General features: G+C 37.1%; 7 protein-coding genes across 8 annotated transcripts; 2 read left to right on the forward strand and 5 right to left on the reverse strand.

The window, feature by feature from the left end:
- Positions 1-1,263: 1,263 nt before the first annotated feature.
- Positions 1,264-37,006, forward strand: ift140 (intraflagellar transport 140 homolog (Chlamydomonas)). 2 transcript variants are annotated; one of them, XM_067377313.1, is made up of 29 exons: positions 1,264-1,404; positions 1,992-2,149; positions 3,263-3,487; positions 3,578-3,699; positions 3,915-4,057; positions 4,126-4,301; positions 4,439-4,530; positions 4,644-4,750; positions 5,523-5,662; positions 5,797-6,000; positions 6,245-6,317; positions 6,421-6,512; positions 6,658-6,785; positions 6,877-6,994; positions 7,192-7,313; positions 7,421-7,559; positions 7,850-7,981; positions 8,335-8,555; positions 27,579-27,756; positions 28,169-28,359; positions 31,819-31,914; positions 32,013-32,145; positions 32,238-32,510; positions 32,617-32,799; positions 32,939-33,145; positions 34,855-35,067; positions 35,167-35,333; positions 35,419-35,560; positions 36,501-37,006. In XM_067377313.1, the coding sequence occupies exons 2-29, from the start codon at positions 2,003-2,005 to the stop codon at positions 36,684-36,686; spliced, it is 4,350 nt and encodes a 1,449-aa protein (XP_067233414.1). In that variant the 5' UTR covers positions 1,264-1,404; positions 1,992-2,002; the 3' UTR covers positions 36,687-37,006. The 2 variants fall into 2 exon arrangements, with proteins under 2 accessions (XP_067233414.1, XP_067233415.1); XM_067377314.1 differs by lacking the exon at positions 1,264-1,404 and adding an exon at positions 1,679-1,857.
- tmem204 (transmembrane protein 204) lies at positions 12,126-24,800 on the reverse strand. Its single transcript, XM_067377315.1, has 3 exons — positions 24,010-24,800; positions 21,190-21,345; positions 12,126-14,685 (listed from the first exon to the last, which is right to left on the reverse strand). Exons 1-3 carry the CDS (start codon positions 24,254-24,256, stop codon positions 14,441-14,443), a joined length of 648 nt encoding a protein of 215 aa, XP_067233416.1. The 5' UTR covers positions 24,257-24,800; the 3' UTR covers positions 12,126-14,440.
- A 1,180-nt stretch (positions 37,007-38,186) lies between the features above and the next one.
- On the forward strand, positions 38,187-49,655 carry ccdc78 (coiled-coil domain containing 78). The gene is made up of 14 exons (XM_067378402.1): positions 38,187-38,258; positions 39,374-39,505; positions 39,594-39,680; positions 40,650-40,982; positions 42,565-42,606; positions 43,345-43,418; positions 45,491-45,569; positions 45,653-45,778; positions 46,659-46,843; positions 47,538-47,712; positions 47,780-47,808; positions 47,892-47,961; positions 48,093-48,193; positions 48,279-49,655. Exons 1-14 carry the CDS (start codon positions 38,187-38,189, stop codon positions 48,403-48,405), a joined length of 1,632 nt encoding a protein of 543 aa, XP_067234503.1. The 3' UTR covers positions 48,406-49,655.
- Positions 49,656-59,264: 9,609 nt separating this feature from the next.
- metrn (meteorin, glial cell differentiation regulator) lies at positions 59,265-66,554 on the reverse strand. The gene is made up of 4 exons (XM_067377945.1): positions 66,245-66,554; positions 65,176-65,612; positions 62,352-62,411; positions 59,265-61,288 (listed from the first exon to the last, which is right to left on the reverse strand). Exons 1-4 carry the CDS (start codon positions 66,346-66,348, stop codon positions 60,975-60,977), a joined length of 915 nt encoding a protein of 304 aa, XP_067234046.1. The 5' UTR covers positions 66,349-66,554; the 3' UTR covers positions 59,265-60,974.
- A 23,547-nt stretch (positions 66,555-90,101) lies between these two features.
- Positions 90,102-92,829, reverse strand: prr35 (proline rich 35). The gene is made up of 2 exons (XM_067377176.1): positions 91,481-92,829; positions 90,102-90,804 (listed from the first exon to the last, which is right to left on the reverse strand). Exons 1-2 carry the CDS (start codon positions 92,827-92,829, stop codon positions 90,102-90,104), a joined length of 2,052 nt encoding a protein of 683 aa, XP_067233277.1.
- Positions 92,830-132,461: 39,632 nt separating this feature from the next.
- On the reverse strand, positions 132,462-135,036 carry crp1 (C-reactive protein 1). The gene is made up of 3 exons (XM_067377507.1): positions 134,896-135,036; positions 133,854-133,926; positions 132,462-133,776 (listed from the first exon to the last, which is right to left on the reverse strand). The coding sequence occupies exons 2-3, from the start codon at positions 133,912-133,914 to the stop codon at positions 133,160-133,162; spliced, it is 678 nt and encodes a 225-aa protein (XP_067233608.1). The 5' UTR covers positions 133,915-133,926; positions 134,896-135,036; the 3' UTR covers positions 132,462-133,159.
- Positions 134,914-137,647, reverse strand: LOC137013617 (C-reactive protein-like). Its single transcript, XM_067377506.1, has 3 exons — positions 137,537-137,647; positions 137,328-137,391; positions 134,914-137,239 (listed from the first exon to the last, which is right to left on the reverse strand). Exons 2-3 carry the CDS (start codon positions 137,377-137,379, stop codon positions 136,608-136,610), a joined length of 684 nt encoding a protein of 227 aa, XP_067233607.1. The 5' UTR covers positions 137,380-137,391; positions 137,537-137,647; the 3' UTR covers positions 134,914-136,607.
- Between the last annotated feature and the right edge of the window lie 6,532 nt (positions 137,648-144,179).

Below are 144,179 nucleotides of genomic sequence, written 5' to 3' on the forward strand. Positions count from 1 at the left end.
TAATCTTCTCTACTTTATATACTAGAAAGCATTTTAGTCTGATATGAACAGCTGCAGTTATACAGCAGGGTCACAAAATCCTACAAGACAGTGTAACAGGTTACCAAAATCTGTAACTCTACCAAAATCTGTTACCCACTATTTCTTCCAGAATGGTTTTAATTTTACCCAAATTTACTCTGTAGATGTCTAACCTTCTCCATTTGCTATCTTAAAGAGCATTTCGCTCTGATATGAAAAGCTGCAGTTATACAGCAGGGTCACAAAATCCAACAAGACAGTGTAACAGGTTACCAAAATCTGTAACTCTACCAAAATCTGTTACCCACTATTTCTTCCAGAATGGTTTTAATTTTACCCAAATTTACTCTGTAGATGTCTAACCTTCTCCATTTGCTATCTTAAAGAGCATTTCGCTCTGATATGAAAAGCAACAGACATACAGCAGGTTCACCAATCCAACAAGACAGCGTAACAGGTTACCAAAATCTGTTATTCTTCACTATTTCACACAGGATGGCTTTATTGTTACCTAAATTCACTCTGGTGATATCTAACCTTCTCCATTTACTATCTTAAAGAGCATTTTGCTCAGATGTGAAAAGCAACAGACATACAGCAGGGTCACCAATCCAACAAGACAGCGTAACAGGTTACCAAAATCTGTTACTCTACCAAAATCTGTTACCCACTACTATTTCTTCCAGAATGGTTTTAATTCTACCCAAATTCGCTCTGGTGATATCTAACCTTCTCCATTTACTATCTTAAAGAGCATTTTGCTCAGATGTGAAAAGCAACAGACATACAGCAGGGTCACCAATCCAATAAGACAGCGTAACAGGTTACCAAAATCTGTTACTCTCCACTATTTCACACAGGATGGCTTTATTGTTACCCAAATTCACTCTGGCTGTGTCTAATCTCCTACACTTTATATTCATTTTAGTTTGATGTGAACAGCTGCAAATACAGCAGGGTCACCAAATCCGACATGGCAGTATTTAAGGTTACCAAAATCCGTTACCCCCTCTATTCCTCCAGACCAAACTCTTTTCAAATATCAAATGGGTTGGTGTGTTGATTGTTGACGGCAAACACATATTATCAAGTTAGATAGATTAGATGTGTTCTGACTCCGAATCACATGTGCTGGAACCAAAATACTAGCCATTCTACGCGCTTCACCTCATTGGTTGAGACGCTACGCCCGCGTTCAGTCCCGCCCCTTCTCGCTTCTTCCCCTTGGCGTTGTCTGGGCAACCGAAAAAGACGCTTCACGGCTAACTGTTCACGCGTCGTAAAACTCGAAGGGCTAATTTCATTTTTTATTGTCAAAATCATACATATGCTGCGCGAAAAACACACGGTCATAACGGCAGTGCTGAGTGGAAGAGGTCTCAGGTAAATTATTGAAACAGTCGTTATTTGAAACGTTTTTAAAGCGGCAGGCCTCGGTGTGGATTAGCTAACACGGCTAGCGCTAGATTTACTAACATTAAACAGATGTAAACAACATTCACCTTTACGTTTCGACAGTGACATTACAACAGCACAAGATATTGCCACAGTAGTTCCCCCAGCTTTAGAAACGCATATTATCTGCAACTTTATCAGAGCAGCAAACCGTTAACTTTGAGGAGTCACACCTATGTAGAAATAACGTTACCATGTTTTTGCTCATAGTAACATGTTTTGGATACTACCTTAAAGAAAAAATTATAAGTACACTACATTTCCATTTAAATGCCACTGTGTATGGATATGGTAAACATACAGTATGTATCAAAATACTATGGTATAATCTGATTCCTTCAGTTTACCATAGTACCACCACAGTACTTTTATATTTGGGCAGTAAGTCTCACTAAATCATTTTTATATATATTTTAGCTGTCATATTTAGGTTTTCAATCAGTATTATCAATATCATATGACTGCTGTTAGATGTGCTTTATGATATTAATATTGTTTCATAATTATTTTCACAGATCTGTGAGTCATGGCTGTGTATTTTGATCATCGTGTGGAGGCCCCTGACAGCAGTGGAGCAGCGGTCCTCGTCTCATGGCACTCCAGTGTGTGTGTGCTGGCCGTGGGGTCTGTGAATGCCTCCACCGGTGGCTGTGTGGATCTTTACCTGCAACAGGTGTGAGATGATCTCTGTACACCATCACTGCTTGTTAATGCATTCTGTACAATACTTAGACAAGTTTATTATAATATACATTTTCTGCAATATATACACAAAGTTTGGGTCGGTAAGATTTTTTAATGTTTTTGAAATATTTCTCTTACTAATAATACTTCATTTATTTTATCAAGAACACAGTAAAAATAGTAATATTGTGAAATTTAAAATAACTGTTTTCTATGTGAATATATTGTAAAATATAATTTATTCCTGTGATCAAAGCTGAATTTTCAGCATCATTACAACAGTCTTCAGTGTCACATGATCATTCAGATTCATTCAAAATCATTCTAATATGCTGATTTGGCATATTGAAATCAATTGTGCTGCTTCAAATTTTTGTTGAAACTGTGATATACTATTATTCAAAAATATGTGTATTAAAAAAAAGTACTTTTTTAAAGAAACAAGTACAGGAAGGATGCATTAAACTGATAAAAATTGACAGTAAAGACATTTATAATGTTACAAAAGATTTAAGTTTGAAATAAATGCTGTTTTTTTTAACTTTCTATTCATCAAAGAATCCTGAAAGTATCACAGTTTTCACAAAAATATCAAGCAGCAAAACTGTTTTCAACACTGATAATAATAATAATGTTTATTGAGCTGCAAATCATCATATTAGAATGATTTCTGAAGGATCATGTGACACTGAAGACTGGAGTAATGATGCTGAAAATCCAGCATTATCATCACAGGAATAAATTAGATTTTAAAATATATTTAAATAGAAAACAGTTATTTTATATTGTAATAATATTTCACAATATTACTGTATTTTTGATCAAATAAATGCTGTATTGGTGAGCATGAGAGACAAAAACATTAAAACATCTTAATTATTCCAAACTTTTGATCGGTAGTGTATGTGTTGTTTTATCATTTCAGTCTTAATCTAACTAAATAAATAGTTTTAATTTACACATTATTTAATAGTTAAAAACAGAGATTGCTCTTTTCAATTTGAATGTTATATTTTATGATAGATATCTAAACTTCTTCTATCATACAATAGTGTCACTTTAATGTGCTCTGTAATATCTGTGTGTGTGTTTGTGTCATCAGGGGGAGCATGTTGAGCTGTGTCATGTGGAACGGGGATTCAGCCCTTCGTTGTTGCAGTGGCACCCGACTAAACCCCTGCTGGCTGTGGGGTGGGAGACGGGCGAGACCGTTCTCCTCTCACACCCCTCCGGAGAACACACACCCCTGCCCAACAACACACACACCGCCTGCATCACAGTGCTGGAGTGGAGCAGTAACGGCAGCAGACTGGTCACGGGAGATCAGGTCACACACTTTCACCTTCATTGCGTATAATATATAATAAATGCTTATGTTTGAAGTTGAGCTGAAATTGTGTGTATGTGTATTTTGCAGGCAGGTGTAATGGCGGTGTGGCGAGTGGACGCTAGAGGGAAACTGCAGGGATCTCCTCTGATTAAACATGACTACAGTAAACCATTGACCTGTTGCATCTTTAGACCTCCACCGCCTGCTGAGTGAGTCTCATTTAACATCACATCAATACCGTGATGATTTCTGAACAGTTTAGTGTCAGGAAATGTTCTTCTAGCTGGACCAGAGAGGAAGTTTTGAGTTGTATTTAGTTGTAATCGTTACTATGAACTTATTGGATCTTTGACCTTAGTTTCCATCGTGAAATACATTTACATTTAAGTGTATTGAATGTGAATCTTCCGTTTAATATCTGTAGGGATGTGGCGATGCTGGCCCGTGCTGCTGTTAGCGGGGATGAAAGCGCTCTGGACATGTTTAACTGGAAGAAGAGCAATAAAGGAGCAGCGTTTGCACTGGGATCACAGGAAGGACTGGCCTTCTACATCAGTACAGCTGATGGTGAGAGACATTTACGATGACGTACAGTCGCTCTGTGTTTGTTCTAACTGTGTGTCTGTGTGTTTTAGGGAGCGTGTTCAGCGTGGATGAGCAGGCGCGGAGTGTGGCGTTGCTGTCCGTTGAGAGTGCGGTACAGAAGATGTGGTACTCCAAGAGGAGAGCCGTTCTTGCCGTGGTGACAGAATCACTGCTGCTCTCGCAGTTCACTCTTGGGCCGGAAGGGTTCGCTGAGGAGATCAGTAAGGTAACAGCCAATCAGATAACACCTCATATACAAGGTTTTTATGAAAACAGCCAATCAGATCGCAAAATCCAGACAAGCATCCGATTTTTTAATGGTTTTAGTTTTAGTTAACTATAATAACCCTGGTGTGTGTGCAGGTGAAGCTCAGTAGCAGAGGTGGGCAGCACTCAGACATTGTGTGGACAGAAAACGGTTTGCTCATCACAGCATCAGGAGAACAACACATCAGGTTAACATCAAATTTTAGTCTTCTATGTGGTTTTACAGTGTTTATTAAAGTATATTATAGTTTCTCAACAGATGCCCTGAAATGTTCTGATGGTGGTGTGTATGTTTGTGTAGGTTGTGGGATGTAGAGTTGGACGATCATTATGCTCTATCGCTGGATGAGTCTCTGGGCTTTGAGAAAGGAGAGCTGCTCAACTGTGTGTCCTTTTGCACTTCTAAACGTAAGACTTCCACTGTGACAACTGTATCTATCTCTATATGTGATTTATCTGAAATAGAAAGCTTTTGTAACATTCTAAGAATCTAAGAATTATTTTTTTTTTTTGGAAAGAAATTAATACTTTTATTCAGCAAGGATGCATTAAATTGATCAAAAGTGACAGTAAAGACATTTATAATGTTAGAAAAGAGATCTATTTAAGATGCTGTTCTTTTGAACTTTCTATTCATCAAAGAATCATGAAAAAAATTCTACACAACAGTTTTCCACATTGATAATAATAATTGATGTTTCTTGAGCAGCAAATCAACATATTAGAATGATTTCTGAAGGATCATGTGACACTGAAGAATAAATAACAATAAATTGCATTTTAAAAATTAAGTTTAATGCAGAAACTTGTGTTAGATAGATACAATTTTGTTAGATTTTGTGCAAAAACTAGATACAAAATATTATGCCGTTTTATCAAGTAAATGTAACTTTTTTTTTAAGGATATTCAGTTACTAAAAAAAAAACACAGAAGTATCACATTTGATAGAATGAGTTTTTTATGACCTGGTAAAGTATACTGATAAAATGTATAGCTTGAATGCATTGTTAGTACCTTTAGATAAAAATATTAAGTAAATATGAGCATGATTTTATACTCACTACTTGTTTGATGTTGACATGCTTGACTTGCAGCCTTATATGGTTAATTTTCATGGGATATTGAAATGTATAAGACTATGTTATTTTAATAAGAACTAATCTGGATCTTCATTTGCAGAAGTTCTTGCGGCAGGTACCAGCAGGGGTCGTGTGGCTCTGTGGCACATGGTGACAGTGAGTGATCAGAAAGGAGACTCAAAAACACAATGGAAACTCCAGACACCAGCAGAGGTGGAAGGAAACATCACCCAGCTACAGGTACTGCACCCTTCTGAGGTATATTCAGGGTTATTTCAAATTTAGGGGAAAAAAAGTTATACTAATAATGTATATAAACTTATTATAAATATAGCATGTCTGAAGTCTCTCTCCCCGTGTCTTTCTGTCTGTAGTGGGGCTCGAGTTCTCATCTGTTGGCCGTCTGCAGCAGCAGTGGTGTAGTGATTCTATCAGAGCATGTGATGTGTTCTCATTACAGCCAGCAGATGGCAGCAGTGCAGCTCACACCAACACACCTCAGCCTGGCCAACTTCAACACCAACACACACATCACCTTCCACACAGACACACACATCAGAGCCGTGCAAGTTACCAAGGTAACACATTCACACAGAAGCTTTTAACACAAAGCCCTTTTCTCTTTCTTATTATCAAAACATAATGATTTTCCCATCACCAAACGAGATGATATGATGATTGTAGACGGTCTTTTTTATTGCCAGGACCAGTGACATTTATTTCCACAATTTTCGTAAAACAAGAAAAAAAATGTATACATAAAATAAATAAATATTACTATTAAAAATCACACATTTTTCTACATTATTTTTGTTTATACAGGATATGGTTGCGGTGTGGAATGGGAAATATATCACAGTGTACGAGCCATCAGGACAAACACTACACAGCACAGGTACTAATACATCTTGACGGATGTGCAGCACCACACACAATCTGGACCTATTTATATGTCAATGCTAGAGTCATTTTCTGATGAATTCTGTTTTTTTCATTAGGATCTTTCCAGTGTGAGTCTGCTGCTCTTGCATTACATGAAGAAAACATTTATACCATAGAACCCAACCGCGTCCAGATCCGCACACCGCAGGTACGCACCACACACTGACCTATAAAACAGAAGTGATGACCATAAATACACTCTCCACCCACGTCCACATTCTTTAACATATGAAAATACACACTGTACTGTACACAGTGAATGTTCACATTTCCAAATTTGTGTGTGTGTGCAGGGCACTGTGAAGCAGTTGCTGGTGTTTTCTGAAGCAGAAGGAAACCCGACGCTGCTGAGTGTGTGTGGATCTTACCTGGCTGTGGGAACAGATACGTCTCACGTCAGAGTCTTTAACCTCACACGCAGGTAAACACACACACACTCGATTCTACACAAACATGTGTAAATGTATGTATGTGTGTATAATGTGTGTGTGTTTGTGTGTGTGTGTGCACAGGGAGGCCAAACCCTTGGGCGTCACAAAGAACCTATGTGAGCTCATTCCTGACCTGGGCGCTCTGAGATCAGTCAAATGCAATGCCAGCGGCAGTCAGCTAAGCGTCCTCATTACACAGGTACAAAAAAGACAATTCTTAAAGGCACTTTACACTTATTTTCATACTTACACCTGCATGTCTTAATCGTTGAGACGAGCACATTACTGACAGAATCAAAAACCGCGATAGATAGACAGTCAGATAGATAGATAGATAGGATCTTTTAATTTGTATGTGCAGGTTTTGCCAATGACTCTCGTCTTTGTTCATCGTAGGTGAACGGGCGGCCAGATAACAAAGTGTATTTCTATGACATCGAGCTGGACACACTTTCTTACTTCGACTTCTTCACAGGGAGGCCAGAGAGCAGTCTCGCACAGTCCGACGACAGTCAAAGGTACCGTGAGACAACATGTTTGTTAGCGTGGTCTCACAGGAACGGAGATGATTGAAGTGCATAAAATAAGCAAACTTTTATTGTGACAAATTGTATTTAATTTTAAGAACTCAGTGTGAGGGGGAGTTGGCCGCCCGCTGCCCTGTTTCTCAGTTCTGGGACGAGAATGAGCCACGTCTGTTTGTGTGTGAAACAGTTCCTGTGAACTCTGACCTCCTCAGCAGCAGCAAATCACAAACAGAGAAGGTAAAATACAACATGATAATAAATATGATTATTGTTAACTGGGCTCAGCTCTACATTTATTGCCTTTTTACACTTTTTTTAAAATGTTTTAAAATATATATCTTTTCATATTCTCATATTTATAATTTCTATATATTCATAAAAAACTTTTTAAAAATTGTGTTTTTCTAAAAAACTATGCATTTTTAGAATTTTTTTCCTCTGGTTCAAAACAGATCTTTATGCATTATGAGGGCTAAATAAGTGAGTTAAAATATATAAAATGTTTTTTTTTTTTTTTTTCGTGGCAGGAGGACGTGATGGTGGTGATGTTCTTTGTGACACAGGAACATGGTCTCCTCCTGCAGGACTCGCAGCCCAAACCAGCTACGCTGCTCTCTCTACTGGCTCTAGATACACCGTATTACTATTATATTTGTAAGGTACAAACACACAGGAACCCTTCACTCCTCTCTTCCTGCTTCTCTGTGAATCTGTATGCATCTCTATTTCTCACCCCTTTACATAAATTTTTCTGTATTTCTTGCATGCATTGCTTTATTTCTCTTATTTTCATTCTGACTGTCCTGCTGCTGTTAAGCTCTTATTTCGGAGGGGAGGACTCGTTCTCCCTGATGTGAGTATCATCACCATCATCCAGAGGTCATTTAGCAGAAGAATCATCCATTTGATCACTCTTTCTCTTTTCATTCATCCTTCTTAATTTGTTTCAAAAAGAGTGTTTGCGTTTTGATAAAGGTTTATCGTTAATGGATGTTTCTCTCTGTCCCGTCAGCTGGGCGAGGATGGAGATCAGGGGCAGGTGGTCTCGACTCCTGCCGCCACGCCCCAGCTGCCGTCGTCGTCCCCTCAGATGGTGGTACGGCGAGCCCTCCGAGACTTTGTGGGATTGGAGAGCTGTGAGAAGCAGACCCGAGACGCCATGCTGAACTTCAGCTTCTACCTCACTATAGGGGACATGGATGAAGCATTTAAAGCCATCAAACTCATCAAGAGGTACATGTACTCATGCACTCACATCTTAGCAGAGAAATGAGGTTTATCAGTGTTTGGGCTTTTGAGTTGATCAGGGCTGATCTGTGAACTTGTGACCTTGATCAAGATACAACCTTAGGTTATTCCAGAATGACAGAACCTTGAGGGTATTTTTTAATCATTTTAAAATCCTTTTAATCATTTTAAAATCAGATTTCACACTTAAATGCTTTTACGGACATTTTTTTCAGTCATCTGTGCTACTTTTTTACTTTTCTAAACATGCTAATCAGATGTCTTTTGCGCTATGTGTCACTGCTTTTCAGCGTCTTGTGCAGGAGTACCACATTTTAAGACGCCATGTCAGATTAAAAGTAGTTTAACTATTAAAAGCATGCCTTGTTTTCCATTTAACAGTGCCGCGGCTCTGCTGTCAAACTGTTGCGTGCCGTCTCGTTCTACTTCAGATGTCAGTGCTTATTTTTTGTACTTATCAAAGTACTGGTACTTTTGTACATATCAAAGACTAGATGCGTGTGTTCTTCAGTATATGAGAGTATAGTTTGTGTGATAATAGATGTTTTGTTTTAAAACCTAGTGAGCTGCCAACATACACCGCAATTTGACAATCATATGTGTGTCGAACATGAATTTAATGGCCAAAAACTACTGAATTGGTAGATTCTGGTATGTATAGAGTGGGATGACCTTTTGCCGATTACTCAAAATCAGTGTTGTTATTGTTAAAGGGATAAATGAAAATTCTGCATTAATTACTCGCCCTCATGTCGTTCCAAACTCGTAATATTTTTATTCGTCTTCAGAACATAATTGAAGGTCTTTTTGAGTACTAAATCACTCAATTTATATGGATCTTAACTTCAGAAAATCATAAATCTTAAATTACTAAAATTAAATATCAAAAAAAAAAAAAAAAAAAAATATATATATATATATATATATATATATATATATATATATTAATAAAAATGACAAAAGCACAAAACAAACTTACTAAAAATTAGACTATAATATGTTGGCCCATCACAACTAAAGTCACTTGCTAGGTTTTGAAAGACAAATATTCTACAGACTCACTGTGAGTGAGTGAAACATCCTCTACGTTCTTGCCTGCTTGCATTCCGGGTGTATGTGGAGGACGTGCAAGATGGCACGCTTACCATCTACCATCCTTTACAGTGAAAAGGCAGATGTTATGTAAAGCGATCTTCATCATAAAAATGATTTACTAATGATAAATGAGATGACGGTGAGCCGTACATTTATATTGTATGTGTTGTCATTGATTTCAGACACACAAAATGCAATTTCCCAGTCATATTTCCAGAGAGGATATAGTGATCTAAACAGACACACACACACACACACACACTGCTGTCTCCCTGTTCAAATCAAATACACAGAAGTGGCTTTTGGGAAGGGTGTGTGTGTTTCATGTTTATAATGGGAATTGTAATTGTACTTTGCGTGCTTGTAAGGTTACTGATGTTTATATGTAGGTGTGTTTGTAGCGGCTTCCCAAAAGACGCCTGTGTGTATGAGAGCTCTACCGTAAAAGACACAGATTTCCATGATTGTATGGGGTGTGTGTACTGTACATTCCGGCAGTATTGTTTTAGTTCATTTTAGCAACAGATGAAATGCGGAGGAAAGGAAAGGAGCTTGAGCTGAGTGATCTATTGATGCCTATCTTTAACAATCACATTCTCAAGAACTGTGACGTATCCCTGTTTGTGACACGTACTGTCAGAATTGTTTAGCATTTCACCTTTTGAAGGTTAGTTCAAAAAGTGAATGTTCGGTCATTAGATATACACCTTCTTATAATTTTAAATCTGTATGACTTTCTTTCTATACAATAAAAGAGGCTGTGAAGCTCCAAAAACAATTAAAAGGCACCTTAAACGTATGATAAAAGTATTTTCCTTATGACTTGTGTGCTATATTCCTGTAAGTAATACACAAATATATTCAATATGGCATATCAAGATACATAATATATGCAAGTCATTTCACCATGCCGTGTGTGAATGAGGAGGCAAGATTTAAGAATTACAACAGAAAGGAAATTTTTAAGTACATTTCGGGCTGTTTCTCACACAGAGCTATTGTATGACTTTAAAAGATTTGGAATATAGTGCACATGTCACATGCACCACTTTTATTAAACTTTTTGGTGCTTTTTGTCTTATTTGGAGATTGACAACCTCTGGTGACTTCATGTTTTCACTGTATGGGAAAGAGCAAGTTTGAGTACAGTAATATACAACAAAAAATGTGACCAAAGCTACTTTTTTAGATAAATGATCAATAAAATAACTAAGAATAAAAAGCAGAAATATCAGCACACCTCATACATTCATATAGTTCATATGTATATATTCTACATATGCAAATATGAATTATATGAGTGTATGATGTGTATATATACAGTGGCATGAAAAAGTATGTGAACCCCTTACAGAATCTGTGAAAATGAGAATTATTTTAATAAAATAAGAGGGATAATAAAAATGCATGTTATTTTTTGTTTAGTACTGTCCTGAGTAAGATATTTTACATAAAATATGTTTGCATTTAGTTCACAAGATAAAACAATAGCTGAATTTATTAAAATAACCCCATTCATAAGTATGTGAACCATTGATTGTGTGGTTACCTGATGATCCACGACTGTTTTTATGTTTTGTGATGGTTGTTGATGAGTCTCTTGTTTGTCCTGAGCAGTTAAACTGAGCTCTGTTCTTCAGAAAAATCCTCCAGCTCCTGCAGATTCTTCAGTTTTCAAGCATTTTTGCATATTTGAACCCTTTCCAGCAGTGACTGAATGATTTTGAGATTCATCTTTTCACACTGAGGACAACTGAGGGACTCAAACACAACTATTAAAAAAGGTTCAAACATTCACTGATGCTCCAGAAGGAAACACGATGCATTAAGAGCAGAGGGGTGAAAACTTTTGAATTCAAATATCAAGGTAAATTGTACTTAATTTTTCTGCCGGAAAACATGCAAGTATCTTCTGTTGGTTCTGAAGGGCAGTACTAAATGAAAAACAATTATATTTAAACAAAATAAGAAAAATTGTGACATCTTCATCCTATTCAAAAGTTTTCACCCCCCGACTCTTAATGCATCGTGTTTCCTTCTGGAGCATCAGTGAATGTTTGAACATTTTTTAATAGTTTAGTTTAAGTCCCTCAGTTGTCCTCAGTGTGAAAAGATGAATCTCAAAATCATTCAGTCACTGCTGGAAAGGGTTCAAATATGCAAAAATGCTTGAAAACTGAAGAATCTGCAGGAGCTGGAGGATTTTTCTGAAGAACAGAGCTCAGTTTAACTGCTCAGGACAAACAAGAGACTCATGAACAACCATCACAAAACATAAAAACAGTCGTGGATCATCAGGTAACCACACACAGTATTGAGATTCAATGGTTCACATACTTATGAATGGGGTTATTTTAATAAATTCAGCTATTGTTTTGTCTTGTGAACTTAAATGTAAACATCTTTTATGTAAAATATCTTACTCAGGACAGTACTAAACAAAAAATAACATTATTCCTCTTATTTTATTAAAATAATTCTAATTTTCACAGATTCTGCAAGGGGTTCACATACTTTTTCATGCCACTGTACAATTCCATTGGTAACATGTCAGTATAGGGAACACATATTTACTATTAACTTGAACATTTCCCTCAATCAACTCCTAATTTACTGCTTATTAATAGTTAGTAAGGTAGTTTTTGTAGCGTTTCAATTTAGGTATTGGCAGGATTAAGGGATGTAGAATATGGTCATGCAGAATAAGGCATTAATATGTGCTTTATAAGTACTAATATTTACTTTATAAGTCTTAAAAAAATACAGTAAAAACAGTAATATTTTTAAAATCATTACAATTAAAATAACTGTTTTCTATTGTAAAAGCTGTATTGTAAAATGTAATTTATTCCTGTGATCAAAGCTGAATTTTCAGCAGCATTACTCCAGTCTTCAGTGTCACATGATCCTTCAGAAATCAGTCTAATATCATGATTTGCTACAATTATTATTATTATCAACAATATTTTTTAACATTAGCCTCATGTTATCATAATTCAAGTGTCAGTCTGGAATCAGGGGGTCACCACAGAGTGTGTGTGTGTGTCTCCATTCATTTCCTCTCATTCAGACTGTCCTTGACTCTGCTCACTGATCTCTCACACACACACAGTCAATCCCAGAAAAACCCTTTTGTGTGTTGAATGGCTTTGTTTATTACTTCAATAATATTATATCAGTCCCGCTCAGTGTGAAATGTGAAATTTTAATTATATAATTAATATACCTCTGTATTATACACATATATGGGTACCACAGGCACAGGTTAACAAATATTGTGTCTACTGTATACTGAACTGATATAGTTCCAGTTTATCATAAAATTATGATCAGATTCAGATCATCTCCTCCTTAATGGTTACAATGCAGAGTTTCCTCATTGGTGTCTTGTAGATTATATAATATCAGATGAATTGTCACTTGGAGATGAATGAACAGGCAGAAGTCACTAAAATAATTTTGGTACCAAATGCCCAGACCTGCACAGAATCTGCTCCACCAGATTTCCATCTCGTCCTCTCACATATTAGATTGAATATTTAGAAATAATTTGATAATATCAGCTCTGTTTAACACATTTTACCATGATTGGGTGTATTATCTCCTCACAGTAAAGAAAAGATTATATTTTGCTTAAACAAAATTAAGCAATTAAGCAAATTTAAGCAAAATTACCCCCTGAAAAGCTGAAATTCAAATAGTCCTAAAATAGACTTAATTTTCTTTATGCAATATATATATTTTTATTTTAAAGTAAAATGTGATTTGGAAATGGACATAAAATAGGTGTGAAATTCATCTATTTAAATCCATTCTGTAGATTTTTCCTCTTAAATTAGCACAGAAAATAAAAGTGTATAAAAGTATAAAAGTGCAGATTCCATGCCGGCCTGTAAATGACTAAATTCAGTTGACATGGGAGCAATAATCAATGCCTAGACTTCTTTTGAAATCTGATGCTCCGTGTTTCATAGAATTATAATAGATACATGTGGATACGAATGTGCTTCTACTTTCTCATAAGTGCACTTATGAACATAAACGTGTCAAGATCCAGCTTGATCTTTATCTGTCACTTCACAATCCATAGTCCTGCTTCTGTTTAAAAGGAATTTTGAAAGTCTTCCATTCAGTCCGAAGCCACTTTTTGCAGTCACATGATCACTGCCCTTGTCCTTAAAGGGACATTTTACCCAAAAATGAAAATTTGCTGTATATTTACTCACCCTCAGGCCATCAAAGATGTAGGTGTCTTCAGTAGAACAATAAAGAAGATTTTTAGCGTAAACTGTAGTCCTTGGTGATTTGTACAATGCAAGTCAATGGCTATCATCACTTTGGGAGTCAAAAAAACAAGTGGACGCACTCAGGACCGTTTACTGAAGCTTTGGATTACAGATAATAATGTTCAGTTTCTTGCACAGACCTATCGTTTTACTTCATAAGACCTCAATGTATTGTCAGGAGCTGTATATGATTTTTTTGACTCCCAAAGTGACGGTAGCAATTTACTTGCATTATACAAATCCCCAAGGACCACAGTTTCCACAAAAACTTCTTTTCTGTTCTACTAAAGAAAAAAAGACCATCTACATCTTGGATGGCCTGAGGGTGAGTTAAATTAACAGCAAATTTTCATTTTTGGGTAAACTATCCCTTTAGGCAAGAGATCAATTTCACATAAAGTTTCTGAAATCCTCTCCATGGGCTTTTGTGTCCGTCCCATCTAAATATCCATCATGTGTTTTGTCTCAGGTGAGATGTGTCTTTGTGTGTCAGCACGGTGACTCTACATAGTCATTGTCTAGGCGTGGCCTGAAGGGTGTGGTCAAAGATCGACTGATGACAATGACAGGCGGTGACAGACAGTCGTCACGGCGATGCAGAATATTCCAGATTAACATGGCAGCCGCCAGCGTGGCGAACAAGCATGCAGCGATGTTTACATAGCAAGAGTAGGACAGGTGAGTGTAGGGGCCAATCCTGTAGAATGTCACGAGACCGATCACCAGCACAAAACCTGCAGAGACAGAGAGACAGGACAGTATTAGCCAAAGCATCATTCTTTAAGGTATATTTATGGTTGATTCATCAATTAGGGGAACTTTCTTACATTTACATTTACATTTATGCATTTGGCAGACGCTTTTATCCAAAGCGACTTACATTGCATTATACTATACATTTTGTTGTATGTGCAATCCCCTGGGATCGAATCCATGACCTTGGCATTGCTAGTGCCATGCTCTAACCACTGAGCTACAGGAAAAACTTTCTCTCCCCAAGGATGATTTATTAGAAGATATTTTATAATTTTTATAATAATAAAAATTGATTTATAATAAAAAAAAACAGACTTATAACATTATTTGATAGATTTAGCTCTTTTTAATGTGTAATGCAAAAGAAAGTTTAAAATACAAAATAAATTTTATTTAATATCATTAAAATATCAGTCGATTTGTGCCAGTTATCACCATTAAATTTCAATAGGTTATAAAGAGTAAAACAAATCAAATCCTACCTAAATTTGGATTTTATTGCAATTAAGGGTGATGAATGTCATACTTTCCCCATTCAAAATGATCTTTTTGACATCATATGTTGGGGAGCGATTATATATATATATTTATTTTTGACCACATCTCTTTAATTACCTTTTCCTAGTTTATATGGGTATTGAAATGTTGAATTTGCCTGAATTTTTCTATTTTGAGTTTGTCCCCCACCCACACTTTAACTTTTAAAATTTGTGAAATTTGCACATTTATTATGATCAACTCTATTGTGCATTTTATTTATATATAAGTGTGTGTGTATATATATATATAAAATTATTTTGACATAGTTTTTTATCAAAATGTCATATCTTGTTTTTCTTGTGATATGCTCACTTGACGTATGCCATGTTGGTCTTCAGTTAAGCCAGTCGCATTTATATCTGCCTTCATTTAGGTATGTAATGCTTAGTTTTCACAATTCATTCTACTACCAATGGAAATAGCTGTTTCTTTTGGGAAAAATGTCACAATGCTGACTATAACAAACTGTTTTTTTTAGGTTTTTTTAGTTGATTAGGTATTCATCATGTACAGTATAAAGATCATGACCAAGTTTTTCTAAAGAAGTTTGTTTGGTTGTGATGGAAATGAGAAATTACATGAGAGCACAGATTTTTTTGAGCTACACATTTTTGCTTTTAAAAGCTGTTTAGAAGCTGTTTCTCTGTAGATTATATTGTAAGTGCATTACTTTAAACACCATTTGTATTTGTTTTTTTTTTACAAACCGAATTATTTTCCTTGGTATTAGACGGCATGTCACATAGCTGACCATAGAGGCTGAACCTGAAACATTTAATTCATCATAACCATAATAATAGTTCAATCTCCTTTCCTTTTGACTGATTTGAGTTGGTTTTGGCTGGTATTGACTAATAGGAGTAGTACGTCTCAAACTTCCTGTAAAAACTCCGAGCACATGTGTTATTAATAACTGTGGCCTAAAAACACAACAGTAGATTCCCAGAAATACAGAACGCAGAGGATGTGAGATGAATTCAGTGCAGGAGAGCAGCGAAATGGAAATAGTTACAGGATTCAGATCATGTTACACGCGTATGTTTTATTTAGGCAGAAACAAGAGCGAGCGAGTCATTTGTTCTTTCTGTTTTTATTCTGAATGCAGCTTTTTTTGGCCCAATGTCATCCCTTTTCCTTCCTTTTCTCCTCTATCCTTCCATTCTTCCTTCCTTCCCTCCGTTTCATTCAGTTTCATCTGACGATTCTTACTCACACATGCTCGTACAATTGAACTAGAACATGATGTACAATAACAGGCTTGAGTAAATTTATTCAGCAACAGATGTTTTTGCTTACACATTGCTCTCTCCATCACTTTCTTTTTCATGGACTGTTTATTCTTGATCGATTTTGTTCAGACAGACAGCAGAAATTTTGGTATATCAGATCTATTTAGTTGTTTGTAGTCTGTAGTCTAAAAAACACACATGAAAAACATGACGTTTACAAACCTGATCCACATCACATCCATATATCCACCCTAGTCCAATTTTAGAAATGTGTTTGTCAGATAATATTTCAAATAGTTTTTTTTTGCAAATGACCATAACATCACACATAGAGCGCAGTCATATAAACAGCTGTCTGAATTCACTCATTTACACTCATGTGGCATTCAGTGTGTATTTAAAGTTGAATTGGTGAACAGGTGTGCGGTTTCAGTTGCAGTGTGTAATTGGAGACTCTGACACTTATGTTATCTAATTCACTTAATTAGTTCAACACTGTGGTGAGATGTCATGATGGACTAGAGCAGAGGTGAAATTTCTCTATCATAACTATAAAGTAGATATACCAATCAGTGTCTGAACAAATGGATTTAATTCTGTCCTGTAGATTACACTACATATAAATCTGTTTATCAAGCTTTTTAGATGGATGCAAGGCTTTTTAGGTCAATAGAATCTGTGATCACTGACCCATTTCGTTTGCTGGCTTCCATGGCTTCAGTCCCCTTTGTTTCCCGCTAACTGGCTACCCGGGGTGTTGAAATATTGGGTAAATTGGCAGTGGGCGGGATCACACAGACCAAAACAAAAACAGAAATTCTGACATGGAACGCACATTTCACAGTAGAATAACTGGCTATATAGAATTGTTTTTCGGAGAAACAAGTATGTAAACTTAGCATATTTCCTAAATAACTGCAGACATATTATACTATTTTTATGCTTTATTACAATCAAAAAATTACATATAGTTTCTTTAAAGCTGCGACAGTTGAGTGCATGATGTGTCCAACATTCCACACTTTGTTTTTCTGATTAATTAAGTGCATTTTCCATGTATTTAAAGTGTATTTGGAATTTTCAGTTCGAACGCACAAAATGGCATAGAATAGTGCATAAGTATGTGAATTGGGATGCACCTATTGCTATGGTTGCTTGGGTATTCTGGGTGGTTGCTGATTGTACTGATGACATTTAGGCCCTGTTTCCACCTGGTTTTAAGATGTGTATTGATCGATTGGATCACAAGTGGACGACGCTAAATACAGGTGTAAACGGGATGTAAAACGCTTTGAGCTTGTCCAATTTCAACCACTTCCAGAGGTTGTCAAAAACACATTCAGCCGGATTGCTTTCAAAACAAAGTGGAAATGCTCATGTGGTCGAATGTGTTTGAACAGCCACTAAAGACCGCCTACTGACATGCTAGCCAGACGGGATTTAAACTTTGTTTGGTTTGAAGACGAAAAACATCCACTTGTGATCCGATCCACCAAATCTCATCTTAATGCCAGGTGGAAACAGGGCCTTAGTCAGTCATTAGCTGCATCCAAAAGCACGTACTGTTGAGTAGGTACTACATTTGAATTTAGATTTACTTCACGACTTTTGAAAAAGTACATTCTATATAGTACAAATGCGTATGAATTAATTCACATGTACTACATCTGTCATGTTGTTACTGACACATGACCTACCAACGTTAGTTACATCCCCATTCACAAATCCTCTCCCGTGGCCTCATGGGATAGTGAAGTGTCCATCGGATGCGCACTTCCGGAAGTAGTAAGTCATCTGGGTACTTTTCACCTACTGTTTTTCGAATACTATGAATTTGGACATACTACTCTTTCGCATACTGTTTTTCACGTACTATATAGTAGAGAAGTATTCGATTTCGGATGCAGCGCTAGACTTCCTGACAGCCATCGGGGGTAAAAACAAGTAAATGTTCATTAGCTTAACATTACGCTGTAGGAATTAAACTGATGTTCAGTCACATGTCTGTGTATATTACTTACAACGGCTTTGAAAGTTTCTTAATCGGATTTCGGAGCCAAAACTATCCATTTTTATTTTAAAGCTTTCACTCTCATTAACACAAAGATAAGGACACAAGAAACTAGCCTTGAACAATCATCATTGTGCCCTTGAGCAACTGTCTGGGGAAAAGTCCCTGTTCAGTGGCTCCGTTGTGTGAATGTCTAGTCAGTACACTTAAACTATGCAAATTGCCTTTGCAATGTGCTGCATGTTATAGAAGCAAAGTCTGATATACGTATGTTTGTTTATAAAGACTTGATGGTGATTGGGTTTCCCCGTTTACTTCAGGGAAGCAGTTTGTGCTTGTTTATAATTTATATGGCAGTATGAGGACATAATTGTTTTCATTTTGGTCAGACATAGTCTGTCCCTTGAGATTGTGTAAACAGACGCAGTATTGCAGGGACAGTTAATCAGGACACTTGTTTCCTCCACCCAAAACACACACACACACACACACTAACACTTTTGGGAGATTCTAGACCTGTCCTGATGAAACGTGCTCCTCCGTGGCGTCACATATGTCCACTTTTCTTTCTTCTGTATCGGTGTGTACTTCTTAAAATATCATCAATTTCAGTTCAAGTCCATGTCTAATAACTCTGACACTCGGCTGCTCCACTTCTTACTGTCACACACCCCCTCCCCGTCTTTCCTCTGCGGCTCTGGGTTTGCATAACAGGTAGTTACAGACACTTCCTCGTCCTGAGCAGGGATATCCTGGCGCCTGACTGTCGCTCTCTGGAGCTGTGCGGCAGCCGCTTGTGCTCTGGACCCCGTTTAGCTAAATATAACTATTGTCACACATTCACGGGTAGTGCGCACTATTAGCTGTACTGATATACTAAACTAGTAGCAGACCACCATCGTAGCACAACATCACAAAAGCCAGACCATGGAGTCACAGGCATCTTTGATGAAACTTGAAAAGGACTTTTTCTAAAACACAGGAAATGTACAGGGTAGCTATAAAAAATGACCTGAGGTTAAGAAAACAGCCGGTGCCATCAAAGAATTCCTATTAACTACATTTTTACTTTTATGAATAAAACGTGAGTGGTGCTGGTGCCTGTGTGAAAGTTGGTGCCATAATGCTTGGGTGTTTTGGGTGGTTGATAGGGTGTTCTAGGTTGGTGGTTGAGATTAGGGTTAGGTAACCACGTAGGGTGTTCTGGTTGGTTAGTAAGACGTTGCTAGGGTGTTATGGGCAGTTGCTATGTGGTTGGTTGGTAGGGTGTTTTAGGTGGTTGTAGTGTGTTTTTGAGCAGTTGCTACTTAATTCTAAGTGGTTGCACTTGCTAGGGTGTTCATGGTGGTTACTATGGAGTTGCTGGGGTGTTCTGAGCAGTTGCTAGGGCGTTGCTAGACTGTTCTTGGTGTTTTGTAATGTTCTATTATTTATTTATTATTTATACGCCATGTTGGGTGATTTAGGTGGTTACTAAGGCATTGTCAGGTGAATGCTAAGGTTTTCTGGGTGGTTGCTTGAGTGTTGCTAAGGGTTGCTCAGTCACTCCTACTAGCCACTTTGGCGGATTTAATTTTACTATATATTTTAATATATACATTTTTCAATTGTAGTCTTTTAAAAAGGCATCTGAAATAATAAACTTAGTGCAGTGTAGTGTTGACAAAAATATAAATTTTTCGATACATATCGATACTGAAATATCTGAAATGCTTCCAATACTTATTTACTGCAGAATAGATACACAATACCAGCTGTGCTTTCTCACTCTCTCATCTCTCTGACAGTGAGTTGACACACAAACCCGCCTCCCCTCACTCACTTGTTTCATTTGCTCTGGATGAATATTTTCAACGTTTGAATTTCGACGTGGTACTGCGCGTCCTAGTACTAAATTGAGTTCTTTTTCGCTTTTTTATTGCGCCAAATTCACAAAAAATAATGTCAAAATGCCAGTCTTGTCAAGTATTCACTTAAACACAGTCAGTTATATTTTAAGTGAACATAAACATTTGAGAAAGAAAACGCATGTGTAACAGTATAATGGATCCATGCATCAGGTCTTAAAGTGACAGCAGCCTAATATACCTGCTGCCGAATTATGAGATAATATGAAAAATATCTATATGGCAGGTTTTCCCCATGGAAAATGTTTTTAGTAACTTTAGAAACCCACTAGCCACAGGGTCTGGAGAGCAAAAAAGTAAATGTCAAGCCCTGACAGTCAGCATTTAAATATCCATGTAGGTGAAAGGATGCACAAACCATTCAAAGTGCACACGCAATAAAACGAGATAACATCACAGCCAGCACACTTTCATGGGACATCAGCAGCAAGTTTTGAAGACACAGGCCTGTGTACGTCCCCAATGGGAGTTCATTTAATTTGTCAGCGGGCCTTTGGCCAGGACTCTGTTGTTTCCTGTTGAATTGTGTGTAGTCTTGCTGCGCTCAGGCTGCTGTGCTTTGTTGATGTTTGTTCTGTTATAGATCCTCAAAGCTCCATCTTTCCTTTCCCAAAATGCAGAACAACAAACACAGGACAATAGAGACCGTATCTCTAAGGACAGACGGGTTAGATATTGAAGAATTAATGTGTTATTTGAGGGTGGGTGTGTTTTATTTCTGTCAGGCATATTGAAGCTCCTCACAGGGGCTGTTAGTGTTTGTTACTGACTGTACAAACAGGCTTAAACACTCACTGGCTAACTGGAACAGGGCAGCGATGGCCTCCTCCCACCACTGAGAATCATGGGTAATGTGGCTTATCTCCAGTAACCCAAACAGGAAGATTAGCTGACCCACGGTCAAAGCCACCGTAGCCATCAGGTTACATGCCCGCATCATGTCAAACTGAACTGTAAACAGGAAAAAATAACTATTAATGCTTAAATGCTTATAAAAGTGATTCAAGCCAACATATACATGCACTGAAAAAAAATTCACTCAGAAATTGCTAGTCTCAAGAAATAATTACAAAGAACCAACAATAACGCATTGCATTAAACATGAAATTTTGAAATGTAAAGACTAAAATAGTATTTTCTTGAAAAATCCAATATTCTGTTTTATTTACAACTTTAAATAAGTTTTACAGTGTGAATGAGCGGATGAGTATTTGTGTGTGTGTAGGTAGAACATCTGAATCATTGTAAGGAAGATCCAGCTGCAGATGTGCATAAGACACAACTTTGCCAATGTGGGTGTCACTTCCTGAAAGCCACAATCCTTCACTGTGTCCATCCGTTTCCTATTTCTAAATCAGGATAGATGGACAGACGTGCCAGGCTGCATGCTACAGGCCGGCAAATCTCTGCTTGGTTGTTCTTCCAGTGATAGTTGCCATGGTTTAATACTAGCCAGACATCTAAAAAAAGAGCTCTAGACATCTACTTCATTTGAGGAGGAGTCTAGAGCTCAGATTTAAAGAAAGCTGTATTTTAAATAAGTTTTATATAAAGTTTTAAGACATCCAATTCATATGTAAGTGGTTAATACACTCACAATCTGTACTTTGTAAAAAAAAAAAAAAAAAACTAAACGCTTTTTGACTAAATGTTTTTGTGACACACACACACACACACACACACACACCCCCCCCCCCCCACACACACACACATATATATATATATATATATATATATATATATATATATATAATATATATATATATATATTTACTGCCCAGCCAAAAAAGTCACTGTTTGGATTTAAATTGGCAAATACTTAAGATAGACTCTTAAGATAGACTGGATCATTATTGCTGTGATTGTTATTTTCTAGAATGTTATGTTTGGCAGCAGTTCTTCTAGTTGATGGAGTGTTTAGCTTTTTATTTCTTAAACAACCATGTAGGAAGACACATCATGGCCATATTCCAGGATGAAAAAAACAAGATTCATCAAGCCCAAATTGTGAAAGAATGGTTGCATAAAGAATCATTTTCACCTTAAAGAGTTAGTTCACCCAAAGATGAAAATAATGTTTATTACTCACCCTCATGTCGTTCCACACCTGTAAGACCTTCAAACGAAGGTTACGGGTGTAAAACGACATAAGGGTGAGTAATAAATGACATAATTTTCACAATTTTTGGGTGAACTAACCCCTTAAATTCATTGAAAGATGTGCTGGAGGAGACTTGGACTCTTACATTGTCAATAGAAGATCTTGAGCAAAAATTGATGCACCTTATGATGGAAATTACATCACTACATTTTTTTCCATCAAGAGCTGCATCACTTTTTCGTCAAGATCTTGTATTGACAATTGACATAGAGTTTTTTTGGGGGGGCAGGGTAACACTTTCAATAATTACTTACTGAAAGTTATTTTAAAGGCCCTTTAAAGGTTATTTTAAAGTGCCTTGGAATGTGCAGCATTATTCAATGTGTTGATGTAATTTTCCACTGAAACAGGAAGACCGGCTGGGACACACCGAACAGCTCCTCCCCTTTTTTTAAATAGCCAGTAGCGTTTCATTTATATCACAGCTCGGCCAGAGCTGTTGATCTCGGTAAAGCCTCAGTTTCCTTCTAATCTTCCTTTCTCCTCCTAATCTCCTCCATATCACTTTCTGTGTAGAATTCAAATGTGTCCGATGTGTTTTGTGGTCTGCGGCGATTTGCACATATGATCCGCACTGTGCTATCGTGTCTCTGGATCAGAGCAGACTGTGCGTGTGCTGCGGCAGTTCACGTGACACTAATGTGAAACCAGACTTCATTCATCTCAATGGAAAAAATCTTAATCATTCCCTATCCCCTATATAGTGCACTATGTGCCATTCACCATGTAGAAAATAGTAAATGTGTGATCACGTGACTGACTTTAGCCGCAGCTTCAGCGGGACGCTTTAGATTCTAGAGAGCATTTGATTGGACAGAAAATCTGATGAGAAGCTGAAGTGCAGCGTGATGTCATCAAAATCGTTGATCAGAAGTGAGAGACTATAAGTTTTGAACGCTTATATCTTCTAAATACGAATTTTGTCAATGTTTTGGAGCACACTGTCTTATTGTTAAGAGTAAGGCTAACGTATTCATACCTAAAGCCAAAAAACAGATTTCATGGCGACTTTCACATTCTATGAAACATTATATTAGCAAATTACTGAAATATGAAATATATTTATGAAACGTATACATTAATGACATTTTGAATATATTTGAATGCATACATAAATTATCTACTAAACATTATGTACTAGTTAGTCACATTTTAAGTCTTCTTTTTTCAGTTCTTTCAATAAGACATTAATATTGTATCATGCTTGGCACTAAAATTATATATAAATAAAATATATTGATTGATGTTTAGTAACATTTCTAATTGAATGTACATGATCCGTTAAAAATTATAATATTAATATAATATTTTTAAATTTTCTGTTAAGTTTAGTAACATAAAGGGTATAAGTGCATTAAAAAGTGCATAAATCTGTTCATTTGCTGCAGAGGTTGTATTAACATTATTCCCTTACACACAGTTGCGTGCGCTCTAGCTGTAACATGGAGACTCACGTTTGACAGTGCTGCGTGACTCCTGGTACCCCGCGAGCTCCGATCCCCAGCTGAGTTTCTGGCAGGGTGTGGGCTCGTGAGTGTGCGCGTCCTCGTGCGCACATGCTCTCCAGAGCCCGACACTTCGCCTCCGTCCGTCCTCCAGCACCTGTAGCACCCAATTGGAGCTGAATGTCGCCACGTTGTTGAGCACCAGAGAAAGCAGGGCCACCGCCGCCGCCACCACCACCAGCCTGCGCACGGCCATACGCCTCTCAAATACCTGAAACGTCCACGGGTACACGTGCACGCTAAACGCGGAGCGGCATGAACGCTGTAAGGGGTTAGCTAGAGGACATCGCCACTCATTCTTGTGTCTTGAGGGTCGTTGGGGTGACGGGAGTCTCTAGCCCTCTTCCTCAGAGTCAGGGGCCACTGCTGCTCGTAGGGCTGGACGCTGGACCTCCAAGGCCATCACATAAACCAGCACGCTTTCTTTAAATCGCTCCTTAAGCGTCGTCCTTTCTCTGTCTGCAGCTCTGAGGTCTCGCTGCCTGTCTGTTCCTCCCCTTTTCTCCTGCAGATGTGCGCTGGGACGTTTTTTCTCCTCGTCTCCCTGCTGGGAACCCTGAGGAATGTCTGCGTGATGCGGTCTCTGTGCTTTTTTGTTCTTTCCCACACTCTTTCTCACTCATTTATCTCAGATTACTCGTCCTAACTAGTTTCCCATGTTCACGTGCGGGCGTGTGTGTTTTATCCCTGAAAAGCTCAGAAGAACTGGGAGGGTAGGTAGTACTTTGGAATACATCTCTCTCTCTCTCTCTCTCTCTCTCTCTCTCTTTCAAACACGTTTCTCCAGCTACAGGATGTGTTTCCTGGAAGGAAAACAGACAGAACAGAATGCAACACCATCCTCTTTCTCTCTTTGACTCAGTGAGCTGGTTATTAATGGAGCAGGAAATGAAATATCATGTATTTAGTGGAATTTACCTGTTGCACTAAGAATTAAAGTTCAGTTTGTGTATCATCCTGTAGCGTTGAAAGATTCCTCAAATCATGTGTTGTTGAGGAGAGCTGTTCTGTTTTAGTGACCAAATGAACCATTTTCACTTGCTGGACCATAAAACAAGTAAAAAAAAATCCTATATTCAAAAAGCCACACACCCAGAACAATGTAAAAATGTACTTCATTTCCACGTTTTTATTCAATCATAAATCATTCTGGTTGGATTTGTTTCTCTTTCTACTTTTCTGTTGTTTCTCGCTCAGTTCTGGGCCCCAAAAGATTCAGGGAATTTCCTGTTGCTTAGCTCTAATAAACAGCCCACATCTGTATCTACTAAAGCTGAACAGAGCAAAAAAGACGAGAGAACAGGGGGATTTTGGACAAATAAAGACCAGATGGGACTGGATGAAAAAAGGAGGGAGGGCACGAAAGGCCAAACGAGTGGGAGAGAGGGAATGTGGGAGAGAGAGTGTTGGGTGTTGATGGGGTCATTCCATGCATAGCTGGAACGGTTCGCTCATGAGGTGGAACGAAAGGAGAAACGGCAGAAACACTCAAAGTGCAGCTGCTGAGTGCTGAGAGAAAAAAGACTGTGCGAATATCATCTTTAACACATCCTCACAGCCTTTTACGACAGATTTAATGCTTCATGTTGTGTTCCAGTGTATGTATCCACACTTTAAAACAGTGCAGATCTTAAAAGTGACAAGGAAAAGGTCATCTGAATATTTTCCAATAAAAGCAGATTTTATCACGTTCATTTATTCATGATCTACACCAAAGACTTTAGATATAAAAAAGACTATGAATATATACATATCACTATGAATGGGAGAAAGTACAACATGCAATATGGCATTCTTACATTCTTCATGCAAGTTTTAAAAGCCAGGGCTTCAGTAATGTTGTGTATGTTGTAATGTTGCAATCTTTGGCATCTGAAGAGAACTGAGGTTTTTGTTTTTTTGATTAAAGGATTAGTTCACTTCAGAATTAACATTTTCTGATAATTTACTCACCCCCATGTTATCCAAGATGCTTATGTCTTTCTTTCTTAACTCAAAAAGAAATTAAGGTTTTTGAGGAAAACATTCCAGGTTTTTTTTCCCATATAGCAGACTTTAACAGGAACCAACGGGTTGAAGGTCCAAATGTCAGTTTTAGTGCAGCTTCAAAGGGCTCTACACGATCCCAGACGAGGAATATGAGTGTTATCTAGCGAAACAACCTGTCATTTTCTAAAAAACAATAAAAATGTATATACTTTTTAACCACAAATGCTCATCTTGCACTGCTCTGCGAAGCGCCATGCATTGCGTAATCAAGCATGACGTAGGTTGAAGTACCGCGGTAGGGTGTTTCTCCTTCAAACTTCAAAATCGCCCGACATCGTTGTTTTACCTTTTTTTAAGGCCTTTGACTTAGGCCGTGTGTCCACCTAAGCGTTTTTTCCAGCTGCTAGCATATTTTTTCAATTGTTTTCAATGGGAACGCCGCGTTTTTTAAACGCCAGGAGCGTAACGAGGCGCTGAGCGTCTTTTTTACGCTCAAGCGCTGAGAGCTGGGCGTTTTTTACAGGTCGCCTCGAGTTGAAGAATGTTCAACTTTGAGTAAAACGCTGCGCTCATCACTGTCACTTTTTAGCCAGCCGTCCAATCAGAGTGGAGGAGGGGCGGGACAAATACAACTCCGACCAACTGTCACATTCTTACTGTACAACGACATTAACAAACAGAAACAAAATGGATGAGAAATTAATATTTCTGGTCTCCGAACATACATATAGCAAATAATTCCACATTGTGTGAACATTTTTAGCCTGAAACAAATTACCTGCAAAATCAGTTATAAGTAACAGTGACGCGGATATTCCGTATCATAGCAACAAAGCGTCTCAACGGAAAAAAAAGTTACGCTGCAGAAGCGCTCACAGACGGGCGTTTTAAGCAGAGCGCCTAGCTTTTCAGCTGGCTAAAAACGTTCTGGTGGACACACGGCCTTACTGTAGTCTTTGCAAGTTCGTTTTGTCATGTGTGACCTTTCCAACATGATTACGTAATGCGTGGCACATCACAGAGCAGTGCCAGACAATCATTTGTGGTTAAAAAGTGTAAAAATTATTTTTTTTTTTAGAAAATGACCAATCGTTTTGCTAGATAAGACTCTTATTCCTCATCTGGGATCGTGTAGAGCCCTTTGAAGCTGCACTGAAACTGACATTTTGACCTTCAACCCGTTGGTAGCCGTTGTAGTCCACTATATGGAGAGAAATTCTGGAATGTTTTCCTCAAAAACCTTAATTTCTTTTCGACTGAAGAAAGAAAGACATGAACATCTTGGATGACATGGGGGTGAGTAAATTATCTTGAAATTTTAATTCTGAAGTGAACTAATCCTTTAATTACTGTAGCTCAAACAGTAGAGAATGTCAATAGCAATGTCAAGGTCATGGGTTCGATTCCCAGGGAATGCATGAACTTATTAAATGTATACCTTCAATGCAATGTCGCTTTGGATAAAAGCATCTGCCAAACACATACATGTTAATGTAAAATGTGTGCATGTTATGTGATTGCATCTATAGTGAGGCGGTATGGGAGAACATGGCACGGATGTGTGTGAAGAGTCGTCGTCTGGACGTGGCGCGCGTGTGTCTGGGGAACATGGGTAACGCACGGGCTGCTCGTGCTCTCAGGGATGCTGAAAAAGAGCCGGAGTTGGAGGCCCAGGTGGCCGTACTGGCTACACAGCTGGGCATGCTGGTAAGTCACACACAAATTGACATAGCTTGACAAAAATGACCTCTTTTGCTAACCTAATATTCCAGTTTTCATTGAGCACATTCATCAGTATGCATTATTATTATTAAAGAAAGGAAAGTTTGTTAACATAATCTTGTATGTAATATCTAATAACTTTCTCCATCTCTGAAACAACTTTTCTGCTGATTTATGTGGTGTATGTTTCATTAGGTTAGGTTAGGGTCACATTATGGAAGCTGAATACATTGCAAATGACGTTTCATGTTGTTTAAATCACACAAGCACAAACATAATGTTATCTAAATAAACCTAATGCACTTGGAGCCTTTCTGTCTCATTCAGTACAATAACAAGAACTAAACATTTGGATTTAAACATTTGGGTTTATCGCAGCATCTCTGTTTTTTCGCAGGAGGATGCAGAGCGTTTGTATAAGTCATGCGGAAGGTTTGATCTATTGAATAAGTTTTATCAGGCGGCAGGTCAGTGGCAGCAGGCGGTAGAGACGGCAGAAACGAATGACCGCATTCACCTCCGAACCACATACTACAGCTATGCCAAACACCTGGAGGCCATGGGAGACAAGAACCTGGCGCTGGTGTAGTGAGTGTCACGTTCACACACAATCACTTCTGAGATGCACGCTGAGGTCACAAAGGTCACACAAAGTGATTTAATTTCTCCCCTGATTTTTGTGCAAAATTAATATTTTGTAACATCTTTATAAATCAGAAAGCCATTGGACACCATAAGCTACCATTCAAAAAATATTTTTTAATGTTTTTGAAAGAAGCCTCGTGTATGGAAGCTTGTTTCCGCCATTAAATAAAAAATAAAAAAGGTAATTGTGACTTTGTATATCATAATTCTGACTTTTTTTTCAGAATTGCAAGATATAAGCTCACAATTGCAAGTTATAAAGTCAGAATTGTGTGATATGAAGTCAGAATTGCATAATATAGTCAGAATTGTGTGATATAGTCAGAATTTCATAATATAAAGTTAGAATTGCGCGTTTTAAAGTCAGAATTGTGTTATAGTCAGAATTTTGTGATATAAAGTCAAAACTGAGATATAAAGTCAGAAATTGTGAGTTTTAAAGTCAGAATTGTGAGATATAAAGTAAGAATTGTGAGATATAAAGTCACAATTGTGTGATATAAAGTCAGAATTGCGAGTTATAGTCAGAATTCTGAGATATAAAGTCAGAATTGCATGATATAAAGTCAGAATTGTGAGATACAAAGTCAGAATTGTGTGATATAAAGTCAGAATTGTGAGATATAAAGTAAGAATTGTGAGATATAAAGTCACAATTGTGTGATATAAAGTCAGAATTGCGAGTTATAGTCAGAATTCTGAGATATAAAGTCAGAATTGTGAGATAAAGTCAGAATTGTGAGATACAAAGTCAGAATTGTGTGATATAAAGTCAGAATTGTGAGATATAAAGTCAGAATTGTGAGATATAAAGTCAGAATTATGTGATATAAAGTCAGAATTGTGAGTTATAGTCAGAATTCTGAGATATAAAGTCAGAATTGCATGATATAAAGTCAGAATTGTGAGATATAAAGTCAGAATTGTATGATATAAAGTCAGAATTGTGAGATATAAAGTCAGAATTGCATGATATAAAGTCAGAATTGTGAGATATAAAGTAAGAATTGCATGATATAAAGTAAGAATTGCATGACATAAAGTAAGAATTGTGAGATATAAAGTCAGAATTGCATGATATAAAGTCACAATTGTGTGATGAAGTCAGAATTGTGAGATATAAAGTCAGAATTGTGAATATAAAGTCAGAATTGCATGATATAAAGTCACAATTGTGTGATATAAAGTCAGAATTGCATGATATAAAGTCAGAATTGCGTGATATAAAGTCAGAATTGTGAGATAAAGTCAGAATTGTGAGATATAAAGTCAGAATTGCGTGATATAAAGTCACAATTGTGTGATATAAAGTCACAATTGTGTGATATAAAGTCACAATTGTGTGATGAAGTCAGAATTGTGAGATATAAAGTCAGAATTGTGAATATAAAGTCAGAATTGCATGATATAAAGTCACAATTGTGTGATATAAAGTCACAATTGTGTGATATAAAGTCACAATTGTGTGATGAAGTCAGAATTGTGAGATATAAAGTCAGAATTGTGAATATAAAGTCAGAATTGCATGATATAAAGTCACAATTGTGTGATATAAAGTCAGAATTGCGTGATATAAAGTCAGAATTGCGTGATATAAAGTCAGAATTGTGTGATATAAAGTCAGAATTGCGTGATATAAAGTCAGAATTGCGTGATATAAAGTAAGAATTGCATGATATAAAGTCAGAATTGTGAGATAAAGTCAGAATTGTGTGATATAAAGTCAGAATTGTGTGATATAAAGTCAGAATTGCGTGATATAAAGTCAGAATTGTGAGATAAAGTCAGAATTGTGAGATATAAAGTCAGAATTGCGTGATATAAAGTCAGAATTGTGAGATATAAAGTCAGAATTGTGTGATATAAAGTCAGAATTGCATGATATAAAGTCAGAATTGCGTGATATAAAGTCAGAATTGTGAGATAAAGTCAGAATTGTGAGGTATAAAGTCAGAATTGCGTGATATAAAGTCAGAATTGTGAGATATAAAGTCAGAATTGTGAGATATAAAGTCAGAATTGCATGATATAAAGTCAGAATTGTGAGATAAAGTCAGAATTGTGAGATATAAAGTCAGAATTGCGTGATATAAAGTCAGAATTGCGTGATATAAAGTCAGAATTGTGTGATATAAAGTCAGAATTGTGAGATATAAAGTAAGAATTGTGTGATATAAAGTCAGAATTGCATGATATAAAGTCAGAATTGCATGATATAAAGTCAGAATTGCGTGATATAAAGTCAGAATTGTGTGATATAAAGTCAGAATTGTGAGATATAAAGTAAGAATTGTGTGATATAAAGTCAGAATTGCATGATATAAAGTCAGAATTGTGAGATATAAAGTCAGAATTGTGAGATAAAGTCAGAATTGTGAGATATAAAGTCAGAATTGCGTGATATAAAGTCAGAATTGTGAGATATAAAGTCAGAATTGTGAGATATAAAGTCAGAATTGCATGATATAAAGTCAGAATTGTGTGATAAAGTCAGAATTGTGTGATATAAAGTCAGAATTGCGTGATATAAAGTCAGAATTGTGTGATAAAGTCAGAATTGTGTGATATAAAGTCAGAATTGTGAGATATAAAGTCAGAATTGTGAGATAAAGTCAGAATTGTGAGATATAAAGTCAGAATTGCGTGATATAAAGTCAGAATTGTGAGATATAAAGTAAGAATTGTGAGATATAAAGTCAGAATTGCATGATATAAAGTCAGAATTGTGTGATAAAGTCAGAATTGTGTGATATAAAGTCAGAATTGCGTGATATAAAGTCAGAATTGTGTGATAAAGTCAGAATTGTGTGATATAAAGTCAGAATTGTGAATATAAAGTCAGAATTGCATGATATAAAGTCAGAATTGTGAGATACAAAGTCAGAATTGTGAGATACAAAGTCAGAATTGTGTGATATAAAGTCAGAATTGCATGATATAAAGTCAGAATTGTGAGATAAAGTCAGAATTGTGAGATATAAAGTCAGAATTGCGTGATATAAAGTCAGAATTGTGAGATAAAGTCAGAATTGTGAGATATAAAGTCAGAATTGTGTGATATAAAGTCAGAATTGTGAGAAGTCTTATAAAAAAAATTATTTTTTTTTATTTATTTTATAATTTTGTTTTATTTAGTGGCGTAAACAAGCTTCCATACTCATCAGAAATACAGTAAAAACAGTAATGAAATATTTTACTATTTAAAATGACTGTTTTCTATTTTAATATATTGAAAAATGTAATTTATTCCTGTGATCAAAGCTGAATTTTCAGCCTCATTACTCCAGTCTTCAGTGTCACATGATCCTTCAGAAATCATTCTAATATGCTTATTTGCTGCTCAGATAGATAAAAAAAAAGTAAAAACTTGTTTGTGGTACTTTTATCTTTCCCATTTAATAGTTTTGAGAAGTCAGACACGCATCGGTTTGAAGTTCCGAGAATGCTGATGGAGGACAATGTTTCATTGGAGATCTACATCAATAAAATGAAAGACAAGTGAGTTAGTACGCAGACATGATTCATGATTATGGCCCCTGCGGTCTGACATGACTTTGATATTCCCACTGTCCGTTGTCTGGTGTGTGATTGGACAGGGATCTGTATAAGTGGTGGGGTCATTATCTGGAGAGCCAATCAGACATGGAGGCTGCACTGCATTACTACGCCTTTGCCCAGGATTACCTGTCTCAAGTGCGCGTGCACTGTTATCTAGGAAACATTCAGAAGGTAGGTTTAATGAATTTGATTTAAATTTCCATTTGTGTATAAATAAAATCCAGATGTATTGAATGCTTCATGTTGATCTGTATATTCCTCAGGCAAGTGAGATAGCTAATGAGACGGGCAACAGAGCAGCGTCTTATCATGTTGCACGGCAGTACGAGGGACAGGATGAAATCAGCCAGTCGGTGCACTTCTACACACGAGCACAAGCCTATAACAATGCCATCCGACTGTGTAAAGAGAATAACTTGGACGAGCAGCTCATGAATCTGGCGCTGCTTAGCAATCCAGAAGACATGATGGACACGGCCATGTATTATGAAGAGAAAGGAACGCACATGGACCGAGCTGTTATGCTTTATCATAAGGTACTTCCAAACATTCTCACTTAAGATTCAGATAAGTGTTGTGTCAAACTTTACCACTAGGTGGTGCTGATTGCTTATATAACACATGTCCATTCCACCTTTCCAGGCAGGTCATGTCTCTAAGGCTTTAGAACTGGCTTTTGCCACAGAGCAGTTTGGAGCACTGCAGCTGATCGCAGAGGACCTGAATGAGACCAGCGACCCCGCCTTACTAGCACGCTGCTCAGATTTCTTCATAAAACATGCTCAGTACCAGAAAGCTGTGGAATTGCTGGTGGCTGCCAAAAAGGTGAACACATACCACACAATGTCATGCATTCAGTCAGTTAATATTCATTACATTTATGGATGCAAACCGAACCCTTTTTATTTGTAGAAATCACAGCAGAGTGTTCTGTAACTGTATGAAAATGAATTTGTGCGTTTAGTACCATGAGGCGCTCCAGTTGTGTTTGGTCCAGAGTTTGACCATCACTGAAGATCTGGCTGAAAGTCTGACGGTGCCAAAAGACTCGACCCATCTGTCTGAGGCCGGGCGAAAGGAGCTGCTGGAGAAAATCGCAGACTGCTGCATGCGGCAGGGCAACTACCACCTAGCGACTAAGAAATACACACAAGCTGGAAATAAGACCAAGGTTTGACTTCTGCTCAGTTCAGTCATCAATGATTGCAGTAGATCAAACCTCTTTTATTTTGCCCTTGCAGAAAGATTTAACGTTGGCTCTCCGGAATACTTGATTCTGATTGGTCAATCACAGCATATTTTTATATAATGATGCTAAATAATAGAGTTTACCTTTAGCCCACCAATTTCCTACACTGTGTTAGTTTCGTGTTTCTCATATCACATTCTTCCAATCATTTCTTCAATAAAAATTATTTCAGCTCAAATTAACCCTATAAAACCTACTGTATCATATCCGGAGACATTTGAACACTACTGGTTTTCCACACTAAGCATTTCAAGCATTTTCCAAAAGTTGCTCATCCACAGTGAAACGTCTGAAAATGCTTAAATCACCAAAATTGCACATGCAGAAAACATACTAAATGCTCACAAGATGATGCAGAGAGAGCAGATATAATAAAGTTCTCATGCTGTACTTCTTGCACGATCACTATTGTGTCCAGGTCATGCTCAAATTCGGGTTTAAAACACAGCTGTCATCATATTTTGCCACGCAGGACAGCAAATGTGAGTAAATTCTCTGTCATCTTTGCAGGAATATAATATGAAGATTCTACAAATGAGCATTTATCTTGAGCAACACTGTTAATGTAAAAAGCAGGCACAACAATGCCGTTATAACTATAGATATCATCACATGATTAAACATGAGTCATCGTTTTCACATACCTCCATTTTCACCATCCACACTACAACATGAAAACATGTTTTTAAATGTATCCACTTTTGAGAGCGTTCTCAAAAAGCTCAGTTTTCCTTGACAAAAACACTGTCTCAGAGTGTATGGAAGACAAAACAAGAAAAAAGTTTTCAAACGAAAACGTGTTAGTGTGGACAAGGCCTAAATTATCAAAATGACCAAAACTTTGTTGCAGAAAAAGCTGTTGCACACAATCTACTACTTTTGAGGACTGTTTATTATCTCTCAATCATCACCAGCTATTTATTTCTTGTTTACATCTATATCCATTTATATCTCATTTTTATTTCATGTCCATTTATGGGTCAAAAACGAAAAAGGGTTTTCAAGCATCAAAACAATAAGTGTAATACAGCTTTGAAATGTTTTTGTTGTTTTTCAACAAAATACATCAGAATAGGTCCCGTTTAATTTGTGCAAAAATTAAATATCATTTACCATTATTTACAGAAGACACCCACTAAAATGTCTAAAAAAATCTATTTATGCCATATTAAAGACTAATTACTTTTACCCCAAATGCTAATTACTTGTAATTTTACATGTTTAAACTTTCCTAGGTTTTGCCATTTGTAAGCAAGAATTTTTTAATAATTAAAATATACAAAAGAATAAGTGAGCATACTAAATTTTATTGCATTTTAAATATGTACAGGTCAGAATAAGTATGTTGTTCCAATTTTACATAAATATAAGTGTTACACTGAATGACAATGGAACATTATTTCACCCACATTTTGACATTTTATTCTCCCAAAACGTATTTGAAACCTTAAAAATAGATGTTTTACTTGCATATAATGTGCTTTCTATGTATATCAAATCATATTTGTGTTTCTATTGATGCGGACATCTAAATGTCTTTGACCCGTATGTCTTCTCTCAGCCTGAAATACCTCTTCTGAATTCAAAGATATCAAGCTTTTCTTTTCTGTTCCTGTTCTTGTCTTTGACAGGCGATGCGAGCGCTGTTGAAATCCGGCGATACAGAGAAAATCGTGTTTTTCGCAGGTGTTTCCAGACAGAAGGAAATTTATATAATGGCAGCCAACTACCTGCAGTCTCTGGACTGGAGGAACGACCCGGAGATCATGAAGAACATCATCAGCTTCTACACAAAAGGACGCGCTCTCGACCTGCTCGCTGGCTTCTATGAGGCCTGTGCTGAGGTACTGAGAGCGTGTGTCCAGCAGATCTGACAAAGCAATAATCAATATCTAAATTATTCTTAAAAGCAGTGATGACTTATTTGTGGTGTTTGTTCACAGGTGGAAATTGACGATTATCAGAATTATGAGAAGGCGTACGGAGCTCTGACGGAGGCATGCAAGTGTCTGAATAAAGCAAAGGGTCGCAGTGACGACGAGGCTGACAGCAGATTCCTCATTCTGACAGACAGACTCGGACTTATCAAGAGGTTCATTCAGGCACGAAGGTACTGATGAAATACTAGCATTTCATTTTTGCATTCTGTCAACACCTGTGCATGCATTTCTAAATGTATTTATGTGTGTTTCAAGGATGTATGAAGAGGATCCAGTTGAATCTGTGCGTATGTGTGAGTCTCTGCTGGAAGAGAAGGATCTGGACCCTGCGGTGCGTGTTGGAGATGTGTATGGGTTCCTGGTGGAACACTACTGCCATAATGGCAACTTCCAGCAGGTATCTAAATATTGGCATGGCATGTTGTGTTTTAGGGGAATTTCTCACTGGGGGCTTTTGCTGTGGTCCTAATCCAAGTGTAATTGTTCCCGGCACCCCAGCAACATTTGTTTGGAATTAAAGGGATAGTTCACCCAAAAATGAAAATTTGATATTTATATGCTTTCCCACAGGGCATCCAAGATGCAGGTGACTTTGTTTCTTTAGTAGAACACAAATGATGATTTTTAACTGCAACTGTTGCTGTCTGTCAGTCGTATAATGCATGTCTATGGGAACTCTGTCTATAAGAGTCAAAAAAACATGCACAGACAAATCCAAATTAAACCTTGCGGCTCATGACGACACATTGATGTCCTAAGACTCTAAATTATCAGTTTGTGCAAGAAACTGAACAGTATTCATATCATTTTGACCTCTAATACATCATTATGTCCAATTGCCCTGCGTATCCGGTTAGTGAGGTCAGAAAACGCGCTCTGATGACGGAAGTGATCTCTTGCGCTTTGCTTCAATAAGATCAGACCTCACTAACTGAGTGCTGAATGCAGTTGGACATAGTGGTGTATTAGAGGTAAAAAATTATATAAATACTGTTTGGTTTCATGCACAATGTGTCGTCACGAGCCGCAGGGTTTAATTTGGATTTGTCTGTGCATGTTTTTTTTTTACTCTTATAGACAGAGTTCCCATTGACATGCATTATACAACTGACAGACGGCAACGGTTGCAGTTAAAAATCATCATTTGTGTTCTACTGAAGAAACAAAGTCACCTACATCTTGGATGCCCTGGGGGTAAGCAGATAAACATCAAATTTTAATATTTGGGTGAACTATCCCTTTAAATGACAGGCAGTATATTTTCATTTTCGGTGAACTGTCTCTTTAACATTAATTTCCAGTTATATAATTTGGTGTTTTTCTATGTGTATTATTAGGCTTGGAGTAAAATAGAGGAATTGAGATCAACACGTCCCAACATAAACGTGAGCTTATATGTGAGTCAGACCAGTCTGGAGGCTCTACAAAACGCTGCTGGAATCCGCCTGGTCTACAAAAATGCAAATACCCATGCTGCCGAGGATGATGAAGAGGTGGAGGAAGATGAGAACATCAATCATTGATAGAACGTCTTGCTTAAAAGGGTGGTCCTCAAGATATCACATACATTTCTTAATGCATAAAAAACCACATGACTACGCTACAGAAGTCTGCCTGTCTGAGTCTTAGTTTGCTGCCCCATTTTTTTTTTTTTTTAAAACGTGCCATATTTCTATGGGACTGCCAGTAAATGGGACATCTTTGATAGGTGATGTGTGATTTTTGTTAAAGCCACTTTGCAGGTTGCCTTAGGTAGAGTAGCTTGTGTGCGAATGCCCAGAATGCACTTATGTATGTGATGTGAGAGTGGCCTTTTGAACAAGAATCCAGCGGGACCACTATATTTAAGTTGTTTTGTACAATTTACAAATTATTTAATGAACAGATTTGTTCTGCTATCTTTGTATCTTGTATACATTTTAATAAATTTTCTACGTTTACTTAATCATATTGCTTTTTGAGTGAATTTCAATACATCTCTCAAAGTCAAATGTACTTGTAGTTTATCAGTTTTGTGTTAAATATAGGTGTTGCATCAGTTGAAGTAGATATTGAGTAGTTGTCGAAGTTAGTGTTTACACACATAGACATATAAAATACTATTTTGTGTTATTTTATGTATTTTATATGTCTATTTGTACACACGTTGCTTTGCTCTTAATCGTCGCTGACTGATATAATTGAAATTATATATGATTCGGAAGTGTTGACAAGTTCGATTGCAAGTCCGATTCTTTTCAGCGAGTCGGTTCTTTCGAACATTTTTCAAAAGTGATTCAGTTATTCCTTTAAGCTATTTTTTCGAATACGTTTTATTAATAATGGGCTTTATTGTAATTTCAGTTCCGTTCAACCTAATTTGAATATTCGGTTTCGAGTTTGAATTTCTAGTTAATGATAAATGTATCTAACCATAAAATTGGACAAAGATGTTTACCGATTTTAATTTCAATGATTCTGTTCAGTTAATGGATTCAACGAGTCAATACCAAAAAGTAAGTCAGTTCCTGTATCAGCCATTGAACAAGATTCATCTGAACAATAGGCCTGCTGTCAAACTAAACAATTTATCTTCTGGATTTACAACCCTTTACCATTGTAAAGCTTTCACAAGAGTCATTGATTCATCTTACATTTCCCAAACGGAATAAACAATTCAGCAAAACTGTTTCCACAACAAACAGAGCCGATAGTAAATGTAAGTACTGAGTCTGATTTAATGATAGATGCAGCACAACTTATGCCACAATATTTTATTACTGTGTTCACTATTTTTTAATTCATTTTTGTAAATTTTACATGTTTATGGAATAAGGATATTGAAACAAACACGAGTTTGAATCACTTAGGAACTCTGATGATTCAACTGAATTACCAGAAAGAATCATTTAATGTGATTCATCCCTCAGATGGAGCTCCCTTTCACAGTTTGCTGTTTCTCTGTGGGAGTGAAGATCATTATAAACGCCCATAGAGACTGTTTATAGAAACCAGACATAACACACCTCTGACAGCTGCAGAACATGGACTCGACGGATAAACAGAGCTCAATTAACGAACTTCAGGAGCAAATTCGCTCTCTGACTGACGAAAATGTAAGATATTTTCTGAAATATAAAGGAATTCATGCTTAATTGGGTTGTAACATTATAGTGTGTGCTACTATCCTACTACTTTTATCAAGCAAGTTTGTCAGAAGTGACAGTAAAGACCTTTTTAATGTTACAGAAGATTTTTATTTCAAATAAATGCAGTTTTTTCAATATTGATAATTAGAAATGTTTTTTGAGCAGCAAATCAGAATGATTTCTGAAGGATCATGTGACACTGACGACTGGAGTAATGATGCTGAAAATTCAGCTTTGATCACAGGAATAAATTACATTTTAAAATATTTTACAATTGAAATAATATTTCATAATATGACTATGTGTACTGTCTTTTTGATCAAATAATTGGTGCATAAGAGATTTTTTTTTTTTTTTCCCCAAAAACATTAAAAATGTACTGACCCCAAATTGTAATGGTACTGTGTGGTCTGTAAAAGTTGAAACCTCCTGCACTGAACCATAACATGCTGAATGTTGAATATAGTGTTAAAGGATTAGTTCACTTTCAAAATTTTCCTGATAGTTTACTCACCCCCATGTCATCCAAGATGTTCGAGTCTTTCTTCAGTCGAAAAGAAATTAAAGGATTATTCTCCTTATAATGGGCTTCAATGGACTCCAAACGGTTGAAGGTCAAAATTACAGTTTCAGTGCAGCTTTAAAGAGCTTTAAACAATACCAGACGAGGAATAAGGGTCTTATCTAAAGAAAAGATCGGTCATTTTCCAAAAAAATACAACTGTATATGCTTTATAGCACGTGCAAGGCAATCATTTGTGTTTATAAAACATATACAGTTGTATTTTTTTTCTAAAATGACTGATCGTTTTGCTAGATAAGACCCTTATACCTCGTCTGGTATCATTTAAAGCCCGTTGAAGCTGCACTGAAACTGTAATTTTGACCTTCAACTGTCTGGAGGCCATTGAAGTCCACTACATGGAGAAAAATCCTGGAAAGTTTTCATCAAAAACCTTAATTTCTTTTCGACTGAAGAAAGAAAGACATGAACATCTTGGATGACATGGGGGTGAGTAAATTATCAGGAAAATATTATTTAAAAGTGAACTAATCCTTTAACTGCATTGGTTTATATACAGGTACAGCTACGGGAACAAAATGAAGTTCTGTTTAGTAAGCTTGACTCGGCCCAGAACAAACTGGGCCTGCAGGCTGCGTCAAAGAGCGACCTGTCAGTCACACTGGTCCAGTGTGAGGAAGACAAACTGAAGGTAAGAACGAAAACATGCCTGAATATATGGCATCTGCCTGATGTCTGCTTATGAAAATGCTGCACTATTTTATATGTATGTGTTTCAGATCTCAAAAGACCTGGTTGATGTGCAGATTGAGGCCAATAAAATGAGAGAGAGGTATGAAGCGGAGATCTTTGAACTGAAAAACATGGTTAGTGCAGTACACACTGATGATTAATGGGCTGCTAAAGTAGTCAAGTCATCTTCATTTATATAGCACTTTATACAGTACAGATTGTTTTAAAGGGTTAGTTCACCCAAAAATGAAAATAACGTAATTTATTACTCCCCCTCATGCTGTTCCACACACGTAAGACCTTCGTTAATCTTTATTTTTAATCAATATGTTTGTTGAAATCCGATGGCTCCGTGAGGCCTGCATAGGGAGCAATGACATTTCCTACTAAAAGGAAGGTACTAAAAACGTATTTAAATCAGTTCATGTGAGTACAGTGGTTCAATATTAATATTATAAAGCGACGAGAATATTTTTGGAGCGCCAAAAAAACAAACAAAATAACGACTTATATAGTGATGGCCGATTTCAAAACACTGCTTCAGGAAGATTCGGAGCGTTATGAATCAGCGTGTCGAATCATGATTCAGATCGCCACAGTCACATGATTTCAGTTTGGCAGTTTGACACGCGATCCGAATCATGATTCGACACAAAAGTTCATTACGCTCCGATGCTTCCTGAAGCAGTGTTTTGAAATCGGCCATCACTATATAAGTCGTTATTTTGTTTTTTTGGGTCACCAAAAATATTCTCGTGGCTTTATAATATTAATATTGAACCACTGTACTCACATGAACTGATTTAAATATGTTTTTAGTACATTAATGGATCTTGAGAGAGGAAATGTCATTGCTGGCCATGGAGACAATCAGATTTCATCAAAAATATCTTAATTTGTGTTCCGAAGATTAATGAAGGACTTACGGGTGTGGAACGGCATGAGGGTGAGTAATAAATTACATTATTTTCATTTTTGCGTGAACTAACCCTTTAAAGCAACTTCACAGTAATAACATAATCAGTGCTGCAAACTTCATCAAATGTGAAACAAATTCAGCTGTAAAGCAGCTCTACATTTATATTTCATGCTCTCTTTCCCAGGTTTTATCTCAGGAGGGAACTGCCTCATCTCTTCAGACAGAGCGTGACCGGCTCAGACAGGAAGTGTCAGCAGCATTGGCCCGTTTAGAAGTCATTGAGCGAAATGAGCGTGACCTGGCCGAAGAGTACTCAGTGCTAAAGAGCAACTTCCTGTCGTTGAGCAGCGCTTATGAAAGAGAACGTGCGCACTCTGAAGAGCTCAGCGCTGAGCTGCTCGCCCTCGCGCACACACACGACACGCTCCTGCAGGAGAGAGAGCGGACGCACAGACACACGCTGGAGGTGGAGAGGGTCCGAGCGCTCATCAGCAGGGCGTCGCTGAACAGAGTCAGGGTGAGAGACATGTGCTTATCCTTATCAAACACTTCCTTTAGCAAAGTATGTTTCATTAGAGGGCATTGAATTCAATTGAATTCAAAAGGCTACATACAGGTACATGCTGTAGTTTAAAGGGTTAGTTCACCCAAAAATGAAAATTCTGTTATTAAGTACTCAGCCTTATGTCGTTCCAAATCCGTAAGTCTTTCGTTCATCTTCGGAACACATATGAAGATCTTTTTAATGAAATTCGAGAAATTTCTGTCTCTCCATTGATAGCCTAAGACAAGACACTACCACTTTCAAGCCCCAGAAAGGCAGTAAAGATTAATATTTTGTAAATAAAGTGGTAAATTATGTTTCTTTGCCCAAACAAAGCACTCATGTCGCTTCATAAAATTGAGTTGAAACCACTGGAGTCACATGGAGTACTTTAATGATGTCTTTACTACCTTTCTGGGGCTTGAAAGTGGCAGTTGTGTAGCTGTTAATGGAAGCACAGAAAGCTCTCAGATTTCATCAAAAAGATCTTCATTTGTGCTCTGAAGATGAATGAAGGTCTTACGGGTTTGGAATGACATGAGGGTGAGTAATAAATGACATTATTATCATTTTTGTGTGAACTAACCCTTTAAGACTTTTTATGACTTACATTTACAGTTGATCTGTGTTCTGAACACACACCGAATTATGAACAATAATAATAGTGATGCATTGTTTTATAAGATCCCACTATTCACTGAAAGGGGAATAGCAATAATTCCTAATGAACTTAAAGGGTTAGTTCACCCAAAAATGAAAATAATGTCATTTATTACTCACCCTCATGTCGTTCCACACCCGTAAGACCTACGTTATTCTTCGGAACACAAATTAAGATATTTTTGTTGAAATCCGATGGCTCAGTGAGGCCTGCATAGGGAGCAATGACATTTCCTCTCTCAAGATCCATTAATGTACTAAAAAGATATTTAAATCAGTTCATGTGAGTACAGTGGTTCAATATTAATATAATAAAGCAACGAGAATATTTTTGGTGCGCCAAAAAAACTAAATAATGATTTATATAGTGATGGCTGATTTCAAAACACTGCTTCAGGAAGATTCGGAGCATTATGAATCAGTGTATCGAATCAAAGTCACGTGATTTCAGCAGTTTGCCAGTTTGACACACGATCTGAATCATGATTCGACACAAAAGATTCATAACGCTCCGAATCTTCCTGAAGCAGTGTTTTGAAATCAGCCATCACTATATAAGTCGTTATTTTGTTTTTTTGCCGCACCAAAAATATTCTCGTCGCTTTATAATATTAATATTGAACCACTGTACTCACATGACCTGATTTAAATATGTTTTTAGTACATTAATGGATCTTGAGAGAGGAAATGTCATTGCTCCCTATGCAGGCCTCACTGAGCCATCGGATTTCAACAAAAATATCTTAATTTGTGTTCCGAAGATGAACGAAGGTCTTACCGGTGTAGAACGGCATGAGGGTGAGTAATAAATGACATTATTTTCATTTTTGGGTGAACTAACCCTTTAAAGAAGTTAGATATTTAAATACTCTGATTTTGATGTTTGTTTTAACAGCCAGAGGAGTTTGAACAGCGCAAGAGCCCACTGGAAAGAAACGTAAGAAAGTCAGCAGCATATTATTTATTTTCAATTGACTTTGAATAGCACTTTTCACAGTTCACATTGTTTACATTTGCTTTACAGAAAATCATGATGTTAATGTTTATAATATCTTATTACCTTCATGCCTTATAGTTGCATTTTGCAAATTAGAGCTGTGCAATAATATAGTTTACATTTTGCAATGATATAAACAGTTGAGATTTGCTATATAGTGTAATGTATGTATGCAAATAAAGTTGTATGTACTATATATCCAACTTTAAATTTATTGCTGGGTGACTACATAGTTTATATTTTGAGAAATTATAAATAATCATGCATCTGATATTTGCTATATAGTATATATTGCTTTATGTGAGTGTACTGTATAAATGCAGGTAAAGTTGTATGTAATATACTGTATATCCAAATATATCGCTGGCCATTATAGTTTACATTTTGCAACATATTTCAAGTATAATATTTCTTGTTGTTGTAATATGCCTATAGATTAGATTAGATTAGAGTTGACTGTTTTTTCCAGCCATATACAGGTATATACTAGATGTGCAGTGCAGTTTACAAACGTTGCAATAACATTAATTTACTGTACACAATACACTGTGAACAATATACTTAAGTACCAACAATTAAGTGTCGAATGGGATTGCACTCTTGTGGGAAGGGAGAATATTTATGACATTTCTGTAGTATGGTGGTGATTTTATACATGTGTGATGTTTTTCATTGCAGAATAACCTGAGAGATGAGCTAGAAACCCTGAGGAAAAGCTACGAGGCGCACCAACGACAACTAGAGGAGAAAGTGTGAGACACTTGATGACATCTGCTCAGAGTTTGACCTACAAGCCCCATCTTGAGTTACTAAACACAAGTGGGCGGCACTAAATACAAATGAAAACAGGATACAAAATGTTTTTTGATCACTGAAACCACATTTGGATGTAGTCAGAAATATATGTGACCACATAGACGTGTACGCTTAAAGAAACCTACCTGCAAAGCTACAGTCCTGTGGAAAGTTTTAGGCACTTGCTTAAAAATGCTGTAAGTGAGGATGCTTTCAAAAATTATGGTATAAATAGATTTTATTTATCAATTAAAGGATTAGTTCACTTCAGAATTAAAATTCCCTGATAATTTACTCACCCCCATGTCATCCAAGATGTTTATGACTTTCTTTCTTCAGTCGAAAAGAAATTAAGGTTTTTGAGGAAAACATTCAAGGATTTTTCTCCAGATAGTGGACTACAACGGGGACCAAAGGTGTGACCACCCTTTGCGTTAAATCTCATAAACTTATATTTTATTCACAATAGAATATAGATAACATGTCAAATGTTGAAAGTGAGACATTTTGAAATGTCATGCCAAATATTGGCTCATTTTGGATTTCATGAGAGCTACACATACCAAAAAAGTTGGGACAGGTAGCAATAAGAGGCCGGAAAAGTTAAATGTACATATAAGGAACAGCTGGAGGACCAATTTGCAACTTATTAGGTCAATTGGCAACATGATTGGGTATAAAAAGCCTCTCAGAGTGGCAGTGTCTCTCAGAAGTCAAGATGGGCAGAGGATCACCAATTCCCCCAATGCTGTGGCGAAAAATAGTGGAGCAATATCAGAAAGGAGTTTCTCAGAGAAAAATTGCAAAGAGTTTGAAGTTATCATCAACTGCAGTGCATAATATCATCCAAAGATTCAGAGAATCTGGAACAATCTCTGTGCGTAAGGGTCAAGGCCGGAAAACCATACTGGATGCCCGTGATCTTCGGGCCCTTAGACGGCACTGCATCACATACAGGAATGCTACTGTAATGGAAATCACAACATGGGCTCAGGAATACTTCCAGAAAACATTGTCGTGAAACATGAGTGTGTGTGGCATAGGCAGCTTACACATCTGGAAAGGCACCATCAATGCTGAAAGGTATATCCAAGTTCTAGAACAACATATGCTTCCAGACGTCGTCTCTTTCAGGGAAGACCTTGCAATTTCCAACATGACAATGCCAGACCACATACTGCATCAATTACAACATCATGGCTGCGTAGAAGAAGGATCCGGGTACTGAAATGGCCAGCCTGCAGTCCAGATCTTTAACCCATAGAAAACATTTGACGCATCATAAAGAGGAAGATGCGACAAAGAAGACCTAAGACAGTTGAGCAACTAGAAGCCTGTATTAGACAAGAATGGGACAACATTCCTATTCCTAAACTTGAGCAACTTGTCTCCTCAGTCCCCAGACGTTTGCAGACTGTTATCAAAAGAAGAGGGGATGCCACACAGTGGTAAACATGGCCTTGTCCCAACTTTTTTGAGATGTGTTGATGCCATGAAATTTAAAATCAGCTTATTTTTCCCTTAAAATGATACATTTTCTCAGTTTAAACATTTGATATGTCATCTATGTTGTATTCTGAATAAAATATTGAAATTTGAAACTTCCACATCATTGCATTCTGTTTTTATTCACAATTTGTACAGTGTCCCAACTTTTTTGGAATCGGGTTTGTAAATAATACTAGTATGTAGTCACAAAATCATAGATCCTCTCCTCGAAATCTGATCTCAAATGATCACAGGAGTCGTGTGTTAATAGCATCTATCTCACCTGACCACCTGTGATCGGATTGGCCAATATGGGCGTTGTGTAAACAGAGTCATTGCCACACTCAGACGAGGGTACAATGGTGTCTGCTTAAAGTTTGACCTAGTGAAACCAAACTCTGTGCACCTGCTACATTACGAGTGATGTGGTGGAGCTTTCATCTTTATGAGTGGAAAATCTTTGATACATGTGCTCGCTTGTTTAACCATGAGACGTGGGCGGTGAAGGTCAGCTGAAGTGTGTATGTGTTATCTTTCATAGTGTGGCCATGGGGAGGGAACAACAGGAGAATAAGAGAGCCATTCAGAACACCCGACATGAGCTTTCCCAGCAGTCTGCAGTGAGTACATTATCAGTCGCTCACACACACAAGATGCTGTATATGTGTTTTTTGATTTCTGATTTGTTCCTGTCTATATGCAGACACTGATTATATCTCAACACCAGCTGAAGGAGGCTGAGACTGAGGTCTCTAAACTACAAAATCATCTGAAGGAACTCAACAGAGAGTACAGGGCCCGACTTACACACTATATTCAGGATGTTACAGTATGTGTACATGCCAGCAGACATTTAGTTAAATTAATGGTGCATTTTAGAAAAAACACTTTAAAGTGACTTCTTAAGTTGTCAAAATTTGGAAATAATTACACTTTTTTTTTGTTTTTTGAAAGAAGTATCTTATGTTCACCATATGCTGTATTTTTTTAATCAAAAATATATTTTTACACTTTAAAATAACTGTTTTCTATTTGAATATATTGTGAAATGTAATTTATTCCTGTGATCAAAGCTGAATTTTCAGCAACCAGTCTTCAGTGTCACATGATCCTTCAGAAATCATTCTAATAAGCTGAAATGCTGCTTTATTCTTAACAGGATTTTTTGATGAATAGAAAGTTCAAAAGAATAGCAATTATTTGAAATAGAAATCGATTATAACATTATAAATGTGCTTACTGTATCTTGATCAATTCAGTGCATCCTTGCTGAATAAAAGTATATATTTTTTTTATCTTCCTTACCGCAAACTTTTGAGGGGTAGTGTATCATGGTTTTCACATAAATATAAAGCAGCACAATTATTTTCAACATTGATAATAATCAGAAATGTTTTTTGAGCCGGAATTCAGCATATTATAATGATTTCTGAAGGATCATGTGACACTGAAGACTGGAGTAATGATGCTGAAAATTCAGCTTTGATCACTGGATATAAATTACATTTTAAAATATATTCAAATAGAAAACAGTAATTTTAAAGTGTAAAAATATTTAACTTTTTTTTACTATAATTTTGATCAAATAAATGCAGCCTTGGTGAACATAAGAGTCTTCTTTCGAAAACCGGTGCTCTATAATTTCTTATTTTTAAACTAAATTGATGTTACAAGAGTGGTTTGATGGCATATGGTTTCTGGCGCTGTAGGAGTGTGTAACAGCAGCCGATGGCGGTGATCTGGGACAGTTGAAGGGGTTTGTTGAGTCAATGCTGGAGGAGGTGAAAGCGTCATATCGCTCCAGAGAGGAACAGCTCACCAAAGCCGCCAGAACGTACCGCAAACGCATACAGGATCTGAGCAATGCCTTCCAACAGCTACTCATTGCTTACAGGTGCATGAACATCCACTGATTCACACCTATTGCTCTTAATACAAACTATTTACAATTAACGTTTACATTGGGATTCCCAAACATATTTTTTTTCAGCCAAACCTCTTTGGCTTAATATATTCACATGAAGTTTCCCTAAGATTTAATGTTAATACATGAATCATGTTACAACACATTCCCATGTTCACGGTTCTCTGATGTCGATTAATGGTCACATGACATGCAGATGAACAAAATGTTATATAATATTAGTATAATAAGTGTTTTATTTTTATTGTTTTTATTTAAAAATTAGTTAAATTTTACATTTTTATGATTTAAAAAATAATGATTCGATTTTCATCAAACTCACATACCCAGTTTGGGAAACCTTGATTTGACCAGGTGCTTTTATTATGAAAATTTCAGCAAATACAAATGAACTTTCACTCAAAAAAAAAAAAATATACTAGCAACATGCTGATCAGTAAAACAATTACTCTAGGCTAAATCTAAAATACACCTTTTTTCTGTATGAGGGTTTTTTTTTTGCTTAATTTTTTAATATAGAGATATCCACAAAGGTAAGTTTTATCAGGTTTTGCAAATTTTGTGGTGGCATTTTCAGACATTTCAGCCCTGTGTTAAATGCAAAGCTTGTTCCTACACACACTAGATCTGATTTTGTCTGATAAGTAGTGTCTCTGTGTCCCAGACTGCAACGTGAGCAGATCCTGGCACTCCCTGAACACGCTTTAGAGGCCGGACCCCCTGAGGCCCACTTCAGTCCCGCGGGGACCGAACCGAGAGGAGAGACTGAGAGAGAGCTACACAGACTGAGAGAGGACAAAGCCCGCCTGGAGAGCCAACTGAAACTGGCTCGAGAACAGGTGTGCGTGTGTGTGTGTGTGTTTAATGAATTAGTTCTGTGACTTGATCATGTGCTTGGTATTTCAGATGGCTGTGTTGTCAGAGTCTTCTCAGAGGTGAGTATCATTCAAAGTAAGAAAAATATTGTATCTGCTGTTTACTGGCTTATTTTATGTGTTGCACTTGATAAATTGTGTAGGGCTGGACTTACACAAGACACCTGGAATGATGTTAAAAAGCAGCTCAGAGAAATAACCAAGTCCACACAGGTAACCAATGCAAACTGTTACCAGTTAATCCTGGAAAAACAAAATAATAGCAGCACTCATGATCAAACATAGCAGTAGATTATCTAAGCTTCACTATCATCACCCTGGTAATCACAGTAAAATTCCAACAGGAAGCTCAAGAAAGAGAGCGCGCCCAGCTGATCACCAGAGCGACTGTTGCCGAGGAGCAGGTGTCTGAGCTGAAGGAGTATGTGGACAATCACCTGGGCAGGTATTTGAACACCCACCTGTAATAGATTATAAGGAAATGACTTTATAGGTGGCATGTGATCTTCACATGTGGCGTCTTTGTGCAGGTATAAACTGGAGATTACGCGGCTGCGCAGGCTGCTGGGAGCACAGGAGGGAAGATCAAATAGTGCAAGAGACCATAAGCCCCGCCCACCCCACAAGTCTTTCAAAAACAGCAGTAATGAAATATAGTGCAGCAATCCAAAAGCTCCGCCCACTCCACAAATCAATCAAAAATATAGGCCCATAGTTTTTCATAGGCCCCACCCACTCCATAAATCAATCAACAACAACATTTATGAGACAGTGCATTACATAAGCTCTGCCCACTCCATAAATCAATCAACAACATTTATGAGACAGTGCATTACATAAGCTCCGCCCACTCCATAAATCAATCAACAACATTTATGAGACATAAAGCATTAAATAAGCTCCGCCCACTCCATAAATTAATAAAAAACAGCTGTTTAAAAATAGTTTTTCGTAGGCCCCACCCACTCCATAATTCAATCAACAACAACATTTATGAGACAGTGCATTACATAAGCTCCGCCCACTTCATAGATCAATCAACAACATTTATGAGACAGTGCATTAAAGAAGCTCCGCCCACTCCATAAATCAATCAACAACAGTTGTTTAAAAATAGTTTTTCATAGACCCCACCCACTCCATAAATCAATCAACAACACATGTATGATATAAACAACTGAAATAGTGCTAATGCTGTTAGATATTCTTGCTCCTGGCAAAAAAGTGATTCAAATATCAATGTGCTAAGATTTCTTAAGCAATCATAAACAGTGTTAGCTAATCAGTGAGAGTGTTTACATGCACAGTTTTACACCACATGACATTATATCAAATTGCTTCAGTAACTCCATAACATTTAGATTTTTTGCCTGTTACTCCAATTTTGTTTAGCATGTAAACACCATTATCACATCTGTTTAAGTTTAGATGGTTTTCTTGTGTTGTCGGTTCATTGATTTGCATGTAAACCCTTAAAACAGGATTTTTTTGATCATTATCAGCATCTTGTTGTACATATAAACACTCGTTAATGTGTCATTTGCATTTTTAAGTGCATTTTCAGTCACGTTTAATGCCAAGCTCGCAATGTTTAATTTCAAGAAATTTGGTTAATTGCTGGTTCAGATTAAATAGCTGATCTTTAATTATTTATAATTTGTTTGCGTGCATTTATAGTTAAATGATCAGCAATATGTCTTGTACCGCTGTGTTTTAATCCTTTAGAAGCACAGGCATATGTGTGAATGCGACTGAATTTGCTCTTCCTTCCTGAGAAACTATGTGTGGAATGTTTGTAAAGCTTATGTCAATTTTACGGGCTGCGAGAATGAAAGGCTGCTGACAATTAATTGTCTGACGGGTTAAGATAATTTCATTACGGAGCATGTATTTCACACACATGCTGATCCCTGAGAAACATACGACACTGAGTGACAGACATGTTATTTGGACACATAATAAATTGCAGTGGTTTCAGGAGCTTTTTCACAATCAGTTTTTCAGGTTTGAAGCTCTTGAATAAACAGTTTTATTTTAGTGTTGTTAGAATCTAAAAGTCTTATTTTTTTTAGTAAATGGAGATGCAGAGATATGTAATATATATGTACTAACATGTTGAATGAGAACTGAATCTATCCTAGTAATTTAAAGTTGGAAACTGCAGGGCAAACTTGAAAGCATATTACTGGAAAGAAAAAAATAGCACGGATTACCCGCAGAAAGAGAGCGTGGAAAAGACAGAAAGAGAGCGAGCGAGACAGAAAGAGGCTGTGGGCTTGTCAGATAAAGGGAGAGTGTTTGGGAAATGGGCTGCAGACTAAGAGGGTTCGAGCGCCTCTTTATGAGCCGGGGAAAAAAATTAAGATTATGCGTATGGGAAACGGGGTGTAGTGAGTACAGTGGCCCCTGAACCCCTGGGAAACGAGCAGGGGCGGGGAGGGGGCTTATGGGTAGAGAGGGTAATTGGTGGGGGGGGTTCGGGGGTTGGCCGGTCGGCCGACTGTGTGCCAGCTCACACTGGGTGGCATCCGCACAGGCACGTTGACATCATGAGAACGTAACACCAAAGAGAACTAGAAAGAAAGACAAAGAACAAAGTGGTTTAAATGCGTTACCTCACTGTTTTAGGTAGATTTTAATTCATTTAATTTGTTTTTAATTTTATATATATATTTTATTATAAAATATTTAGACTTGAATTTAATTTAAATAATACTGATTATGTATATATATACAGTCAAACCAAAATTTATGACACCTTGAACATTTCATCCATTATTACATTTATTCACTATAGTTTAAAAAAATGGTAATAAAATATGACAAAATCTCTCTTTGGTTCCAAATTTTTTATCAATTTTACTGGTAGTCCACTGTATGAAGAATTTTTGGGTATAATATGTCAAAGTTTAATTTATTTTCCTATCCTCACTTACATAAATGAACTATAGTGTCCTGAACCCACTAGTAAAAATATATCAAAAATTTAAAAAATGTCTGAATTATTTTTGGTTTGACTGATATATATATATAAAATTTAAATAATATATATTTTTAATATATATATATATATATATATATATATATATATATATATATATATATATATATATATATATATATTATATATAGCCATATTTAAATTAAAAATAAATTAAATTAATAATATATAATTAACGTAATTAATTAATTAATTATATAATAAAATATTATTTATATGATTTTAATATAAAAGAATATTCTAAACAATAACATCAATAAATATGAATTTACATATGTATGTTACATATGTTTCTAGTTATGCTCAGGTGTGCAATAATAATATTGAATTTATAAAAAAAAAATATATATATATATATATATATATAAATATAATATATATATATATATATATATATATATATACACACACACATATGCACATTCATATATATATATACACACACATATTCTAAATATCTTAAAAATATATATTATTTAATTTATAAATACATTTAAAAATATATTAAATTAATAATATATAATAAGTAATGTAATTATTTAATTAAAAATCTAATAAAATATTAATATGTACATATTGTAATAGAAAATAATATTATAAACAGTAACATCAATAAATATTAATTTACATTTTAATATTTTAATATTATTTTCTTATTTTATTAATATTATTATTTGTTATGTTATTGTTTATAGTGTTATTTTATTTTTATATAAACAGTAAAACATCAATATAGTATAATATAGCAGTTTTCACCATGCTTTACAGCAATCGTTCATGAATCATCCAGCTCTAATCATTTGAGCCCATAGTGACATTGAGATGAACTCGGAATGTGTGTCTGATACCACGAGCAATGGGAAAATTTGGAATGCCATGGAATATTGCAGCTGGGTATCTGCAGGAAGTACTTCACTCTTATAAACCTGCATGTAGTCTGTATATGAGAAGCGCTGCTTTTAGTTTTTTTTTTTTTTTTTTTTTGTAGTTTTTAATGCTCAGTTGATATGTCCCTAATAAACTTTGGCAGCCCGTGTTAGAATGTGTGTGTGTGTGTGTGTGTGTGTGTGTGCGTGCGTGTGTGTGTGTGTAAGTGGATGGGACAAGCCTTGTGAACGGCAGTAATTTATGAGAACTGGCTGGAGGGGGAGAGACGGAGGAAAGAAAAAAAGTGACAAAAGCGAAAGAATGTGGGACGCGTGAGAGAGGAATTTGAGCAGAGACAGAAGAACTCACTATCAAATTAATGAGTGTGTGAATTCAGACAGACAGACTGAGAACCAGAAAAAAGGGAATGAACTTTTACCTTTCCAGAAGGAAATAATTTGTATTTAAATAGTCATTTGTTATTTAAGTGATTGTAATTGTCTTGCTAGCTTGTGCATTTCATAGTTCCCATGGTCATAGAAAACCTGGAAATGTCTACTTGTTATTTTCAGCCCTAGAAAATGTCATCAGAAATGAATAAAATCTTTCATAGTCAATATATATTTTTCTAGATATGCTCAGGTGTGAAATATTTAATTGCCAAGAAACTGCTCTGTTGCTTTATAAAATAATTTTTCAAATCTTTATTCAGCAGTCGCGATGGATGTTTGTTATCATTTCTCTCCCTCTCTCGCTCTGTCAGAAGCACCTGCTGGCTGATTTCAACCGTTCTGAAGGATTTTCAACTCTTTAACGTGTCTGGAGAGAGGAGTTGAGGAGCGAGTAGATAAAGGAGAGGAACAACAATAACGCTGAGGAGAGGAGAAAAAACACAAAACATCAAGAGATTGAGTGAAGAGATAGAGAGAAATGACATGCTGAGCGGTTCAAGGGAACTAGAGGAAAATAACCTGAAGGAAAGTTTGAAAGTACGTGGGCAAGAGGGAGAGGAGGGGGTCCCAAAGTTTTTCCCACACTTCTGTGGTTTAATCCGTGTCATGATTAGGACAAAATTCAGACGCCCTCCTGTAGCCGCTCGACAAAGAATGGACGTTTTTCTCTCACAAACACACATGAACGAACGTGGCTCAGGGTCCGGACCTCTCCTCATGTCTTGGCTCTGTTCCTGTTCTCACAGTCCGTTTGCATGTGTTCACACATTCTGTCCATTATAACAGAGTTTTAGCAGCGGCACTGATTGTACCTCAGGGAAACATTCAAACAACCGTAACCCAGATCTGCCTGTCTGTCACTGATGGGTTTCGGATGCTGGGCAAAAAACTGTGTAGCATTTGTTTTCTTTTAATGTTTGTCAGGTCACATTTCCCATCAGTGTCCGTGTTTTTATTGTGCATTAATTGGTTGATTTAAAACTCACAATGATGTTAATGTGAGGTTTAAACATGGCATGTTTAATTTGTGCACCAAACAAAACAGCAACTGTTTTCTGACAGGTTTCTTAAAGGTGCCATAGAATCAAAAATTGAATTTATCTTGGCATAGTTGAATAACAAGAGTTCAGTACATGGAAATGACATACAGGGAGTCTTAAACTCCATTGTTTCCTCCTTCTTATATAAATCTCATTTGTTTAAAAGACCTCCGAAGAACAGGAGAATCTCAACATAACACCGACTGTTACGTAACAGTCGGGATCATTAATATGTACGCCCCCAATATTTGCATATTCCAGCTCATGTTCAAGGTATTAGACAAGGGCAGCCAGTATTAAAGTCTGGATCTGCACAGCTGAATCATCAGACTAGGTAAGCAAGCAAGAACAATAGCAAAAAATGGCAGATGGAGCGATAATAACTGACATGTCAGGCAGTAATTCATAAACACAACTTCATTCTTTATAAATCTCTCCAACAGTGTGTAATGTTAGCTTTAGCCACAGAGCACTATCAAACTCATTCAGAATCAAATGTAAACATCCAAATAAGCCTCGGGCAGGGAGCGCGAGGATTTAAAGGGGCCGCAGCCTGAATCGGTGCATATTTAATTATGCCCCAAAATAGGCAGTTAAAAAAATGAATTTAAAAAAATCTATGGGTTATTTTGAGCTGAAACTTCACAGACACATTCAGGGGACACCTTAGACTTATATTACATCTTGTAAAAATTGGTCCTAGGGCACCTTTAAACACTAGTCCCGCTCAAATCTGACAAATAAAGGTTTGTCTGGTTAGCATTGTTACATCTAGACTGAAAGGATAGTTCACTCAAAAATGAAAATGATCCCATAATTTACTCACCCTCAAGCCATCCTAGGTGTATATGACTTTATTCTTTCAGATGAACACAATTGGAGTTATGTTAAAAAAATATCCTGCTTCTTCCAAGCTTTATAATGGGAGTAAATGGTACCTGAGATTTTGAAGCCCAAAAAAGTGCATCCATCCATCATAAAAGTAGTCCATACAGCTCCAGGGGGTTAATAAAGTTTTAATTATGGATTTTTGTCTTAAAAAACCTATCGTTTTACTTCAGAAGGCTTTTATTAACCACCTGGATTGCTTTTATGATGGATAAATGCACTTTTTTGGGCTTCAAAATCTCAAGCCCCATTCACTCCCATTATAAAGCTTGGGAGAGGCAGGATATCTTTTAATATAACTCCGATTGTGTTTGGCTGAAAGAAGATAGTCATATACACCTAGGATATATTGAGGGTGAGTAAATTATAGGATAAGTTTAATTTTTAAGTGTACTAACGCTTGAAAAACCATCTTTCTCTGTCAGTGGACAACTAAACTAGCAGTGAATTGTGATAAATCACATATACATCATCATATTATAGTAAATTTTTTAACCAAAAAGCACTCATTTCTAGCCTGACGTGGTCATACTCAATTCTAGTCAGAATATGAGTCTGATACTGCTCCATTGGGCTTTGATTATAGGAACGTATTTCAACCGATCCAGGAAAGACCTCAATTGGATAGACCTACAACCAATCAGAGCTACGGAGTAAGTGACGTATGTTGAGCGACGCATAGTTGTCAACAGAACTCTTCTTAGCGACCATCGGGGCCAGCTGATAAATCAAACTTTTGCCGAATCCCGTAGGAAGGACGGCAAACACATCTTTCCCATCGACAAATGCCTTGATCGCGGTCCTCTGTTCCTCTTTTAAAATGAATGCGCTGTCGATATCTTCTATAACGGACGCGATGGCGGAATCTACACATCTCAGTTCTTCAACAGCCATCATTGTTGTAAACTAATTGACCTTTTGCAAAGACTCGTCCCCCTTAGTTACTGTTGCTTTGTCCGACAAGCCGTGGCGCTGTCACGCCACACAGAGTGGAAAATACATCGCGGAACAAAGAAGAAACTGACAACACATCGACAGACGAGACAGAGCAGGTTACTTATGATATTAAACAAAGTCCCAGCTTTCAAACTGTGTAGTTATTTAAAAAAATCAAACAATAAAAACCGTTTTGTGGCTCTTTAATATGTCGTGACCATGATCGTGACAGATTGCTGTAGCGCCTCAGCTCAAGAGGCTCGTGAACCGATCATCTCTTCCTACTAGTCCATTTATAGCATCAAATAAACATGAATGAACATGAGAATGAATGTTGTTTCAAACGCGGAAAGACGTCAATATGCACAATTTTTCAAGTTTAACTCCACCGATGTTAATCTTCTAACTCTTCACTGCTTTGTTGGACAAAATGGCGGGTGCGGTGTTCTGATTGGTTAGATCGCTTGTCAATCAAACTCCCCAAGCGCTCTTTGATGACGTGGGTGGTTACGTAACCGCAGATAGCCTGTCCATCATCGCCCTGGCAATTTGATTGGCTAGGCCTTCTGGGAGCCGAGCATAATTACTCCACAATGGATCGAGTCCAGACCGAACTTCCCGTCCAAAAAATGTGTGAGGGAAAAAAAAAAAAATATTTTGATTTCCAGGTAAGTTTAGTTCTTTAACGTTTCAAATTTTCATTTATTTTTATTTTTTCATCTAATATTTATATTTAATGACTGTTAATGGACTGAATTTTTTTTTTTTTTCTGTTGCTGGACCTTAAAAACTTGCAAAGAGTTTTGATAAATCACTATTTTTTTCATTATATTATAGTAAAGTTTTTAACCAAAACAGTAATCTCATCTTTACACTACAAAGTAACACTAAATTTAACTTGTTATAGTCGCTTTGGATTAAATAAGCTGCTAAATGAATACATGTAAATGTGAAAATGGATAAAGTTTGTAACATGGACATACGTTTAGTGTGTTTTGTTAACTCTTAATGGTTTTTCTACATCTGATTTCATGTTCTGTCACTGATGTATTAGTCAGGTATTTCTTATTATTTATTAAAATATTGTGGCAACAGATACAGGAGTCAAATGGTTTCTCAGCACCCTTGTTCCTTAAAGGGACATGAAATGTTAATATGTTTTTTTTTTTGACGTTGAGTGATATTATGTTGTTGTGCATGTTGACAGTGTTGTTTTTAATATTAGGAAAGGGTAGTTTTTTTCATGGTTTAAAACCAATGTTGAGCGAATGTCAGTGGAAAAGGAGAGGGAATATGTTTATGATTACACAATTATTAATCTATAAAACAATGCATTTATAGTCTATGAGACTGAGGTGGGAAAAAGTTAATCTAAAGGTTTAAAGGTTGAATTGGGGTACCAGAAGAAAGCTGTCTGTACACATGGTTAGTGTCATGACTTTTAGGACTATTCGAACATGCTTACTCAGATTGTTTTTCTGTGTGACTGCATGTTTAGTGTGATGTGATAATTAGGGTCATTTTGGCGGGAAATAAGAAAGACATTGCCCGCCCCGACCTGAGGAGCTCAGCTCTACACACTCAATCACACACTCACACTAGGGTTTCCCTCCGCATTTTAATGGGATTAGAGCCATCTGCAGACCCTTAAGGAACAAAAGTGTGTTCCTGGAGAAGTCGTGTTCTCTCGTGGGGTTGAAGTGTTATGTCAGCATACTCACACACAGCAGGGATCTAATGCCTTTAAAGGATATTCATGCTAGAACCTAAATCTTGATTATTCCCAACCCAATACTGAAGTTTAGATAAACATAATATTTTATCGAAGTAATATTTTAATCTTGGGGTCTGTAGTAAAAATCTCTTCTGCTCATCAAGGCTACATTTATTTGATCAAAAATACAGTAAAAAAAATTTACACTTTAAAATAACTGTTTTCTATGTGAATATATTGTAAAATGTCATTTATTCCTGAATTTTCAGCATCATGTTTTCAAGATTCTTTGATAAATAGAAAGTTCATAAGAACAGCATTTATTTGAAATAGAAATCTTTTTTAACATTATAAATGTCTGTCACTTTTGATCAGTTTAATGCATTTTAGCTGAATAAAACTTTCTGCATTTTTAGATTTTCAGAAAACATCAGTTTGATTTATAGGCCGTTTTCTTCATTGGGACCAAAAAATGTCCTTACAAGGACAAGGATTTTGGATATTGCCATCTTTGTAGGATACCTGACACACGCACACACACTGCAAAACATTTCCAATACTATACATGAGGTGCCGTAGAATGCGTTTTCAAAAGATGTAATATAAGTCTAAGGTGTCCCCTGAATGTGTCTGTGAAGTTTCAGCTCAAAATACCCCGTAGATTTTTTTAAATTCATTTTTTTAACTGCCTATTTCGGGGCATCATTAAATATGTGCCGATTCAGGCTGCGGCCCCTTTAAATCTCCGCGCTCCCCGCCCCCGAGCTCTCGACTATAATACAGTGCCTAAACAAAGTTCACACAGCTAATATAACCCTCAAATGGATCTTTACAAAGTGTTCATCATGCAGCATGTCTAATCTCGTAAGTATAGTATTTATTTGGATGTTTACATTTGATTCTGAATGAGTTTGATAGTGCTCCGTGGCTTAAGCTAACATTACACACTGTTGGAGAGATTTATAAAGAATGAAGTTGTGTTTATGAATTATACAGACTGCAAGTGTTTAAAATGAAAATAAAGACAGCTCTTGTCTCCGTGAATACAGTAAGAAACGATGGTAACTTTAACCACATTTAACAGTACATTAGCAACATGCTAACAAACATTTAGAAAGACAATTCACAAATATCACTAAAAATATCATGTAATCATGGATCATGTCAGTTATTATTGCTCCATCTGCAATTTTTCGCTATTGTTCTTGCTTGCTTACCTAGTCTGATGATTCAGCTGTGCACATCCAGACGTTTTGCCCTTGTCTAATGCCTTGAACATGGGCTGGCATATGCAAATATTGGGGGTGTACATATTAATCATCCCGACTGTTACGTAACAGTCAGTGTTATGTTGAGATTCGCCTGTTCTTCGGAGGTCTTTTTAACAAATGATATTTATGTAAGAAGGAGGAAACAATGGAGTTTGAAACTCACTGTATGTCATTTCCATGTACTGAACTCTTGTTATTCAACTATGCCAAGATAAATTCAATTTTTAATTCTACAGCACCTTTAAGTCATTCAGAAATATACAATATAGCATAATTCTATGATGTGAAACAGCCTATTAACTCATTACACATTATATAAATAAATTAAATATAAATAGTTATATAAATATATTTATAAAGAAACATATTTCTGTAATGGGTAGGTTTATGGTTAGGGGGCAGAATATACAGTTTGTACAGTATAAAAATCACTGTCTATGGAATGTCCCCATAAAACTTGGACACCCAACGTGTGTGTGTGTGTCTGTAGATATAAATGAACACAATCCAGGTCAGAGAGCTCCTGTCTGCGGGTTGGGCCGCACTCATTTCCTGTTCTATCTCTGGAGCTCTTGAAAGGCCAAACACACACACACTGTTCACCTGAACACACACATACACACACTCACACACCCAAGACAACTCACCAACACCCTTCCTCATTTTCCTGTTATTCACCTTGCAACTACAGTATAAGGTTATACATATGCTAATAATAATAATAATGAAGTGAAACATGGTCAGTATGACAGCAGCCCCGACTTTTATCCTGACAAACATCCTTTCATAGTTACACTACCATCAAACGTTTATTAATAAAGTAAATTAATAGTTTTATTCAGCAAGGATGCATTAAATTGATCAGTAAAGACATGTATGTTACAAAAAAAAAATCTATTTCAAATAAATGCTGTTCTTTTGAATTTTCTATTTATCAAAGAATCCTGAATATATATATATATATATATAATATATCACGGTTTCTCAACTATTTTCAACATTGATAATAATATAAAATGTTTCTTGAGCAGCAAATCATCATATCAGAATGATTTCTGAAGGATCATGTGACACTGAAGACTGGAGTAATGATGCTGAAAATTCAGCTTTGATCACAGGAATAAATTACATTTTACAATATATTCAAATATAAAACATTTTTTTAACTTGTAATAATATTTCACAACATTACTGTTTTTACTGTATTTTTATCAAATAAATACAAGATAAAAGTATGTAGTTTAACACTTTTATTTCAAGTAATTTTCTGTTTAGTATTAGAAAATACTGTGATATTTCTTAACTATATAACCTTCATCAAACTCAGTAATTCAGAAACCAGACAAACACAAATTCGATATGATTTTGTTCTTTATAATTGTATATTTTTTAACCAAACTTTCATACAAACTCTACAATGTTAACAATATTTCCAGTTTTAAAACTCTAAAACATCTTATATACATTGATATCCACATAAACACACATATACATTTATTTTACACACAGCAGTCACATTGGTTTTAAAGACACACTAACAACAAACACAGGCAGCATAAAATATGGCAGCTTCGCATGTCGGTTCGCTCTCCACGTTTGGTTTATCCATTCGTTTGTTTAGTGCACATACATCGCTGACAGTGAATGGATATGAAGCACAAAATAAAGACAAAAGCGATAGCAGATAACCAGAATGAGAGTGCTTGCAGTCCAGCCTGAGACCAGCAGTCAATGTTTTGGTACACAAGTCCACAATTTAAGCTTTACAAAGAGTTTGAGAGCAAGACAGGCAGAGTTATTTCAGACGTTAAGCTTTAAAGTTAAATTATCTTTATAGATTATATCATAAGTACATATATTTGAACTACAAATAAAATCCAGATTTGTGAGCATACCCTGTTAATGTGCGTTCACACTGACAACAGTTTGATCGTGAGAGGTTGTTCCGATTAGAATACAGTATCACATGACCTTCACTCCCATTGTGCCACTGCTCATTTGCATAAAGTTAAACTGCTCAACTTTGTCCAAATGCAAACAGTCTGCAAAAGTCGCCACCTCAAAATGCTAAAATGAATGACGTTTGGTTGCACATTGTTACCGGTGTGAACGCACCTTTTTGTAACAGAAGATCTTTGTGTGCTTCTCAGTATATCTCAAGCTAGCACAACCCGAAATGCTATCAGCTTGATAACATTAGCAACATCAAAGCAAACTAGTGGTGACGTTAACCATGAGGTAATCAGCACATGCTATCTGTAGTCACAGAATAATTAATAGACTATTGCTATCGGATCTGTTTTCATTACTTCATGTTAGCTGCATGCTATTCTCAGCCTGTTAGCATATAAACCATAGCTGATTTCATATTATAGAAATATATTTATATAAAACATCTTTTCCTATGCTACATATAGATGCGTTTTGGTTCTCAGTGCTTGCAGCATCCGGGTATCGCCATTTCCCTTCCTTTCACCAGTGCAAATTTAGAAAATAGATGCTTTTTTTTATAATTTTAAAAATCCTATGTGGAAAAAATATATACTCTCAATACAAAAACAGAGTGTTTAAAATCTTTAAAAACTTTTTCATAATTCATATAAAGGATGACAAATCAATAGGGTTTTTCGGTGGCGCCAAATACTGCAAAAGACAACTGCGCTACATGCATTGCGTACAGCTTATTTACCAACTCAACCCACAAGGTGGGAACAGAGTTTGCCCCAAAATCATGAGGACTTTGGATATTTCAATGATATGATGTTCATATCAAAGTGTCCAAAGACACAATTTCCTGAGTTTAAAAAAAAAGAGGCCCAGTTCAGGAGCCTGAATTCAGGGTGGAATCAGACACCCCAAATGTCCTTATTCAGACATCCAGCTTGATCCAGTGATCTTCACTGAGAATTCCTCGTTGGTTGTTTCTGTGCCTCAGTGTCTTTTCCTCTGTTCTCCCAAACTTTTTTCTTTCTTTCGTTCAGGAGTTTCATCCTAGACCCTGCAAATCAGAATCAAGGGTCCGTCAAGTTTCGCCCGGACGTGATCGTGCTTCTTCCGTCAGTCGTTCACCAGAGTGCAGGGGATCATTAGGGATTGTTTGGCCTGCTCGTATGCCTTCAGGAAGTCTTTATAGCGTGGAGCACAGCCGAGCCACGCCTCACCAAAGTGCACACGCCCGGTAAACAGGAAGCTCCCAGCGCCGGGCCGAACGCCGCACTGCAGAGGTGTACGAATCTCCCCAGACCTCGTCAGACGGCCAGACTCAGGGAACAACGCAAACTTTTGTCGGTAAACTCGCGTAGCACTCACTTTGATCACTGCCGCTTTCAAATTTGAGTCCGTCTCCACTGAACGGATGTTCCCTCGGACCACTAAAAACACAGAAAGCTCCATTAGTATGGACAGATTGATGATAAAGCTTACATATTGCTAATTAACATCACTTCTAAACCAGGAATTGAAGCTGGATGGGTTAAATTAACCAGCTGGACTAGATTGGGTTTGGTGTGAATAAATCAGAAAGTTTGCAAGGAGTAACCTGTTGTGAAGCAAACTAAAACTGAAACCATGAAAACATTTGTTGCATGAAATAAAATAAACTTTAACTGAAATAAAAAAACAAAAATAAAAAACTACTAACCGGTACTGTGTGTGTGTGTGTATATATATATATATATATATATATAGTACCGGTCAAAAGTTTGGAAACATTATTAATTTTAATGTTATTGCAAGAAGTCTCTTATGCTCATCATACATGCATTTATTTGATAAAAAATACAGAAAAATCTGTAATATTCTGAAATATTATTACAGTGTAAAATAACTGTTTTCTATTTTAATATACTTTAAAATATAATTTATTTTTGTGATGCAAAGCTGATTTTTTATCTGCCATTACTCCAGTTTCAGTGTCACATGATCCTTCAGAAATCATTCTAATATGTTGATTATTATCAATGTTGAAAACATTATCAATATTACAGTTTTTTCTGTATTTTTGATCAAATAAATGCAGGCTTGATGAGACTTCTTTCAAAAAAATTACAAATAGTAGTTTTCAAACTTTTGACCGGTACTATATATATATAAGACTAAATATATATAAACTAAAACTGAAATAAAATTAATAAAAAAGACTTAAAAAAATTTAAAAAATAATTAAAAATATTAATAAAAACATAATAGTATCTCAATTATGCTAAAATGTCAGACCCTTACTTGGGTTTGAACCTGTGACCTTTAGGGTTGCCAGTCCAGATCTTTAACTAAACCACCAGAAAGTGTGGCGTAGAGGTTTAAGATCTGGATTGGTAGCTGAAGGTTGAAGGTTTGAGGTTTTTGCTGTCCACTCTTAGTGGAAATGTCCTGTTGATTGCTTTTAATAAAGAAACTTTTATCCTCAAAATCGAAAAACTAAATTCAAATACTCACCAAAGTCACTAGTGCACACAGCCATCAGAATCTCTGTGTTATTGCACGGCCTGCAGGCTCCTGAGAGAGAAAGAGAAGAAGAATGAGACACGAGTCAAGATGAGGTGTAACGCGCAGCTGCTTCTTTACGGCTCTTCGGTTGAGGTGTGATGGATGTGAATGACCTTCTGATAGGTGTGAGCCATCTCAGCTGATCAAAGCTCATGAGAGAGGTGTGTAATGTATCTCCTCTTTCTGCTACCTAACACTTCCCTCTTCCTCTCTATTGTTCCTTTGCCTGATCTATATGGGCTAGTAAAGTGAACAGCTGATCTTATAAAACCCACCCACACAGAAACTATAGTTTCTAGTCAAAATACCAGACTTTGAGTCAAGGTAGATGGCTTAATTCATTTGAAACGAATGAAAATGATGCTTTGATGGTTGTGCTAATCTGAATTTCCTCAATTTTTTGTTACATTTTTTGCTTTAACTTCATATTTGTCAACATTGAAACTTCTACATAACACAAAAAATGGTAACACTTTAGGGTCCAATTCTTACTATTCACTAACTAGTCTCTTATTAGCATGCATATTACTAGGATATTGGCTGTTTAAAAGCACATATTAATGCCTTATTCTGCATGATCATATTCTACATCCCTTAATCCTTCCCAATTCACAAACTTAACTACCTTACTAACTATTAATAAGCACTAATTAGGAGTTTGAGGCAAAAGTTGTAGTTAATAGTGAGAATTAGAAAAATGTCAATTTAATGTATAAATGTAATGAAATGTAATATAAATTTAAATATACAAGATTCAAAAAGTGTTCCAAAATTAAAAATCACCGTAAATTAATTTGAATCTGTGTTATTTTAGTATCATTGAGACACTAGTTTTTAATAATATTTTGAATGGGTTTTTATTTGTATATTTTCCATGTTAATTTTATTAAATTTTTTTGTTGTTGTAATTTTATGGTGTGTTTTTGTAATTTTTATTATTTTTTTTATGTCTATATAGTTTATTTTCCTTAGATTTTTATTTGTATATTTTCCTTGTTAATTTTAGTTCATTATTTTTGTAATTTTATGGTGTATTTTTGTCATTTTTATTAGTTTTTTTAATGCCTATATAGTTTATATTCCTTTTTATGACAGTTTTAGTTATTTTACTACATTAAATTAAACAAAATGAATATGAAAAATGTTGCCAACATGCTGAAATAACATTATATATATATATATATATATATGAGAGAGAGAGAGAGAGAGAGAGAGAAATTGGCACTGGCTGACAACATTTTCTCTACTCAACATCCATTCTGCACTCCAGATATTGGCCGTATCGATTGAGCATTACTTAAAGTTGAGCACTACCTAAATTCATCATTATTAAAAGTTGAAACGAATGCAGCTCGAGCTCATTTCTGCAGGCCGCACAGCTACACATGTGCACTTTCAAACGGAGCAACAGGTGTCTGTGTGGGTGTGTGAGAGAGAGAGAGAGAAAGTTGTTGGCCCTTTAAAACTTTAAACGTCCTTCCCTGTCTCCTCTCTGCTCCCAAAACTCTGAACAAAAGATCTGCTTTTCAGTTGCGTGGTTTCCCCCCCAACCCCCCCGTTACCATGGCGACTGTGCTCTCATGCAATTCTCTGAAATGGCTCGCTATGGAGATAACCCCCCTCCATACTAAGCTTTTGTCTTTCTCTCCCTCCCCCTCCCCTCTCGTCTTTTCCGCTCTTCGAATCCGAACGCTCCCTCCCCCATTTCTCACAACTGGCTGGAAGGAGCTGCCCAGCTGAGATGAGCTAAACGTTACTTTTAAATAACTGCAATGCTACAATTACAGGTTGAGAAGTAAAAGTGATGAATTAGTGCTTTTCAAGAAGCAACTTGTGGGATTCTTCACATGCTGGATCTTCTCTAAAATGCATTGCTCTAAAGTTCAAGTCTTGTAAAAGTTTGAATGAATGCTCTGTTCGTGATCCTCGTTCTGCACCCCCATCCTCCCAAAGGTTAAAGGGCAGCTCAAACTCAACCTAATTTTGGAGAACTTCATCTCCAACCTTGCATAGTTTCATAGTGTTTGAGTGGGTTTTTCTGCAGAAACATTTAATGCTCAGTTAATAAAATAACACCATCCCAGAAATATATTAAATATACCCTTACAGTTATTATTAAAATTTAATTTTTTTATATATATATTTTAATTTCCATTTTATTTGGTTTTAGTAATCTTGTATGTTTTTGTCATTTTCTCTATTATTATTATTTCTATATTTTTTTAAATGTCTATTTTGTTTTTATTAATTTTGTTTCAGTTTTACTTATTTTAGTACTTTAAGTTAAATGAAAATATTTTAAATAAATTCAGTTTTTTTAATATATATTTTATTTCAAATAAAAAATTTGACATTTTGACAAATTGACATTAATAACCCTGGTTTTAGATTAGATATTTTGGGCCAATACAGAATTATAAATCTTAGTTTTCAGATATAAATTCCAAAATTGACTAACATTCTCTGAATTTTGAGTAAGTGTTGTGTATAATTGTTTTTTGTTCTTTTCATTGTTGCATTATATATAGACAGACAGATAGATAGATAGATAGATAGGTAGATAGATAGATAGATAGATAGATAGATAGATAGATAGATAGATAGATAGATAGATAGATAGATAGATAGATAGATAGATAGATAGATAGATAGATGGAATGATAGATGGAATGATAGATGGAATGATAGATGGAAAGATAGATAGATAGATAGATAGATAGATAGATAGATGTTGCATTATATATATCACTACTGCATCTTCTAGTATATTCACCTTCACTGCCAATTGGATCCGTGTTGACTGACGGCTGCGCCATCCAATCCCCTCTCAGCTCGTAGCGAAACGCTGCGATGCGTCTGCTGATGTCTTGATGTGGTGTTGCTTGCAGGAAGAGGGCTGTTCGTTCTCCGGGCATGGCACTGAAGCAGCGCACATGGGCTGGGCCGGGCGTCTCGGATGTCTCGTCTCCCACCAGAAGCTCCAGGACCCCGTCTCGCTCCAGGTAGAGCTGAGCTCCTCCCCAATGCTGATCCGGCTTGATGCAGGCCGACACCGGGCTCCTGCTGGACTCGCCTGGAACCATGGCGCTCCACGGCAGTCGGGGCGATAGGGTGAGACGCAGCGCTCCAGCGGGGTACAGCCACTCCACCGAGCCCTCCGCACACCTCAACCAAACCTGCTCCACATTCTTCACCGCCTGAGAGAGACCACTGCAGAGATGGAAACAAGTCATTAATTATTTTTCCTGTATAATTCCCGTGCCTAACCACAAGCAGATCAACTTACAATTTGTCACTGACTTTTGTGCACATGACAAATAAACTTGAAACTTGAATTTGTCCAGTGGGTATTAAAGTTGCAGGAAAAGTTCAACGCCCCCTACTGGTTGCTTTAACTGCAGTCATTTAAACTTACCGCACTAATACAAACAGCCACTGCAGCACTCATATCACATTTCCTATTAGTTTTTATTTCTTCCTTATATTTTATAAACTAAGGGCTTAATTTACCATTTTTGTGCAAATTTACCCTTGCCATTTGCACAAAATGCTCATCCAAACTTGACTATATCCACAAACTATACTTAGATAGATAGATAGATATATTTTTTTTACTATTATACAAAATATTTTACTAATGATTACTATTATAATATTATAGTATAATTATAAAAAGTATAGTATAATTTGCATACTTTTTGCACACTTAAAATTGCACAGAAATCATGTAGGATAGCAGGAAAAATCAATGCATTTTAGGACAAAACGTAAAAAAAAAATACATACGCAATAAATGAAAAACCAACATAAAGCATTCAACTCTGTGTGTTGTTGATATTTACCTTCCCCTCCAGCTACACTGGTCTTCGGAGTAATTTGCCATCGTGAAGCCGGTCAGAAATGAAATCCAAAGCGCAAAATTCCTCAACAAGCCCCAAACCTCCATCACTGCGCAGAGAGACGCTGCGGGTATCCAGAGGCGCGTGCGTAAAGTCCTTCTCTTCGCTGCTTTTCCAAACGTATATTTAAACAAAACGAAAAACTACTAATTCCATAATGTTGTCTGATCTAAAAGACTGATCTGTCTAAACTAAACTTTCCCTCTCTTTCTGCAGATCAGTCCGTATCGCTCGAGCAGTATGACTGACACCGTGCGCGCAGCTGCTGACTGACTGACTGACTGGAGTTCCAGCGCAAGAGTTTCAGAACTGGACTAAACTTTAAACTCCGCCCACCGCAGGAGGCGTGGCTTCACCACAGTTAAAGTCCAATGAATGGCATCTCGTCTATTCACACTGCAGGATTACGACGGAAGAATATTTAATCAGCCTCTTCTGAATGTATGTGAAGGATTTGAAACATAACACGCGGTTGGCAGTAGCGCCGAATCATTTTAGCGAATCAATTAGTTCAATGAACCGATTCAATGATTCACTGATTCTTTTTTGTCATGTCCCTAAATATGTAATTTAAAGGGATAGTTCACACAGGGATAGTAGTCTTCATCTCTGAAGTTGTTCCAAACCTGTATGAATTTCTTTCTTCTGTTGAACACAAAAGAAGATTTTGAAGAATGTCGGTAACCAAACAGTTGATTAATTTCTATAATATTTTTCTCTATACTATGGAAGTCAGTGGGGCCCATTAACTGTTTGGTTACCCATACAGATTGAGAGTGAGTGACAGAATTTTCATTTTTGGGTGAACTATCCCTTTAAGAGTTTCATTTTTATCACTGTTTTTAAATTAGTTTATATACACTCTAAAAAGTGTTTGGTTAAAAACAACCCAAGTTGGGTTAAAAATGGACAAACCCAGCGGTTGGATTAAATGTTTGCCCAACCTACTGGGTAGTTTTATTTAGCTCAACTAGTGTATAAAAAATACTGTATTGCTTGCTTAAAATGACCACAAATTAACATAAAATATAGCTAATGTTTAATAAATTAACGTTTATTAAGTTTAATGAATAATAATTAAACAATAAACATTTATTACATTGCATAATAATAAATGTTCATCTTTTGATTATTATTGTTGCCTCTAATAATTATGTGTCTGATTTTCTGAACCTATTTTGGGTTCATTTTAAGCCAGACATAGTCATTTTTAAACAATAGTTGGGTTAAATAAAAGTACCAGCAGCTTGGGCAAACATTAAACCCAACTGCTGGGTTAAAACAACCCAATCACTGGGTTTGTCCATTTTCAACCCAACTTGAGTTGTTTTTAAGCCAGCATTTTTAGATTGCAATTAATTTGTGTTGTTTACTGTTTCAAAACAATATTAACGTTAACATTTTCCCAGTATGATTAATATTATAAGGTGCATATCATACAGTGCATTTTTGCCCCATATATTGAATTTTGTTGTCATTTTAATTGCTTTATACTAGGCTACCTCACACAGTGAAAGCGTTTACTTGTTAAAACGGCAATTACAATATACAACAATTTTCTTTTTTCCCCAAACCAGGTCCATTTGTACGGTGTTTCTCCATAGTCGTTGTGTCTTCTAGGAAATGTAGCAGTTTTATTAAAGTCACCATGAAATCAAATCTGATAATTCTTGTTTTTTTATGTAATATTGCCTTGTTTATTATAAATAATTTATCCCTGCACATCATTCTTTTATTTTTTAGTTCATATGCCCTTATAATATCAAGAACGTATTTGTCAATACTAACAACATTGTTCTCAAGTCGGTGATTTACAAACAAATGTCAGTCTGTTCCAACTGAATCATTTCATAGAGTCGGTTCAAAAGAATTCATTGTCAAATCAGTAGTTTTTCCACACATTTTGTGTTTCCTCTCCAGCTTTCAGAGCGAAATGCAAAAACCTTTGCTTTTACATGGATAAAGGCTTTACATTACCATGTAGTCAAAAGTTAAATTGTAATGCAATCGATCCTAATTATAATATTCATTGTAACCTAATTAAGATGGCTGGAAGTTGAGTCATTTCTGTTTGTAATGCAGTATTTGTCTAAAAATAAGGTGCTTGAAAACTGAATAGAAAACTGCAAGATGTGGTCAAAGCTGAGAAGGACTAGGATGAAATCAGCTGAACGCATGATAAATCCACTCCAATGCTCCCACTTAAACTTATGGAGAGAGGCAAAGCAGAGGGGGATGGCTGGGTTGGTTGGGGGTAAATGCAGCTCTCTGCATGACGCCTGCCCTCTCTTCAGCCCATGCTGAGGGCCTCTTTCATCTTACTGCATTATAAGCAAATCAAATATTCTTTTGTACCACCATTTCAATCTATCTTTATGGATAGTGTGCATGTGTGTGTGTACGCAAGTGTGTGCCTTTGATGTGGTTATGACAGGACCTTTGACATATTCAAAGCCTCATGTCCAGTAGCCCTGCTGAGGTGTGTGTATAGTGTGTGTGTTTTGTGTTCCCTGCTGATCTGCTGTGTATAAAGTGAGGCTTTTGTTCTCTGATGGCCACTTCAAAGAATAGACACATGAAAGCTAACATGAACATGCATGCATGTGTGTGCATCTGTATGTTTAGTGTTGCAGTGTTGCACAGCAAGACATTTGACTTGTTTTTGATAAATATAGTCTCAGATTTGCACACCAAACCCATCTTTTGCAAACTATGAAATATTATAAAACCAAGCTGTGATTATCAGTGGAATTTAGTGAAATACAGCTTAACTATGATCATATCTGGATTGATGTTGATGCATTATATATTTAAGGGTTCAAGCTCGTAACGCTCAAACCCTGTTGTAATTGTTAAAATTTCCAAGAATCAGCATTCTCCCCTAAAAGTGATTGGGCAGACCAAACTGTAAGTCGTAGAGACTTGAAAATTTGAGGGCTGGGTAGTACTCACACCATCTACAACATCACCAAGGCTCGCTCAGATCGGCCTGACGGGGGCGCTACAGAGGTCAAAAGTACAAAATGGCTCATAACTCCAAAATTGCAAGGCATAGGCTTCATTTTGGTGAAGTTTTGGGGTAAATTTGGGATGTTTTGAAAAACTTTTGCAAACTAGTCTTAGGTTTTTGGCCTGATCGGAACCAAACCAGTGCAGTGAGATTCTCTGCAGTCTGATTGTCAATAGTTATCAAAAAAGGTTCCTCAGGACCGTCAAAACGTTCAAAATGGGTGGAGCCACTTTTACTAAAATGGCTATAACTTGTGAATGGAATGAGATATTATCACCAAACTTGGCACACATATGTAAGAGCTCATTCTGTGGTCACGTGGAAAAGGACACAGCAACTGGCCACTTGGTGGCGCTATAACATGGGGAAAAACATAAAAATGGCTATAACTACTATACCGTTAGTCCTATCGACTTGAAAATTAGCATGCAGTGTCTTTGCCCAAGGTGCCACCATTGCCTATGAGGACATTTACATATCTCAAAAAACATGGCCAGCATCAGCCACTGAAATCTGAGCATTTATCTCACAAGGTTAACGGAGGCCGATTGAAGCGAAACACGATGGGCCTGTTTGACTCAAAGCCCTAGAGGCCTGTGAGAATTTCAAAAGAAAACGGCCACCGGGGGCCACCTTCACGTTTTTCACTTGCGTAAAAGATGGTGTATCATGCATGCCCACGACATTCGTACCACATGGTAGAACTCCTCATTCTGAGCAACTTTGCCTCTACACTGTAAAAAAAATCCTGTTGTTTCTACGGAAAAATACCGGCAGCTGTGGTTACCAGAACAATACTGTAAAAATGACATCAAACCGTAAACATACTTACGGAGTTACATGTGAATTTTACAATTTGAAATATGTATATTTAACATTGGATTTCAGTACACTATAAAAAAAATCCCAGTAAAATTTACAGTAAAATAACGTATTTCATTAACTGATATAATGTTAATTTACCAACCCAATGAAGTACTAATATCTGTTTTGTACCTTTATAATACACTGACTGTCACCAAACACAGTGGTGATGAGAGTCACATAATGAATCAAAGTTCATCACAAGCAGCTTTTCCACAAGCTGAGGAGGACAACACTAACATATAGAAGGCGCACACAGTGTCATTCACACACACACACTTAAACACCATCATGGTAACATGCATGACATTTTTAAAATGCAATAAACATTAATTTAACAACATTAGATGTAACATAAAACCCTAATGTACATAACTGATTAGAAAAAAAATGAGAAAAACTAAGAAGAAACAGTTATTTCAACAAAAATATATCAAATGTGAAGTGTCACGCAGGGAATTGTGGGAATGTCAATTTATGGTTTTTCACTGTAAATTTTACAATGAATTGTTATTTTTCATTTTCAAAAACTGTGAATTTAATGGTATTTTACCATAAAATTACATTAAATGTACCGTTAGATCTTTTACAGTTATTCAGCGTATATAGTACGGAAACTTTCTGTAAACCAATTAACAGTTTTTCACCGCAACATTTTTACAGTCTTTTACTGTTAAAATCACGTTAATTTTTTACAATGTAGAACCGCCTCTGTCCATCGAATTGTTCATTGAATATTGGAGATTATTTCAAAAACCAACACTGGCAAACTAGTCCTAAAATTTTGGCTCAACCTCAATAACTGTTAAAAAGCTTTAAAAACTATATATTTCCTTTGGTAAATTGCCTGTATTGGCTATAAATGGTCTTTTCCATCTATGATCGAGATAGATAGAAACATAATAGCTTTTTATGCATGTGCATAAAGGCCTTAAAGCGCTTGAACCTTGATAATTGCTGCTCGCAGCTATATTTTCTTATGTTTTCGAAGCATTTTAAGGACAATTTGATTTTTGAGAGGACTCGCTGACCACCTTTTCAACAAAACAACTTTTCGATCACTCTAATCGATCTTAGCCCTCAACAAATCAGCTTTCAACTTTATTTAAGCTCTGAATGACTGTTCTGCTCTGTGATTGGTGTTTTCACCCTCATTCAAGCATGTTCCTCAAGTCCAATTATTGGTTTCTGTGTGTGTGTGTTTGGGGGTGGAATAGTGTCAGAACTTGATCCAGCTGTGTTTGCAGTCTTTCCCCTCGACGCACACGAACACACACACACTCACATGAGAAAGAGCAATGAGAACAACAGTGTCATTTTTCACAGCTCTCTCATAGGGGTTTGCCGGCAAATACAGCATTGTGTGCGTTTCCTCAATGAAGGCACTTCTTACGTTGCTATAATGGAAAGATTAAAGGACACGGAGAGACAGTGAGATTGAAAGAAGGGTCATATATAGTAGAAAGGGCAGAAAGATTGTGTTTATAGCGTCACTTTCATTGTGTGCAAACTTACAAAGGCTTAAACTCAAGTTTGTCTATAGCCTATATTTTTTTATGCCAAGAACATTTTTAATCTTTTTGTTGAAACCAACATTATGTGATGCGTTTTGGCTTAATGGTAACTTTATAGCTGTAAAGTTAGTTTGAATCACTATTAACAAGTGATGTTTGACTAAATATAGATTTCTCTCACATAATTTCTTAGTTTGAAAAGCACATTTAGATGCGTGTGTTTGAGAACTCCTAGTGATGTTTCGGGAAAACGAGTGAGTTTGTAAACAAGAGCTCGGGAGAGACACGGAGGCCAATCTTCCGTACACACACCCGACACTAAACACACACACACACACTCATACTAACACATATGTAATAGTGTACTTTCTCAGATACACCACAGCTGTGTGGTCATGTTTCTTTACTCTTTTTCCTCTTAAATGTTGTAAGAATATTTAACCTCACTTTAGCACATCAATGTCAATCATGAAGACACTATTTCACACACAGCAGTACATCCACTGATTTTAGATATCATTTAACATTACAATTCGTATTCACATCGAGAATTAAAAGAAAATGACTTTTATCTGTTTATTAAGATTTATTAATGCTTTGACACTGGAATAAAATCCCCCATAACCATAGTTAAATAAAAGTTACATGTAATAATCATAATAATAATAATAATAAAAAACAACAATTCCTCTGCCTAATAATGTAGTTTATATGTGAAATGTACACTCTAAAAAATTATGGGTTAAAAAAAAACCCAAGTTGGGTTGAAAATGGACAAACCCAGCAGTTGGGTTAAATGTTTGCCCAACCTGCTGGGTAGTTTTACTTAACTCAACTATTAGGGTTAAACATTACAGTATTGCTTACTTAAAATGAACCCCAAATATCTTGAAAATTAACATTTATTATATGTTTAATAAATGAACAGTTTAATTTCATTTTAGATTCATTTTAAGTCAGCCATATAGTCATTTTCAAACAATAGTTGGGTTAAATAAAACTACCCAGCAGGTTGGGCAAACATTTAACCCAACTCCTGGGTTTGTCCATTTTCAACCCTGTAATGTAATGCATCCTTACTGAATGTACTTATTTATTTTATTGAGCTATTTTTAATAGTATTTCTTGCTACTCATTTATTTTGCATCATGCAAACAAAATTCCCTCCATCTCCCCCATGTCTCTAAAGCAGTATTTCTGCATTTCATCAGTTTAAGTGTGTCCACCCATCCTCCCATCTTCTATCCCTCCCCCTTCAGCATTCACTCATTTTCTTCTTCATTGACTCAGACGGATATATCTCTGTGCCTCTCTCTCTCTCCGCGTCTCCGCGTCCCTCCCTCAGTCTGGACTCCTCTCTCTCATTGTGTGTCCGTTCACATTAAGCATGATTAGCTCACACCCTCTCGCACACACGTTCACACAGCCTTATTCACAGACAATGAACGCATGCCAGTGCAGTTTGACCCCCGAGAGCCACCTCTCCTCCCCCTGCCCTCAGCACCACCGTCTAAAATATCTTCAGTCTTTTGAGAGAAAAGTCAGTCAGGATTCTTTAAACAGGCCGAATCAGCAAGATGTCACAAATGATCTTTTCAACATCTCCTAAACACATGAGATTTTTGCATAAGTGTCCTGCTGAGCAAAAGACCCGAGTAATGTGTCTCATGTAGAGTTTCAGAAGAGATCTCAATATGCTCAGATTTTTCCAAGATCACAAAATGTGCAATTAAAAAACATCTCAATGTGAGCCCAAACATTTGACACCAAATGCTGTTGTCTTTGTACTGTCACGAATGGCTGAAGAGAGCAGACGACGAAAGGAGTAGAAAAAAAAGCCTTTAATTAAATCCACAACGTAAACACAACCACTTTTAAAATAGACAATACTGAACAAATGAACTGAGGAAACATAAGGTTTAAATAAATGGGGAGAGTAATCAAGATAAAATGGAACAGGTGTGTAGAACTAATTAACAACCAAGGAAACGAACACAGGCAAACAGGAACAGGGAAAATAGAACGAAAACACAATGAAACTACTCCAAAGAACACTCATTAATGTTTGCATCAATTTTTTTTTTAGTTATGATAACTTGAATGAGTGAATTTAGATTCAACCAACAAGCTACACTGAGTTAGAGGAACTTAATAATTTGTAGCATAAACACAAATTTTTAAGTTGATTACACACACACACACACAAAAAAAAAGTCACTCCAGCTACCAGAGTTGTAGCCCTGGAACCAATTAATCTCATCTAGTTCAGTTCAAATCAACAGCTATCATGGCATATGCTAACATATTTAACATGTATATTTAATGAACAAGTAAGATATTTGGCTACTTGTCACTGGCATTGCTTATAGAGTCAATAGTATCTAGCACTCTTAACCACAAAAACTTCAACATTACAGAAATGTATTTAAATGTCAAGCATAACAGCATTAAACACTAACAGGTCTTTTCCTTCACTAAAAACAACTAAATTAACACTTAATTTCAACATTTATTCTCCTTATCCAGTCCTATGCAAAGCATGCTGGGAACTAGAAATCCAATGCCTAATTTCTGAAGTTATCGAGACAATTTCATTACATTACTACAACTTAATTTAAAGAAAGGCAATAAATGCAGAAATTTGAGTTTAAATTACAAATGATATTAAGTTGATGTGATTATCAAAATTATTATGTCAACAGAACTCTACAAAATAATGTTTGCAACTTAAAAGGTTTAATTAGAACAATAATATTTAGAATATTTAACTTGCAACAATGCATTTATTTAAGTTGTGGCAACAGGTCCCCTGAATTACTTTTTAGATTGCAGATTATACATGTACATGACAAAATATCTTTTTTTTTATCATCTATGGTTCCATAAAGAACCATAAACATCCATGGAACCTTTACATTCCACAAAAAGTTCTTTATAGTGGAAAAAGGTTCTTTAGATTTTTTTAAATGTTCTTCACACTAAGAAAAAAAATGGTTCTTTAATTGCATCGCTGAGAATGGCCTCTTTTGGAACCTTTATTTAGGATTTAGGATTAGTTCACTTTAGAATTAAAATTTCCTGATAATTTACTTACCCCCATGTCATCCAAGATGTTTATGTATTTCTTTCTTCAGTCAAAAAGAAATTTAGGTTTTTGAGGAAAACATTCCAGGACTTTTCTCCATGTAGTGGACTTCAACAGTTACCAAATGTCAGTTTCAGTGCAGCTTCAAATGTCTCCACACGATCCCAGTCGAGGAATAAGGGTCTAATTTGGCAAATCAATCAGTCATTTTCTAAAAAAAATAATAAAAATGTATATACTTTTTTACCACAAATGCTCATCTTGCACTGCTCTGCGATGGGCCACGCATTACGTAATCATGTTGGAAAGGTCACGTGTGATGTAGGTGGAAGTACCGAGCAAGTGTTTATAAAATGAATGTGCAAAGACTAATTTAAACGGCCTTTACAAAAAAAAAAAAAAAGGTAAAAAAACGATATTGGATGATTTTGAAGTTGGAGGAGAAAATGGGATGGAGTTTTTCGCCCTACCTACATCCTTTAAGAGTGTATCTTTATACACTTACTGCATGTTATTCAACTGACTCATTTGTGTCTATATGTCTCCATTAGGAGAAACATCTGAGACCAAGAGACTTAAATGAAACGGAGGACGACATTAAGTCTCCTGCTAATAAAGTTTTGAAATGATGCTCTGATGTTTCAGAGAGACCTAAATGCATTGTTGTTTTAGTATTATTGAGATACTATTATAGCTTTATATATATAATTATTTTAACATTTTTGCCCAGTAAACTCTCTCATGCTTTTAAAAAATTTAGTAAGATGCATTTCAATTATTGTCAATTAATGCATCCATGTGAGCGTTTTTATCTGTTATTAGGACCTTTCATTGTAAAGACTTCCTTCTAAGTTGGTGGTCTTTTCACATAAGCAGAGCAGAAATAGACCATAAGGTGTTACATAAGCTGTAAAGGACCTCTGTGAAACCAGTGATCATGTCATTATTGATTAGATGACTGTAGTGCTGTTTATTAGTGTATATCACTCGTGTGAGTCGTCCTGCAGCGTTTGTGCTCCATACATCAATCAATTGATCACATTTATTTCTATGGGACATAGGGAGTTGTGGGAGTTTTTGAGAACTGTTAGGCAAGGCAAGTTTATTTATAGCACATTTCATACACAATGGTAATTCAAAGTGCTTTAAATAGAAAAGAAATCATAAAATAATCAAAACATATGCATAAGACATAAAAATATGCCTGATTTCCTGAATCACTAAATTACTTTAAGTGATCAGATGCAACATAAAACATTTTAAAACCCCACAGACGCACATTAAAGGAGACCTAAAGATCACAGAGACCTTCAATGTTTGCCTAGCAACCACCTAGAACACCTTAGCAACTGCATAGTAACACCCTGGTAACGCCTGGTAACAAGCAAACATTCTGTTTTTCATTTTAAACTTCTGTAATACTCAGATATTGCTAGTGAATTTCACAAATAATTACAAAATGGCAAGTAGCACATTGAATTAACCATGACATTTTGAAGTGTAGTATTTTCATGTAAAACATCATTTTTTTTACAGTGTAGTTCATGAGACGTGGGTTTGTAAATGAAGGCGAAATGCATGAGACAAGCATGTACTTGATTTAGTCAAGGCCTGGTCCTGAGCCTCATTATTGTGCCGCCATTTCTTCTCAGCCAAATAGTTTTCCACCAAATTGACCAAGAAAACTCACTGGTGTGTGTGTGTGTCTGCATATGCATGTGTTTTCTAATCGAGTGCCTCATTTTTGTGACGGAGGTCAGCGAGGTTCTGACGTTTGTGATGGTAATGCGTATGGAAGGGGTTCGGATACAAAGACGAGACGCTGAAAGAGTCAGTCAGAGTCAGTTCAAAACCAAAAGATCATTTTACCGCCATTTCTGAGTTCCTGAGGAATTCAGGAATAGATTGCCCGGGATTCCCTGGGGATTTGAGTGTGTTTGTATGTGTGTGAGTTGATTAATAAAAGCACAAAAGAGCTGACCGGGCAAAATGCATGAGCTGAGATTGAACGAAAGAAACTGGAGGATGCAAATGTGAAGTGCAGGAAGATAACCCGTATTTTTGAGAGAATACGATTTTACAAGAATCACACTCGCTCACAGATAGGTAAATGGTAGCATGTCACGATTTAATGACAGTGCAATTGAGTGCCTCTGAAAAGCTGCCCTCTGACCTCCTGCCTTGACCCCGACTGACCCTCGAGTCTGTGTTGTCAGAGATCATTAGTCAAACACACACACACATACACACACACTGGCCGACTTGCACAAAGATCACTTGTCAGTGCGTTTCATTTATCTAATTATCAGCCAATCAGAAAACACACTCTGCCGCATTTTTTAAAGATGTGAAAGAGCTTCACTCACACACACACACACACACACACACACACACACACACACACACACACACACACACACACACACACACACACACACACACACACACACACACACACACACACACACATGTTTGTTTTTGTGAATTGTGGGGACTTTCCATAGACTTCAATGCATTTTACACTGAACAAACTGTACATTCTATCCCCCTACCCTGCCCCTACCCCTAAACCTAACCCTCACAGGAAACTGTGCAAACTTTTACTTTTTCACAAAAACTCATTCTATATGATTTATAAACCCATTTACATTGTGGGTACCGCTGGCTGGTCCCCACGATGTAGGTGAACTCAGGTTTATATTACATCATGGGGACATTTGGTCCCCACAATGTAATATAAACAAAAGCACACACACACACACACACACACACACACACACACACACACACACACACACACACACACACACACACACACACACACACACACACACACACACACACACACACACACACACACACACACACACACACACACACACACACACACACACACACACACACACACACACACACACACACACACACACACACACACACACACACACACACCTACACACCTACACACTCTCTGCTCTGTTTGGGTTGAAATGAATTTGTTTTGAGGACAGAAGATGAATATAAACAGTCCTTTGGGCAAAGACACGATCACCTACATTTAGAGCTAATTCTTTTTCCTCAACAGTATTTTTTTTTTTCATTTAGATTGTCACTAAATCAACCAAAAGTTACATTTAAGTTAGTTTTATTGTGCTGATGTTGCTTTTTCATAGTTCAAGAGACTCGGGAGGTGTTTCTTTTACAGTTCCTTATAGGATTGATAAATCTAGAGTCAACAGTTAGAGGAGACTTGAGATAACTATAATATCTTGTTTTTAATTGCCTCATTTTTTTATAATTTTTTATTTTATTATATTTTATTTTATTTTATTTTTTACTATTTGTGTGCATTTTTTGTACTTTTGTATGTCTGTCTATTTTATTTTATTGTCTATTTTATTTATTTATTTATTTATTTATTTATATATATATATATATATATATATATATACACACATACTCTTTTATTGTCTATTTTATTTATTTATTTATTTATTTATTTATATATATATATATACACACATACTCTTTTGTATGTATGTCTGTCTATTTATTTTATTTTATCATTTTTTTGTGTGTACTGTGTTTTTTTGCCCATCTATTTTATTTTATTTTATTATGATTTTTTTGTTTGTTTGTTTTTGTTTTGGGTACTGTGTTTTATATGCCTGTCTTTTTATTTTAATTTATTTTTAGCATTTCTTTTGTTTGTTATTTTATTTTATTTATTTTTTTAGTTTAGTTTTTAGAATTTGTTTGTTTGTTTGTTTTTGGTTTGGGGTTTTTATGCCTGTCATTTTATTTTATTATTTTGTTTTGTTTTTGTTTTTTTTGGTTTGGGTACTGTGCTTTGTATTCCTGTCTTTTTTCCTGTCTTTTTTATTATTTTATTTTATTTTATTTTATTTTATTTTATTTTATTTTATTTTATTTTATTTTATTTTATTTTATTTTTTGTGTATTGTGTTTTTATTATTAATTTGTTTTATTATTTTGCTTTGTTTTATTATTTTGCTTTGTTTTATTATTTTGTTTATTTGTACTTCAGTATCCCTGTCTTATTTTGTTTCCTTTATTTATTTTTGTGTGTACTGTGTTTTATACGTTTGTATGCCTCTCTGTTTCATTTTATTTTATTTATTTTTGTACGCCTGTATGCATGCTATGTTTAAATGTTTTTATACTTTTGTATGTCTGTTTTACTTTATTATTTTGTACTTTCATACTTTTACTTTTTTGTATTCTTTTTGTACTTTGTTTTGCACTTTTATATGTCTGTCTACTTTATTTTTCTTTACTTTCTCCTCTTTTGTGCACAATAAGACAATCTATTCTTGGAGAACAAGTAGTTTCAAAAGGAATAGATACGTTTGTTCATTTAAGACCAATTACCAGGACAGAGTTTAAGCTCTTCAAAGGAGCTTCATCAATAGTGTTGAGTTACAGAGACTGGTATAATGTAGCAGCTCTAGTGGGGAAGACGGACGGCGACTGTAACACTGAATATCCCCATCACAAACCACTTCACAGTTGCTTCACTTCGAGAGAAATCTTTAACAGCAAGTTGATTTTGAGATATAAAAGTAATTTGTCTCAAATGTCCAGTATTTTCGTCAGCTGTTGTACGCTTTCAGACCTTTGGATTTAAACTCATATCAGTGTATGTCTTTTTCCCCCATAATGTCATTAAATGAAGATTAAAATGTTGAAATGATAGCAGTGAATGTTCTGACAGCTGGACAGCCATCGGTGATAAAGTTTGACAGCGAGGTTTGTTCTGCGAGAACAACAGAGAGTTTCAGATGTTTTGCGCCCTCGTTTTCTGCCTGTTATTCGTTCATTCGGCCTGTGTTATGTGACTGACTGACTCTTTTGTCATTGATACATTGTAAATCAGTAAATTTTGGAGGGAAACCGATAGCACATCTGTGACACACACACACAGTGCCCTCAGGGTCAAACCCCTGTCTGACCAGACACAACAGTGTGTGTGTGTGTTTGTGAGGGTGTGTTTTGTGTTTCTGACTCGACAAGAAGTTCCCTCCAAAATGTCTTTTCTCATTCATCGTCCCGGCCGCCTCCCTCAGGGGCTAAACACACACACACCTCCTTTAGACGGCAGTGTGTGTGTGTGTGTGTGTGTGTGTGTGTTTAGCCCCACAGGGGCTCACCGCTGCAGACACAGCGGGGGAGAGATGCCACCGCCACTCTCTCTGAAAACACCACTGAAAAGATTGCAAACTGAAAGAAAGCTGCTTTTGTCACATTTACAATGTACAAGAGTAGAAGCTCAATTCACTCGACACTTGTGTTGTGTGAATCGTTTGCTATAAACTGATACACAAATAAATCAGGAAGTGTTAGTTGTCCTGTCCATGTCTAGAAGTGTTATTTTATTCATTGAAATGTGGAATTTATTATAAAACCAGTGTCCACCTTGATCATCCCAATCACAAATAAAGTTCTTGTTCGACCAACTAACATGCATTTGGTTGATATGCATTAGTTTTAAATTGCATGCACAATTCTTTTTTAACTGCACTTGTCTTATAGCATTGAAAAGGTCTTTTTGTGAATGTTCTTATTGGTTCTTTAGAAATTGAGGTTTTACCAATTATTTGAGGTGTTCTTAATTATCTGTGTGCAGATGCATCAAACCCCTTAAGTTCCTTATATTGTGAGGATCTTCTTAAGTTAAGGGTTTGTTGCGGCAGCTGATTAATTATCACTTTCACAATACACAAGTGTGTTTAGTTCTGTCATTATTCATTATTATTCTTCAGATCAGTGTTTTTGTTTCTAGTTTCTTTAAAGACACAATATATAAGGTTTTTTTGGTTAAAATATGTGTACTTACATTTCCAAGAATGTTTAAATCCAGAGAAATAAGTAATTTTATCCAGGACACGGACCATGTCCGTGCGTCGCTTATCAATGACATCATACAGAATAAATGGTTTCTTACGGAACTGGAAAATGTTGAGCTGTGAAACATCTATGGTTCTAATTGGAACCTTTGAGTTTAAGAGTGTATCATTTAATTTTAGCCCACTTTCTTTGTGTGTGTGTGTGTGTGTGTGTGTGTATGTGTGTGTGGGTGTTGGGGGTGGGCTCATATTTTAGAGGGAATTCCCTTGACTCCTTATTGTGAATGAATTGATGTGTGTGTGAGGTGTAATTATACTTGCACTGTGTGATTTAATTCTTATGTTCTAATTATGTGATTGCATACATGTGTTTGTGCAAAAAATAGGGGGGAAATTTTATTGTGCATTCAAAAACATTTTTATGATGTTTTACTTTTTTTTTAAACAAAAAATATGTTCTGTAAATGATTAGATGGAGTATTTTCACACTTGACTTTTAATCCTCAGGGTCTGGGGTTTGTTCAAATCACTAACCCTAAATATGAGCACTAATTAAAGGGCTGCTTGTCTTAGCAAGCTTCTCTAAACCAATGTGAGTGCTCGAGCAGTGTGACTGAAAGCGTCTCCCCAGGGCAGGGAGTTTTTATACACCTCCTTAAACAGGAAACATTAATTAGAGGGTGTGTGTGACCTTTGACTCCACAGCTGAGGGCAAAAGTGACCCCTCGCTAGTACAGGAAGGATAAACTCAAGCCAGAACGCTCACAAAAACACACATGATTGAGAGCTGGATGCATTGTAACACACCGTCCTAAAGTGAATGGAGACTGAAGTGAATTAACACTTTGATTTGATGAAACACTCTGATACTTATGAATGAGTGTCAATGAATGAACCGTTCGTCACATTCTGTCAGGCTGCCAAAGCACAAACACACACACACACACACACACACACACACACACACACACACACACACACACACACACACACACACACACACACACACACACACACACACACACACACACACACACACACACACACACACACACACACACAGTGTAATTGTTGGACATTGCAGTCTTTTGTGTGTCCTGCTTAGTGAAGTGGCACCTCTTGTTGAGATTAGCAGGATTACCTGAAACTGTGCCAACCGGACAGAAACAGACTTCTCTTTTTCCTTCCTCCAGTTTTCAAGGAAACAGTCTGTGTGCAAAAGTTCAAAAGTATGAATACGGCAGGGTTTGGGAGGTTATTGTGTGTGGGTTTAGCTACTCAGCTATACTTTGGGGCAGTGTTGGGGAAAGTTATTTTTAAAGTCCCCCTGTGGTGAAAATGTTTTTAATGTTGTTTAGCAACACATTTTTAGCTGTTTGATAATGTAGTCAAGCAAAAAGCTAATCATATTAATAACCGTTATGTGTCTGATGTTGTTAAAAATGAAACTATTGTGCAGCGTTTACCTCAGGTAGTTGACTGAGTGGATCTCTGAGCTCATGTGAGTGCGTGGAGGCGGGGCTAATTAGCATATTCATAGATCTGCGTGTACTAAATGAAGCAAGGGTGTAGAGTTACATTCAAGCTATTTTAAAGGGTTATTATTTACTAAAACGTGTGCACAGCGTGTGCACAATTTACTATTTCGTTCCCTCGATTTTCTAAAACATGCGCACGATTTATAAATAGAGGGAATGAATTGGTAAATCATGCACACGTTTCAGTAAATCGTGCCCACGATTTAGAAAATCAATGCAACAAATTAGTAAATCATGCGCAAGAATTAGTAAATCTAGGGAACGAATTAGTAAATTGTGCGCACGTTTTAGTAAATCAAGGGAACGAATTAGTAAATCATGCGCAAGAATTAGTAAATCTAGGGAACAAATTAGTAAATCATGCACACGTTTCAGTAAATCGTGCGCACGATTTAGTAAATCAAGGGAACGAATTAGTAAATCATGCGCAAGAATTAGTAAATCTAGGGAACAAATTAGTAAATCTAGGGAACGAATTAGTAAATCATGCGCAAGAATTAGTAAATCTAGGGAACAAATTAGTAAATTATGCGCAAGAATTAGTAAATCAAGGGAACGAATTAGTAAATCATGCGCAAGTATTAGTAAATCTAGGGAACAAATTAGTAAATTATGCGCAAGAATTAGTAAATCAAGGGAATGAATTAGTAAATCTAGGGAACAAATTAGTAAATCGTACGCACGTTTTAGTAAATCGAGGGAACGAATTAGTAAATCATGCGCAAGAATTAGTAAATCTAGGGAACGAATTAGTAAATCATGTGCAAGAATTAGTAAATCAAGGGAACGAATTAGTAAATCGAGGGAACTAATTAGTAAATCATGCGCAAGAATTAGTAAATCTAGGGAACAAATTAGTAAATCTAGGGAACCAATTAGTAAATCATGCGCAAGAATTAGTAAATCTAGGGAACAAATTAGTAAATCTAGGGAACAAATTAGTAAATTATGCGCAAGAATTAGTAAATCAAGGGAATGAATTAGTAAATCTAGGGAACAAATTAGTAAATTATGCGCAAGAATTAGTAAATCAAGGGAATGAATTAGTAAATCTAGGGAACAAATTAGTAAATCGTACGCACGTTTTAGTAAATCGAGGGAACGAATTAGTAAATCATGCACACGTTTCAGTAAATCGTGCGCACGATTTAGTAAATCAAGGGAACGAATTAGTAAATCATGCGCAAGAATTAGTAAATCTAGGGAACAAATTAGTAAATCTAGGGAACGAATTAGTAAATCATGCGCAAGAATTAGTAAATCTAGGGAACAAATTAGTAAATCTAGGGAACGAATTAGTAAATCATGCGCAAGAATTAGTAAATCTAGGGAACAAATTAGTAAATTATGCGCAAGAATTAGTAAATCAAGGGAACGAATTAGTAAATCATGCGCAAGAATTAGTAAATCTAGGGAACAAATTAGTAAATTATGCGCAAGAATTAGTAAATCAAGGGAATGAATTAGTAAATCTAGGGAACAAATTAGTAAATCGTACGCACGTTTTAGTAAATCGAGGGAACGAATTAGTAAATCATGCGCAAGAATTAGTAAATCTAGGGAACGAATTAGTAAATCATGTGCAAGAATTAGTAAATCAAGGGAACAAATTAGTAAATCATGCGCAAGAATTAGTAAATCTAGGGAACAAATTAGTAAATCTAGGGAACCAATTAGTAAATCATGCGCAAGAATTAGTAAATCTAGGGAACAAATTAGTAAATTATGCGCAAGAATTAGTAAATCAAGGGAATTAATTAGTAAATCTAGGGAACAAATTAGTAAATCGTACGCACGTTTTAGTAAATCGAGGGAACGAATTAGTAAATCATGCACAAGAATTAGTAAATCAAGGGAACGAATTAGTAAATCGAGGGAACGAATTAGTAAATCGTGAGCATGTTTCAGTAAATCGAGGGAACGAATTAGTAAATCGTGAGCATGTTTCAGTAAATTGAGGGAACGAATTAGTAAATCGTGAGCATGTTTCAGTAAATCGAGGGAACAAATTAGTAAATCGTGCGCACATTTCAGTAAATCGAGGGAAGGAATTAGTAAATCTATTTAAATTTTTTTTCTTGCATGTCAAGTGTGGGGCTCCGTACAAATGTGATGTTTAACTAAGGTTATCTTTACATAATTGTATGGTTGAATTGGATTATTAAAATTCAGTAGCAAAGACATTGGGTAATAAAGTGAGATTAAATACATAAAGTATATTTGTGTAATTTAACATAGGAATAAACTGAGTTTGCATTTCACTGTTTCATGTTCATATTGATTGATATTCATATTCATATTGAGGAATATTAAATCTTTTTTTGTGTTTCATGGGGACAGAAGTGGTGCAAGTCCATAAATAGGAAAACAAAGAAACTTGCATTAATTATTTGTAAAAGAAACAATTTTGTAATGTGTTACTTTACGAGTTACTTGGAAAGTAAATCTTTTTCAAAAATGTGTGCTGAGATGATTTAGTCCAAGAGAGATGTAAGTGAATGTATGTGAATATCCATCATTGTGATGTTGTAAAGTCTAGAGAGCCAGTGCTTTTACTTGACACTGCAAATCTGGAGTTGAGGCGTTGAGTGTTTTGGTGGATTTGCCGGGGATTGACCATCACAGCTGTGCAGATCTGAATAACACTGTGTCTATGTTTATGTGTGTGTTTGCTTATGGGATCAGAGTCTTAATCCTGCTGCTGAACTGGACACACACATGATAATTGATTTGTGCACAGAATCTTAAAGTGAGCTATAGAGATGTGATTGTAGAAATGCCATCTATTAAGTTGCTTTGTAAAGTGAAATGTGAATACATCATCCAGAAAGCAGAAAGTCTTTTCAAAGGACCGAAGGCTCAGAGATTAATGTGATGGTTTTTGACATTGCTAAACCACATTTTGCTCTGTCTTTCCAGTTTAAGTGAAAATCGAGAAGCCTGGAGTCCATTAAATGTTTTGAAAACCCTTTCGGACATCTCGGATGACTGGATTGATCAAGAGAAACAAACATGAGGGTTTACTAAATGACTCCATTAATGTACTAAAAACATGTTTAAATCAGTTCATGTGAGTACAGTGGTTCAAATATTAATATTATAAAGGGACGAGAATATTTTTGGTGCGCCAATAAAATAATGACTTATATAGTGATGGGCGATTTCAAAACACTGCTTCAGGAAGCTTCGGAGCATATCAAATCAGTGGTTCAGAGTGCCAAAGTCATGTGATTTCAGCAGTTTGGCGGTTTGACACATGATCCGAATCATGATTCGATACGCTCCGAAGCTTCCTGAAGCAGTGTTTTGAAATCGCCCATCACTATATATGTCGTTATTTTGTTTTTTATTGATGCTCCAAAAATATTCTCGTTGCTTTATAATATTAATATTGAACCACTGTACTCACATGAACTGATTTAAAGCTGCAGTCCACGATTTTTCCTCTTTGTCGCCATCTCTTGTTGTGCCTCGGCACAGCTCGTTGCTGTCAATCACTACACCAGTGTGGATACTGATCTTCAGAATCACAGATTCTACGTCTTGAAATCCACCATGTCGCTCTTATAGAGGGTATGCATCGACGTCACTTTCCCGCCGAAAACACGCTCCCTCAGCTAGACTGAGTGGCAAAAGAAGCTGCTGCGTAACTGGATTAATAGGAGAAAACAGCGAAACAGCGAGTAAAACTAATGAATTACCCTAAAGGTTGGACTCAAAAGTGTTTCTTACAACTTGTCAAATAAACCTAATCCATAGATATTGACATGCAGCCAGGAGTCGTGTTTCCTGACATTTATATGTGCCTGATTTGACGCTGGGGAAATACATAAAGCAAATCTGCCTGTTAATATTTTATATAACTACTAAATCGGTAGGTTTAAATCTGCTTAATCACTTATATCAATGTTATATCGTCATATTGTCCAGCCCTAAAACTTTTATAGTATAGTTTTTGACAATGTTGTTTATTTAAAAACACCCAATTATGCATAATATAAGATGGAAAATATTTAATTGATGAGTCGTCAACATAATATATAACAATACAATATATAAGGTATGATTTTACCTCAAAATCCAACAATTTGACACAAAATGATAACTGCAAATCCATGTTTCTTTGCTGGAGTCCAGCTGTTTCTGTGAATTGCAGTGATCCATTTGCTTCTTTTTCTGTTGCTTTCTGCAGTTTTTAAATATATACCTCAGGGTTTGTGTCAAATCTATTTGTACAGTCAATCACAAAGCTCTTTCCCGGTTTGAATGTGTTTTGTGTGTTTTTCGCGACCTTCACGCTGAAAACCAATGCTGCTACTCAGTCTTTTGCCACTCAGTGTGCGTGACCGCAGTCCTAACGGTCGACGGTGACGTCACGTGCATACCCTCTATTATAAAACATTATTACAAGCTTACCGTTGTGAATCGAGACAAGATAATTAGAGAGTTTTGAACACTGGCTGATTTTGTACTAGCTCAAAAATTGATTTTGGATCCGTTTTAACAAAAAAAAGTTACGGACTGCTGCTTTAAATATGTTTTAGTACATTAATGGATCTTGAGAGAGGAAATGTCATTGCTATGCAGGCCTCACTGAGCCATCGGATTTCAACAAAAATATCTTACTTTGCGTTCCGAAGATCAACGGAGGTCTTAGAGGTGTGAAATGGCATGAAGGTGAGTAATAAATTACATTATTTTCATTTTTGGGTAAACTAAGCCTTTAACACACTGTATCGTCCTTTAGTTGTGACACCATTTCCATCACAACCAACACTTTGTAACTAAAAAATGTACAGTTTTAATCTGTATTTGCTCACCAGCAGTGCTTATAAGTGTTATGTTTGACGAAACAGAAAAATAGGCTTATGTAAATACCAATATTTTTTTTTATTGAGCATTATTTTCAATCAAACTGTAATTATATGAAGTTATGCAAAACGTGTGACAATATTTGTGTGTATTTAGATACATTAATAGTTTTAGTATCCTCTCGGAACATATTCATAATTTTAGATGTGGTGGAAATGAGTTTGGTGAAAAAAACAAAATAGCCTACGACACTGTGGTGAATGTTTATAGTCAGTAGACAAATTAAGTAAACTAGTGAGTGTGTGAGAAGTGTATTTTTAAGATTTTTTTCTTCTAAAACTACTGTGTACTGTGGGTGAACGCAGGTAAATGTCTGCAGCGCCCTCTACAGCACTGTTGTGGAATAACCAGGTGACTAAACGACTTAATGCGTAGATCACACAATAATGTCGAAGAACTGAGAGCCATGTCAGAGATGTGCTTCTAATAGTTGTCATTTTGTGTGGCTACAAACTGATACCTTCTTTTAGAAATGTACAGTCGCATAGAGTCACGCAAAGGCGTGTATAGATATTTAAAGCTATATATACTATTGTAGCGTATAATTAAACCGTTTCATATTTGATACTTTCAGAAAATATACATCTGAAACATGACGGGTTATTTGAGTTTGAGCATATGCTGGACCGCTTCACTTTATGCTCACTAGAGGGCGCGATTGAGCTTTACATGTTCACAACCTGCATCGTGCAGACAGGTAAGAGTGATAAATATTTACCTCAGGAAGATTGAAGACTAATTATTATTCCAGAACTACTAAATAATAACCTAAAAACCAAAGGGGAAAACATCAGGTTGGTAAAATGTTGTTGAACCACTTTTTACGTGTATTTGTTGTTAAATTAGTTTACGTTGCATGTATGTCTATATTTAATCTACATTTTCTGATCCCACAGCATTACTTTTTACAATAAAGGTCCTTCTATACCAGATTATGGTTCTCTATAATTATTTTATTCAATTGGTGCACGATTCTTTGTGACTGAAATGTATTCATATAGAATTTTAGAGAATTAAAAAACAATAATTAGCAATAATAATCTTATTATGTTTGTTTTATCAATTTAAAACCACAAAGAGGACAATAAACAGTTATTTATTTATTATAATTCATTATATTTTTTTAAAGCCGGTTTAAAGTTTGTTGCTTCCATCCCAATTTATCTTTGCAAATGTCAAATTAGTTATAGTTATTTTACTTTAGTTAATAATTATTCCAAGGTTAAACATAATTGAGACATTAATCTGCACTGACTTTATTAAAATAAAAGTAAGAAATCTTCTCTGATGCCAGATTCATAATAATAATAATAATCATGGATGGCATCTGTGTTTCACCTCTCTGTGGTGCCCAGCTGCACTTTGACACTTGTGTTTGTGGCAGGTGACCTTTCAGGTGCGAGAGGGTCGGGCGTCTGAGGCTCGCTGCTTCTGTCTGGACCTCATCCCTGGAGCTTTGACCTTTCAGTGTGGACTGTGGAGGAGCTTCTGCTCAGGTACGGCTCACGGTCAGAGTTCACCTTTACCACAGCAGAGCAACACGTCACGAACAATACTGTACACCTGTAAGCACCGTATCACCACGCATTAACTCAAACCGCTTTACCCGACATCCTGAGCCCGCCTAACCGAAACATTAACCCAATCTGTCCATTAGTATTTATTCTGTGTGTTTACCACACCTCACCTAAGTCTTACAATGCAGAAAATTCACACAAGCGCTAATATAATTTGACAATTTTATTGCAGATGTTTTATGTACAGATCTTGAATGAACAATAATGTGAGATTTGCAATTCAATTTCATCTATTTAGATTATCTTATTTAAAATGTTGATTATTTACAGAAGACAAGAAGTCTTAAAACACATAAACATGGAAGAATTGAGAAATAAAATGCTAAATAAATAAATAAATGGCAACACTTTAGTTTAGGGTCTTTAGCATGCACTATATTGGCTGTTTATCAGTACTTATAAAGCACATATTAATGCCTTATTCTGCATGATCATATTCTACATCCTTTAATCCTACTGAATACTAACTATTAATAAGCAGTAAATTAGGAGTTTAATGAGGCAAAAGACTTAGTTAATAGTGAGAACTGGACCCTAAACTGAAGTGTGACCAAATAAATTAATTATGGGTCAAATATGTCAGAAAATTTAATTAATAAATTACAAACATATACATTAAATAAATTCAGTTGTAGTTCCTTGACATGTAATAATTTTCATCCTGTAACTGGATTTTAATTTCAATAATCATTAAGTCAGTGCATGTATTTTGTCCTTCTGCATCAACTACTTTTGGCATAAGGTGCTTGATTTTGTTATCGCTTTACTTGATGTTTCATATCAGACTATTTCATAGTCTTTTCTACCATTTATTTTGTGTATGGTTGTATATAACATGTTAATCTTACAGTGTACTTATATGCACTATTGTTCAAAAGTTTGGAGTAAGTAAGATTTTATCTCTTGTGCTCACTAAGGCTGCATTTATTTGATCCAAAAATACAGTAAAAACAGTAAAATTGTGAAATATAATTACAATTTAAAATAACAGTTTTATATTTTATTATGTTTTGAAAATGTATTTCTGTGATCAAAGCTGTATTTTCAGCATCATTACTCCAGTCTTCAGTGTCACATGATCCTTCAGAAATCATTCTAATATGATGATTTGATGAAACATTTTATATTATTATCAATATCAATGTTGAAAACCATATTTTTGTGGAAACTGTGATACATTTTTTTCAGGATTCTTTGATGAATAGAAAGTTCAAAAGAGCATTTATTTGAAATATAAAACTTTTGTAACATTATACATGTCTTTAATGTCATTTTTGATCAATTTAATGCATCCTTGATGAATAAAAGTATTAATTTCTTTCAACAATAACAAAAAAACATCTCACAGACCCCAAACTTTTTGAATGGTAAAGGCTTGAAGTTTAAAGAAACATGAAGTGTCAGTCAAGTGTGTCCAAACATTTGTCTGGTATAGTGAGCATATATAAATAATGTACTGTAAGTTCATGTTTGCTACACCATCGTGTCGGTGGTTGTTAACGGGCTTGTTGGACACAGCGTGTCCAGATGTTGAATGGACGGAGGTCTGTTGGGTGTTTTGGAGCAGAGAAGGACACTTGAGTCTGCTTCACACTTTGTGGTTCTGCTGTGCCACAGAGCTTCAGCGGTCCCGGCCCGTATCGCCAGAGCGCCGTCGGACAGCACCTCTGTCTTCACCACGGGCACCTGGGACGGATTCAGTTTCATCAGCGCGTCCAGAGAGCACTTCTGCCTTTCTTTAACACTGCTTCCTCGTTCCACCATGTCTCTGTCATCTTTATCTTCCTCCTCCTCTTCTTCTTCCTCGGTCTCTGAGCAGTTTTCATCTCCAGTGTCTTTTGTTTCTCCTATAACGCCTCTTCCGCTGACATCTCCGTGCGCGTTTGTGATTCCCACAGGGTCTTTTTTGACTGATAGGTCGAGCGGCCCTTCGTTAGAGCGAGTCGTGCGTTCCAGCGCCTGTTGAATGTGCGACAGCTCCGAACGGATCTTTCCCAGGTGAGCCCACAGGTGGCACTGATCAGGCAGCGATGCGGCGCGCTGCTCCGTGTTCTGGTACTGCTGCAGTAATGTGGAGAAATCCTGCAGGAGAGCAGCTGCCGGGTCTGCGTCTCTCTCCATTCCTCTCTGTCTCGCCTCCAGCTGTTCAGACATATGCAGCGGGGACGAGACGTCACTGCGGGGGCTGTGAAAACACAGTTTAATTGTATCTAAATACCATTCATCAACATTGTCCTGAGTGTGTAATACATAGACAGAAACAATACTCTACGACAAACCAGATGAATTGCATCTGTGTGTGTGTGTGTATATGTATATATACACACAGATGCATTTCATCTGGTGTGTCTTTGGGTATTGTTATTTATATATATATATATATATATATATATATATATATAACACTGTGGTTTTGAGTAGCCTATATATATAAAAGAATGTAATTGCGACTTTTTATCTCACAATTCTGACTTTTTTTTTCCTCAGAATTGTGAATTATAACGTGAAAAGTTATAAAGTCAGAATTTCATGATCAGAACTGTGATTTATAAAGTCAGAATTGTGAAATATAAACTCAATTGCATGTTATAATGTGCATTTGTGAGGGAAAAAGACATGTTTTTAATAAACTCGCAATTCTGACTGTATATCTCGCAATTACGAGATATAAAGTCAGAATTGTGAGTTTATAAAAAACGTCTCACATTTGCACATTATAACATGCAATTGAGTTTATATTTCACAATTCTGAGAAATAAAGTTAGAATTGTGAGATGGAAAGTCACAATTACCTAGTGGTGGAAACAAGCTTCCATATTCAGGTGTTATCATTTTTAGGGTTCTTGTCTTACCTGTTGTGTATAGGAAGCCTGCTGGACATCAGGGAGGCAATGGACGCAGATTTGTGAGTGTTTTTCAGAGAGTCGAGGGCAAACTCAAGTGCTTGTTTCTTCTCCCCCGGTGCACCATGGGAGTCAAAGGATGCTGCTGTTCTCTTCAGACTTTGCTCTCTGATGAAGGAAGCATCATGCTGCCAGCCTGTCTTTCCTTCCCTTGATCGTATCCTCTCCTTTACGCCATGGCTCTGCTCTGGGGAGGGACACGTGGGAGACACCCAGGCTGCGGGCGAGGTCTGGCTGGGCCGCAGGGCCGGGACCTTCCACAGGTTTAGTTTGGGAGGGTACGAAGGCTGCGGCAGGCTGACGGCGGGCGGTTTGATGAGTTTACTCGTCTCAGAGGATGTTGAGGAGGGCGTTGCACCGAAGGTGTGCTCACACAGGAAAGGATAATACAGGTGAGGAGGAAGTAGAGGTCGCTCTGAGTGTCTTTGCGCATGGGTGAGCTGCGCGGTTGATGCTAAGAAGGGCAGTGGTGCAGTTGTGGTCGCTGTGCTTGCTGTCGTAAGTGCCGGGTTTAGGTATGAAAGGAGTCCTGGAGCCAGTGGATATCCAACGCCAAGCAAAGACAGATTGAAACCCGTTGTGTCGGGGCATTCAAGTTGACCCGTTGATGCCGGTGGAGGGTAACAGGGCAATGAAGAGGCCACCGGGTCTGATTTGGGCTTTGCACCTGACGTCTGATTGCTAAGGATGCGCCATTGCTCTGAAAGCAACGCTGCCGATCCAGACAGACATGTTTTAGACAGCCTATAGTGTCGCAGTTTTGACTCTACCTCAACTGAGCGTGCTCGCAAAAGTTGCTCCTCGAGTGAGAATACGTCCGCCATCACGAGTTCGGCTTCTTGCTTTGAACGTTTACTTCCTCTGGTTTCCGCAGGTTCGGGACTCGTAACCGCTGAGCCGTTTGTCTCCATTACCTCGTCATCTTTCTCCGCTTCTCTTTCCGATTCTCTTTTCTCAGCCTCCTCGACCTCCAGACTCGCCGCCGAATGCGAGGGCTCGTCTGACATCGCGGCCTGCTCAGAGTGAGCCTTAGTGGGGCTACGGGAGCGAACGCCTCCCTGCTGGAGCCGGAGTTGGTCTTTTTTATACGGCCAGTCGGACTCGATGAGCAATGACAGGGAGTTTTTGCACAGGCTGTACTTCATGTGGTTATACAGATGGGATTTCTCCATGCAAGTGAACGGGCACTGGAAGCATTTGTAGTTGTAGGGTTTGCCCCACGGTCGCGGGATGTAGTGCGGCTTTTTGGGCTTGCGTTCCTTGTGTTTACAGCTCACCTTACAGTCGTCCTTAGACATGGTGTGATCTGAATCAGTCCCAGATATGAAAACAGGTTTTGTCTCGAAGCTAAATTTCTGAGGAGCTTGTGTGTTTATGTGTGTGTTTGAAGACAGGTTTACATTGAGTGTGTGTTTGTAGGATGAATTGTGTGTGAACTGTAAACTCGTGTTTGGTCAGGACTGGGATTATGCAGGAACTCAGCCATCAGATTTCAGCTGTTGAGAAAATCAAGAAAATATATGATTAAACTTTTTATAATAAAATATTGTTAATTAGTTCTCTTTTCACAAGATGAAATGTGTCCCAGAATTAGTCTGTGAAGTTTCAGCTCAAAATCCCCCACAGATCATTTATTATAGCTTGTCAAATTTGCCCCTATTTGTGTGTGAGCAAAAACACGCTGTGTTTGTGTGTGTCCCTTTAAATGCAAATGAGCTGCTGCTCCCGCCCCCTTTCCAGAAGAGTGCGGAGCTTTAACAGCTCACGCTTCGGTTGCTCAACAAAAACAAAGCTGGAGAATCTCACGCAGCCAAAATGAGGATTGTCAGGAACGGTGTTCAGCCTTACATTGTTCAAACCGGAGTCGACACTGATGGAGAGACTCAGGAAGACGTTACAACTTTTAGACGTTTCTGAATGGTTAGTGGATAAATTTATGTAGTTGCTGTGGAGTTCAACTCATCCACTAGCATGTGCCGTCATGTTAATCTTTTGTGCAAATCCAGCGCTGAATTGACCCTCGTTTGTGAAGCAGTCCGGCGTAAAATGACAGCATGACAACAACACTCTACTGCAACAACTCTTCCTCTTCTCTAAAGCAGCTCAGCATGGCCACACCCCCTTTGTTGTGTGTTCTCGGGGGTGGGGTTTATGCAAATGTTGGGGTTTGTGATGTCACTAACCCAGGAAGAAACTGTAGTCCCTACCAGCCATTTGTTGTAGTCCTTAAAAAGCTAAATCTTTAAAAGAAAATATCTCCCTTTGCATTAAACTTTAATCACCCCTTTAATCATCTAGAATATTATTAAACAAATATTAAAATAATTTAATAATGTTTTAAATGATTATATATAATAATTTGCAATATTATTGAACAAAATATTATTATTGTATGAATTTAATAATATTTTACATTTTTAATAATAATAATAATAATAAAATATTATTACTTTAATAGATTATTAATACTTTAAATAATTATTTTTAATTATTCAGATCATTATGAAACAAAATATTATTACTTTAATAATTTAATAATATTCTAAATTATTGTATTTATTAAATCAGAATATTATTACAGGTAAACAAAATATTTTACTAATTTAAAAATATTTTAAAATATTATATTTAATCATTTAAAATGTTATTAAACAAAGACAACAGTAGAACAGAAATATTTATTGTAAGGGTCAGAATCAGATTTAAAACATTGTCAGGTAAAGTCAATGTGAAACTATAATGTTTTCAACCCATTTTACGTTTGTAATGTCTTACTGGATACTCAGTGAGAATAAATCTAGGACAGGACTTGATTTTATTAATTATGAATTGATTAGATAGTGAAAAGTGTCTCTGTGTGACAGGTGGTTGAAAAATAAGAAGGCTTGATGACATCAGAAGAGTAATTTTAATAAAAGATTGCGCACGGATGAATAGTTCATAATAAGCCCCAGAACGTGTGCTGTAAGAAAGTAAATAGAGTCTGTTTTGATTTCACAGACTTTAACAAAGAGAAGAGATGATGATGGTTTTCTCAGAACTGCTGCAAGTCCTCTATCTGCCACCTTTCATTACGTCCAGAGTTGCACCAGCGAGGTGTGCGTGTTTCTGGAGGGGGCTGCACCTGTGCGCGGCTCGCATGTTCACTGTAGTATTTACAGCAGGACCCTGAAGGTCAGCTATAGGCACATCCTGACAAAGGGCAGAGGGACGCGAGGCTGCCCGTGTGTATGTGTGTTAATGAGAGATTGGCATCACGCCCGCGAGGCATCGTTAGCGGAAGAATGTGGGTCAAGGCAGATTGACTGCTCTTTTGCCCACTCTATCAGTCTGTCCACCACCATCATCTGTCTCTCTCGTGCATGTCGATTGTTTTTATGTTCTACATCCTCTGTGTTTCACTCTTTCTTTGTATTTCCAATCAAAGAAGTTCTAAAGGAATTACTGCATTTTGAATGTATCAAATAAGAGGAAATGTCATTCTCTGAGTTCTTTTTTCCCCCCAAAATTCTAAAGCGTTACTGAATGACTTTTTTCCTAAAGATTTACTTTTCAGAGTAAAATCTATTATCATGTCTTAAAAGATTTAACTTCACATAATATGCATTAAAGCCCCCAGAGTACAAAAGATGATCTGATCATTGGTTTTCAAATGATCATTTGTTATGAAGATTCATTTAGATCCGCTCTGATGGAAAACAAAAAACTCCCTGAAATTTCCTAACTCTTCCATCTAGATATAATGAAATTCTCAGTTTTTACTGTTATATTTATTTGTTATGTGTTCCATTATTATTATGTATTTGGTTCTTCTTTATGTGAAGCACTTTGAATTACCATTGTGTATGAAATGTGCTATACAAATAAAATTGCCTTGCCTTGCCTATATAATCCTAATTATACTAATTCATTTAATTAATGTATTATATTTATATTTTTATTATATTACAAACATTGAAAAATATTATTTTCATTTCTTTATTTTCTTTTGTCAAATCAACTTAGATAATTAATGTGGTTCAGATAACTTAACATTTGACTTTCTGTTGATTAAACCAATCGCCTTCATTGTATGAACTTAAAATTTTAATTTCAATGAACTCAAAATATTAAGGCAATCAGGTAACTTACTTTTAAGTTAAATCAACAATTATTTTTTACAGTACCTTTTATAGAACAATTCCTCCATTTTGTATTGACATTGTTCATGAAAAAGTATTTATATCTAGACAAATATGCCTAAAATACATCTTTTTAAAGATATTAGAAAGACATGTTTCTATTTCATGTTTCTTGAAATCAGAAGTCTATTAAATCTAATATGAGCTATGATTATATAAAATACTAGCTTGGAATTGTATTGCAATTTAGTTCAAACAAAACTATTGTACAATTCAAAACTATTTAATTAGCAACATTTAATTTTTACATCTACAGTCTTTCAGAAAGAACCAACTACACTGATGTAATTTAACTAATAATTTTTGTTATTAATAAAAGCATGAGGAATAGGAGATGGTGAAAGCAATTAAATAATGGTGTAATTAAAAGGCTGTGATATCACTCAAACGCCTCTCTGTTATGATAAAAATATTCTTTATTCTTGATTATTTATTTTTTGCTCCTGGCGTTTTCCTTTGGGTAGAAAGAGAGAATGAAAAGAGAAGAAAATGAAGCAGGAAATTAAGAGAAAGATGAAATGTCCCGCTGTGAGGCATGAGTTTTGTCGCTCGTATCTCGGGGTGTAGAGACAACGAGAGCCCGAAGTGATTTCGGTTTAAAGACGACGAGTGGCGAGGAATTTCACCAAACTTTCATCTATTACAGCACTCAAAGAAATAATGAAATCACTTCTGCAACTTTCTGTAAATCCTGGCAGTATTTTAACAGCGTATGCATTGTGTGCGTGTTTTGGTCATATTGCAGTTATGCCCCCGTTCTCTGGTTTTAACCGGACATCAAATGCTGCTGTTAGTGTTAATCAATAAAATTATTTTAGAGTTGTTCTCACTGCGGGACATTCTTTGTGGTGTGCATGCGTGTGTCAGTTTTAAGGCCCTCGGGGTTCGTTCGGACGCTGTCGATGACACTCGCATGGATCGTTGAGTGTTAAATATGTATTGTCTCGCTTAAATAAGGACGCTTGCTAAAAGCATCGACATGCTGTGGTGGAATCCAAGAACTGAGAACACACACAAACGCAGGGCAACAGCGAACAAAACGGATGGATTGATTGAAAAGCAAATTGTCTTTTTAAGATATATTGGCTGTAATATATTTTAAAGTTTGAAGTGGCTCTTATTTGAAATTAGAATATTATTTTAGACTTTGTGTGAACTATATGAAGCACTGTACATGTGTGAATAGGTTGTGTGTGTGTGTGTGTGTGTAGCTTGTACCTCCACAGTAGTTCATGACACTTGAAGTTTTCTCAATTTGACTCTTTATGAAGGATCTGGAAAATAAACAAGTGTCTAAAATTAATTTCATATTTGATTTAAGTATCTACATTTAATGTTAAATGACAATCTCTCCAATTTGCAAGCATCTCTCTCTATCTCAAGTATGTGATTGGTTACAATGATACATTTTTATATTGTTAATTATTAATTAAAATTAATTAATAAAAAATTAGGTGTTATTTTAGAAATTCTGTATTATGTTTTAAAGGCCAGGGTGGCCAATTTCATCTATTTATTAACAATATCATATTTTTTGTTTGTTTGGTGTTTCATATGTCTTTACGTATAGCATCCTTTCAAATACACACTATTATCTTGAGTAAATATTTCTAGTAAAAAGATTTTTAAAAGTAATTATTTTTTTGTATAAATGCCTAAAAAAAAGCTGGTGTTGCCTATAGAAAAAGACAAGGTTCATTGAACATAAGTTGACCTTTTCTGGCAGGGCATGTTGTCTTGCTAAATGGGGTAAGCTGTCACAAGGAAACCTGCCATTAAACAGCCTATAATAGATTATTATAGCAAAATTTAAACAAAGACAAGTATGAAATGCAAAACAATTAATGAAACAGCAGAAAATAGATACAAATATTGCATTTAATTATATGCAATTGCAACATTTGAAACGGATGTGACATCTTGCCCCCATATAACCAAACATTTATGTTAAAAAACCTTAAGAACACAGTTCAACTTTTTACTTAGAATTGACTTTTGTAATGCATTTGAACCTGACTTTGTATTCCAAGCATAAGTGAATTATGTTCAGTCGCTCACAAGACCTAATTCAAAAATGACGAATTTTAGTTTTGTGCATAGAATTTACACACTCATTTTGTTTTGAACTATACAAATGAAACCAATGCACAAAACCACTCCTAGATTGTGAAATTGCACTTTTTACTCAAAACCTTACTGTATAACACACGCAACAACTCTCCCTGCTATCTATTTTACACTTTTAGTAGCATTTCATTACATATTTTCACATAATGTCACATAATAACATCACACACAGCTTCGTTTCAAAAAAAGTTAATCAAGACTCATTTGATTGGCATCTCAGTAGTTCATCTCAGTAATTCTGATGCACAACGCTGCATTTGAGATGTTCAGTTACGCCTCGCAATCACCCTAACTACACCTAAAGCGTTTAATCTGCTCCAAACTTATACAATAATAACTTTTATCCGCAGAAAACGGCTTGACTTACCTGCTGCACGTCTGTGTCATGTTGTGTTCCAGAGGCGGCCGGTGATGTGCGTTCGGGTGTTTTATGAGGGGAGAGAGATGCATGTGCGCACACACACACGCATACACACATGGATGAACAAGAGAGAGAGGCACAGATATATATATTCTCTAGGAGGGATGCCTTGGGGCAGTACAATCAGGCACAGGCCCCTCCTGCCTCCCCTGCTATTGGCACAAGCTCAAGTGGGTCCAAATTAGGAAACCTGCCCGGTTCAGTCCATTAAGGAGAAGTTGAGACACTTCAGCCTCGCTGTGGTGGGACAGTTTGCTTAATTGGGCTGCAGAGCAATTAAAAGTCGCTGATGGAAACTTTAGCAGCCTTAATGCAGCACTTTATGGACTTATTTCAGTTACAGATTATTGCTGTAACAAGAACTGTTCATTTGTACTGTCAAAAGCAGTCAAAAAAAAATATATATAACACTGTATTTAAATTAACAATTAAATGAAATATTATATTGCAAAAGCAATGCAAAAAGGTTTTTAAAATTAAACCTATTTAAATAATAAAAAAATACATTAATTTAAATATTGAATTGCCAAAAGCAGTGCAAAAAGTAAAAAAAAAAAAAAAACAATTAATATAAAACTGTATTTAAATTAAATATTATATTGGCAAAAAATGGTTTTTAAAACCATATTTAAATAAAACATTACATTAAATTATTTTTTTTTAATTAATTTAATTTATTTAATAATTGCATATAATTAAATTACTTCAAAATAGGATTCAATAATAATAATGATGCTCATTTATTATAAATAATAATCAGATATTAACTTAACAGCAATTCATACACTGTAAAAAAATATATATTTTTTTTTCTTTTGTCAAATTAACTTAGATAATTAATTTGGTTCAGAAAACATAATATTTTGAGTTTCTGTAGATTAAATCTCTTTCATTGTATTAACTCAAATTTTTAATTTCAATGAACTCCAAATTTTAATGCAACCAGGTAACTTACTTTTTTTAAGTTAAACCAACAGTGCAGCAATTAAAGCGATAGTTCACTTAAAAATCATCATATATTTTTTCGCCATTCACTTTTATTCTAAGGCAGAGAGCAACTAGAATATTGTACGATATCATACGAGTTTGGATACAACATGAAGTGAGTAAATTATTGATTTATGGGTGAACTATTTCTTCAGTTTGTCAGGAGTGAAATTTCCCCATCAGAAACTTCACAGAACCTTGCGGCTTACTTTATGGACTTCCCTCTGTCTCCAACTCTCTCCGCATTTGCGGTTTGACCCAGTTTGTGTCTGTAGACGAGCATAAAGCTGCAGGATCAAGTTTTAATGTGCATTGCTAACAGTGCATGACAGATCGGTAAATAAAGGCCAGCCGCCATCAATCATTAATAACATATATGCGGTTTGGATGGAGAAAGCTTGAAAGTAGCTTTGAAAAATAAGCTTTCTGAATAATCTAAAAGACTTCGCTTCTTCGTATCGTTGAGATGTTTCAGTATTGTTCTCATCAGTGTTTTTGTGGTCAGGTCCGTCTGTGGTTCTCAAGCGTAATGCAGTGGTCTCTCTCCACAACCTACATAATTTAATATCTTTAACGCAAACTAGCCACAAAATTCACTCACGACTGCAATAGTTAAAAACGACATCTCTGTGAGAAGGTCATGTTTTGTCTCTGAGGAAATAGATGTTTGATCATGAGTACAGTAGTCAGCAAAAAAACTTGATAAAAATGAAACTTTATTCAAATCGTAAAGTTAATTATATATGTGAAAGTGTTTTGCTTATCTATTTTTGTATAAGCATTTGTTTACAGTATGAAATAGAGTTTAGGATTGAAAGTTTAATTGTTTAGAAAGACTGCAAAAAATATATATTTGAAGGTGTCCTTGTAACAGTGTAATTAAGTAATTTAAGTTCTGAGTAATATTAATTAACAATATGTACCTACCATAGGGTTGCAGTTAGGATTAGGGTTTAGTTTAGGGTTAATTATGCATAATTTACAGTTATTAATATAGTAAGTGCATGTAACATGTAACAACGACACTGCAAAATAAACCAATTACAAATCTAAATAAGCATACATTTATGTGAGAAGCAAAATTGCATAATATATTAAGACTTGTTGTCAGAGAGTACATCTTGAATTGAATTAAAAAAATTCATTAACTATTTGAATTAAATTAGATATTTTTATTCCATTGACAAAATCACAGGATTATGCTGCCAAGTCACATTTATAGCAGCTTTGCATTAATAAACAACAGTTAATGTTTTTAAAAATGGTTAAAAATTCACTAATTATGAAACCAAATTTGTTAAGCAGCTGTACAGAAGACAATAATGACATTATTCAGCTCAATTTATGCTGAATATTATGCAAAATTTATTGTTTTGTTTGTTTTAAGGATCTCACTTTATTGTTACATTTCAATACTGAGTATTCACTACATTAATTGCATGTAATTATGCACAATTTATAGTTATTACTATAGTAATTACATGTAACTTGTAACAAGGACACTGTAAAATAAAGTTTTATTAGATCCTTTTTACAAAAATGCATTAAAATGCTCATTTTGATATAGAAAACTACAAATGTTTGTATTATTTTGCACAATGGAAGCCCACCATGTTTCAGATGCATTAAATACATGGTTTAATCTGGAATTCGCTAATGTCATCACATCACCGAAGGATCCCAGTGACCGATATGTGTCACGTTTACCCCTCTGCATATCAGATAGAGAGAGAGGGAGATGGTTTGTGAGTGTTTATGAGCACAGGTCCTTTGAGAAATGTCAGTGTGTTTGTAGGGGGGGTTGAGCCCTTCCTGGAGGATCAGGCGTGCTGTCAGACACACGAGAGGAGATGAACTGTGACAGCGTGATCCGTAGGGCCTAACCATCTGTAGAAACAGAGAGAGGGGAGGTGTACGGGGGAGACTGAGAAAGACTGAAGAAACTTACGAGTTATAGGTGAACGAGAGAAACCCTGCCTCTGTTATGAGCAAAATGTAGGGCTTTTATGAGGATTAATTACATTTCTGTCATTGACTCACTGACATGTCACAAACAACAGCAGTTTGTGGTGTTATTTAAGACTTTAAGGATTAAAACTTCCTGGTAATTTACTCACCCCCATGTCATCCAAGATGTTCATGTCTTTCTTTCTTCAGTCGAAAAGAAATGCATTCCAGGATTATTCTCCATATAGTGGACTTCAACAGGGACCAACGTGTTGAAGGTCCAAATGTCAGTTTCAGTGCAGCTTCAAAGAGCTCTACATGATCCCAGACGAGGAATAAGAGTCTTATCTAATGAAACGATCATCTTTTTAACCACAATTGCTCAGATTTGTCAGGATAAGTTTGCAAGTCAAAGTTCGTGATTGCAATTTAACTCAAACATTTCTCGCTCAGAAGATTGCATAATCTGAGCTGCTATCCACATTCATTTAATAGCGTTTGTACTCTTACTGTAAGTCTTCATTTGTGTCTTTTATTTCTCATAATGAAACATCTGAGACAAAGTACTTAAAAGAAACAAAGTCTTCTGAGCAATGAAAGAGCATCCTCTGAGCACTAAAAATTTCCTTTGGCACTTTTTTCCACATTGTTTTAAACCGCTCACTGATTCATGAGTGTGTTTGTACCTGAAGATAATAAACTCTGTGTGTGTGTGTGTGTGTGTTTGTGTGTGTGCATGAACTTGAAGATGGAGTAGAGATTGTGTGTCCGTATGTTCAGGCATCTGTGAGCATGACAGCTCGACTTCATTATGAGTCAGAGAGAGCAACCTTAGGCCAATACACACAGTCTCACACACACACTCTCTCTCTCACACACACACACACACACACACACACACACACACACACACACACACACACACACACACACACACACACACACACACACACACACACACACACACACACACACACACACACACACACACACACACACACACACACACACACACACACACACACACAGGCACATGCTGCTGGGTCAATACAGCGATCCAGCTGTGCAGTTATACATTTTCACAGGGTACATCATTACTTTAATATCAACACATTTATCAAAGAAGATTACACACATACACACACTTCTCACGGTACTAAACTCGGTGAATGCTTTATAATGATAAAAAAATGTAATAATAATAATTCTACATAATCATAATGTGTATATTTGTGTTGGTATCTGTATTTATGTTGGGTGAGATAAAGAGACAAGCTATATTATATTGAAAATACATTAGTATAATTAATAAAAAAATTATTTTATTGTGAAATATTATTACAATTTAAAAGAACTGTTTTCTATGTGAATATATTTTAAAATGTAATTTATTCCTGTGATCAAAGCTGAATTTTCAGCATCATTACTCCAGTCTTCAGTGTCACATGATCCTTCAGAAATCATTCTAATATGATGATTTGAAGATCAAGAAATATTATTATTATCAATGTTGAAAACAGTTGTGCTGCTTCATATTTTTGTGGAACGACACGTTGTTTTCAGGATTTGATGAATAGAATGTTCAAAAGAATGGCATTTTTTTGAAATAGAAATATTTTGCAACATTATAAATGTCAGTTTTGATCAATTTAATGCATATTTGCCAAATAAAATAATTAATTTCATTAAAAATTAAACCTTTGAATGGTACTGTATATTAATTAACAATTCAGGTCTTCTCCAACCTTTCTGTTCATGTTAATTGTACGTCTTGTGTTTTTCCTCTCAGTTTTTTGCCATTTGATTGTAAAATGTTTATAATGTTCATACATATTAGATCACAAATTTAATGCATAAGTATAAGGTGTAAGTTTGAGTTTATATTTTAGAGAGGGTTCTCGTGTGTGTGCGTGACTAAGCGCACAGCTGAAGTGTTTTTGAGACTCGGTCTGTTTTTGGCCCTGTGGTGTTGGACGCTAACAGCAGCACTCTTAGCTAATGCTGTAAGGCACATTAAGAAAACTCATATCGCTCTCAGCAAATATCAATTATTCAACTAACCCTTCTTTCTTTCTTTCTCTTTCACTCTCCTTTCTCTACATCTCCATCTTTGTTTCTTTCCTTTTATCCATCTATGCTTTTTTATCAATAATAGAATAATGAAGCTTTTCTTTTAACTGATTAGAGTTTTATTTATTATTATGCTTTTGTTGATATTTAAATTTGTTACAGTCACACTGCAAATTCCGAACATCATTTTTACAGCTTTGAAGGACGGGAATTGAACCGTAGGATCGGTTTCAACCAGAATTTTTAAATGACATGTGAGTGATTTTGTCATTCTGTACAAACAAAAGTAAACAATAGATTCTCTTGATGAGGGTCCCTTCCAGATGATGGGCTCTTTATCACTGGAGTGTGTCAGTTCTGTCCACAAGGGATGGCATGAGGACTCACTGTCCAGAATTGAGTAATCACAAACAGCAAAATTATGTCCCTGAAGTGGTCGTTGTAAGCACACTTCACTAACAGGAAAAGGGACATTCATCAAGGGTTTCGGTTGTTTTGTTTTTTTTCCGTTTAGAGTTACCATTCAGATAGCATCCTCTTCTTGTAGTGGCCTTTAAGGGAGGTTATATTGGACACAATTAGGTCCCTTAAAAGGGAGCATATAATGTTCCTGCCTTTAGTTTACATCAGTTTGTTCAAGTAGAGTGCCTGTGATGCTTTAAATTGCTGTCTATGTAGGCAGTGCCCTTGGTGTGTGTGATACCGACAAAAAATTATTCCTCAGTATTTTCTAGGATTTTCTCCATATCAACTGTTTGATGTGTTTTTGTGCTAATGTGCATCTAAAATGGAATTTAGGTTTATTTACACAGACAAACAGAGGTGGCATGAATGCCTTTACATTGCAATTAAAATTGCATAAATAATGCTATGAGTTTGTTTTTTAAAGGTCCAGTGTGTAATATTTAGGAGGATCTATTGACAGAAATGCAATATAATATACATAACTATGTTTTCAGTGGTGTATAAAGACCTTAATGAACTGTTATGTTTTTATTACCTTAGAATTTCTATCTACATACACGGCGGATCCCCTTATATGGAAGTCACCATTTTGCATTGCCATGTTTCCACAGTAGCCCTTAATGGACAAACTGCTCTCTGTTGTCTCAGACGACATCTTTGTCCTGGTTTGGCCACCGTAGCTTCTCTATGTGCTTCGAAAGGGAGGGGTGAGTGGTGGACTGAGCCGTTGGCAATTCACAACCTCACTGCTAGATGGCGCTAAAATTTAAACACTGAAACTTTAATTAATATTGAAATATATATTATTATATTATTTTTAAAAAATGAAATGTCTTAAATATGAAACTAAAGCTGCCAATAGGTGGCGGCAAGTCATTAGTTATGTTTCCATCCTATTTTTATGCGCATGTTGAGATATCGCATAAAAAAAACTGGATGGAAACGCCAAATTGCACATAAATTCTAACAATGCACATAAAAAAACATGTGAACAGCATCAGCCAATAATGAGCCGGTGTTCTGATGTAGAACCTGAAAGAGCTGAACGTAAACAGCGTATGAGAATGACACAGAAGAGAAAATATTGTTGAATAAAGTCGTTATTTTTGTTTTTCTGCACAAAAAGTATTCTCGTCGCTTCATAACATTATGGTTGGACCACTGCAGTCATATGGACTATTTTAACGATGTCTTTAGTACCTTTCTGGACCTTGAAAGTGGTGGTTAAATTGCTGTCTATGGACGAGTCATATACCTCTCGTATAGGGTTAGGCAAAAATACATCAAAATGTATTTAAAAATTAACTACAAAATACAGCAGCCACACCATGTATCAAAATAAACTACTGTATTTTTGTATTTTATATAAAAAAAATAAATACTAAAAAATACTTTTACAAGGGAGCATAAAATTTCTTCGCAAACCTTCCATCAATTGGCCTATTTGATCTATCCCTTCAGCATTACACTGACTCAGCTGATTAAGTAAACAATCAACTTTTTGATAGCAACAGCTTTTCTCTGCCCGAGTCAATCAATAAATCTGACATATGCAACCAGTTAAAGGATTTTTGTATTAATATATATATATATATATATATATATATATATATATATATATATATATATATATATATATATATATATATAAAAAACACTAGAACAATGTTATATATTTTGTTGACTTGTGTATTTACATTATCCTAAATGTTTCCAAGAATGCTTAAAGGCACCCAAGAACTTTTTATTCAAAAGATGTAATATAAGTCTAAGGTGTCCCCTGAATGTGTCTGTGAAGTTTCAGCTCAAAATACCCCATAGATTTTTTTTTACTTCATTTTTTTAACTGCCTATTTTGGGGCATCATTATGAATTAGCCGATTCAGGGGTACTGGCCCTTTAAATCTCGTGCTCCACGCCCACGGAGCTCGTGCTTGCCTTGAACAGTGCATAAACAAAGTTCACACAGCTAATATAACCCTCAAATGGATCTTTACAAAGTGTTCGTCATGCATGCATCGGATTATGTGAGTATTGTATACTCTTATATTGTTTACATTTGATTCTGAATGAATTTGAGGCTGTGCTCTGTGGCTAACGGCTAATGCTACACTGTTGGAGAGATTTATAAAGAATGAAGTTGTGTTTATGCATTATACAGACTGCAAGTGTTTAATAATGAAAATAGCGACGACTCTTATCTCCGTGAATACAGTAAGAAACGATGGTAACTTTAACCACATTTAACAGTACATTAGCAACATGCTAACGAAACATTTAGAAAGACAATTTACAAATATCACTAAAAATATCATGTAATCATGGATCATGTCAGTTATTATTGCTCCATCTACCATTTTTCGCTATTGTCCTTGCTTGCTTACCTAGTCTGATGATTCAGCTGTGCACAGATCCAGACATTACTGGCTGCCCTTGTCTAATGCCTTTCATAATGTTGGGAACATGGGCTGGCATATGCAAATATTGGGGGCGTACACCCCGACTGTTACGTAACAGTCGGTGTTATGTTGAGATTCGCCTGTTCTTCTGAGGTCTTTTATACAAATGAGATTTATATAAAAAGGAGGAAACAATGGAGTTTGAGACTCACTGTATGTCATTTCCATGTACTGAACTCTTGTTATTCAACTATGCCAAGGTAAATTAAATTTTTCATTCGAGGGCACCTTTAAATCCAGAGAAATATGCAATTTTAATGAGGACACGTCACCTATCAATGACATCATACCAGCGTTACCCTCGATTTCCAGTTTTATTTTGTAGAAACCATGGAAACACCAAATATTTTCCTCATCTGTCTAATAAAACATTATATGATTCCACAAAATCAAGGATAAGCGACTGAATAAGCGACTGAATAAGCAACCTCTAGCGGTGAAAATTTACATATTGTGGATTTAACAGATCAAATATTCACATATCCCTGTGATCTTCCAGATGAAGGTTAATTTTAAAGTAACCAGAAATTAAATTTTTAACAGTTTGTGAATGACTTATAATTGTATCCTAATTTAGTTACTTGGTGTTTGGTAATGAAGGGCCTACTTTGCCTCAGCAACACTGACTCAATGACAAACAAGTCATTCATAAGAAGACAAGTGATGGCACCTGTATTCATCGCAACTAGTTTATAACTAATTAATAAACTGATTGTTAATCATAAATATACAGTAGGGGGCTGCTGCTCGGTGTAATAGTTTTCAAGAACATTATGTAAATTGGTAAACCATTTAGCCTATAGGCTAAAAGAAAAAAGAACACCAAAACTTAACATCTGTTCTGAACTCAACAAGTCTCGGCAAATTGAGTAGGCACCAATCAGAGGCCGCATTTTTATGATGTCATCATGTAGACCTCTCACAAAGTATTTTACAGTATTTTAAAACTACAAAAATACAAAACACTAAAGTATTTTGATACAAAGTACAAAGCCATTTTCATCAACCCTATCAAATACAAATGACAAAATACTATTTTGTATTTGAAATACGTATTTGAAATACATGTATCATAAATACTGCCCATCCTTGCTCTCATATTTCATCAAAAATATCTTAATTTGTGTTTCGAAGTTGAACAGGCGAAGGTATTACGGGTTTGGAGCGTCATGAGGGTGATTAATTAATGACAGAAATGTTCATTTTTGGGTGAACTAACTCTTTAAATTCACAACTTTGAATGGTAACATAGCTAATGTCTTAATAAGTGAGTCATTCATTTATTCCACCGATTCATTTAAATTGCTGATTTATTCAAATCACAATTTATTTATAAAACACAATAAAAACAACAGTAGTTGACCACTGTGCTGTACAATACCATACAAAAATAAGCATAAAAAGTAAATATATATAATAAAGACTGGAATGCAATGAGAAAAGAGGAGTAAATCAAAACATCAATAAATGATGTGGCCTAACAGTTATATGCCTGGGAGAAAAGATATGTTTTTAACTTAGATTAAAATTCAGATTCTGATGAAACTAGTCTGAGGGAAACTGGAAAACTATTCCACAGTTTTGGCCCAACAACAGAAAAAGCTTGGTCGCCAACTTTAATCTAGATCTCGAGACTATCAACAATCTTTGTTTTGTAGAAATCGGAGATTTAACAGATGTATTTAGATTTAAGAGTTCACAGAGATATTTAGGAGCTGATCCAATCAGAGCTTTAAAAACAAAAAGTAAAATTTTTAAATCAATTCTGTAATGGATCAGCAGCCAATGAAAAGAGCACAATACAGGGGTGATATGATCAAACTTCCAGGTGCCAGTGAAGAGACTGCCAGCTGCATTTTGAACCATCTGAAGTCGATTTATATTAGATTGATTTATTTCAATATAAGCAGAATTACAATAATCAAGCCGAGATAACACAAATGCATGGATCACTCTCTCAAACTCTGGAAAAGATAAAAAAAACTCTTGGCTTTAGATAGGAATTTTAGTTGGAAAAAAATAGTTTTAACTACAGAATTCAGGAGCAAAGCAAGTGACTGTCTTTGATGGATCATTGAATCAGTGACTCACCCAATTTGTTCAAAAACGTTCATTTATTCAGTGACAAAACACTGTTGAGTTTTGCCGTGGCTTTGTTTGGAACTACTTTTACTTAGATTTTTGTCAGTTTGAAAGTGTAAATCTGCATTGTTGATTTAAAATGACAGCCAGATTCTGCCATCGTCATGTCATTCCAAAACTTTCTATTTTCTGCAGTACACAAAAGATATATTGTTTAAAATCTCTTGTTTTTTTGTCCATACTATAAGGGTGCGTTCACACTTGTAGTTCGGTTCGTTTGGTTCATTTGGTCCGGACCAAAGAAGAAAAAAAAAACATTTAGTCCTGGTCTGGTTAGCGTTCACATTGGCAATTTTATCACAGAACCAAAAGATTCCGAACCTTAAGGCACAGGGATACATTCACAACCCGATTGGTCGGATTTTATGACGTTTTGCCTATTTTGAGACGGAACTTACCGAACCTCCAAAACAGTGCCGTTTTCTGAGGTAAATGCGCTCGTTGTGTGTGCGTATCGGTGCGTAGCCTGCATGTGATGGTATTTTGGCCAGCTAGAAACATGTGAAGAGCTTATAAAATGTGTAAAGTAGTCAAAACACCGGCGGGAATCCATCCGTCACACACACAAATGATCTGCATGGAGACGCGCGTCTGATGCCTGTGATGGGCAAACTCGCGATTATGATAAAAAAAAACGACATGCGTGAGGATTCTGTCCTTTTTAGGGTCTCGTCTTCCTGTTTTTTGTTCAGTTACATGTCTTTGGTCCATGTTGCGTTCATATATCATTCGAACCGCACCAGAGTTCGTTTGGAAGCGGACCGAGACCCATCTTTTCAGCGGTCTCGGTCCGCTTGTTTGGTGCGCACCAGGATGGCAGCGTTCACATATGTTCAAATGAACCGCACTATCCGAGCAATCGCACCAGGGTTCGTTTTAATCGAACCAAACATGACAAGTGTGAACGCACCTTAAAAGTCAGTGACTTCAATGATGTTTGGACCACTGCTGTTCTTCAAAATATCTTCTTTTTTGTTCCACAAATGAAAGAAATGTAGTTGTCTCAAGACCATCAGTGTAACCGATGACAGTTTGTGTATGTGGATCAACATTTAAGCATGAGACATTGTTTCCTGTATATGTATATGAGTGGTATGTGCAAGTAATAGTAGTATGTTTGCTCGACAACTACGAGTGGCATTTGTGTCAGTGTATGTGTGGCCAGGAGCGGTCGAGACACTAGATCTGTAGCTGGTGTGGCGTTAATGTCAGTGTATGTGTTTGTCTGACAGTGATGGGTAACATCTGCTTTCTGCCTCCGTGATTCTGATCTATGAATAACTGACCCCCCTACTTCCTCCGAGACAAACACATGCATATAAACATCAACACAAACACACACACACAGAGCCCATATGCGAGTGGAGCGGCAGGGCTCTAGGGGTGCTCACCATTGCACCTGTGGGTGTCACCTGACCCAGGCAACAGGAAGACGAAATGAGGGGAAACATCAGCTGCTGCCACCCGCCATCAGGAGAGCTGTCAATCAGCCCACCCTGCAGGGCGAGAGTGTGTGTTGCTGCTGTGCGTGTGTGTGTGAGTGTGTGTGCAGCAAACAACCTGCAGGGTTCGGCTGTGTGTGAATTCACTGACCTGTAGGGAGTAACTGTGTGCGTGTGTATTTGTAAATGCTTCGACCTTCAGGGACGTCATGTTTGAGTGAGTGTGTGTGTGTTCCTGTCGAATTCTCCTCAATCTGTGTGTCAGCGGTGCTGGTCTGATACATGTTCTAGAAACACTAAGATTCATTTTCAGAGAATGTATCTTGAATTAAGTTTATATGTCAGACCTCATTTGGCAAATAGTTTTTTCTTTCATTTTAAATCAAACGAAAATCCCACACACTATCAGTGCTTACAAAAGTATCAAAATTTCTTCATTTATCACAACATTTTGGTCCCATGACCTTCCATGATATGCCTGATGAAACCAAAACGTTGTGATAAATGAAGAAATTTTGATACTTTTGTAAGCATTGAAAGTATGTGGGATTTTCTTTTGTTTTTGATTTTTGACTTTTTTGGTCTTTTCTTCAACACACCTGTCCATTACCTGCAGGTGTGTGAGGGTAATTGCTAATTTCTTAATTTTTTAATTTTTATTGAAGTTTATGCTTAAAATAAGTAAAAAGCAATTTAACCTAAATGATATATAAAAGTAATTATTAAAAAAATTATTAAAAATTGATTTTCTGAAATGTTTTGTTATTGTGTGCAGTAATAAAGTAAGTGTACCTTTTTTAGATGATGATATTTTATAATTTTTTTATTGATACTTTCTGTTTGGAATGAAATATTATTATTTAACAACTTTTTAATTATTATTTAATTATTATTTATTATTAATTATTAAAGGCTATATTCTCTGAAACAAGTATCTTGCGATTTTTAAACAATTTTGCTGTTTCATGACGTGTTAATCTGATATTTTACTGGAAGAAAAATATTTTTGTTGATATTTTTCTGTTCTATTTTATTTATTTAAAAATTGAAATACATTATATGTAAATTTATATTTAATATGTTTCACTGAAGTTCACTTTAAGTTCACTGAACTTATTGCAATGCATTCTGGGTTTGCGTTCTCTGCAGATTTGTGTGTGGTGCTTTAAAAATTTGTCCTTTAAAAGGTAGCATAATTTCTTTTGTAAACATTACAAACATTCAGACAAATCAAATTGAGCAGTTGCCTTTAAATTATATTTAGTGCCTTTTACTGCAAGCAATTTTATCTTGATTTGCGATATTTAAAATGTTATTTTACTGCAAACCAAGACCGTAGTAATGTTTTGTTTTGAGTGTTCGTATGAACAGGTCTCTAACTGGTGGTTGCACAGCGTTCAGCTGACAAATTGCGGCCCACTCTGAGCTTTCACAGGACAAAAGGGAACAGTTAGTTATCTAGAGAATACTGTGTGATGTACTAGAGTTTTAAAAAGATTTTGCACAAATTGAGGAAAGGAGAGCTTGGATAAATGATTATAACATAATGCAGTAGGCAGCAGAGATAATCAGGGCATGGAGACACAGGAAGCAGCGCCCTGTCCTGTGTGTTGATGCGTGAGTTATACAGTGAGACAGACCCCCTGTGGGTGTGGGGAAGACAAGTCCACGCTTTAGTACACCATATGTTCACCCCTCTCTCCGCCATACATAAACAAGTCAAGAAGCTATAGCTAGAGGGAAGCCATGCTGCAGTATTACTCACTCTGTCTCTCTCTGTCTGTTACTCTTTTCCTCTTCCGTCTGTGGTTCTCAGTTAGCCTCTCTTTATCTTTTCCCTTTGCTCTTTTTCTGTTTGCTTTTTGCCAGTTTGTAGTCCTGTTCTTTTCCTGTACCTACATGCATCTTTCTTACAAATGTATTTATCTAAAGATCAGTCAAGTTACTGATTGTTTAGCTGTTATAAACACCTATGTTGTCATTGTATAGTGGTTTGCACACTTCTCCTTTTCATGTTGAGCTGTGGTGCTTGTGCAGGATACACAGGTTTGAATCCAGACTGCATGCTCAGAAAAGGTTGGCATTTGTGCCAAAAAGATTCATTTGTTACATTCTTTATTTTTTTATTTTTTACTTTGTGCAAGGGAAAAAAATTACTGTGGAAAAATGATTTCATATGATCATATGATGTAAAAAAATAAAATAATGTAATGATGTAAAAAATCATTTTAATGGGGAAAGTGTCAGTAAACAGGGTTTTATAGAAAATGCAGAAAAATATTTAATTTCATGTTTATTAGCGCTTTTTACAATACAATGAAGTGTTATGCTTATGTCCTTTAGCAGAGTTCTAAGTTCATGGCATGTTAAAGTGCATAGAGGGGTACGTTTGTGTACTGTATGTAAGAGCTAAATTCAGCTTTTTGTGGTAAATACTTTTTGTGCACAAAAACAAAACAAAAATAATGACTTTTTTCAACAAATTTGTCTCTCCCCTGTCATTCTGCTACGTTATTTTCGTTGCAGTGCTTCCAGGTTCAGGCAAAGTATTGGCCGACACCTGGTAAAGACGCATGCATGTGATGCTGACGCAGGAGCCGGCCAATAATAAGTCGGGGTTTGGACGTAAACATGGAAGCGCTGAACTACGCTCACTGAGTCAACTGCGTATGAGTCTGGCGGGATAATTTAGTCAACTTCTTCTGGGGAAATATAGATAGGATATAGATATATGAAATATATAGAATAATCATCGCCATAAAAGTGGAAACTAATTGCACGTTTTCTTATAATATTAATAAGTGGCAGCATATATATTGAAAATAGCAGCGGGCCTAACAGAGATCCTTGTGGCACTCCATAATTTACTGATGTAAATTTTTTTCCCCGTTTAAATAAACAAAAACTGCTAAATCTATCTACAAACCCGATTCCAAAAAAGTTGGGACACTGTACAGGTTGTGAATAAAAAAGGAATGCAATAATTTACAAATCTCTTAAACTTATATTTAATTCACAATAGAAGATAGATAACATATCAAATGTTGAAAGTGAGACATTTTGAAATGTCATGCCAAATATTGGCTCATTTTGGATTTCATGAGAGCTACACATTCCAAAAAAGTTGGGACAAGTAGCAATAAGAGGCCGGAAAAGTTAAATGTACATATAAGGAACAGCTGGAGGACCAATTTGCAACTTATTAGGACAATTTTGGCAACATGATTGGGTATAAAAAGAGCCTCTCAGAGTGGCAGTGTCTCTCAGAAGTCGAGATGGGCAGAGGATCACCAATTCCCCCAATGCTGCGGTGAAAAATAGTGGAGCAATATCAGAAAGGAGTTTCTCAGAGAAAAATTGCAAAGAGTTTGAAGTTATCATCATCTACAGTGCATAATATTATCCAAAGATTCAGAGAATCTGGAACAATCTCTGTGCGTAAGGGTCAAGGCCGGAAAAACATACTGGATGCCCGTGATCTTCGGGCCCTTAGACGGCACTGCATCACATACAGGAATGCTACTGTAATGGAAATCACAACATGGGCTCAGGAATACTTCCAGAAAACATTGTCGGTGAACACAATGCACCGTGCCATTCGCCGTTGTCGGCTAAAACTCTATAGGTCAAAAAAGAAGCCATATCTAAACATGATCCAGAAGCACAGGCGTTTTCTCTGGGCCAAGGCTCATTTAAAATGGACTGTGGCAAAGTGGAAAACTGTTCTGTGGTCAGATGAATCAAAATTTGAAGTTCTTTTTGGAAAACTGGGAGGCCATGTCATCCGGACTAAAGAGGACATGGACAACCCAAGTTGTTATCAGCGCTCAGTTCAGAAGCCTGCATCTCTGATGGTATGGGGTTGCATGAGTGTGTGTGGCATGGGCAGCTTACACATCTGGAAAGGCACCATCAATGCCGAAAGGTATATCCAAGTTCTAGAACAACATATGCTCCCATCCAGACGTCGTCCCTTCCCTTTCAGGGAAGACCTTGCATTTTCCAACATGACAATGCCAGACCACATACTGCATCAATTACAACATCATGGCTGTGTAGAAGAAGGATCCGGGTACTGAAATGGCCAGCCTGCAGTCCAGATCTTTCACCCATAGAAAACATTTGGTGCATCATAAAGAGGAAGATGCGACAAAGAAGACCTAAGACAGTTGAGCAACTAGAAGCCTGTATTAGACAAGAATGGGACAACATTCCTATTTCTAAACTTGAGCAACTTGTCTCCTCAGTCCCCAGACGTTTGCAGACTGTTATAAAAAAAAGAGGGGATGCCACACAGTGGTAAACATGTTCTTGTCCCAACTTTTTTGAGATGTGTTGATGCCATGAAATTTAAAATCAACTTATTTTTCCCTTAAAATGATACATTTTCTCAGTTTAAACATTTGATATGTCATCTATGTTGTATTCTGAATAAAATTTGAAACTTCCACATCATTGCATTCTGTTTTTATTCACAATTTGTACAGTGTCCCAACTTTTTTGGAATCGGGTTTCTATCTATCTATCTATCTATCTATCTATCTATCTATCTATCTATCTATCTATCTATCTATCTATCTATCTATCTATCTATCTATCTATCTATCTATCTATCTATCTATCTATCTATCTATCTATCTATCTATCTATCTATCTATCTATCTATCTATCTATCATGTCTTTCTGTGTATCTATATATCTATCTATTGTTCTATCATTCTATCATTCTTTCTATCTATCCAACTATCTATCTTTGTTTTTTGTGGTCTTTATTTCATGCCTTTGTCCCTCATGCCATCATAAGCTCGTGCATATGTGTACTCAGAGAGCAGCACTTGCACCTCCACACAAGCTGGCGTGGGCGGCCCGTGACCGTCTGTGTGTGCGACTGGTCTGTTAGCGTGTCACAGGGTTTGAGTGCTATAGGATGTGCCAGGCCAATTGACCAAATCACTGATCTTTAAGACTAGCTCTGGGGGTTGTGTTTGGGGGGGGTGCGGGTGAGTTTCGGGTGGGGGAAGACGAGCACCATCACTACCACCCCCTTCCCCTCCACACACACACACTAGCTCTAATCAAGGAACATGGTCACCGCAAAGATGTTAACAAGAAACGACAGCTTCTCGTCGCTTGCGGCAACGACCAGCTCGGCTGTGGAGATAGACCGGCAGGCGCGAAGCCAAGCGAGAGAAATAGAGAGAGAGGGTAAGAGAGATACAGCTGAAAGACCAGAAAGAGAAGCAGAGAGAAACTCAGGAACTCTAGAAGAATCTGAACCCCCGTACTCCAAACACACACATTTAGATATGCATTTGGACTCCAGCATGACCTTTCTGACCCCTGTATGTGTGAGTGAGTGAGAGACGGAGCAGGTGAGGGACGGAATAGATGTGACAGGTTGTTAATGGACAGGCCAAAGAGACATTTTAGGACATATTAGTAATCCTTAATAATTCACCACCCCGAGAGCACATCTCTCTGTCGCTATACGGCTGCCCCAGAAGTATTTGGACACTTAAGACACTTAAAAATGTATGAATGTCATTGCATTAGATATCAAAGCAAGGGCCATTTGTTGTAAAGAAAAACAAAACAAGGTAAAATATTTTATTTTAAAGAGTTTGAGATGAAAACGGTCAGTGTTTGGTTAGTGAATGATTTTGATGAACTGATGTCACACAGCCGCTAAAACCACCATTTAATGCAGTGACATTTTTATACATGGCTCCTCAAATATATTTGAAAGAATTATCTAATGCACAAAAATACAATAAAAGTGTGAATAGTGTTACAATTTAAAATAAACATTTTCTTTTTGAATATATTGTAAAATGTAATTTATTCCTGTGATCAAAGCTGAATTTTCAGGCTTCAGTGTCACATGATCCTTTAGAAATCATTCTAATATGCTGATTTGCTGCTCAGGAAACATTTCTGATTATTATCAATGTTGGAAACAGCTGTGCTGCTACATATTTTTGTTCAAACTGATATATTTGTCTCAGGATTCTTTGATGAATAGAAAGTTACGGAAGAGGATTAGGGCCAAGCAAAAATAAAAAAATAAAACCATCTCGAGATTAAAGTTGTTAAATTTAAAGAAAAAAATCGTTAAATTTCGAGAAAAAAGTCGAGATAAAATGTTGAGAATAGTCGTTAAATTACGAAAAAAAGTTGTTAAATTACGAGAACAAATTCGTTAAATTATGAGAAAAATGTCAGTAAATTTCGAGAAATAAGTCGAGATAAAATGTTGAGAATAAAGTCATTAAATTACGAGGAAAAAAAGTCTTTAAATTACGAGAACAAAATCGTTAAATTATGAGAAAAATGTCATTAAATTTTGAGAAATAAGTCGAGATAAAATGTTGAGAATAAAGTCATTAAATAAGTCGTTAAGAAAAAAGTCGTTAAATTAAAAGAACAAATTCGTTAAATTACGAATTTGTTCTCATAATTTAACAACTTTTTTCTTGTAATTTAACAGTGTTTATTCTCAACATTTTATCTCAACTTTTTTCTCGAAATTTAACGAGTTTTTTCTCGTAATTTAACAAGTTTATTCTCAACATTTTATCTTGACTATTTTCTCGAAATTTAACAAGTTTTCTCGTAATTTAATGAGTTTATTCTCAACAGTTTATTTCGACTTTTTTCTTGAAATTTAACGAGTTTTTTCTCGTAATTTCATGAGTTTATTCTCAACATTTTATTTTGACTTTTCTCGAAATTTAACGAGTTTCTTCTCGAAATTTAACAACTTTAATCTCGAGATGTTTTTTTTTTTATTATTGCTTGGTCCTAATCCTCTTCCGTAGAAAGTTCAAAAGATCAAGTCACTTATGATAAATTTAATACATCCCTGCTAAATAAAAAAAAAATATTTCTTTCATAAAAGAAAAAATCTTACTGACCCTAAACCTTTGAACAGTAGTGTGTATATGTTTAGGATAAGCAAGTTCACATTACTATAGCATGGCTATGAATTACAGTAAAAAATACTGTATTACAATTATTTTTGATGCATACAAATAAATAATGTATAATACAAAATATTTGGAAAAGAAATGTGCTTATTTGTCATGAAAATATTTTTCTTTATGTGAAATGCAATTTTTTCTTGTTTTGTTTTTTTCTTTTGATTTTGGGCTGAAATATTTTGCTTGCAACACCAAGGTCATGTGTTCAATTCCCATGAACTGCATGAGCTGATTATAATGTATGTTTTCAATGCGCTGTTAGGCGTCTGCCAAATGCATAACTTTAAGGGCCCTATCATACACCCGGCGCAATACCAAGCCAGGTGCAACACAAGTGTTTTTTGCTAGTTTCAGCCCGACGCAGTTATCATTTTTACGTCCAGCACCACGTTGTTTAATTAGCAAATGCACTCACACCCATCTGTTCGCTCATGGGTGTGCTGGTCTGAAAACGAGGTGTGTTCAGGTGCATTGTCGGCGTGTTGCTATTTTGAGGCAACTGAAACCACTGTGCCAAAACCTGCTCTAAAGTCAATGGCACAGTATTTTTTTTGTTATTTAAAGAGCGCTTTAGTAATATGCGCTTAAGTGCGAGTGCACAACGCGTGTAACTCTGCTTGTTACACGCACAGGGACACGCAAACATGCCAAATATTATAAATAAAAGGATTACAATGTAAAAGATTATGTACATGAAGATAAAAATGCCTATATGTCATAATGGATTGCATGTATCAGAATTATCGATTTGCAGTAATGACGATTGAAATTTGCCAATCGTGGCAATACACACAAGTATTTAAACTGACTCGTCAGGTTGAGGATGTCTTTATTCCGTCATGTAAATAGAGAATCCACCATGGTGCAAGCACACCTAGCTTTTAATGGGAATGGGAGATTACACTCAATTATGCCCAAAACACACCCATGACTCATTAAGAAACTACGTACAACCCTTATGGACCATGCGCCCGGTGCACCAACCATTTTTTCCATCATTAAACTAGCAAAAGTGGAGTGACATGAACAAAACAGAAGTAAATTTCTTTGTTAATCTCAATTATTTGTATTGTATTTGCACAAAATCCATGATCGTGACTGGCCTAAGTGGCATCAGGCTGCAAAACCCTTTCTGGTTTTGTTTTAAAGAGCCAGATCTCTTCCTTTATGTTGATCCAGAGAGACTGTCATTATCTAAAGACTGTGTGTTTGTGGACGCAGGATCGTCCTGTCTGACCCCTGGATGCCAGTGGAGATGTAGACAGTGATGTGGCGTGGCACCACAGGACCCTCCCTAACTGGTACTGCGCTGAAATGTATACGCGTCTGTGTGTGATGGCTTATGACACTCGTATGTGCGTTCCCGTGTGTGTGTGTACCTAGCGCACGGGCTTGTGTTCCTGTCTCGGCCTCGGTTGCTGCAGGATACGTGGACAGTGATGTGGCTCAGCACCGCAGGGGCCTCTTGACTGAGACGGGTGTGTGTGTGTGTGAGTGTGTTGGTACAGTGATGGGTTCTGGCACCCGGGGGCTCTGGTCGACTGGTCCTGGACTGGTGGCACGGACAGCGATTAGGACTCTGATATCAACCTGTCACTCTGAACAACTCCAACTGTCACAAAGAGGAAAGGAGAGAGAGAGACAGGGAGGAATCAGCAGAGATAATGTAGACACTGAGTTACTGTGACAGCTGTGAGGACAGAATAAAAGAACAAGAAGGAGAGGAAGATGAAGACACTGTTAGAAATATAATTAAAAGTAATATTAGAGTTAGAACCAGAATACAATTTGAATACGAATACAAGGAAATTCAGAACTGTTGGCCTATGTATGCAATGTTGGGCTGCATGCTTCCGGTTTGGCTCCATGTTCAATCTCAAGCATTATTTTATTTTATTTTATTTTATTTTATTTTATTTTATTTTATTTTATTTTATTTTATTATTTTATTTTATTTTATTTTATTTTATTTTATTTTTTATTTATTTTATTTTATATATATTTTTTTTTCATTTATTTATTTATTTTATTATTTATTTTGCTAATTTTATTTTATTTTATTTTATTTTTATTTATTTTATTTATTTATTTATTTATTTATTTTATTATTATTATTATTATTATATTATTTTCTATTGTATTTTTTTATTTGTATTATTTTATTTTATTTTATTTTGTTCATTTTTTATTTATTTTTTATTTTATTTTATTTTGCTCATTTTATTTATTTTATTATTATTTATTTTATTTTATCTATTTGATATTATTATTATTATTATTATTATTGTATTTTTATTATTTGTATTATTATTATTTTTTTATTAGTAGAACATCATTTAATTTAAGAATCTGAATAACAATAGAATTAAAATAGAACTGGTACACTGAAAAAAATCCCTCAAAAATTGCTATTAAATTTCACAATTACAAAGAAATGGCTAGTATCTCTGAAATAGACTGAAATGGTATTTAAGATTCTGTTTAGTTTTGTATTAGTTAATGTAAATGTCATAATTAGGGATAGAGTGTCAGGGGTCATAATGAAGAGAAAGAAAGAAGCAAGAAAACATTAAAGCAGAAATGACTGTCTGAAAGTTGACATTGAACATTGAGAAGTGGTAGTCTGTTAAGCTCAAGTTATTCCCATAAATTCCCATCCGAATCATCAGTAATTCAGATGAAAGTAGTTGGTAAATGATTCAGTGGTGGATCTGTTAATGACAATGACTCAGATGTAAATATAAATGTAGTTTATATCAGTCTCAAACATACAGCTGCTGTGCTGCATCTCCGTCTAGTGTTGGTGGCCATCTAGTGTTAAGATAGATATCTCCTCCTCCATCTTTCTCTCTCTCTCACTCCAGCGCTATTGTCTCTCTCTGTCTCTCTCTCTGAGAGTCTGATGGAGTTTGGCAGCTCTTGCTTGCAGCCACAGGCCAGCCTAGAGCCATTGCAGATGATAGTTTTAATTGCTTTCAATCTTTCAGGCAAGTCCCTGCCTACTGGCACCAAGTACTGGTGTGTGTGTGTGTGTGTGTGTGTGTGTGTGTGTGTGTGTGTGTGTGTGTGTGTGTGTGTGTGTGTGTTCATTGTGACTTTAGTTGAGAAGCTCTTAGTGATGATGGCTTCTGGTAAAGTGACTTAAGAAGTTAAAATGAAAGATTTTTATTTTTCATATGTTGTAGTCCCACACCTCTCAATAATGTTGAATTACCATATTAGAAATATTATTACACATGCTGTTGGCAGATGCAGTGCATGCAAATACAGCCAATAAAAGAGCAGAAATAATTCAGCACAAATCATATCATAATCTTATAATCTGTATGTATGTAATATATCTATCAGATGAAATCGCATTGTTTTTTAATGTGTTTTCTCTAGCAGTGAGTTCAGAACTCTTAGATAATATTAAAAAATCATTTAATATTATTGTAATATAATATAATTTAATATAACATTATGAATAATATATGTTTTTATTCTGTCCTCCAAAGTAAATTTATAGTAACCATATTTTTGTTATTATATTCAATTCAGATTTTAACTGAAACATTGATTTGTTTTGTTTTTAAGTTCTTAATAATTCCTGAAAACACCTAAAAAAACTTAATATATTATTATTAATATGTTAAATATGGATTTTATTCTTTTCAAATCAGTGTCAGTAAATATATGTTTTTGCAGATTAAATTGGTTCATGATTATCATGTAACCTGATTTATTGACAGTATAGATGTAGAAATAAGTGGTAATTTGAGTCCTGGGCCAAACGTCCTTGACAGCCATTTTAATGACTGAATGAATGATCCATTACAGATACTTTCATTATGACCATTAATACGATGGCCTGTTGTTTGTTTATGTTCTGACTGACAGATTAACCTTTGACCTCTTATGGTCTTATGGTTTATCTTTGTGCTTCTTTCAGTGTGTTCATTACTTATGCATTTCCTTTAGCACATAATTATGTTTTTGTGTGTCTGTATTCGTACGAGTCGTTCTTATATTTGCATATGCAGGCATGTGTTTGTGTGCCCGTCTCTTCGCCATGAGGCATATTAAGCCATAACATTCCCACTGTGAATAATCTCTCTACATGTGATTTTTAATCATCTCATTCTCGCTCTGCCCGTCTCTCTCTCTCTCTCTCTCTCTCTCTCTGTATGGCCCCCAGTCTCACCCTCTCTCTCGTTCACTGGCAGCTTGCATATGTTCATAAGGGTGAGTGACGACACCTCTGAAATCCTCCAGGGGCGACGGCAGGGTAATCTAGCGCTCAAAGGCACGCGGCTGTTGCCCTCTGTCTTCTGTGCTTGGCTGGATGCTTTTTTGTTCATTTCAGTGTTCAAGCATCCTCTTAATTTTTTTATTGTTCTGTTTTATTTTTATTATTTTTAAATTATATATTTAATTTAATTGTTGTTTTGTTTTATTTTTAGTATATTTAATTTATTATATTTATTTAATGTGTATATATATATATATATATATATATATATATATATATATATATATATATTAGTTTTTATTTTTTTATTTAATGTAATTATTTTTATTTTGTTTTATTTTAGCACATTTCATTCATTTATATATATATATATATATATATATATATATATATATATATATATATATATATATATATTAGAATATTTTATTTATAATTTTATTTAATTATGTATTTTATTTTGTTGTTTTATTTTTAGTATATTTCATTTATTATATTTATTTAATGTTGTGTGTGTGTGTGTGTATATATTATAGTTTTTAGAAATGTTTTAATTTTTTTATTTAATGTAATTATTTTTTATTTTGTTTTATTTTATTTCATTCATTTATTTTATATATATATATATATATATATATATATATAGTTTTTAGAATATTTTATTTATAATTTTATTTAATTGTCTTTTATTTTGTTGTTTTATTTTAGTATATTTTATTTATATTTAATTTATATATATATATATATATATATATATATATATATATATATATATATATATATATATATATATATATATATATTAGTATTTTATTTATTTATCATTTCAATTAATGTAATTATATATTTTATTTTGTTGTATTGTTTTAGTTTTAGAATATTTTATTTATTTATCATTTTATGTAATGTATAAGTAAAACGTGTGTGTGTGTGTGTGTATATATATATATATATATATATATATATATATATATATAATTTAATATATATCTTTTTTGTTTTTTATTTGTAGTATATTTTATTATTTTTATTTAATTTTTTAGTTTTTAGTTTTTTTTTTTTAGTTTGAGTATATTTAATTTATTTATTATTATTTTTTTATTATCAATAAATAAATCATAACTTTTTACATAGACCTTGGTCCCACAATCATGGAAAACATGGAAATATCAGTGAATTTTTTTGGAAATCTTAGAAAGATATCGGGATGTTAAAAGTGTTTCAACGTTTCATATATAATCCAGTGTTTTTAGTTGTATTTAGTGTAAATGCATCCGTTTAATACTTTGACCTTAATTACAAAAATAATTATTTCATAGTTAAAAATTTTAAATAATGTTGTTGTCTCCCATAAACATCTTGTAGTTATTAAATGTATTGAACTATTTCTACTTTTCCAGCAGTTTTGAAGGAGCTTCCTGACGCTGCTCATCATAACTGTGTCCAGTAGGAAATGGCTCATATGTGAGTGTTCGCACGCCTCTGAAAGGTCACGTATGACACTAAAGGTGTGAGAAGAAACGGGAAGAGAGTTCCAGTGTTACTGTAAGCAAAGGGTGTGGCATGTGGCGCTCAGACAGGATTGTACAGTTTCAAATGCTGCATTTGCGTTGCTAAGTGTGTGTGTTCTCTGTGTGCATGTGTGTTAGTGCTGCTCTTTTTGTCCTGATCCAGTTTGACTCTAATGGGGCCCAGTGGTGAATTTTTCATTTTGCCCAGAGGGAAGCAACATCGTACTGCAGAGAGAGAGAGAGAGACAGACAGACAGACAGAGAGACACAGAGAAACGTCTTTTTTTAGACATACTTGGTTCCTCCCTTGCAATTAACGTGTTGTGACGCGTGTCCCGAGCTCTCATCAGCGTCGCCCTGGAAACTGAGCAGGCACACCTGCACCTGCTCATCACGGGCTGAGTGGCCACACCTGCGTCCCATCAAGCACTGCTCATTTAAACCCTGCAAGCAAACACAGAGGTGAGAGATGTCTCCGCAAGACTCGGCTAACCCTTTCTTTTATTGTGCCTACAGAGAGCAGCGTGTGACCGCCAGCCCCAACGCCCACAGGAGAGCACGGACCCACACTGCACCAGCGCACCCAAAACAAGGAAGCTGAGCACCGAGCACCAAACCACCCTTTACTTGAATAAAAACCACCCTTCGGGGAACTTACCCTCCATCCTCGACTCGTGTCCTACTTCACCCCGTCACACTGGTGGAGAATGCGGGCAGTACAGTGAAGAGGACATAGACGACCCCACCTCACACGGCGTTCTATTATTGAACTCGTTTGCTTTGGTTGTTTTTTTTGTTTGTTTTTTCCACTCTCTTTGCCTCACGTATTTTCTCTGGTTCCTCAGGTGGCGCTCCTCCTCCAACGATGGAAGAGCTGTTGAAGCACCTCACTGAGGTGAGCATCCGCCAGCAGCAAATTATGGAACACATGGCCTCCCGGCAGGGGGAAACCGACCGTGAGCTGGCCGCGCTCCGTCTCGCCACAGCCCCGCGAACTCCGCCCCTGACCCCCGTGTCCAGGCAACACAGCTATTACCCAGGATGACGGCACATGATGACGTAACGATGTATCTCCAGATGTTCGAGACCGTTGCCATGCGGGAGGCGTGGCCCGAGGAGGAATGGGCACGCATCGTGGCCCCACTGCTCACGGGAGAGGCTCAGCGTGCGTACTTCGCGCTTCCCCCGGAACAAAGTACCTCCTACGAGGTCTTACGGAAGGAGATCCTGGGCCGAATGGGGCTGTCTCCGATCAGCGCTGCCCAGCTATTCAACGAGTGGACCTTTGACCCGCGGCAGCCGGCCCGGGTTCAAGCCGCTAGCCTCTCCCGACTGGCCCAACACTGGTTGCTGGCCGGGGGTCCCACCGTACACCAGGTAGCGGAGCGCGTTGTGGTCGACCGCCTCCTGCGTGCCCTTCCCCGTCCGCTACGGCAGGCAGCCGGTATGCGGAACCCAGCCAACGTGGCTGAACTGGTCGAGGCCATAGAGCTGGCGGAGGCCACCCAACACCGGGATGTAGGGGAGAGAGCGCCACCGTTTCCCCGAAGGGTGGTCCAGGAGCGGCGCGCGCCGGAGGGCACCCAGCGACCGGTGAGCAGGCCGGCGGTTCCCGGCCCACAGGATGAGCCCATGCCCACAGAAGCACCCCGCTCCCCAGGACGACCTTGGCTGGCAGGCTGCGCCGTTCACACAGAAAACGCGCCGCGGGCGGAGGTGAAAGTAAACGGCCGCCCATTCCTCGCCCTTCTGGACTCTGGCAGTGCGGTCAGCCTGGTCAAAACATCGATCCTACCCCCACGGGCCGAAGCCAAGACTAAGCTCCCCATTACCTGTGTGCACGGCGACACCAGAGAAGTGCCGGCGCGGTGGGTTAACATCGCTGCGTCAATCGGTGCCTGGCCAGTAGACGTCGGGCTCGTCAGGGATCTACCAGTGCCGGTCCTTCTCGGAAGAGACTGGCCAGGGTTCGACCGCCTACTCGCCGCCGTCACTCAGCCTGCCAGCCTTGCTGGGAACCGCCCAACCCGGAAGCCCGGCAGGAAAGCCCGACGACGTCCCGTGCTGCTGGCCTCCGACAGCCCCAGAGGCGGTGAGTCACCCCGTCCACCTCATAACCTCTATTTTGATTTGTTCCAGCAGGTGACTGGAGCCGGGGGTTTCTCCAAGGAGCAGCACGAGGACGATCGCCTTAAGCACTGTTGGGGGCAGGTGAGGGTTGCGGAAGGAAAGGAGCTTCAGCCAGCACCCCACCCAACGCCACATTTTGTCGTGGACAATGGCCTGCTTTACTGTGTCGCCCAGCGGAGGGGGGAGGAGAAAACCCTGCTGGTGGTCCCGCGCAGCAAAACGGAGGCAGTGATCGAGATTACCCATGCCCATCCGATGGCAGGCCACCTGGGGGCCCAAAACACGATCCAGCGTCTCCGCGACCGGTTCCACTGGCCGGGCCTAGAGGCAGAAGTTCGACGATTCTGCCAGGCCTGCCCAACGTGCCAACGGACGTCACCTCGGACACCTCCCCCCAGCCCGCTGATACCGCTGCCCATCATAGAGGTGCCCTTCGAACGGATTGGGATGGATTTGGTGGGGCCGCTGCCGAAGTCCGCCCGGGGGCATGAACACATCCTCGTCATCGTGGATTATGCCACCCGTTACCCTGAGGCCGTTCCCCTCCGTAAAGCCACCACGAAGGCGATATCCCAGGAGCTGTTCCTCCTCTTCAGCCGGGTTGGCATCCCCTCCCAGATCCTGACTGACCAGGGCACCCCGTTCATGTCCCGGATGATGGCGGATGTCTGTAAACTCCTGAAAGTCCAACAGCTCCGCACCACGGTGCACCACCCCCAGACCGACGGGCTCGTCGAACGCTTTAACCAGACCCTCAAACAGATGTTGCGCCGGGTGGCGGCCGAAGATAAGCGGGACTGGGACCAAATGCTCCCCTACGTACTCTTCGGGGTTCGAGAGATCCCTCAGGCCTCCACCGGCTTTACTCCGTTCGAGCTGCTCTTCGGCCGACAACCCCGCGGTCTGCTGGACGTTGCCCGAGAGGCCTGGGAACAACAACCGGCGGTACACCGGACCACCATCGAACATGTGCGCGAGATGAGGGAGCGAATCGACCGAGTTATGCCCATTGTCCGGGAACACCTCGTCAAGGCGCAACAGGCGCAGCAACGATATTACAACCGGGCGGCCCAACCACGGGAGTTCCAGCGAGGAGACCACGTCCTGGTGCTGGTTCCCACGGCCGCCTGCAAGTTCTTGGCCACCTGGCAAGGTCCCTACACCGTCACAGAAAAGGTCGGTCCCGTCACGTACCGTGTGCGGCAACCAGGTAAAAGGAAGAAGGATCAGCTCTACCACGTCAACCTTATGAAGCGCTGGGTCGGGACCGGGCCCCAGCTCTCGGCCTACACCAGCTCGACTCCCGTGGTTGTTGATATGGATCCCCAACTCTCCGCCGCCCAGAAGTCGGAGCTGCAACACCTGGTCAGTCAGTTTTCGGATGTGTTCTCCCCCAGCCTGGGCGGACCCACGTCTTGGAGCATGACATCCGCACACCACCGGGGACCATCGTCCGGCAGCGGCCCTACCGTGTCCCGGAGGCTCGGCGACACGCCATCGAGGACGAGGTACAGGAGATGCTGAGGTTAGGGGTAATTGAACCATCGCGCAGTCCCTGGTCCAGCCCCATCGTCATGGTTCCAAAGCCCGACGGCACCCTCCGCTTCTGTAACGACTTCCGTCGCCTAAACGAAGTTTCAGAATTTGACTGTTACCCAATGCCCCGCGTAGACGAGTTGTTGGACCGTCTGGGAAGGGCCCGGTTCATCTCCACTCTCGACCTTACCAAGGGCTACTGGCAGGTCCCCTTGACGGAACAGGCCAAACCAAAGACGGCCTTCTCTACCCCAAGTGGCCACTGGCAGTACCGGGTCCTTCCCTTCGGCCTACACGGGGCCCCGGCCACCTTCCAACGGTTAATGGACATCCTCCTCCGGCCGCATCAAGCATATGCGGCGGCCTATCTCGACGACGTCATCATTCATTCGGAGACTTGGGAGGACCATCTGGAGCGGCTGCGGAGGGTGCTAACGGAACTACGCGGGGCTGGCCTGACCGCCAACCCCCGGAAGTGTCATCTGGCCCTCGCCGAGGCGAAGTACTTGGGGTATCAGGTGGGTCGCGGCCTCATTAAACCACAAGAGAAGAAGGTGGCAGCTATCCTCTCCGCGGCGCGGCCCACCTCCAAGACACAGGTACGGGCCTTTTTGGGGTTGGCGGGGTATTACCGCTGCTTTATCCCTAACTTCTCCTCCTTAGCTTCTCCCCTGACAGACCTGACCAGGAAGGGGCAGCCGGAGAAGGTCCCGTGGACCCCTGAGACGGAAACGGCATTCCACCGGATAAAGGCAGCCCTCACGACGGAACCAGTCCTCCGAGCCCCCGACTTCAACTGCCCCTTCCTGCTGCAGACGGACGCCTCAGACACCGGGTTGGGAGCCGTCCTATCGCAGGACCATGACGGTGAGGAACACCCGGTGATGTTCATAAGCCGAAAGCTGACCCCTGCGGAACAACGATACGCCACGGTAGAAAGGGAAGCGTTGGCCGTCAAGTGGGCAGTCCTGGAGCTCAGGTATTACCTCCTCGGCCGCCACTTCACCCTCGTAACCGATCACGCTCCCCTACAGTGGATGGCCCGAGCCAAGGAGACGAACGCCAGGGTGACGCGGTGGTTTCTTGCGCTCCAGGACTTCAACTTCACCGTGCAACACCGAGCGGGGACGGCCAACGCAAACGCCGACGGACTCTCCCGGCTGTGGTCGGCTTTCGCAGGTCTGTCAGGTTCCACTCCCCACCCTCCCCCGATCTCCCCGCTTCTCCATAGGAACAGGACGACGCTTGGGGGGGGGAGTGTGACGCGTGTCCCGAGCTCTCATCAGCGTCGCCCTGGAAACTGAGCAGGCACACCTGCACCTGCTCATCACGGGCTGAGTGGCCACACCTGCGTCCCATCAAGCACTGCTCATTTAAACCCTGCAAGCAAACACAGAGGTGAGAGATGTCTCCGCAAGACTCGGCTAACCCTTTCTTTTATTGTGCCTACAGAGAGCAGCGTGTGACCGCCAGCCCCAACGCCCACAGGAGAGCACGGACCCACACTGCACCAGCGCACCCAAAACAAGGAAGCTGAGCACCGAGCACCAAACCACCCTTTACTTGAATAAAAACCACCCTTCGGGGAACTTACCCTCCATCCTCGACTCGTGTCCTACTTCACCCCGTCACAGTGTGTATAGTGTAGAACAATGACAAACCCCTGCAAACACTGATTGCTGTGAAGTTCCTCTGACAAGTCCTGCTGATTATGAATCTGATCCTGATCTACTTCAACACTCTTCTGCTTATTTCTTGTCTTCTAACTGTTACTATAAAAAGTGTAATGTCCAAAAATTAAGTATAAAAACAGAGTTCTTAATACTTTAAAGGAATAGTTCACCAAAAATGAAAGTCTGTCATCATTATCTCAACCTCATGCACAAAATCTTGAGATGCATGATTGGACTTTATTGATATCAGACTGATGGTGCTTGTTTGTTTTGTGATCTGTTGCAGTTAAGGAGGTCTGAATATGAACAAGCAGATGATATTTGAGAGTTCCTTACTACAGCACACAAGAATGAACTACTTTTATGATGATTTTTGTCATTTTTATGTTAAAGAGCAGCTTGGACAGTCTAACTTCTTTTTGTGTTCAACAGTAGAAAGACCGTCAAAGTGGAAGTCGAAGTTGGAACAACATGAGGGAGAGTAAATGAGGAAATTTATGAGAAAATTATTCCTTTAAATTATTTTATGCAAACTGCTAGAATTAAAATTTGCTTTAGGAATAAGTTAAAAACCTTTCAGTCTTCTAATATCATATACTGTACACTACCATTCAGATGTTTCAGTATGATTTTATCCAGCAAAATGCATGATTTCTGAAGGATCATGTGACACTGAAGACTGGAGTAATGATGCTGAAGATTCAGCTTTGATCACAGGAATAAATTACATTTTTAAATATATTCACATAGAAAACAGTCATTTTAAATTTTAATAATATTTCACAATTATTACTGTATTTTTTATCAAATTAATGCAGGCTTTTTGAGCAGAAGAGACATTAAAAATCTTTCCAACCCAAATTTTTGAATGGTAGTGTACATAAAGAAGTTGTAAACTGTCCTAATGTGAAGCATTTATTTGTTGCTAAAACATAAAAGAACATGAACTACAAATGAATAATTTTACAGCGTTTATTAATCGTGTGTAGTGTTCATTTCAACATTTATTCTGTTAACATTAGATAATGCACTGAGAGCTAAAGTGTATTTTTATTAAATAACATTAACACAGATTAATAAATGCTTTAAAAAACATATTGCTCATTGTTAGTTCAAGGTACACTCTAAAAAATGCTGGGTTAAAAACAACCCAAGTTGGGTTAAAAATGGACAAACCCAGCAGTTGTGTTAAAAGTTTGCTAGGCAGTTTTATTAAACTCAATTATTGTTTATAAATTACTATATTTCTTGCTTAAAATCAACCTAAATTAGGTTGGAAATGAACATTTATTGATAAGTTTAATAAATAATAATGAAATAATAAACATTTATTAAATTGCTTATTAATAAATATTCACCTTTTGATTATTGCTGCCTCTAGTAATTATGTGTCTGATTTTTAATGTTCAACATATGTTGGGTTCATTTTAAGCCAGCTATATAGTCATTTTTAAACAAAAGTTGAGTTAAATAAAACTGCCCAGCAGGTTGAGCAAACATTTAACCCAACCGCTGGGTTTATCCATATTTAACCCAACTTGGGTTGTTTTTAACTAATGTCAACAAATGACAGCTTATTGTCAAACTCCAGACCGGCTCTCGTGTGGTGGGGTTTTTCAGGACACACACACACACACACACACTCTCACACACTGATGTTCTAATAGTTGTAATTTCTGCAGGAGAGCCCAGAGAGATCTCCATCTGTTCAGTGAACACGAGCCACGCTCCACCGTGGCTTTTAGCCCTGTCTTACTTATGCAAATATTTTTTGCCTTGAAATCTATTTGGAGTTGCTTGAAGGGGTCCAGAATGTTGTCCTGCTGTCTCTCTCTCTCTCACACACACACACGCTCCTGCTGTCTGCCCCAGCGGCCTGCCCTGCGCCGCCTCTCGTCCGTCATGTGGAAAACTTTTTACCAGCACATACACGCAGACACATGCCCAGAATAACCCCCACTCCTGCTGTCTGTCTGACTGACTGTCTGTCTCTCATCCTCAAAAGACACGTTTACTAAATAATGCATATCAAATACAATTATATATATATAAAAAATCTATCTTAAGGTAACAAATTTGTGAATTCTGGCAACAAACTTTTTAAATAATGAAAAACAATAATGATTGGTTTTCAGTCATATATATATATATATATATATATATATATATATATATATATATATATATATATATATATATATATATATATATATATATATTTTTTTTTTTTTAATTAAATGACCAATTTTTCACCTTTAATACTTTAAAGCAGTGATTCCCAAACTTGTTTGTCAGCCAAACCCTTTTGACATAAAATATTTGAGTTAATATTTCAATAATTTAACATGACGTTCTCATGTCCAGGTTCTCTGATGTTGGTTAAATGTCACAGCAGGACATTCAGGTAAACCAATGATTTTATCTTAGTGTTTTGACGCTATTGCTGCCTTTGTGGTCGTTTCATAATTGAAGTTTGTAACATTGACACTGATATTGAACTGAACTGAATGCACATCGAACTAAATTGAGCTGAATAATGACACTCTTGCCTTGTGTAGAGCTGCTTTACAGCTGAAATTGTTTCATAACTGATGAATTTTGCAACATTTTCCTGTTTATTACTATAGAGCTGCATTGAAACAATCTGTATTGTATAAAGTGCTATATAAATAAATGTTAATATTTTTATGAATTATTAGCTTTTCATTCCAGCTTGGGAAAGGAATAGTTTGATTTAAAATGAACATAATTTCTTGTTCTCATGTTGTTTCAAACCTGTATGTATGCATCCATTTATTATACTTATGTATTTTTGAAGGACACAAAAGATGTTTTCAAGACTGCCCGAGCTTCTCTTTCTGAAACACATTACATTACAGACATAAAACTGGTTGATAACTGTGTTTAACATTACATTTTATGGCTCCATGTCTTCCCTCTGGACATTCTGCAGTATTTCTTCTTTTGTCTTCCACAGAAGACAATCACAGGTGTAGATGACACGAGGATGCATGCGCTTTCATACATCTACAGTGTTGTGATGTGTGAAACCTCCCTGACCTACATCACTGTCTGGAGGTGAAACACCCTTCGGTCAGACTCATTCAGACAGAGACCTCCAGCATCACACAGCCTCAGCTCATCATCAGAGACGGCAGGAAAATGAAGTTTCACATGGCAGGTAATATGAATTTTATGTCAGACTTTTGAATGGGACTCTGCATTAATATATTGTCGTTTTTTCTCTTTTATATTCATATTTTTATTTAAAATGTAAATCATTTTGCGTATTCCCCTAATGATTTGACTTGTGCTGCTCTCTTGTGGTCACACGGAGGTAGTGTAGCAGTAACCCACAGCGACAAACATATAATTTATTACATCACTATTTATACATAAGCAAACTGTTCCATGATCTACATTTAATTAAAGTTCCTAGCAGATGCTTTAGTTTTACTAAATTGGCTGATAAGAGTGTTGGTTACTGAGCAGGTAAGAATAATGCAAACTGTTACTGTGATATGACATAATATTATAAGTAGGCCTTAAAGATCTCGGCTTAATAGGCTTATGTATGTAGTTATGACTTATCAATATATTATTTCACTTTTAAATAACATTTATCAGCCATCAATTTACTCATCATCATTCTAAACTAGGGCTGCACAACGATTAATTGCGATTAATCGTTTGCAAAATAAAAGTCTGTGTTTACGTAATATATGTGTGTGTTCTGTGTATAATAATTATGTATACAGTACAGTCCAAAAGTTTGGAACCGCTAAGATTTTTAATGTTTTTAAAAGAAGTTTCGTCTGCTCACCAAGGCTACATTAAAAATACAGTAAAAAACAGTAATATTGTGAAATATTATTACAATTTAAAGTAACTGTGTACTATTTAAATATATTTGACAAAGTAATTTATTCCTGTGATCAAAGCTGAATTTTCAGCATCATTACTCCAGTCTTCAGTGTCACATGATCCTTCAGAAATCATTCTAAAATGCTGATTTGCTGCTCAAGAAACATTTCTGATTATTTTCAATGTTGAAAACAGTTGTGTACTTTTTTTTTCAGGATTCCTTGATGAATAGAAAGTTCAAAAGAACAGCATTTATCTGAAATACAAAGCTTCTGTAGCATTATACACTACCGTTCAAAAGTTTGGGGTCAGTAAGAATTTTTATTTTTATTTTTTTTAAAAGAAATTAATACTTTTATTCAGCAAGGATGCATTAAATCAATCAAAAGTGGCAGTAAAGACATTTATAATGTTACAAAAGATTAGCTTTCAGATAAACACTGTTCTTTTGAACTTTCTATGCATCAAATAATCCTGAAAAAAAATATTGTACACAAATATTTTGTACAATTGTACACATTAAATGTTTCTTGAGCAGCAGATCAGCATATTAGAATGATTTCTGAAGGATCATGTGACACTGAAGACTGGAGTAATGATGATGAAAATTCAGCTTTGCATCACAGGAATAAATTACTTTGTGAAATATATTCAAATAGAAAACAGTTATTTTAAATTGTTATAATATTTCACAATATTACTGTTTTTACTGTATTTTTAATTAAATAAATGTAGCCTTGGTGAGCAGATAAAACTTCTTTTAAAAACATTAATAATCTTAGTGGTTCCAAACTTTTGGACTGTACTGTATATAAACACATGCACATACATGTATACATTTAAAAAATATATACATGTATAAATAAATATACATATATATATTTTATATATAATCATTATTTTCTTCTTAAATATATACATGTATGTGCATGTATTTATATATACATAATTAATATACACAGAAAACACATATATTACGTAACAGACTTTTATTTTGCAAGCGATTAATCGCGATTAATCGTTGTGCAGCCCTATTCTAAACTAAGGCAGCAAAATTAAAGGTCCAGTGTGTATGCAATATAGTGTACATAACTATGTTTTCAGTGGTGTATAAAGACCTTATATATTGAGCTGTTATGTTTTTATTACCTTAGAATGAGCCATTTCTATCTACATACACTACAGGTTCTCTTACATGGAAGTCGCCATTTTGCGCCACCATGTTTCTACAGCAGCCCTACATGGACAAACTGCTCTACAGAGCGTACTCTCTCTTCTTTCTCAGATGACGATATTTTTGTCCTGTGTCGGCCACGGTAGCTTCTCTATTCAATTCGCAGCCTCACCACTAGATGCTGCTAAAATTTACACACTGAACCTTTAAATGAACAAATCCACAAACTAGCCTATTTTGTGATGGCAAAATATTAGCATGTAGAAAACGGTAGGCTACATACTGTAATCAATCATCCTGCACGACTAGCACATTTCCCTTAATCTCATATTCAATGGTGTTCCAATCAAACACGTTTCCCTTCGGCACGCGCTGCGCCTGGTTAAAATACAGCGCTTTAATCTGGTTTCCGGTGAGGACGTAGTCCCACATGTTCAGGTCCGTGAGCTCGCCGGCAAAACTCTGCACCGTCTCGAAGTCCCCCAGGTGTTTATCTGGGTCCTGGCCGAGCAGAGCGGTGCCCTGCGGACGGATGCTGTGACCCGGTTTATACAGCTGAAACGCGCTGCGCCGTCCGTCCACCCAGAAGGCCGTGAGCCCGGTGCGCGACGACCAGGTGAGGCACATGTGAGTCCGGAAGGTGGAGAGAGGAGGCAGGTGGAAGAAAGCTCCATCGCCACTGAGATAGAAGGACACGCGGCCGTCTTTCTCTCTCCACACGTTGAGCTCGTCGAAGTCGGGCGTGCGGTAGGCGAACAGAATGACCTGCCGCTCGCCCTGGAGCTCCGTCGCGACGCGCATGCAGAGGGTGAATGCTGAAAGACCCAGTGGCTTTTTAGGTGTGAGTTCAACAAAGCTGAAATCAGTCTCGTACGGGAACAGAAGCACTTTACCACCAAGACCCACTGCAAGACAAAAACAAATTACTGAAACAAACAAACATAAAACAAGCACAAACTTCTGCTGGTAATCTAACAAATACCTTCAGTAGCCGCTGCTGTCAGAGAGAGCAGACAGGAAAATAAAATCACTGGCACCAACATCTTGCTGCAGGTCTGAGGGAAATAATAAAATAATTTTAAAAATTCAGATAATTATCTCAGTTTGACATACTGTAGGTCTATTAGTGCTTTAATTCTATAATCATGTAAATGATCTATGGGTGAATCGCAAGTAAAGCATCAAGAAATTACATATTTCATCCTGAAATTGAAATTAAATAATATGAAATAATATAACTGAAATCCATAATTTTATTTGCATTGCAACATTATTGTTATGACAAACAAATTATCCTCAAAAACTCTCCTTATTTTAAGGTTTTAAGGTTTATTTTTAACATAAAGATCATTTTAGTAGTTTTATACGTAATATATACTTTATACTTGTTTAAAATGAAAATCAAAGTAAATGTCCTGAAATTGTCATGATGTATAATATATATGTAAAAAATTGAGTGGTGAAATATGACATTTCTTCATCCCTATCCTTTGTTAATCAGAATGTGTAACATATTATAATAAAAGAGCATTATTATTATTATTATTAACTATCTTAAAATGTCTTTACATATTTTAACACTTAAAGCATTGATGTATAATGCATTATACATTATAATGCATTGTATCTTTTCATATATAACTGTAACCAAAGTTAAAAAGCAAAATTTTGCATAATATAGTAAAATATAATAAAATTAAAAATGCATATAATATTTGCAGATACCTTGTAACATTTGAAATTGGTTGTTTGTCATGTTATTAATGCATTATACTTTTTAAAGGTTTGTTCAATGAATAGATAAGTATTATAATGTATTATAACTGTGGTTACAATTATTAAAGATATCATACTGTGCATTATAAGGTTAAAAGGCATAATTAATGCATTAAAAATCTTTTATAATGCATTGATCACAAAGCATAAAAAGCATCAGGTTTGAATTTTCTTTCAATTGTTTCAATTATTCAACAATATATAAATCAAATAATGACAAACAAATGTAAAGCTTCCAGAATACTCACTGCGTAGCAGAAGGGTATTAATTTCTGCCTCTGATAAGAATCGCTGCTGAGCGCTTCCCTCCTTGCACCGTGATGACATCAGCTATCACAATCCAAACCAACAAAAGATGCAGTGTGAAGATTCACACAATCATGACACCAAGACACAAAGACGTTTTCAGACGTCTCTTCCTCTGTACTTCTCTCTCTATCAATCAGTCAAATAAACAGATGCACTCAATTGCAAAACATTTAGACAGAGTTGAATTTATAAAATGATCCTATAAAAGACAATACATAACCTTTTACACAATACAACAAAACTCTTTTTATGTGATTCAAGAAAGCAAAACGTATGATACCGTTGTCAGAATTTCTGACTGTAGTCTTTTCCTTTTCAGTATCACAGGAGCTGTCAATGTTATGATTTCATGAATTTGTGATCAATCATCTGAATATTTTGGTGAAGGTTCTTGGAATTATTATTATTATTTTGTTGTATAGTTTTGCTTTCATAGGTTTGTTGCTTTATAATGAGATGTAGATGTTTGGATATTGCTGGAACTTTGTCTGAATGCAGACATTCCATTCCTCAAGCCATGAGTCTGTTTCTCCCATGATGCTCTTCCTGCATGTGACCACCAGACGACAGCAGTGTATCAGACAAATTTCCCTTATCACTTGACTAGGGGTGCTTCTCAATTCTTATTTGTGCATCCTCGTTTCCTTTCCTCGCGTCTTAGCTCCACCGTGCATCTTTCGCACACTTCAGGATGCGAAAGAAGGATGCAAGGAAAAGGCTCGAGGATGGAGGAATTGAATCATCAGCTGCACTCGAGGGATCTGCCTATATGTTGTTAAAGTTTGGTTATTTATAAAAATATATATAATATATTAATAAAACATGATGCCCCATAGAAATATATGAGATGTAAAGTGTATTTAAACTGCAAAATTAAAGCATACATTTAAATTATTGTGATGGATATGAAGGGGGAGGAGAATTTATGCGTGCGTCACGTTTCTCGACGAGAAAGACTTCCGCAAAGGATGCACTGGTGTATCCTCGCTCATGACTCCTTAGGAAGCCTCCTCACTCCTCGATCCTCGCCTCCTCATGGTGCAATTAGAGAATTGAAATGTCCTTCAAGATGGCTGAGCTTGATCGGTTTCCGGGTCATAGGATGGAGGACGGAGGAGCGAGGAAACGAGGAGGGATATCGACAAAGATATTCTTTGATATTGAGAAGCACCCCATGTGCACGGTTACTTCCTGGTTTTCCTTAAGCCAGCTTGGGCATTTCCGGTGAACTGTTATCTGTCATTCTGTACTCGCTGTACATCAACACAAAACCATCAATGGTTGAATTTTTAATGTAGTATTTAGATTTTAATGTAGTTATTACACTTGCCTATTTTGCCAATAAACCAGTTTTATTGATTGCAGTGAAGACGAAGCCAATAGGAACGTTTGAATAAGAAATATATATATGTATGTATGTATGTATATATGCATATGCAGCACAAAAAACTGTATCCAGTTTCAGAGAGAATATACAGATTTAAGATATAGACCATAAACCCCCTTTTTCAACATTCAGCTCTTTGCTCTAATTATGTACAGACACTGCAGTTGTAATGCTGAGAAAAAATTATTTGTTAGCCCTTACAGCTTTGTACCTGATTAAAACAGATGGGTTAGACAATGTGTGTGACATTACAACTGATCAGAATCAGTTATTTTCAACCACTAGAACATTTCCACTGGTTTCATATTTGATGGTGTTCCAGTCAAACACATTTCCCTTCGGCACATACGGTTCCTGGTTTGAATAAACCGCCTTAATCTGTTTGCCAGGGAGAACATAATCCCACATTTTCACATCTGTAATTTCTCCTACAAAGCTCTGCTCTGGATCAAAGGACCCTACAGACCCTATACACGAATTAGCGTCTTGGCCGAGCACGACGGAGCCACCAGGAAGAACGGAGTGACCTTTTCTATAGAGCTTGAAGGAACTGCGCAGTCCATCCGCCCAAAAGGCAGATAAACCGGTCTTGGAGTCCCGGGTGACGCACATGTGAGTGTGAAAGATGGAGAGCGGAGGCAGGTGGAAAAATGCTGCTTTGCCACTAGAATGCAAATACAAGGACAACCGACCATCTTTCTCTCTCCACACGTTGAGCTCGTCACAGTCGGCTACACAGTAGGCAAACAGAATGATCTCCCTCCCGCTCTGGGGCTCCATCGCGACACGCATGCAGAGAGTAAACGCTGTCAGATTCAGTGACTTTTCAGGAGTGAGTTTAACATAGCTTGAATCAGTCTTGGTTGGAAACAGAAGTACTTTACCACCAAGACCCACTACAAGACAAAACACAAGATAAAACATTATTTACTAGACACACAATCCTGCTTATAACAATCTGTGAAATCATGTATAATATGGTACCTTCAGCAGCCGCTGCTGTCAGAGAAAGCAGGCAGAAAAACAAAACCAGCATCTTGCTGCAAGTCTGAAAAGTGCAAAAGAAAATCCATTTTTTCTTTTAGCAGACAAATTCTTCACGGCTTCATTGTTTTTAACATGAAACTACAACAGTTTATTAAGTTTTCAATCACTTTTAAGAGATAAAGACAAAAGGTTTAAGATAAGAATACTTATGATGTTCAACAGGTGATATCAGAGAGAAGATCAGATCAGGACAGATGTTTGTCTCACAGATGATCATGACTAGAAGTGTCTCGAGTATTTATTTGCAGATTGGGTTGAGGCAGGGCTAGAGTGGGACCCATTTTCAGCCCGTGATTTTAATGGACAAGACCAGCCCCTACAAGACACATCCCCCCATCGGCCCTCCCCTCTCTTGGAGTGCACTTGGCAAAGGGAGCCGTGTAATTTCCTCATATCTTCAGCTGGGATGTCATGTTCCCGTGACAACGCAGCGCCGGCATAAATAAATATACAATTTATATTTTTAAAAGTTTTATATATATTACTTTTTATATATTATATAGCATATTTTAAAAACTTTTTAAAATATAAAATGTGTTTTTTTTATTTGCAACAGGCTAAAAAAAAAAAAAAAAAAAAAAAAGAAATAATCCATTAAAACTGCTGTTGGACATTGTGCTGTGTTATCTTGGGAACATCCCAGCTGAAGATAATGAGGAAATTACGCCGCTCCCTTTGCCAAGTGCATTCCAAACGGCTACATACGTGCCCTGCTCACATTGGGATGATCACATAGGGCATAGGGATGGTCACTTCCATTTGGAATTTGCACCGTGAACCATTCGGTACGAATACGTGTACCGGTGTTGCCAAGTTTTCCCGCGGAATTGGGCTACTTTTACACTGTTGCCGCAGGTTGTTTTTCATGTCCGCGGGTTGACCCGAAATAACATGATATTTCAACGCTATCTCACGACCAATTCGTACTTATTCTACGAGGTGGCTATTTCGTATAAATTCATACGACCTCACTCGTGCGAATTCGTACGATTTGTCTAAACCCCAGTGACGGTTAGGTTTAGGGGCGGGGTTTGGGGTAGGTCATTCGTATGAATTTATACGAATTTGTCAACTCGTAAAATATATACGATTTAGCAAAAAACGTATGAATTAGTACGAGTGAGGTCGTATGAATTCATACGAATTAGCCACCTCGTAAAATACGTACGAATTGCCGTGAGATCGGGTTGGATATTTAGTAGCTGGAATGCGAATTTTACCAGGGGAGCCCTGCCAAAAACACGAATTTTACCCTCCAGAATGCGATTTTTACCGTGGGTAAAAATCAAAAACAAACTAAATAAATACACAATTATAATCATACATGAGTTGTCTACGTTCCTCAAGTAGTTTATGGTATTTTCCATAAAAGTGTGCATTTATTTTATTATCTCAATGATTAGCATAAGTAGCATCGCACCTTTAGCATCACAAATATGACAGTGGAAACACGACTGGCCCTGGCACGCATGACACGTATCACAGTACAGACGACAGGTCGTTCATGTATTGCAGGGCCAGGATGCTCTTGTAGTCATGCAGCAGCACTGTTGTGGAAGGTCAGTAAAGTAAGGACAATTAAGGGCATGAAAATTGTTTAGTGTATTTTGATAGTATTGATTAACTAATAAATGTACTAAACTGAAATATACCTGAGCACCATAACAAGGTCTCATAAAGATTTGCAACTTTAAAAAGTAAACAATGATCCAAAAAACACTTGCCTCTTCGCTAATTAGCAAACAAAATAAAATTGGTATACTACGTCTGCCGCCTCACCGGAAGTTGTACCCATGTTCTTTTTTTACAGTAGCACCTCCCGGATGGATGGCAACACACAAAATTCAAAAAACACCCTAGCAACAGCATATAGCAGCACACAATCATTCAGAACACCCCAGCAACTCCACAGCAACACCCCAGCAACCACATTGCAACACACTAGTAAGAACCACTCAGAACACACCAGCAACCACATAGCAACACTCATAACCACTCAGAACACCCCAGCAACCACATAGCAACACTCATAACCACTCAGAACACCCCAGCAACCACATAGCAACACTCATAACCACTCAGAACACCCCAGCAACCACATAGCAACACTCATAACCACTCAGAACACCCCAGCAACCACATAGCAACACTCACAACCACTCAGAACACCCCAGCAACCACTTAGCAACACTCACAACCACTCGGAACACCCCAGCAAATGCATAGCAACACTCACAACCACTCAGAACACCCCAGCAACCACATAGCAACACTCACAACCACTTAAAAAACACCCCAGCAAATGCATAGCAACACTCACAACCACTCAGAACACCCCAGCAACCACATAGCAACACTCACAACCACTTAAAAAACACCCCAGCAAATGCATAGCAACACTCACAACCACTTAAAAAACACCCCAGCAAATGCATAGCAACACTCACAACTAGTGCTGAGCGGTTTACCAGTTCATACCGAATACCGGTATTTATTTTTGTTATGATATGAATTTTGATGATACCCCAATACCGGTATGTGTCGCTTAACCAATGTTCGGAATGCGGCACAGCCCGTCACTGTTTGAGAGGGTCCCGTTTAACTGTTGCACTGTAGTGAGAGCACAGCTGAGATCGCATCACAACCTATGGTCCGAAATCACCCCCTAAAGCCCCATTCACTATTCCCTACGTTATCCACTTATATTGTTCACTTGAAAGAGTGAATGAAAACAAGTGAGTGAATTCGGACAGCTGATGTGTGTACATCGGCTGTACACTCATTATTGCGGTGCAATGTGGGATAGAATGAGTGCACTCAATAACGTCCACTGTGGTTTCGGACACCACTACAAATGGCTGTTGCCTCAAATAATGCTCTATTTGAGGTTATAGGGGGCGATTTCGGATTCAGCCCTTGATTACAGCGGAGAATTCAAACTACACACCGCGCGTGAGAGAGAGCGGTTTCTGCGTGGAGCACCATGATGAGATTAACAACGTTCTCCACATGGATCATATTATATAGACCGGAGCAAGCATGTTTAAGTTTTTTATGAACCTATTTCATATACTCTAGTGCTCTAAACATGAACCAGCAGCGTGTATGAGCACATATTTCATCACGTCTTCCTTCAAATGAAATGTAACGTTATGCAAAGGACACTGAACTGTACGTCTGATCACGACTGCGATGGGTTATTCTGCTACACAGAAGATGATGTAAGTTAATACATAGACTGACAATTTTACTGCTTTATTCTTTCTGTGTTAAACTTACGTGTGTCGCTTGTTCAGAGATTGTAGTGCTCGTAAATGTACTGAAAATATCCTTAGACAGTTTAAATGTTCTTCCGCGTTTCTCCCTCGTTTTAGCAGGTTGTTATATAGGGTTAGATTTTTAAAATGCTTAAGGTGCCCTAAACTCTTTTTTTTTCTATCTCAATGGTCATATTTTCAATATTCATGTGTCACTCTGTAATGAGTGTGTTGCAGGTCTGTGTTTTATTGGTTATTGTCTCCCCACACCATCATTTTGTGGGGCTTTGTAAACCTGTATTAACATCTAGTGTGGAATTTTTCTACAATATATTCACTCATCATGACAGTAAAACAGGGTATTTTAATCAATCTACTGCAGTATTTCCTCTCTCAAATGATAGAAAATGTGCTTAACGCTCGGTCATGCATGGGGAAAAAAATACCGTCATATACTGTGAAACCGATATAATTTTGAAAAATTTTTGGTCATACCACCCCAGCAACCACATAGCAACACTCGTAACCACTCAGAACACCCCAGCATCCACATAGCAACACTCGCAACCACTCGGAACACCTCAGAAACCACATAGCAACACTCACAACCACTCGGAACACCCCAGCAACCACATAGCAACACTCACAACCACTCGGAACACACCAGCAACCACATAGCAACACTCACAACCACTCGGAACACCCCAGCAACCACATAGCAACACTCGCAACCACTCAGAACACCCCAGCAACCACATAGCAACACTCACAACCACTCGGAACACCTCAGAAACCACATAGCAACACTCACAACCACTCGGAACACCTCAGAAACCACATAGCAACACTCACAACCACTCGGAACACCCCAGCAACCACATAGCAACACTCGTAACCACTCAGAACAACCCCAGCAACCACATAGCAACACTCGCAACCACTCGGAACACCTCAGAAACCACATAGCAACACTCACAACCACTCGGAACACCCCAGCAACCACATAGCAACACTCACAACCACTCGGAACACCCCAGCAACCACATAGCAACACTCACAACCACTTGGAACACCCCAGCAACCACATAGCAACACTCGCAACCACTCAGAACACCCCAGCAACCACATAGCAACACTCGCAACCACTCGGAACACCTCAGAAACCACATAGCAACACTCACAACCACTCGGAACACCTCAGAAACCACATAGCAACACTCACAACCACTCGGAACACCCCAGCAACCACATAGCAACACTCGTAACCACTCAGAACACCCCAGCAACCACATAGCAACACTCGCAACCACTCAGAACACCCCAGCAACCACATAGCAACACTCGCAACCACTCGGAACACCTCAGAAACCACATAGCAACACTCACAACCACTCGGAACACCTCAGAAACCACATAGCAACACTCGCAACCACTCGGAACACCCCAGCAACCACATAGCAACACTCACAACCACTCGGAACACCTCAGAAACCACATAGCAACACTCACAACCACTCGGAACACCTCAGAAACCACATAGCAACACTCACAACCACTCGGAACACCTCAGAAACCACATAGCAACACTCGCAACCACTCGGAACACCCCAGCAACCACATAGCAACACTCACAACCACTCGGAACACCTCAGAAACCACATAGCAACACTCACAACCACTCGGAACACCTCAGAAACCACATAGCAACACTCGCAACCACTCGGAACACCCCAGCAACCACATAGCAACACTCACAACCACTCGGAACACCCCAGCAACCACATAGCAACACTCACAACCACTCGGAACACCTCAGAAACCACATAGCAACACTCACAACCACTCGGAACACCTCAGAAACCACATAGCAACACTCGCAACCACTCGGAACACCCCAGCAACCACATAGCAACACTCACAACCACTCGGAACACCTCAGAAACCACATAGCAACACTCACAACCACTTGGAACACTTCAGCAACCACATAGCAACACAGTTAAAACACTTGGAAGACCCCAGCAATGAGTTTTGCACTACTCACGTTATCTTCAAATGTAAAAATCTAGTTTTATTATTCTTTTATTCTGATAAATTATTAAAGAATGTCATTGGGAATAAAGAAATAATAAAAAAATGGAATTACGTTTCCCAGCAATCCCTGTACAGAGATGGCAGCAGTAGTTTTCACAGTGAATAAAGAGGACAGAGGTCACTGTGGATGAGGTCTATGTACAGTACGCACACTCTAACAGCAAGAGAACAAATAAGTGTAAGACTGTGAGGTGATGTGTTTCACAAACTTATTGAGCAGCTGTGGTTCAATGTAGTCAAAAATAGGGTGAAAAAAGGGAAATGATTAACAAAAGCAGGGTCTGTAACCCTTTTTTACTCAGCACAATCCATGATTGACCTTGATGAGCCAGAGTTGCTCAGTAAATGACGTAAAACCAATATTTTCTAACTTTTTGTTGCCAAGGTCCCTTAAAATGTAGTCCTGTTTGTATTATTTTATTTTTTATTTAAATTATTTTTGTATTTATATTGTTTGAAAATATATTTTTAATATAAATATAATTATTAAATAATTATTATTAAATATATTGCCAAAAATATTGCATAAAATAATAATTTGTTACATTTTTATAGTGCTTTTCTTGGTACTCAAAGCGCTTTTCACGTTGAAGGGGGGAATCTCCTCAACCACCACCAGTGTGCAGCATCCACCTAGATGATGTGACGGCAGCCAGATTGCACCAGATCGCCCACCACACACAAGCTTATTGGTGGAGAGGAGACAGTGATGAAGCCAATCACTATATATATATGAGGATGATTAGGAGGCCATGATGATGGCAATGGGCAAATTTGGTCAGGATGCCGGAGTTAAACAACCCCTATGCTTTTTTTCAAAGGAGAGAGTCAGGACATCAGTTTAACATCTCACCCAAAGGACAGTGCTTTTTGACAGTATGTCCCCATCAATATACTGGGGCATTAGGACCCACACAAACCATAGGGTGAGCACCCCCTGCTGGCCTCACAATTACCTCTCTCAGCAGCAACCTAGTTTCCCAGGATGTCTCCCATTCAAGTACTGATCAGGCTCAACCGTCTATGGGCTCAACCCTGCTTAGATTTAGAGGGCAACTAGTCTTGGACTGCAGGGTGATAGCTTTAAACGGAGCACTGGAGTGCATCCCATTCATCCCAGAACCCTTGCTATGTGGGTGAGCCTTCCTAAACCTGAGCCAATGATTGTCTAACAGCACTACTACCTCAATGAATCAAAATCTCAGTGTCCTTTAAATCAAAACAGATGGGTAACAGCAAGTCGGCTAACCTGAACAGCTCGACGGTTATTGATTATTCATTCTGTGTACATTGCTATTGTCTATCTAGGATGGAGGATCAGGTCAGGGTCAGGCCTCCAGCAGCACCATATTTTACAATCTTGAAGGTCTGGTGTAATTTCCTGTGTTATGTCATACGTCCTACACATTTTTTACTTTAAAATGCAGATGGTCATCTT

Source organism: Chanodichthys erythropterus, chromosome 23 (assembly GCF_024489055.1).
Source record: "Chanodichthys erythropterus isolate Z2021 chromosome 23, ASM2448905v1, whole genome shotgun sequence".
Taxonomy (NCBI): domain Eukaryota; kingdom Metazoa; phylum Chordata; class Actinopteri; order Cypriniformes; family Xenocyprididae; genus Chanodichthys; species Chanodichthys erythropterus.

What these genes read in the sequence shown, in the direction of transcription:
- ift140 (XM_067377313.1), top strand. Translation starts at nt 2,003, where the DNA reads ATGGCTGTGTATTTTGATCATCGTGTGGAGGCCCCTGACAGCAGTGGA. An exon ending in CTACATCAGTACAGCTGATG is followed by an intron (nt 4,058 to 4,125) that starts GTGAGAGACATT and finishes TGTGTGTTTTAG; the next exon opens with GGAGCGTGTTCAGCGTGGAT. An exon ending in AGGTTCATTCAGGCACGAAG is followed by an intron (nt 35,334 to 35,418) that starts GTACTGATGAAA and finishes GTGTGTTTCAAG; the next exon opens with GATGTATGAAGAGGATCCAG.
- tmem204 (XM_067377315.1), bottom strand. Translation starts at nt 24,256, where the DNA reads ATGGCCGTGCGCAGGCTGGTGGTGGTGGCGGCGGCGGTGGCCCTGCTT. An exon ending in GTCACGCAGCACTGTCAAAC is followed by an intron (nt 21,346 to 24,009) that starts GTGAGTCTCCAT and finishes TCCTGTTTACAG; the next exon opens with TTCAGTTTGACATGATGCGG. An exon ending in TGCCCTGTTCCAGTTAGCCA is followed by an intron (nt 14,686 to 21,189) that starts GTGAGTGTTTAA and finishes CTGTCTCTGCAG; the next exon opens with GTTTTGTGCTGGTGATCGGT.
- ccdc78 (XM_067378402.1), top strand. Translation starts at nt 38,187, where the DNA reads ATGGACTCGACGGATAAACAGAGCTCAATTAACGAACTTCAGGAGCAA. An exon ending in GCTCTCTGACTGACGAAAAT is followed by an intron (nt 38,259 to 39,373) that starts GTAAGATATTTT and finishes GTTTATATACAG; the next exon opens with GTACAGCTACGGGAACAAAA. An exon ending in TGAAACTGGCTCGAGAACAG is followed by an intron (nt 47,713 to 47,779) that starts GTGTGCGTGTGT and finishes TTGGTATTTCAG; the next exon opens with ATGGCTGTGTTGTCAGAGTC.
- metrn (XM_067377945.1), bottom strand. Translation starts at nt 66,348, where the DNA reads ATGGAGGTTTGGGGCTTGTTGAGGAATTTTGCGCTTTGGATTTCATTT. An exon ending in GGATCCAATTGGCAGTGAAG is followed by an intron (nt 62,412 to 65,175) that starts GTGAATATACTA and finishes TTTCTCTCTCAG; the next exon opens with GAGCCTGCAGGCCGTGCAAT. An exon ending in TGTGTGCACTAGTGACTTTG is followed by an intron (nt 61,289 to 62,351) that starts GTGAGTATTTGA and finishes CTGTGTTTTTAG; the next exon opens with TGGTCCGAGGGAACATCCGT.
- prr35 (XM_067377176.1), bottom strand. Translation starts at nt 92,829, where the DNA reads ATGTCTAAGGACGACTGTAAGGTGAGCTGTAAACACAAGGAACGCAAG. An exon ending in AGGCTTCCTATACACAACAG is followed by an intron (nt 90,805 to 91,480) that starts GTAAGACAAGAA and finishes CAGCCCCCGCAG; the next exon opens with TGACGTCTCGTCCCCGCTGC.
- crp1 (XM_067377507.1), bottom strand. Translation starts at nt 133,914, where the DNA reads ATGTTGGTGCCAGTGATTTTATTTTCCTGTCTGCTCTCTCTGACAGCA. An exon ending in GACAGCAGCGGCTACTGAAG is followed by an intron (nt 133,777 to 133,853) that starts GTATTTGTTAGA and finishes TTTGTCTTGCAG; the next exon opens with TGGGTCTTGGTGGTAAAGTG.
- LOC137013617 (XM_067377506.1), bottom strand. Translation starts at nt 137,379, where the DNA reads ATGCTGGTTTTGTTTTTCTGCCTGCTTTCTCTGACAGCAGCGGCTGCT. An exon ending in GACAGCAGCGGCTGCTGAAG is followed by an intron (nt 137,240 to 137,327) that starts GTACCATATTAT and finishes TTTGTCTTGTAG; the next exon opens with TGGGTCTTGGTGGTAAAGTA.